The sequence below is a fragment of the Gopherus evgoodei genome, chromosome 19 (assembly GCF_007399415.2).
Source record: "Gopherus evgoodei ecotype Sinaloan lineage chromosome 19, rGopEvg1_v1.p, whole genome shotgun sequence".
NCBI classification, from domain to species: Eukaryota; Metazoa; Chordata; order Testudines; family Testudinidae; genus Gopherus; species Gopherus evgoodei.
This window is the reverse complement of record NC_044340.1, coordinates 16,016,082-16,126,125: the sequence shown is the minus strand read 5'-3', so window position 1 is coordinate 16,126,125 and position 110,044 is coordinate 16,016,082. Positions and strand designations below refer to the sequence as shown.

Below are 110,044 nucleotides of genomic sequence, written 5' to 3'. Positions count from 1 at the left end.
GTCTCTGAACGTGACTCTTTCAGCCTTCGCTTTTTGAACATTAGTGCTCAGTGTGTCCCTCTTGAATGATGCTGTTATATTGGGAATCACTACTGATTTGCACTGGGACTTAGGCTCATAAGTTACTTACGAGTTTTGAAAAAGAACAGTTAGCCAAATGTTTAGCAGGTTTAGACTAAAGCTCTTCAGAAACTCTGCTATAGGTATTGTAATTACAAATTGCTGTAACTCTTATCCTTCTTGAAACCTTTCCCTCCCTCCCTCTTGGTTACCTACTTTCACTTGCATCACGTCTACATACCTGCCAACATTCTCTGACCAAAGAGAAAGTTGCTTGTATATTTGCATATATTTGCATACATTCAGGCACAAATCAGCCAAAGCACATGCCTTCTCATTTTGAAGCTATGCTGTAAGACACTCCAGCGTGGGAATGAATGCATGCATGTGTGAATGTTCAATAGGTGACACATGTGTAAATGCAAATAAATAAATAAATGCAGTTATTTAACTTGCTACCATCAGAAATCTATGTGAATAACACTGAGCATTTAATACACTTTAATGCAGCCACTCATGCAGGTTTTTATGTGGAAATTCTTATTTGTGAGATGAATTGGATGCCATCATACAATACATGGAATAAACCATTCTTGAATTAATGAGTGTATAAATTGTCTCCCCATTTTCTAGGGTGAAAATGACCCCTGTGCAAAGAACCAGCACCACACCTGTGCACCATTTAAGTCCCCCTTATGCCCTCAAAATAGGACTTACTTACTAGTGCATAGGCTTCTGTTGACTGCACAGGGCTGAATTTCACTCATTCCATCTTACTCTGCAAGAAGTTCCTGTTGATTTCAATGCAATTGTTCAAGCAATAAAGCACTCCACACTGTGAGAAAGGATGGTAGAATTTGGCCCTTTGTATATGTCCAGGTTTATCCTTTCCTACTTTTGACTTAGCACAGGTTGTTACTCAAAAGGCACTGGTATCATTAAACAAAGGCATGGAGAATTGGCACTATGGGAAAATCTCCAAATGGTCTGTAGTTGAAAGCAAAGAACTATTATTTGATGGACTAAATGGTCCATTAGCAGAAAGCCATAATTTATGAGGTTTTGTCTTACCTAAATCTGCACATTGCAGTTAGAAACTGGGGTCCATACATTGGGTTTGTTAATGGCTTGAGTCTCAATTTCTTGTAAGAAGGGAGTTATCTTAAAATAAAATATCAATTTTATGTGCAAACTATATAATATATATTTATTATATAAACATTGGCCAAATTCTCAGCTGATGCAAATCAGTGTAACTCCAGTGGTGCATTGCCAGTTTAAATCAACTGAGGACCTGGCCCAAAGTGCTTTCCTTTAAACAAATTTGAAAAAAAAATCACCAAAAAAAAAAAAAGGCTTGCATTCCTTACTGTTGAAAAAACCCAGGAGCAACCTTTGATAAATTGTCTCCTTTTGTCATTTCTTTCTGATGTTACTAGACAGTCCATATGTGGGTCAATAATCAGCAAGTTTTTACTTGCACTGAATGAATCATCTGAAGTGAATGAAAGACTTGAGGACCTGGAAACATAACAACCCAAAACACAAACAAAAACATATAACATGTTTGCTGTCCCAGGCTTAGACTAAAAAATAAGAGACAAAACTGCAGAAACACATGACTGATGGCATTATTCAGAAGGTCTATGAGAGACCAAAAAAAAAGGTGTCAGTTCTGATCCCTGAATTTGTAAAGGACAGGCACAGAAACATGGCCTGTGAGTGCCAGGTCTCTGGTGTTCATCTGGGCTCCAACACCACGTTCCACTCCAACAGCTCTGCCACGTTGATCTTAGAGATATGCACATCATTCCTTCGGGAGCAGGGAGGGGTGAACCTGCACACCCTGTGGCTCTTGAGACTCTGAGGGGAGAGCAGGGCACATCCCTGTGGATCCTCGACTAGCTGTGGGGCTAACTTTCCCCTTCACAGTGCTGGCTACTCTGGAATCCTTCTTAACTTACAAGCAGACGCTTTTTTTCTAAAAGATCAGCTCTAGGAATTATTGTGGGGCAGTTCTCTGGCCTGGGTTATACAACAGTCAGACTAGATGATCACAATGGTCCCTTCTGGCCTTTTAGTCTATGGATCTATAATTCTCAGTTACACTAAGGCCTCTTTACACCCGTCATAGGGTGACTGGCTCCTTTAAGAGAGATGAGATCAGCCTCCCCTCTGCCATAATTAATTATCTATTTCCCAGCCTGAGGAACTGGACTAAGGAGGGTCAGGTGACAGCTTAATGGGCATCTGCAACTTATAAAAGGACTGAGAGCTCAGTCTGGGAGCTGGGACCACAATGTATGGGAACGTACCCACGAAAGGCCCTGAGCTAGAGTCTGTAGGAGACTAGGTGCTCTGTAGTGGAATGGAGTGGAACAGAAGGAGTGGGCAGGCCCTGAGTTGTAGGAGGCTGGGTGCTTCAGAGGCCCAGTTCTTCAGGGGCCTGGTGCCTCATACCAGCGTGGGGAAGGATGCAAGGAACAGTATTCCAGGGGAACCAGCCTGGGGGCTGAATGCTCTGTCTCAGAGATAGAAGATTCTCCAAGGTAAGCCAGGAAGAGGCTGGGAACAGGGCCCTGAGGGTGGGCTGAAGAGAAACCCCTGAAGGGCAGAAGGACCCTTTGTTTGTTGGGACATTTTTAGTTGCTATCCCAGAAGGGATTGTTTTGTTTGTCACTTGGCTGGAGGGCTCAGTTGCATCTCTAGCACATCTCCATTGTGTGGAGTGCAGAGACCCAACCTGGTGAGGATAAGTGGACCTTAAAGTGAACATTATTTGAAATTTCCATCCACTTTAAAGTCCTGCACTGGTAGCAGAGCAAAGTAAAAGGGCACTAGTGAAAATGACAATCCGATCTACAAAGTATAATACACCATTAATGATCACCTACGGCCTGGTTCCCTGCTGCCCTCTATCTTGCACAGTTGTTTACAGCTATGCAAAGGAGAGTAGTGATTATGCCCCGTGCATTCACTTTGCACAAGGTGCAAAGCAGCAGGAATCAAAACTGGGCCCCTTGCCTCTCTGGCTGTCAAACCCTGGCTATAGTAATCCATGGGCCTCATGCACAAGGGATGAATTTCACCCATTTGAAGCTATTTATCCAGGACCTGATTCTCATTTCCATTAAAACCCCTTTATATCACTTGGGCAGCGTAAGGGTTCCCTAGAGCAGTCGGTCTCAGCCAGGGATACATGTATGTCTGGGTGTACCTAGAGGTCTTCCAGGGGGTACATCAACTTACCTAGATATTTGTCTAGTTTTACAACAGGCAACATAAAAAGCAGTAGCATAATCAGTACAGATTAAAATTTCGTACAAACAATGACTTGTTTATACCATACACTGAAATGTAAGTACAACATTTATATTTCAATTGATTGATTTTTTTATAATTATATGGTAAAAATGATAAAGTCTGCTATTTTTCAGTACTAGTATGCTGTGACATTTGTTTCTATTTTTAGGTCTGATTTTGTTAGCAAGTGGTTTTTAAGTGAGGTGAAACAAATCAGACTCCTGAAAGGGGTACAGTAGTCTGAAACAGTTGAGAACCACTGCCTTAGATGAATGTTAAGGCACCCTTTCTGGTTTTTCTGTTGGACAATGTCAATTCATTGGAAGCTAAACACTTTGTGGAAATATGTTGTTTTCAGCTGAAGTTCAATTTGAAAGAGCAATTGAAAAAAGCGCTTTGCTAAGGTCCATATTGGAATGGAACACTTTTTGTTTTCCTGTTTCACAATCACCTTTCATTTCAATTTTTAAAAATTGGATATAATGTAAAATAAGTAGAAATTGGTTTGATTTCATTGAAACAAAATGTTTCAATTGGCCGGAAACAAAGCTGGGGATTTTTAGTAGGAAGAACTTCTTCTGTTGTCTTACGCCAAGTCTCCACTAAGGAGCTACGCTAGCATAACTATACCAGCAAAGCTCTGTACTGTGGACAAGCCCCCATGACTCAATTCCTCATCTATAAAACTCTTTGGGAGAAATGATGGGAGAAATGATGGACCAAGGAGATCAGGATTCAGGTCTCAGCTCTTAAAATGAAGCACATATCTAGTCAGTGCTTTAATGTTTCTGGGGCTCAGTTACCCATCTGTGAAAGACAGATACATTGCTCTCTGAAATGCCTCTGACAACCCCAGTGCAGGTCCTTGTTTCAAATGGCATTGTTAACTGAGCACTGGAGCCTCTGCCAGCAGAGGTCATTGTTTTACTGAGCCAGCAGGCAATCTTTCTCTGTTTCATCTACTATATATTCAGTATACCCCTGCAGTAAGGCTGAGAATGCAAACAGCAAGAAATTCTTAGTTACGGGTTCTGCAGCTCACCCTGCTTCCCGGGGCACACTTAGAATTTTGCTTTGCTGCATTAACAGCTAAATATATACCTGTGTGACTAATATGGCTGGAATATTATTACTACAGGAACCCTGACTTTGATATCCTGGACCAGATTCTAGTTTGGCTGTCTCTGTCCCTTGGGCACCACTCAGCCAGAGTGAAGGGGATGGATTCCGGCCATAGCTGATCAGCAGACAAATGTCCTTCTGCGGCAAAAAGCAGGCAGAGCCAGCTTCTGTACCAGGCCCCTCTACCCACCACCCCAGCAGACTTGCATCACAAATAATGATTCAGTCTCATGATGTATTATTGTGATATTGTTAAACATTTGTGTCTAATGCGATAGGTGTGTGTGGCTTTCTTTATAGAGAAGACAGAACAGTTCCTGCCAAGGGGCGTATGAGATCTGGGTGGTTATATATGACATATGATGCAGGGAGTGATGACAAGGCATAGGGCAGGATGGGTGGTGAGAGATTGGGAATGGGCTTGTTTTGCATGATATCTATGATATTAGTAATTAGTGCCTGTAAGTGTTATATTTATTCACTAGCATTGTGCTCGTACATCATCAAACAAAGTGTGACATAGCAGAATGAGACTGTGGGAAAAGCAGGATTTGTCAATAGAGAGACTATGGGAAAAGCAGGATTTGTCAATAGAGAAAGTGATGTGATGAACAGGGCCAGGCAGTATATTTCAGGCAGGTGTTGGAGGGAGCAGTCTGTGAGAAAGAGACAGTGGAAATGAAGGAAAGTGGGACTAGCAGAGTGAGAGTGGCAGGAGATGAGAAAAAAAGCAGGGGTAGAGTCTAGAGGGTAAGAATGAGGATTTGATGCAGAGGGGGTTCAAAGTGGGGAGATGCCCTGGATGGAGATGTGGGAGGGAAGGAGGAATTTGGCAGTGGACAGGTTGACTCAGCAGGAAGCTTTCAGCATGTGCTGTCACTTCCCTGCTATGCAAGGAACTGAGTTTAGGGGAGAGGGGTGGAAATTTCAGAGGAATCAGAGGTTTATACAAATGGGTCCAGAGCCTCAGCTGGTGGAAACTAAAGTCATTCCATTTCACTCAATTGAGCTATCCCAATTTACAAAGCCTGAGGATCTGGTCCATGTTCCTGTTGGAAAATCTCACCTGTAGCCTTCTGATGCTTACAGAATCATATTGTTGTGTGATTCATTATGCTCTATGCAATTGTCACCCCAGTCACAAAGAGAGGGTTCTATCAACATCCAGTGAATGGGTCGCTTGTAGACCCCACCCTTCAATGAAGGTAAGCCAGTGAGTGGAAGTAGACCCTACAGAGTGAACTGGAGGCTGCAAGGTGAATGGGGAATGAATTCATAGGAGAGCAGGGTCAAAGGAAGGAAACAGAAGAGAAAGGAAGTGGGATGATGATTATTGAACAAAAGGCAGACTTTCAGATAAGTAGGGCCCTACCAAATTCATGGCCATGAAAAACACATCATGGACCGGGAAATCTGGTCTCTCCCTCCCTGTGAAATCTTGTCTTTTGTGTACTTTTACCTTATACTATACAGATTTCATGGGGGAGACCAGCGTTTCTCAAATTGGGGGTCCTGACCAAGAAAGGAGTTGCAGGGGGGGGGTCACAAGGTTATTTTAGGGGGGTGATGGTATTGCAACCTTTATTTCTGTGCTGTCTTCAGAGCTGGGTGGCCAGAGAGTGGCACCTGTTGGCAGCGCCTCGCCAGCAGCAGCACACAACTCCTTTTTGGGTCAGAACCCCTACAATTACACCACTGTGAAATTTCAGATTTAAATAGCTGAAATCGTGAAATTTAGGATTTTTTAAATCCTATGACTGTGAAATTGACCAAAATGGACTGTGAATTTGGTAGCACTACAGATAATAGAATGGATGGAAAAGAGGTGATATACACAGCTTGTGAAGGAAAAGATGCTGGTTTTAGAAGAGGGCTAATCTTGAAGCTGGGGTGGTGAGTTATACTTGGTACTCATGTTTTTTCTTACCTGAGAAGATGTATTTGAATGGTCCATGGAGATTGTTTTGTTGTTGTTGTTTGGGTTTAATTTGGGGAAATGCGTATTCCTTTCTAAATTCCACTTGTGGCTGGAGGATTAATTGAAAGTGAATCTTACTCCTTCTGCTCTATCAAAAGAGCACAGGGATACTGGCTAGGAAAGAGCTGAGGTGGTGTGAACATAGGGATAATGAGGCTTCCGACATGAGAATTTTCTCATTTAAAATCCTGGCACTTGAACTGATTAAATCATCCTTAAAGCGCTGCTTTTTGTTTCAGCTGGCTGTCCTTTAAGTGAAGAATGGTTCTGAGCAGACTGTGATGTTTCAGGAAGATGCATTGCCCTAAGGAGATTTCATTTCTACAGTGACCCAGGGAGCCTGCAGTTTGATAAAACACCATGGGCCAGCTCCTGTGTGGTGTAAATCAGCATAGCTCCAGTGAATTCAGACAGAGATGTAGGGTCTGCATGCAACATCTCTTGAAGTCAATTTGCTGATTTGCACCAGCTAAGAGTCTGTCCCCATTTCTCCTTGTGCAGTCCAAATCTCAAACGTCAGGTGTTGCTCCAATGTATAGTATCTAAGGTGAAATGTTGCCTGTTCACACTACCATGTCTTCGCTACTATTGTTACTTGGACTAACTAGATTAAAGCTAGCCCTGGTATGCCTACCCATTCCATAACTGCACCTTCACTTGCAGGGTAGATGCACCCTGCAATAACACTTCCTTAGGTTCATTTTGAAAATTCCAGCTGAACATTTTCCTCTACACATAGGTGAAAAAGCACTAATTTTGTGTGGTAAGGATTTCTGGTGGATGTCTCCCGAGAGCCCGGCCCCATTGTGATATTTAGAAATTCCATGATTTTTCAATGGTGCAGAAAATCTAATATTTTGCTTGTGCTGTAGCTAAGATAAAAGCAACCACCTGGGAAAAGTTCTGTCTTTGGTTAGTCTGACCAAGGGGAGTGAACAATTGTTGCAATGACAGTTGGTGAGACTGGGAGGAGAGTACTTCAGTGTTGGAAGGATGCATGTATATTCTGACATGTGACAGAGGTACTGTGAAAAGGAGAGCAGATGTTTATTGACTAATCGTCTCACCCTTCACAGCAGATGGGAAATATAAGAAATGGATTGGAAGAGAAAACTTTGCCTCTGATCCTGCAATCATTTACACAATTGAGTAACTTTTCAAACCCCAGGAGGCCCATTGACTTCATGAGCAAAGGCCCCACTTTACTCACATAAATATGTATTTGCAAGAGCAAGACCTTTGATTATAGCAGAAGCAACACCTCCTACTCCCTGGTGGCTAGAAAAAAAATCAGATTTCCTCAGAATAACCTAAAGAATCTGTTAGAAACTTAACAGGAAGGAATGTACTCCAGGAATCTGTATAAAATTATTTATTTGTAATAACAAAAACTTGTTTAGTGAAGCATTCACTGAAAGCTAGTTTGTTTTTTCTAATGAAATACAACACATTAGGACAACCGTAGCAATGCTGAGGATCTTAAAACATTGTTACCCAGGGGGACTAAATTAACACCTGGAGCATACTAGGCTAAGTAGTGTAGAGTAAACTGAACTTTGTGTTAGACAATGATGTTTTGCATAGTTCATAGGCCGTTAGCTGATTTGGATACCTGTACGTATGTACATATATATAAAACCATCATCTCCATTAACTGTAGCAGATGTCGTAGTTTCTATCCCTTCTAAAGAAGTCATCTGCCATTGTCATGGTGCCAGGACAGTCCATACAGTCTGCAGTTGGGTAGGGGAAATATTCTGATACTCTGAATGTATCCAGGTGCTCTGAGCCACAGGATGAGCAGTAACAGGCCGTGGGGGAGCAGCTGTACTGCGGATGTGAGCATTCCTCTAGAGGGTAGCCGTAGTTTGTGGTATCTAGAGGAGAAAGAGGGCTGTAGTTCAGTGGAGGAAAAGAAGGCAGCTGAGATGGGGAGTAGCTATAGTCTAATGGGCTGGACAGGTCAGATGAGGCAGGAGATCCAGGAACCTATAAACATGGAGAGAAAAGAAAATGTGATGTTAAATGAAGTCAGTAATAATGGGCATTCAAATAATTACACAGACCAGAAAAAATACACCCATAATTACAAGGCCCTGAATGTGCAACCACATCACACCCCAATCTGGAGTTACCCTGGTCCATTGATAGTGCCGGAGTTTTGAAATCAATGGGCTTCACAAAGCGACTGTGAACTCATCAAGATGTCAGAATGTGTGTGTGCCTTCTGGAAGCACTGCCCTGACCCCCACCGTGAGCTCTGTGCAGAAGGACCTCTGCACCCACCCCGAGCCCTGGTGAGTTTGGTGAATTTCTGTGCTGACAGAGGGGTCCATCCAGATACAAGTCACTGCAGGATTGGGGCCTCAGTGCTCAACAAGGGAGCATGCTAGAGAAAAGTCACAGATAATAGCCCTGAACTGGGGCTGCTGTGCCCAAGTTCTGTTCTACCAAGACATCATTGGGGTAATTGGCCTTGCCACAATTTTTTCTGATGACTAACTGGAATATTTGAGAACACTGCACTCTACATTTGGTGTTGGTCCTTTAAACCTCCTGCCATGAGCATGTAGAACGCAGATCATGCTATAAACATAGCTGTTTTCTAAACTGCTAGTTACATGCAGTTTTAAACCCTCCTGCTTCACGGCATAAGCCAACCTTTGCTTGAGGAGGGTCAGGAAGGAACTTTGTAGTGGGCAGGTTATTCCATTATTGCCCACTTCAGGGGTTCTTTCACCTACCTCAGAAGCTATCAGAACAGGATACTGGACCAGGTGGAGCAATAGTCTGACCTGGTCTGGCAGTTCCTATCTTGCTAAGCATGAACATGCCAGTGGCATTAATTTAACCCTTAGGATCCAGCGGGGTGGATGGGGTTGTTCCCTGGCCCGTCCCTAAAGAGATTCCATGGAATACAGGTAGGGGAGAACAGTGTATTGGAAGTGACACTCCTCAATTCTGCAACCTCAGGTCAGGATCAGCTGGTTCCTCATATCCTCTGCTCCTGTGGGAGATGGCATGAGAGAGCCCCAATTATATATGGAATCCCAGACTCTCCCCTCCAGCTGTGGAACTGTTGGAAATGTTTCATGCTCATGAAACAGTTAAAGTCTTCAAAACTGGCCCAGAGCCTCAGGGAGTGGGGATTTTTACTTTGCCCATTTTGTTTCCTTTCTTGATTTCCTTGCTGGTCATGCTTAGATGATTTCTCTCAAGATGGTGCAAACTATAACTACAGACACCACCAGTCCAGCTCGGTAAAGAACGCAACTTACCAAGCTCTGGTTAAAGCAGAGAGGGGTTGACTGGAAGGTGTCTGGGTTATAGTGGGTAGATGCCTGGAGAGCACTCAGGGATGGGTCCATGGGCGGCTCTGTCTGAAAATAGGTATCAAAAAGTTGCTCCAAATAACTTGGGTTTTCTTCACAGGAAATGCAATTTGGAAACTGCCGTGGCTGGAAATAGTTGGGGGCAGAAGAGACAGGTTCTTCATCAAAATAAGGTGCTAGGAGGAAAAAAGGAGATTGTTCAATACTTGTGCTTACAAAGGGAGGCCAAGCTAGTTGCATGTTTCCTTTGGGTCAGACTGTGATAGCCTTGTCTGTGCTGAGCAGCATCTTCCGTGGCAACCAGTCCCACGGAACACAGTGAGTCTAGACATTGAGAAAGGCCTTTCAGGCTTAGACTGAGGGCTGGTCTACACTGGGGGGGAGGGAATCGATCTAAGATACGCAACTTCAGCTACGTGAATAGCGTAGCTGAAGTTGAAGTATCTTAGATCGAGTTACCTACCGTCCTCATGGCGCGGGATCCACGTCTGTGGCTCCCTGTGTCGACTCCGCTACTGCCGTTCACGTTGGTGGAGTTCCAGAGTCGACAGGAGCGCGTTCAGGGATTGGTATATCGTGTCTAGATGAGATGTGATATATCGATCCCTGAGAAATCGATTGCTACCCGCCGATACAGACGATAGTGAAGACGTACCCTGAGCTTTCCAAAGGGTTCTATGTGAGTTAGGTGCCTAGTTCCATTGCAAGTCAACAGGGGCTGGCAGGGGGATTTTTCAGAAGTGCCTGAATGACTAGGGAGCTTAAGTCCTCTCCCATAGGGACTTAGGCGCTAAGTCACTTAGTGCTTTTGAAAATTGTGGGATCCAACTCCCTTAGACTCCTTTGAAAATCCCAGCCCGATTCTGAAAGTAAAACCAAAGCAATCCTGAGAGCGTGTAATGCAGGGGTGTGCTGCTGCTATTTTAACAGTTGGGTTTTGCCGTTAGCCTCTGCTAAACTCCATGTTCCAGGGATGCACGTCTCCATTAGAACAAAAATAGCTTCTTGTCTTCATAAGCAAGGACAGAGGTAAAACACTCAGCAGAGAGACCAGAGCTGTCCCTACATTACTTCTGAAAAATTTAGCAAGTATGTAGATGATACAGAGCTAGGTTCAATTGGTGTCATTTGGAAGAGGGTAGGAGTCGAAAAGGCTCTAGGGTCAGGTTTTCACTTACACCAAGGCCTCTTTGCACCTCAGTACTGTGGTACTGGGCATCAGTTACCAGAGTAGTGTAAATAAGAATTTGGCCCTCTAGACTTGACTGCATTTCATGTTAAATTCAGCTGTTCACAAACACAGTTAATAACAAAGCCCTGATCTTGCAAACACTTACCCATGCAGGTAGTCCTGTTGATCTCAATGGGAGTGCTAGCATGTGTAACATTACTTTCATGTGTAAGTGTTTGCAGGAATGGGAGCAAAGTGTTTAACTGGACAGTGGGGCAAAAAACATGCACCCAAAAGAAAGAAAGAGAAAGATTTACCAGCCTGAAAAAGGTTATGTGCGTCTCAAGTTTCTATATTAACATAAGCAAATTTAAACTCCAAATATTCATTATTTAAGCATTTCCTTGTCCGCGCAACGTATACATGCACACATTTACAAATGAAAGGAGAAACTTTCTCGATCTCTTAGCTACCAATATCTAGAGAAAACAAGATCTGAAAAGTCCAAACTAATATTTTTTCTCCCAATTCCTGGATATTGGTGTCAACCAGGAAGGACCTGTTTATACAGCTCTGTTGAAAAGACTGACACCCCTTCTGAACTCTGCAGGGAGAGGGGGGAAAGAGAGAGAGTAACTGACTCTGCTGGAAGCTAGATAAGCAGCAAAGACAAGTAATGCTTTAAGACATTCTGGTCCCATCTGACAATCAGATAAAGGCAGTACTAAGAGAGAGAAATCTTGATAAAGGCACCACAGTAATAAATGTTACCGATTAAATGGAGCTTTGATCCTCAGTAGAAAAGGCAATCTACATGGATATGAAGACAAAATTTCTGCTAGTGAGGGCAAAATGTACCCTGCTGGTCTTACTGCATCCTCATCTGCATTTAGTGAGCCCTTTTCAGGTTCTGATTGGTTGGATTCCTAATTAAATGGTAGTGCCTGCCTCAATCCTTGCATCGAGGGCTAAAAAGACTTGGACTGGTGGAATAGATGGGGGGAGGGGAGAAGGGGGATGCTCTTTGTACCAACCTGTGCAGGGAGGAGAAACAGATTCTGGAAACTGGACACCGCTGCTGCCTCGGGAAACCTGACAAAACAGAACAGAAGGAAAATAGCAAATGCAAGTGTTTCTGCTTTGAAAGATCAAAGGAGATCTTTTTCCTGAACATTGAGGTGAGTCACAATTACTTTTCAAATGTACTTGTGCAAACAATGATTGTTGTTTTTATTACCTGTGTCTGTATTACATTCAGTTGTTCTGTTATTTATGTAGCACTCTCAATCTGTGTAACATTGTATTGTTCCAGAGAGCCACCCAGATAACAGTAGATGTGCATTACACTGAATTGTTCTAGTGTTAAATATGTAGCTCCTCTGATGTGCATTTCGTTCCATTGTTCCATTATTGTTAATTCACCATAGATCTATTTATACGTGAATTTTTAGTCATGTTTTAACACTTATTAATTAGCAGGATTGTAAATCCTAGTGTGGACATGACACAAAAAAAATACTCTAGGAGTAGGAACACGAGCAGGAACAATTTACAACCGTGTTAGCTAAGGCGTTTAAAAACACAACTAAAAACCTAGTGTGGCTTATCCTGTGTAGCACCACACATGCGCACCAGACTGAATTGTTCTATTGCACACTTCACTTGGCAATCTGCAGGTGCGATTACTCTAAGACTGCAACACTTATAAGAAAACTGATGATATTGTTTTCCCTGAAGATTTGTAAACTGAAACTTACAAATCAATAAGCCTATTAGAAAATCACCTCAGACATTATGGGTGAAATCCTGGCTGCAATGAAAACAAAGTAAGGTTTGCCATCTCCTTCAATGGGGCATCACTCTAGCTATTCAGACTGGGCTTCTTCTGATCAGATGGTTTTAACTTAGGCTGACCAGAGCTTCATTTCTTCCATTCAAAATGTTCCTGAGTTAGAAAGTGGCTGGTTTCCCTATCAAGAACTTCCTAACATTTGCCCAGTTATTTAACACTTAAACTGTAATTATTCTCTGTGGGAGGACAAAAAACATTATTTGAATCCTGCCAGTTCTGGAAGAGTTGGCAAGGTTGATATTCTCTGTTTTGTCTATACAGACACAATATGTAACTTTCCCACTAACAGTAAAGTGGTTTAGTTAACTTGCAGGTTCTGTCCTGCAGAATGCTTTGAAGTCTAGCTTGATAGTACACGTGTGTACAGCACCTAACACAATGGGACACTGATCCCTGGGGCCTCCATGACGCAAATAAATAATAACCAGTATAAATTCTGTTAAGCACAAAGCTAATCTCCTGCACCACCGGCTTTGAGTCTCCTTAGTGGATGGAACAATCATAGTGTAAACATTGAGTGAATAGCAAATATAGACTAGTTCAGTCCAGCCTCTTAACACCCAGCTGGAACATTTATAGAGTATGTAAGTACTTAGCCATTAGAGGAAGAAGGAAGGGGTGACTTTACACTTAAGAGACAGGCATACTGCAGCATTTCAGTGCTAGAGGGCTCCATTCACCAAGCCTCTTTATTTGTGGTTGCAGGTTGCAGTCTGCTCAGCTTCTTGTGCAATCAACCGCTGCAGAGAGCAGGAGGTGGGAGATTAAATCTGAAAACCATCCAGGCTGTAATGTCATGAACCAGGAAGCAGTAATGATTTACCAACCTCATTATGCAAAAACACAGGGCAGCCTGAGCTAGAGGGCTCACTTACAAGAGAAGTGGACTGTTCTGTGTGGGTCAACTCCACATCAGTATATAGGTCTCCTTAACTCCTTTCCTTCTCTCCAAATAGTTATGGGTTTGGCCTGCTTGTACTGAAATGCATTAAAGGCCCTGATTCCACAAAGCATTGAAGCATGTGCATAACTTCAAGCACACAGTGGGCCTATTCACATACTTAAGTGCTTTACTGGATTGCAGCCAGAGTGTCCTGCATTAAGGGCCTGATCCTGCACCAGTAAAGTGTTTTCATTTATTTAAATGGGAGTGGGATTAAGCCCTATTTAAATGGTTTTGCTCATACTCACTTTCTAACTTTCTTTCAAGACAAAACAAAATACACCTCTGGGTTTTCTTTCTTTTCTCTTCTTTTTTTTTTAACATTAACAAAGTTGCATTACCCATTATAAAAATCCCAAATTTTCAATCATCTTCTAGAGTTTTTTAGGACAAGTTAAGAGATAAGAATCGACATTTCCATTATTACCAGCCTTAACAAACTGAAAAGAAAAATGTTAAAGGAGAAAATTATCCCCTTGAGACAACAAAGGTAGAGGATGCATGCACATTAAAACAGGGCACTAGAAACTACCTTGTATCAGGCAACTTGAACTTCAGCTGCCAGCCTGTTGCTCATTCACCAAGCTTGGCTAGGTCCCTGTGAAATTCCTCACTGTAACCTCCAGTGTTCAGTAACGTAACTAATTTTATGTCAGTTACAAATTTGGCTACCACACTGTTCACCCCTTGTCTAGATCATCGATAAACATCAGTCCTGGTACAGAACATTGGACACTCAGTCTTAACCTTTGGTCATGCTGAAAATTCACCGTTTTCCCCTGTTCATGTCTTCTGGCCAGTTTCTAACCCCTGACAGCACTTTGCCTTTCGCCCCAGGGTGACTAATCGCTTGTGAGGCACTTTGTGAAAGGATTATATGATTACCATGTACATGATGTTCTCCAGTTATCCTGCAGGCACAGTTTTGCTAACCCGTTCAGAATTACAACAGATTACACAGCTGTGATATTCCTTCACAGAAGCCAGGCTGGTATGTCTGTGTTGTGTTTGGTAATTTCAGATTTAATTATTGTTTACTTTGATTCACTTGATAATGATGTAAGGTGCACTGCTCTGCTAATTACCAGGATCACCCCTCATGCCTTTTGTGAAGAGTGGTAACAAATTTGCTCCCCTTCAGCTCTCTGGTACAGTAGCTGATTCTAATGAGAGGCTACAGATTCTTGCTGATTCTTCCATATCAAGAAAGAAAATAAACTCTTGAGTTTTGCCCCCTGGGAAAATTCATTTCATGGGGAAATTCCCTCTGCACAGGATAATAGCTGCTGCAGTGGCAGAACAATGCACTGGGGATCAGAGCTCATTCCTTGGCATGGATCCAGCACACCTGGCAAGAGCTGAGCTTGGCCTTTTGCTCTGAGGCCACCAGTGCCTGAGAGTTCTATGGAACCACTGCTTTTGAGCCCTGATCCAAAGTCCATTGAAGTCAATGGAAAGACTCGCATTGATTTCAATGGGTATTGGAGCTAGCTTCCAGCCCTTGGGGATCCAAGCTAAGACCCTCCTTCCTAGGCCAGCAGGGGTTAGGAGCAGTATGATGCCAGGACATTCAGCCCTGGGAGGATTTGGTTGTGCTCCCTCCCCAGGGGCCAGCAGAAGCTGGAAGCTGTGCGGAGCTGGTGCCTTTATGCCCTGACTGATGACTGAAGGAGCCACTGAACAATGGAAGGCCTTTGAGGTGGGTTTTTTAGGGAGTGGGGGGTGGGAATGACATTCTTTTGGACTCTGAGAGCTACCTTTTGGAGGGGAGAACACGTTGGGAGCCTCAGTACAACACAGAGCTTTACATGGGAGGGTCCTCAAAGCAGGCGACAAGGGCTTTGTTTGAGTCAGATAGAACATACATTTTCCCCTGCTGCTGCACAGAGATTCTGAGCAGGCCTGTCTATCAAGCCTTGTCCACATAGGGGAAATTGACCAGCAGTGTTATTCCGGAGCTGCTGTTCCAGTATAATTGGGCTATTCCAGAATAACTCTCTCATGGAGACCGGGCTACTGTCTTCTGGAATAAAAGTGAGCAGAGTAACTAGTCTGGAACAAAGTAATTTTTGTTCCAGAAGAGAGCATCCAGTTTGAGGAGTTATTCTGGAATAGCTAAATTAGTCAATTTCCCCTTGAAGACAAGCTCTCAGTTTTGCCTGCATCAGCAGCGTCTGCTCCCATGGCTCTGAGTTCATTAAATCGATGGAAGAGAGATTAAGAGAAATAGTTTCTTATTCTTAAATTACAACATGGAAGAAGCTAGTATTTTTGTCCTTACAGTGGCATCAGTTGCTGCTTGTCGTGCTCTCCTCTGCTGCAATAACTCTTTCACAGTGATCTTTACTCGAACACCTTGATACACCTTGGATTTTCCTGAAAGAGTGAGTTAAAAATAAGATTGCATGGTTGAGAACAGGAAAGCAGGCACTTTAGAGTGGTGATATTTAAAATATAAAAAAGTAAATTGTGTGTTCTCTGTCACACTTTATATAAAGGGTATATTTACAAAGAGTTTGTAAAGAATTTATAAATTATGAATAGATGTTTTAATAAATGGTTAGTCAGTTATTACAGAATGCCATACGTCCCTTGTAACCATGACTTATACCCATTTCATGATTGTAATATGCTTGTAACGTTTACTAACACTTTGTAGACTATTTGCAAATGTACCCTTAATATATAATAAATATAATTGTGACTAAGTTTTCTTCTTCTGTAAGAGTTTCTTTTTTTCTTAGTAACAAAGGCTGGAGAAATAAATATTACTTAGCTCTTGACCTGAAATTCAGAGAACACTTAAAGAGGAAGACAAGTACAATTATCTCCACTTTACTAAAGGGAAGACTAAGGCAGCGAGATATTAAGACCCCAGTCTTGCAAACACTTACACACACGCTTAACTTTTAATATTGCGAATACTCCCACTGATTTCCATCAAAGTTAAGCATGTATGGAAGTATTTGCAGGATCAGGGCCTAAGCAACTTGCATAAAATCACATAGCAAGTCAGTGGCAGAATGAAAAACAGTCCCCCAGGCACTCTAATTCCCAGCCTTGTCTGCTGTACCATACTGTCAAATTAATTTGAATCTCTACAATATCCTGAAGTTTTCAGTCCAGGAAACAGACATGGGAACTGAGTTCATCCACCATGTTAAGAACAGGAATAAAAACAATGCAAATATGTGGGTGGTTATTCTTTTATAGGACTAAACAATACTATGAATAAAATGATTGCGCTTTCAAGAATCACTTTCTGTGAGACCCCATTTTCCTTCTTTCTTTCATGAGTCTTTCTTTCAGGAGTCATTCTGTACAACTCCAGTTTGTTTCAGACATGCATGTGGGCCTCCATCAATCAGCAAAAACAATTGCCACTCACTAGCTTAGTCAGCACTTTGTATTTGGAGTAGTTAAGAATTTGCCTATTGACAAGAAACTACCCCTGATACTACTGCTGGAAGAAATATTTAACACCCATTGCAGTTTAGTTCAGTTTTTAGAATTGTTTCATTTTGTACTTGGGATATTTCTCTCTGAAATGACCCTGCAGAGGCTCAGTAAAACAGACAAACACATTGTCAACCTGGGATTGAATCTTGCAAATGGTTATTCGCGTGGCCCCAGTCCTGTTATCAGACCTGGCACTGAAGCTCTGCACAGAGATCCATGCACACAGATCTGATTGCAGGATCCAGCTTCTACTCCTATTGCCTGCAATGGGAATACTTATGAGTAAGGGCCTGCAGGATCAGGTTCACAGCTAATATTCTGCCTTTAGAGACCCTGCAACGTTAGCTGGTCCTTGCTTGGAGGGGTAATAGAACAATCCCATGGGGAACAATTACCTAGATATGCACAAGGGTTTATAATACTCATCTATTGCCTGTTTGATCCCCTAACAGCAACTTTCAGCCTCTCCTTTGCCGTGACATAGGCAGAGTGTATACGTTGATCCACCACTGGCACTTGCCACCTTTCACTCCTCCTCCGCCAGGGGTGCTAGATTGACAGTGGAGCCCGTCCCTATCCTAGTGCAGATAGTGTCTCTTAGTGCCACGGGCCTCTTTAATGACAGCCTGCCATACACAGTCACATTGTCTCGAATGCGGTGCCTGGTGTTAACTGTCCTTGCCCCTCATTGCAGACCACAGGCCAATCAGTGTGGAATCCAGAAGAAGGGTTTCTACCGAGCTGCATACTCAGCTCTCGGGGGGATTATTTATCCTGCTTGTTCCATTTTATTTTTGAAAACTGCAAATGATGTTTCCTTGAATCTGAGGGTGAGAAACATATAACATGAACTCTCTGCTCCAAGCCTCTCCTGTTGGGAGGGCTGACATCTCAGGCCCTGATCCAGCAAACTTGCTTTGATTTATGCATGCAAATGTCTCCTTAGACTTATCTACAATGGGAAAACGTATGACCTTAGGAAATGTGTTAAACAAGAAGGCAGCTAAGAGAGTTGGGGCCTGCTCTGTTTAACCAGTGTGGTTACTCCCAGACAACCAGCTAACAGGACTGGCCTTGTCCACACTAAAGTCAAAAACATATTTAACATCATGATAGTTACCATGTTTTTGGATGTTGCATCTTTCCAGCATAGACAGTACAATTATCCACCTGCACAAAGGTTTTCTGGACCAGGGTCCTCCACTGACCAGTCTAACTAAAAACATAGGGACTGTTCCCTTCAACAGGTGGCAAAGAACAGTAGTGACATGGCCTGGGCGAAAATCCACTTCAGCAGGCTCGGGGTCATGCCAACAGAGAGCCAGTGTCCCGCCTGGGCTAAGTGGAGATGGGACAGGTCCCCATGTCAGCAGCCCAGGACTGACGCCTCACTCCACACCACCTGCGGTCTGCACCTGCTTCATTTAACCTTCCTGGCAAACCTCAGCATCCATTTGCAGGGAGGGGGCAGAGCCTGTCCGAGCCTGAAGCCAGGCCGGTCCTTCCCCTGCCTCCCCGGGCTGAGCGCTGGGCTAGGGTTCGATGCGGTTGGGCAGGTGACAGCGTGGGAGGCACGGGACTGGGGCTCCCACAGGGCTGCGTTGCAGGCACCCTCCGCCGAAGGGCTGGCTCGGCCACCTCCGGCAAGCTAGCCGGGTCCCATGACTGCACCTTGGCCGGGCTCGGGGGGTCGCCCAAGGACCCCAAGATCCTCCCAGGCGGCGGCCGGGGTGAGGTGCGCAAGGAGCCCCGCAGGCAGGGCGCCCCGGGGAGATGGGGGGCGGCAAGCGGCTGCGCAGGGCGCCCCAGGGTGGGAGCTCGAGCCCAGCGGGGAGCTGCAGGGGGGCGCGCCAGGACTGGGATGCGCAGGGCCCCGTGCGCAGCTGCCTGCGGCCCCCAGCCAGCTCCACTCCCGGGCGCGGCGCGGAGCTGGAGGCCGCTGCGGCGCAGCCGGGCACCTTCCGGAGGCGGCGGGTCCCCGCTCGGGGTCTGGGATCCGCCCCCTCCCCAGCACCTTGGCCGGGAAAGCCCGGCTCTGTGAGTAGCTCTGATTGGGGACTGGGGCAGGTTCCGCACCCCCGGGCTGCCCGGTTCCGCGTCCTTTGCGCCGGGGCACCGGGCCCCCTGCGCCCACCACCACCCGGGCCGGGAGGGGCCCCTCCGCAGTTCTGTATCCCGTGCGACCCGCGCAGAATTCCCGGCCTGGCGGCCCCACGCCCTGTGCTGCACGGACCCCGGCTCCCCTAATCCCCCCGCAGCCTGGCGCGGGAGCCTGGCCCCACAGCTGCCGGAGGTGAACACGGGGGTTGCCCTCCACCCCTCATCAGTCTGGGACCTCCCTGGGGCCGGGCTGTCCCCCATCTCCCCAGGATTAGCCCCCGTCGATCTGAGGCTGTTTCCCCAGGTGCCCAGGCCCCATAACGCAGCTGCTGGCCTCTCAGAGGCGGGCGCAGAGCCAGCGTGAGCTCGGCGCAGATATCTGGGGAGGGGGCTTGGTGATTGCGCGGGGGAGGGGGCTGGAGCTGGGGGGAATCCGCCCCACCTGACACTCTCATGGGCCGCGGGGAGTTTGCTGCCCGGCAGCGCCACTTCTGGTCACAGCGGACGTGGCACCAGGTGACTTGGGGGGGGGGTCCCCAACTGTGGATTTAGTGTAGGACGCACGTTTTCCTCTTTTCAACAGCCCTAAAGGGGTGATCTCTCCTTGCGTGTGCAGCATCTCCTCCTGGGCCTTCCGAGTCCCACTCGGGTCAGATCGTCCCTGAATATTAAAATCCACAACTAATCACCTGGCAGCGCCGAGTTACGTTGCCTGAAGTCTTAAATTGCACCCGCGATTGGGCAGGTTGACCCTGAAATCTGCAGCCCCTGAGCGCGAGCGCTTCCCGGAGCACTGGCTAAAAGCACCGAATTTGCAAAGCACGTTAGGGATTAGCGGCATTTTTTTTAAAGGCTGGAATACTTTTAACAATGGTTATTTAGAGCCCCTGCATTCCAGTGCACAAAACACGTTTGCTTTTTCCCTGTCTCTTGCGCTGGGTGTGTGTATTATTCTACATATAACATGTATTGCATATGATCAGTCTCCCTTCTATCCACTTAAAAACACTGATTTGGTTGCACTTTGCATTATACAAATACTAACTTTTTCTTTCTCTCCCCCATTCCCATTTTGAAGGTAAAATGACCGAAAATGGAGGATAATTTAAACATCCCCCAAATTCATGAAGAAAAGGTTTAAACTGAACTTACCGGACATTCTGACCTGAAAGAAGAAGCAACTTTTATAACAGCTTATGTTGCAGCAGAAGAATCAATCACCTGGGCTCCTAGATGCTGGGGGGAAAGGGAACAAAAAATAAGACTTTTAAAATATAAAAAAAGAATACCCAAGACCATTGTGAAAATTCCAGGTGGAGACAAACAATATTAATGTTTTATACCTACAGATATAAGTTTGAGTTTTTCTCCCCTAATGCCAAGTATTTAAAACCTCTAGAAACCAATGATTTGACAATCAATGATTGCGCGATACTTTCAATTTGAATATTCAAAGGCTTAACAAAATGGTCTATCTTTTTGTGAAACCCAGCACATCTCCATGTAGCAGAGGGTCTTGGGGAATAAGATTTGGTGGGGGGGCCTTCCCCACTCCTTGCTTTTGGGACATTTTGAACTTTTTATCCACCTTTCCACAAACAAAGCAGATGCCCCGAAACCTGGTCAGTATTTTCATCTCAGATACACACACTTGGCCCCAATTCTCTCATATTTCACTTGCCAGCTGCAAAGGACTTTCTGCAAGGGCACAGGGTGATTTTTGCACAATTTTTCACATTTTAAGGCTAAATTTGAGGATTTTGGAGCAAAATGGCAGTTGGTGGGCGTGGCATAATAGAGACTCTGTCTGGGGCACCAGAATAGCTATAGGTGACCAAAGTGAGCTTTTATTTCATTCTGTTCCCCTCCCTCATCCTCCGTTTGTGCCCTTCATTGGATTTTATTTGTATTTTTCCCAGTTCATGATCTTCACACCTATTCCATAAAGTGGCCTCTTTCAGATTAGATTCCCCCAAATTGACCTGTGTGGGGATCCTTGCATGGACAGCCAATTTAGCTCTAGCAAGGGTAGCTTGACTTGTTTTTGGCCAGCGTTGGACAATCAGTATAGAATCCCAATTTTTTTACACTGTATGTAAACATTCCCTATGCCCTGCCGTTATTACCCTCCACCAGGAATAGCTGCTTAAAGCAGAAAGCAGGGTAGGCTGTTAATCATCTACCAGCAGTTTAATTTAGCTATTGTTACTCTTTTTCTTCTTAAGTTCAACAAATATACTTGATTTGTGTTAGGGAGTGGCACCGAGGTGGTCTCAGAAATGTCCTTATTCCAGCCCTGAAACATTTTCATGCAAAAAGTGATTACTTTTGTTGGGGCAAATACTGGAGCAGAATAACAGGAAAGAAAGCCCCTACTTTGTTATAAGTATAAAACAGAACTCTAATAATGTCCCCATATTAATAATTCTGTTTTATATATGCTTTTCACCATGATGTACACTCATCAATTTCGCTGTTGGTGAATAAAACAACAACAATACGATCTGCTTTAAGACACAACTTGAAGCTGGATATTTTGTGAAAGGAATACTAGATACCACCTGAATTAGGTATGTTTTCATATCTGGTATAAATCCTCCTGCAGAAACGGGCAGATTTCCACTGATGGGACTTAGTTTTAAAAGTTAGGAAATCTCTCTTCCTCCAGCTGTGACATTGGCTTCTACTTGGCTTGAGATATACATTGTAGATAGCTAGAGGCATGGGAGAATCCTGTTTATCTTCCAAGGGGGTTTACCTTGGAAAATGCACCAATAAGTCTATAGTTAGGTTTACTTTCTGCAACTGGAAAATGTAGGCAACTGCTCATGAAAGCTGCCAAGATCAAATACTAATTGGTTTATGAGTCTTAAGAAAAAAGAACTTTATCTTAACAAGGAAGACCAAATGATTTGGGTGTTACTTTGTATGGCCCAGATCCTCAAAGATATTTAGGCTCCTAACTTCTATTGATTTCTTTGAGGATTTGAGCCTTTGAGTCCAGATTTAGAATGGCTTCCACTGTTCAACACGCCTATTATCTGTTTTCCATGCAAGGGCAGCTGATCAAATACTCACTATCCTTTTAAAACTTAATGGAGTGAGCCGTGTAAAAGAGGGTCTGTGCCTCCTTTTCTTTTCGAAGCATTTAAGGTGGTTGCTGCTAATGTAGCATCACCAGGTGATTTTTCAGACGCAGGTAAGAGGGGTGTAGCTAATGCAAAGCAACCTTGGTGTCATTTTTAATTCCTTTGAAACAGCACCTAGCTACATCAAATACAAATACTGATTATTTCGCCTGGCAGCCAAAATAGGTCGCGAATATAGCGATTTAGCAACATGGAAGTTCAATGTGTATTGATTTGAAACCCGGGCACATACTTTAAGGTGGAAGGTATATTGGCTGGAGTGTACCTCGCAGGCACTGGCGGTTCCAGTGGGGGTCAGGGTCAGCCTGTGCTGCCCTCCCTGCGCATGTGGCGGGGGTGAGAACTGATGGCCCATCCTGGCTGATGCTAAGTGACGGCGCTGGGGTGAGCGTGGCTGGAAGCTGGGTGACAGGATTTCAGGGGCAGCTCGGTGCTGGCGGGATGCGAAGGCTGCTTTTGTTGCCATATTTCCACCAGTCCCCTCCGTGGCCAGGAGACAACTCCCTGGCGATTTCCCACGTTCCGGGTGGCGCCTTGTAATCAGGGTTGGCACAGCCCCTGCAGCTGGCTAGCGCCGGGCCACCTTCCCCACTGGCACGTAGCCGGCTTTTCCAACTCAAGGCTGGTGGCAAGGGGCCCAGCCGCTGGGCCTGGCTTTTGTTCGCTTGCCTTGCACGGGAAATTGTCCGAGGTTTTTATGGGAGATTATAAAATGGCTGGAGCAGGAGCTAGTCAATTGCACGGCAGGGAGGCAAAACCACCCCCACCTGGCCCAATAGCTGGGGGCTTTGGCGGTGCGGGGCGTTCCCCCAAGCCCGGGGGTGCACTGCTTTCTCCCCTGCTCGCACCGGAGGCTGCACAGGCTGTGAGTGACCCGCGGGGTGAGCAGAATCTGCACCTGGGCTCGTGGAAACCTGCCGCGCGTTAGCCCAGCTGCCCAGCCCGTTTCACGGGGGGTGAGGGGAGGCAGGCGCGGCGCTCCCTCCCCGACTCGCATGAGTAAAGGAGCCCGGCCAGGCGAAAAGTGGCACCAGCCCAAAGTGAGCCGGGGGGGGGGCAGGGCTGGGAGTTTACACGCCACCAAAGCCGCGGGGGGGCGGAGCGGGTTGTTTCCAAACAGGTCTGAACAGGGCTGGAGAATGAGGAAGTTCCAGGAGGGAATTTGAGCCACTAGAGCTGGGGGCCAGGGCGGCCCCACCCTGCAGAAGGGCGGGCCAGGACCCAGGCCGCTTGTAAAATAAAACTTGGCCAGCCACGTGCCAGCTTCTGGCCCTGGAACAAAGAGCGCCGCCTTCAGGCCGAGCCCGGACAGCTGGGTGCCACCTGGGCAGGTGATGTGCTCCGAAGTGGGACGGGGGTCACAGACGTGACAGGGCTTTGTGAGGCCCGGCCAGGCCAGGATATGCGCTGGTGCTAGGGGTGGCCTTCAAAACTACTGCAGCCGCATACAGGGCCTCTGCCCAAACCTGTCCTGGTGTAAGTGGTGTGAGGGATACTCCCACTGGGCAGACACTAGAGTCACTGGTGTGACAGTGGAGACAAAAACGAGCCTTCACTCAGAGGAAGGTCAGAGATAGGACCTGCCTGGAGAAGGGCAATGAACAGCAGCACAGCTTGGAGGGCTTTTACAGAGGAAAGACTTGGCCTTAAGCAGAGATTTTTTTCTAAAACTCAGAGTTCTATTATTAGACAAGTTTAAATAATTACTGCAAATGAAAGGGTAGTTTCTTCCACATAGCAAGACCCCCCTGTTTCACCATCTAAATTTGTGACTTCTTTTTTTTTTCCATGACAACAAGCCAATCTTAAATATAATGGATAATACCAAGAGAGATGCTCCAGTTGACCCTTTCTGATCATAGGGCACCGAAAGGCTGCAGAGGGGTACCTAATAAACTCTCATGCTTTAGGGGCATTGCTGGGCATTAAGGTGATTGGTCACCAGTTTGCATTCTGGATTGTCATGTGTAGCTTGAATAGAGACCTGACAGAGCTACTGAGCATTTCAAAATGCCTAATTATTGAGGACACTTTCTAACATGCTCTGCATGTGTCATTGGGGCCAGATGTTAAAGGAGGGCAGTGCCCAACACCTCCCAGTAATTAGAATAATAGCTGCATTCTTGGGTCTGTGCTCCCTTAAGGGTTTATTTTAGTTCCCAGTGGCTATTAGCCGGGATGGGCAGGGATGGTGTCCCTACCCTCTGTTTGCCAGAAGCTGGGAATAGGCAACAGGGGATGGATCACTTGATGATGACCTGTTCTGTTTGTTCCCTCTGGGCCCCTGGCATTGGCCACTGTCGGAAGACAGGATACTGGGCTAGATGGACCTTTGGTCTGACCCAGCACTGGAACACAGTACCAGAGGCTTTGGATTTTTAAACTAGCCATTTGTGGTTATGCAGCAAATTGTAAAAGGCAGAGAGGTCTCTGTTCCTGTGGTCAGTCAGGGAAGAAACCTCCCTCTCCCTTAGGAGGTTTGGAGAAATCCTTGAGAATGCTCTACACACCTTTAGGGGCCACGATTTCTCAGTGTGTGATTGAAATATGTGAGCATCCAGAATGGGGAAAGCTCCCTGCTGTGCTCATAACTGATTTCTAATAAGCCACTGAAATGGTCACTGATTGTGTGGGCCAAGTCCTCAGTTCTGTCTTGGACCCTTTGGCATTGCTGCCACGTGGATAGTCCCCCATTGCAAAGGAATTCCTGGCTGGTAAAGTAGCCTCTACACAACCTCCTCATGGTCCCGTCCCCTCTGGGTTCAGTGCATAGTAGGGACAAGAGAAGGTGTGGCTGGGATCCCACTGACTGTGTAACAACCCCTGGGTTGCTGTTACCAGCTGGTGGAGATTAGAGCAGCCGTGATGCCCCTGGCTGCCCCCAGGATCTAATCGGTGAGGGGAGAGGATGCAAATATGACTTAAAACCACTTTCTCTCCCCCACACTCCTGAGGCCTTGTGCTGAGCATAATTCAGACAGACCTGAGGATTTAGCCCATGATGCCATGTCCAATGTCTCCTAAACGAAGATTTTGCATCTTTCCCATCAAAGGAGAAAGCAGCAGAGGCTCTGAAAACAAAATTGCTAGTAACACAAAGAAGTTAACTAGAAACATCAGAATGGATGTGCTTTGTGCTGACAAAAGGGACAGACCTAGTTCCATATGTGTGTGAACAGCTCCCTCCTGTGGCCACCCAGAGCTCCTGGCGTACACACATCTTTTTCACCTCACAAGGCTCTTTGCAAGGATGCGAATAGCGGGCTTTGGGGTGTGTGAACACATGAACACACTTGTTTAAAGTTCTGAAAAAACTTTTAAAGGGACACAGCCGAGGTACTTTGTAATCAGTTTAAAAGTGTATTTTTTCACTTTTGTTTCTATAATCTCTTTAGAAGCATGAAACTACAATTTGTTTCCTTACAATGGTTTATCCATTGCATGTTGCTCCCCTGCCCCACTCCTTCTGGCTGGCTGTTGTAGGGCTGCTTGTGAGATCTGGCCTGTGGAATTGTCATCACATGAGAAAAAGGAATAGTAATTAAGTGTCTTCTTGGCTAAAAGGGTAGTATGATTCAGTGGACAGGACACTGGCCTGTGATACGGAGACCTGGGCTCTGTTCCCGCTTCTGCCAGTATCCTGCTGTGGGATCTTAGGGATGTCATTTTGGCCCAGATCCTCAGCAGTATTTAGATACCTCATTCCCAGTGAAATCAACAGGCTTTCCCCTCTGTGCTTAGTTTTTCTTCCCACCGTTTGTATCTCTTGTCTAGATTTTAAGATCTCTGAGACAGGGATTATCTCTCGCAATGTGTTCGTACAGCACCTAGCGTAGCGGGGCTCTGATATTGGGTGGGACTGTTGGGTGGTATCACAATGCAAATAATAATAAAGGGATATTTTGAGTTTAATGGACCATGCCATTAGGAAAAAAAACAGGGTTGGGGTGTAAAATTATGGGCCTTCAAAATATGATCGTATAATTTATATACACATACCTCTTCCTCTATGCTTCAAGAAATACGCATACAGCTCTGACTTAGAATGGCTTTGGGAGAAACATTGGCCCTCAACCTGCAAATGAATCCATGCAGGCAGACCTCTGCACCCAGGAGCAGTGCCTTTGAAGTCAGTGGGACCATTTACACATCAATGGCACCGTTCACCCGTTTAAAGTTAAGTCTTTGCAGGATCTGGGTTTTAGATTACAAGCTCTTTGGGCAGGGACTGTCACTTACTATGTATTTGCATAGCACAAGGGGGGCTTGGAGCTGTTTGGAGCATTACACACACAAAATGAATAATAACAAATAGTAATTATTTGGGTATGAAAACCACTGTAACAGATAAGCACTCGTATACTGCAATCATAATTTTCCTTGAAGCAATCCACTGTGGCTGATTTCAGGTTACAGAAGTTTATTTGTCATTGCCTGGTATGCTGTCTGTCCAAGTTCACCATCTATTTACTATCCCGTCCATAACTATCACCCTAGGACAATGCCATATTTACATAACATTGGCATTTGGAATTTACATGTATGTGGTAGATAGTAAGATATCACTATACAGAACTTAAATTATTTGAAAAGGCTTCCATCCTTCCCCTCCATAACTTTGCTATCTTTTTGTAGAATCACTTTGTAGAAATCTTCTAAGGTTGTTTAAATAGACATGGTTTATCAGCAACTAAAAAGATGAGGTCCTGTTTCTTGAGGTTGTTTTCCAAACTGGAACTGATCTAAAGACCACTGAAGCCACTGGACTTTTTAAATTGACTTTATCTGGGCATTGGATTGAGACCGTTGTCTACAAGCTACACAGTAACCCTGACAATTACATTGTTAAACAGAGCATTATGTAATGTGCTGATTTTAGAAATGAATATTTCCTTTGTCTGAAATTCTTCTTGGCATTTTTGCCTCCAAGTGTGTTATCACTGTTCTCAATTTTCAATGATTGACTATAGGGAAATATCCTACAATCAATTCAGCTGTCTGAGTGAAGGTTAATTCTAATGTGTCACCCACTGTGAGCTTTCCTCAATAAGTTCTTCGGCATTCATATGTCCCCCAGATTGGACTCCCGTCTTCTTTTGCCCAAGAGGAGTTGTCATGAAGGGAGGTTGCATCTAAGGGTTCCTCTGATGAGAGGTGGAGCATCTTGGGAGGTAGGTCATTCGCTACAGTCATAAATGGTGAAAAGGAATAGGACGAGGTGGCAGGGTAACTGGGTATGTAGTGCACATCTTCAAAAGCATGCAAAGGGTAGGACTGGGCTCCTGGGATGGCAGAACTCCAGCTTGAGCTTCTATACTGGGAAGTGCTTCCAGTTTCGTGAGAGGTGAGGCAGCTGGTAGTTGTGGGCAAGGTCTGTAGGGAATCTGAGCACATGGCATCTGATTGGTTGAGGCTGTCAGGCAGGCCCTGCTCCCAGGCATCTCTCTGTTGGAAAGAGGGTGAGGGAGATCTTTGAGAATAATGCCATGTTCCAGAGCAAAAAGACACAGACACCTAATCTACTGAGTCTTCTAGCTCTTGAGTTTACCAAGCTAAGCTATTCTTGCTTTCTAACCTAGGCCCCACACAGCCAGCTCTGTATTGCCCTACTGCACTAGCAGGAGTGTGTAAAAAGTGATTAAGGAAATCAGAGCCAGAATTTATGGCATGAGTAAACTACATTGCACCCAGTTCCAGATCAGACTTGATTGTCTTAGGCCCTGATCCAACAAAGCACTTTAACTGTAAGCCCCCGAGTGGTCCCAGTGGAGTCAATTGAAATTAAGCATATCCGTAAGTGCTCGGCTGGATCAGGGCCTTGGTTATCATTCCAGTGGGGTTTGAAGAGGGAGGGTGGAGCATACAGATTCATACAAGCCATGCAGGAGCTGTGGGTGTGGGACTGAGCTTGGTTTTTGCTCCTTGGGATGGTAGGGGCAGGAGAACTTTGTGACACTTCCAATCGACTCTCCTCTCACCAACCCACAAGCAGAACTGACAGATCCCAGCGGGACAGCCAGGGAGGCTTCACTAGGCAGAAGGAGACAGGAACACAGCAGCATAGGAACTGTCATAATGAATCAGACCAAGGCTCCCTCTGCTTCAGTACCATGCCTCCAACCCACCATTTAACCCTGGATACCAAATTCAAAGCAGGTTTCAGAGTAGTAGCCGTGTTAGCCTGTATCTGCAAAAAGAACAGGGTATTGAAAGCAGTGCACAGACTCACTATTAAGTAATGTGCTGAGTCATTGGGGAAGGGGGGCAGGAGAGGGGTCAGCGAGGAGGTGCTGAAAAGGGAGCCGGTGCTGGGTGTTACGGCAGCACTGCGATAGTCCTCGTTGAAATAGGGGTCCAGTAGCGGCGGGTACCCTTGAACGGCAGAGGAGTCACACGGAAAGGACTTTGCCCCCAGGGATGAAGCATAAACATCACTTGAAAGTGGCTTAGTGTTGTGGAAATCCAAATCAGACATGAACGATCTTCTAATTCCATAGTAACCAGACATGGCAGTGGAGCCTGCTGGTGAGAAAGATGGATGTCATACCAATGAAAGGTCATGTCAAAGTCACCATCCACTAAGTCAAAATTCATTGGGCAAATCAACAGAGCTGAAAACCACACAACTCTCCCCTCCATCTGTAACAAACATCTGCCCACTTCCCAGGGCAGGAGAGAATCCTGTAGTTAAACAAATGTCCCTGCATGGCAGGTTTTTACCCGCATGATCATTACAGGGTGCCTGGTTCTTTTTGCCTTCCTCTGCAGCCTGGGGCACAGATCACAAGCTAGGATCATCCTGGAAGATCTCACCTAATCATTTACCTGCCATTGCAGGGAGCTCAGGCATTGGTCACACCTCAGTTTCTCCTGTTCTCTGCCTGTGGCACACGCCAGTTTAGTCTCCTAGGACTAAAATGCTTTAGTCTGTCCTCAATTGTGGGGCTCAACTGAGTGAAATGTAATGGCCTGCAATATACAGATCAGACTAATGGTCCCTTCTGGCCTTAAACTCTATGAAATACGAAATTATCAACCCAAATGACAGCATGGCCTTCCCCTTTCTCTCAGTCTTGGTGTGTGTTGTACCAGAACTTGGTTAACTCTTGTTGAAGATCCAGAAACCAGTCTCCCATAGACTCAGGTAAGCCCAATTCAGGTACCAATTAAACCTCAGCAAACCCAGCAGTGGCCAATTCAGCAAAGCATAAACGCATATGTTTAGGTCAAAGTCTGTTCAGCAAAGTAAATCATGTTTTTCTGAACTAGGGCCTTTGTTGGGATGCTCTGCTCTGAACTGCTTTGCCCATGGGCTGGGGACCAGCTGTTTTGGCCTCTTCCCTTCCCCCACATTTCCTTCCCTTTCTGTTCCCCTCTCACACCTTGTGTGTGGGAGGTGGGGGGTTAACCATCTGCCCACCAGCTCCCATCCACCCATTTACCACACCCTGCTGAAATGACCCATACCATCTTTTGCACCTTTCCTGCGCAGCCCAATGGGAAACCGCCATTTCTACTACAATGTGGAGCTGTGTGAGGCTGTACATTAGCAGCAACCCCATGTCCACTCTCAGGAGGCATATCTTAGCAGCACTGCTGGTTCCTCCTGGGCCATTAGCACTAGGAAAGTATCTCCCTTAGGCAAATGTGCTTTTGTCTCTGCTTCTGTAATAACATGTGCAGAGTGCATCCCAGCATATCACAATAGCACCTAGAGGCCTCAGCTGAGATCAGAGCCCCATTGTGCTAGGCATCATACAAACATAAGAACAGCCAGACTAGGTCAGACCAATGGTCCATCTAGCCCAGCATCCTGTCTTCCAAGAGTGGCCAATACCACTAAGTGTGAGAGACATCCGCTGCCCTAAACAGCTTGCATTGTAACTAGAAAAGAAGGACAAAGGAAGTAGTATTTGTCCCATTATACAGAAGAGAAATTGGCGCACAGAGCAATTTAAGTGATTTGTCTAAGGTCATATAAGGAGTCTGGTACAGCCAGAAACTGAGCCTCATTCTCCTGAGTTTCAATCCAGTGCTTTAACTACAAGACCCATCCTTCCCCTCTCAGAGTTGGTTCACATGGTCTCCCTTTGCTTGGGGCTTCAGAGAAGGGATTTAATGTCATTAGGATACCGTTCTGAGTTAACCCTTCAGTGGCTCTCCTCTCTGAGTTTTGAGTGGCACCACCATAGTGCTTTGTGGTAGTATTTTCAAGAATGAGACAGAAATGGCACTGGATTGCTGACACTAAAGTCATGTATGATTTAGTGAAAATACTCACCTGACATTTGGACAAATGGAGACGGGGAGGTGCTGGCACTGCCCTAAAAAATAAAGAGATATTGAAAGTATTTTCTTCTGCAATCCAGAGTGTAAATGTGTAGCTTGGAAGTGGGTTTTGCATCATTTTGATGTAGTTCTGGAATCTTAGTGAAGCTATGAATAAGAAGCAATTAGGCACAAGATTGCAAGCTCTGGAGAGAGAAAGTAATAGCAGATGGAGGCTAGGAAGAGATTTCAGAGCACTCAGACAAATGCTGATAATGGCAGGAAAATCAAGATAACTGGGCTTGATGCTCGTTTACTCTAAAGTTCCTTTACACGGAGTGGTGTAAAGTGGCCTTCATGTGACAGTCAGCCCCAAGTGATTCAGTGTCCAGGATCCTTTGTGTTAAAAATTGTGCCTGATACTCCATAGCCCTGCACCATGCACAGTCATATATACCAGTGGAAAGAGGGTATAAATTGTTATTGTTCTGATTTGTAGCATTTCACACCTACTATGCACAGGTGTAAATTACTCTCTGTGGGCAGTACAAAGGAAAGCCAGGCTCTATATGTGTACCGCACTGGTCAAGTGCATGTCACATCCTCCTCTAGTGGCTGGTCTGCTAGTGGATAACAGCCTACTACTGCTACCAGCTAATGGAGTTGTTCATTTAGCTGAAGGGATGGAGGTCAGTTGTATTAATTTAGACAGAATAAAGGAGCCTAAAAAGTCAAAGTTGTTAACATGTCCCAGTCACTATCTAACATTAAACAGTTTTAAACAAGGTTCAGGAGTTAGCTGGAGCTGGTGGAGATAGCAGCAGCATCTGGGTCCATCTCTATGGTCCAGTCTGCGCAGGACATCTCTCAGGATCAGGATGATGTAGGGCCATGGTCCCAGAAGACAGTGGGGGCAGCAGCCATAATGTTGAAGCTCACACTGGTAGCCAATTTTTTCTCCCCAAAGTCTTTCTTTAAGGATCCCAAAAGGGAGTGATGAGCAGAATAGCCTGTCCTATCATCATTTTTGTCCATCAATAGGCCTAATTTCTGGCACACCAATTATGGTTCATTGATTTTTTTGATCTAATGCTGTCTCATTTTCCAAGCATGATCTTAAAACAGTCCTTGAATTAGATCAGGAGGCCTTTCTGTTTGCACTTATTCAGTCTGTCTCCCTTTTGTAACTTTTCCTATCAACTTTTATCATCATTGGTTATTGTGACACTTTATGAACTTTCACTCGCTTCTCACAGCTGAGGTCACAATTCGGGCAAATTTGTAGGACTGGGAACCAACTGGTCTGTGCTTTGGGACTAAGGGTCTGGAGTTTAAACCCCACTGATGATCTCTGAAGGTGAGTGACTGCACATGCACTCAGTATTGTCCTGCACGATGAATAGAGGGGAATATTTATGGCTCTGTAGCAGAGTTTCCATTGTGTATTCTAATCATACATGCCTTCTATGGAAGTCATTAGCAGATCAGCCATCTATAGTGCTTGCAATGTGAGCCTGATTGGTTTTCCACAGTTTTATTGTTTCAACTGAGACAGAATTAACAGGCACCAATACTAGCAAATGGAAGTAAAGGGTGGTGGTGGTGGAAGGAGGGGTATAAACTGTGGCAGATTAAACATTAGGTTGTGAAAAGCCACAAGATTGATGACATGAGAGTCCTGATACTGTAATTGGATCCACACAGATGAATTCTTACTCCTGTGCAGAGTCCCAGCGGGATTCCATTTGAGTGCAGGGATCATCCCACAGGGATCTGACTACAGGGTTGGGCCTGTGTGTGTATGAATTCCTTTAAAAATCAACCAAGGTAGCAGTCTGTTAAGCATGTAACCATCCAATTAACGCAGGCTTGCGTGCTCCCCGCTTGCACAAAAGTGGGCAGAGGAGAACAAATGGGTGGCCAAGCTCTGTGCATTGCAGCCAGGAGCTCCTCTGCAGCTCCAGTCACAGAGCATGAGATGACTTAAGTGGGCAGAGAATCTGACCCATGAACTGGGTGCTCACATGCAGGGCCAATGCTTCTTTTTAAATACATGTTTTAGTTTTTCAAAGAATAGGTAAAATATTGACTCAAATGCACTCTAGAATGAGAAAATTTTGCAACAGTTATTTTATTTTTCACTAAACGTTTGTTTGTTTGTTATGCTGGCCATGTGTTTTCAATGAACACAGAAAGCAAAATACTGAATACCAGTTTTATCATCCAACTGAGAGGTTTAGCCATTCTATTAGTATTGTGCTCTGGATCACTATGGATCACTTTGCTCCAGAGGGATCTTGCCTCCTTGGAATTCCAATTCCTATGGTCAAATTAGCAGTAAATATGCCTTGCTCAGAGCCATTTCTACTATCATTTCTATGAATTTAGGAAGCTGCATTTTCTTAGTCTTGCGTTTCCATAAAATATGGCCCAAATGAGAATTGTTTGACTCATGCTCCAGGTATCCCTAAACCTCCAACTGCCAGAAGCTGGGACTGGATGATGGGATGGATCACTCAACATCCCTGTTCTGTTCATTCCCTCTGAAGCATCTGGCACTGGCCAGTCAGAAGACTGGCTGCTGGGCTAGATGGACCTTCGGTCTGACAGAGTTCTCCATTCACTTCCCCGAGATTCTGAACTGGACCACCTGCTTGGACTCTCTTTGCAAATGAAATGAGTGGCACCTCTGAACACCTAGCTACTACTCCTTCAGTGCAGTTGGTACACAATGTTAAAAATATATCATCTGGAACTTCAACTTCAGCAGAGGTCAAGCAAACCCTGAATAATATTTTATACCTCAGCTCTCTGTTTCAGATTACCTCCAGTGCATCATATAAATGCTGCTTCTACAAGTGCACAAGCAGATTTCTGCATAACACATAACAGGCAGCTTTCTCTATATGATGCACGTCGTTGTGAGCGCTGACCCAAATGTTTTGTATTGAGGTCTTTCTCCAAACTTCTAAACCCCTATTTAAAACAAAACAAAAGCCAACCCCAGCAAGAGAGATTTTAACTATTCCCCTGCTTTTGACCCTGTAAGGCGGTGCAGTATACAATTTCCAGTTTGCATAGAGCAAACAGGAGGTTCCTGCCATGTCAGGCAACCAAATTTAGAGGTTTATATTTGAATTAAATTTGCCAGTGTTAAGACTTCCTTTAGCTAACATGGTAAGTTCACAGCTGCCTATGGGCTCCTCCAAAGATAAGAGGTTTGAGGAAAGTATTCCACAGGCAGGACTGTGGCAGTTTCATGGTGGAGTATTTTACAGAATTTACCCTACTTGTTCAGAGCTGCTTTGGGGAATATATTGAAAACATAGAAAGAAAGTGAATCATTTGCTTTTTTCCCCCCTCCTTTTACTGTTCCTACTTAGTCAATCTGAGGTGTTGCTCGTTTTAGACATAAAATACTTTAAATCACAAAGTAAAAGCAATGGCTAGGATGTCAAAAAGAGAGAAATGATTTTAGCTCTGTCAGTTTTTGAGGGGCCCAATTTCTGCCCCTTTAAAGGCTCTGGATTTTCACTAAGTGTGGAGCACCCACCTGTGAAATCAGCCCCCCTAAAGGGGGTCTGGCTGGGCATCCCAGATCACTAGCCGCTTGTGAAAATCCTGGCCAGTGAATCCTGATGAGCTTTGTCAAAGAGAACATACTGTATTGTACTAGGATAGAACTTGACCATGCAAATTTTATTCAGACATCTTTCTTTCTGCATGTACGTACCCTGAGTAATCTTTCTCTAGGATATAAAGCCTCCTGCTAGAGGCTTAAACCAACATTGAGCTATTGAGAGCAGAGGCAGAAACTTTCCATGGGGTCAGGTTATGCAGGGTTTCTGGCACCTTCCTCTAAAGCAGCTGGTACCAGCCACTGCAGGAGAGAAGATAGAGCTCTGGTCTGAGTCAGTCTAGCAATTCTTGTTTGTTCTGATATAGTCCTACAGAGTTTACTGAGACTGTTCATATAAGGAAAGATTACTCATGTGAGTAAGAGTGGGTTGAAGGCTGAAGGCCCAGTTGGCAAATGAAATGGAGAGACCAGCATCAATTTCGGGAGAGTTCTAGCCCAAAAAATGAGGGATACCTTTCCATCAGACTGGGAAAGAGGCAGTAACAGTAGGGGAGAAACGCAGGTGCTGTAGAGACAGCGCTTGGAAGGAACTAAGGGCTAGCCAGGAGTTGGGAGAAGAGAGACGGAGAGAGGCAGGGATAGTTGTAATTTTTTTGTGACTCTTAACTGCCTCCTGCTCCTCTACTGCGTTGCATGGAACAAGACACCAATCCTGTGGGGCTAGGACAAGCATGTCTGAGTCACTAATCAGCAAATGCACACAGTCACTTGTCTAGTTACAGCCTAGCCTTCAGCACCAAGCTAGGGTGCTATTAAACATACACATTTGCCTCAAAACTCTCTCGGATTGCTGCCCTGACCACTAGCTGAAGTCTTGTGTTATCTCCTTCAGTTCAACAGGTGCCTGACTCTGGATGGTATGTATTTTTTGGCAGGCAGGAAACTTTTTCGTAATCCGAGAGTTAGTTCCAGGTTTACTGAGTTCTTGCATTTTAGACAATGCGGTCAAGTTTTATGGTGCAAACAGCAGTCTGCCAGAAACTCCTTTAACTCACGTTATAGCAGTCCCGTCTTTTGTACCATAGGACCCAGATTCAAAACCAACTGATTCAAAACCCCATGGTAGGGTTTGTTACCAGGAATGCAACCAGAATTTTGCTAAAGAGGGGCCCAAGTTACCTGTTTGGCTGCTTCAAATTTGGGTAGCATTGCGACCCCATGTCCCAAGTCGCAACGCCACTCACACAAATTTGGCCTACCTCCCCTCCATCATGAAGGGGCGGGCAGGTCACATTTGAGTCAGTTGTGTTGCAATTCAGCGTATGGAGCCACACCACCACTAACTTAAATTTGACCGAGGCTGCCCATCCATCATCTGGTATAGGGCCAAGGTGGGGGCCTGTGGCCCCAGTATCCCACTCATTTCACCCTTGTTTAGTGAAAATGTAACAATCAAATGACTGTTTTGCCCTCTTGTACATAAGAAATATAAATAAAAAAGGTTTCTACATTAATAAACAAGCACCTTGTAATTTAAGGTAAGAGAGACCTCTGCTAAGCTTTAAATCAGTTGCTTTAAACTGCACTGGGCTGTCATTAGACCACCCTCAGCAAGTAGTTTAAAATTTAAAAATGCCATCTTACAAAGGCATTTGAGTAAACGCTTAGTGGGATGAACATTTGGACATTTAGCACGAGCACCAGGAACCGTAACACGCTGAGAATATTCAGCGTGCTGATACCCTCTGTTACTTTTCTACCTGCCTGGGCTGAGATCTCACCTCTATTCAGTCATTCCTATGATCTTGATTTAAAAGAAACTCCATACCAGCATGCCCAGCCAAAGCTCAAGGTTCCCTTATACAACCAATAAGACAATTGGATTAGCGTTACTGCACTTCTGCTTCCCACCTGGCCCCCTTATTAGTTAAGCCCCAGTCATGTGACCTATGCAGTTTAATACCCCTTCCTCCCAGGCAGAAGTTCTCTCCCACTCTCCAGTGCCTCAGCCCTGCATCAGTGGCAGCTTTGCAGAGTGCTTGGGAAGTCAGCAAGTGTGCGCTTTGTCAGACCTTGAGGGGTGGGGACAGAGTTCCCAGGGAAAGGGACTCTTGTAGAGAATGTGCTGACTTTTCTATGGTATGGGGGATACCTGAGGGCCTGGATTTATCCCCTTTAGGGCAGTATCCTGTGGAGAGAGCGGGTCTCTTGGGGCAGGTGGGCTTAGTACATATCAGTCCTCTGGTCTTTAATGTAAAACACCTTGGAATATTGGCATATGTGAGCCCTACAGATTTTTTTATTTTTATAGTTTAAAATCCCCATCTGAGCTGTAATTCCATATACTGCACGTCATCTCAGCAGACTGAACTCATTGACGGCTCCAGAGAGCTGGCAAATAGCACCAATTGCTTAACTTGGTTTTGGATGTTAACTTTCTTGGAATGGGCATTGTAGCATATTCTCCCTGGCAATTAATCAGAACAGACACTGACATTTGCCTGGGCTTAAACTTTGGATTTCATTCTGTGTTTCCTTATCAAGTGGTGTGTGGCTCAGATTATTTTAAACTCATTAGTCTATTTCCTCCCTGCATTATTTCTTTTCAGCACTGCAGGATTATGATAACTGTATCTTTCACACAGCAGGAGTTAGTATAGATCAGTAAGTCTGTTTAACATCACTGGGGCTATAGTTTGTAAAGCAATTAATAATCTTGGTATGGGCCCTGTTCTCCATTGATTTACATTACTAGGCAATGCTTCCTGTGAGCTGCAAAAGAAAATGCATAGAGCAATGCTGCTATTTCCGTTTACCATCATTATTCAGCAGCATGGCTTGCTCGCATTATGAAACAAGCCACACTCCATCCACTGAGGGGAAAGTGGAGTGGTGGGGTATGTGTGTGTGAAAGGAGGATCCCAAACAAATAATAAACAGTCGCACCTTGGTTATGCAAATATATCTGCATGGGCTGATCTGTGGGCCTTCATTGATTTCAGTAGACCCAACCACATGGATCCAGTTGCAGGATTGGGGCCTAATTCAATAACAATAATAGTGATGCTTTCTCCTGCACAGGATCTGGTTGTCCTGTTAACGAGGCAGGTCAGCTCACTGTTCATAAAACCCTCAGCAGAACTCAACAGAGCTGCAAGGCCCTTCTCACCCTTAGTGGAGCTGGTCAAAAATGCCAACTATTTTTTCCAAGAAATTTTAAAAAGCGTGATGGGGGGAGTTGTTTTTTTTCTATCCATGAATTTCTCATGAATTTGTTTTTTCACTGCAAAAATACCTAGGACTGTTTTTCAGACTTAAAACTACATTTTTATCTGATTTTTTTTTTTCGTGGGGTTTGTTGAAAAACCAGAAAAATTCAACTAATATATACAATTTCGATGCATATTTTTTTCATTTAAAACATTTTGTTAAAAAAACTTCAGCCAGCCCTAGTATTTAGCAAATCTCTGCTAGACGGTCTGTCCTTTGTGGAGATCCATCTTTGGGTAGCGAGAACATGTATCATGGGAGGCAGTGTTGTCTATTGGATAGAGTTCTGGACTAAGACTGAGAAGACCTGAATTCTATTCATGGCTCTGCCACTGGCCTCCTGTGTGACCTCAGGCAAGTCATTTTACCTCACTGTGCCTCAGTTTTCCCATCTGTAAAATGAAGACTATGATACTGACTTGTCTTTGTAAAGCACTTTGAGATCTATGGATGAAAAGTGCTATATAAGAACTAGGTGGTATTTATTTACTAGATGTCCCCCGTTTTTTCCCCAGAGAGGAACACTTGATCTCTCTGCCTCCTTCCCAGACACTCAGATAGATCAGAGGAAATGGTAACATGGCGCCGCAATTCGTAGGAAATCAAAATGCAAATCTCCTGTATATCATCACAATGCAAATTTGTTTTATATTATTTGGAGAATAAAAGACCTATTCTTGCAGAAGGGTGACAGTTTTAATGTCACTCAACAGATCATTAGCCAACCTTTCTGACAATCATCAGGCCAACCTGGGAGCACACATCTGTGACCATGAGCTTTCGTTGGCTAAGGAAGGGTTTACTGATTTCTGAGCAAAGATCAGATCCATGCAAAGGGTGCAATGTAATGAGACCGCATCATAAATATACATTATCATGCTCACTCACCTGCTGTTCACTCAGACTCCATAATATATTATGTTATCTATTTATCTCTTCTCACAGCAATTCTTTTCCAAACGAATCAGAGAATTGTCCCAGCAAATAAGGAAGTTTGCCCACCTCCATAACTTTTATTGTAAGGAGCTAGCTATGGAGTAATTTTGTATTAGTTACATACACAAAAACTCTTCCGCTTTTGCATACAAAACAAACATGGCAAATAACGTGGGAGGAAACATTTACAATCTGGCCTATCTATCTAGAATAGAGCTTCCTAGAATACCCACCGCCATAGCCTCTAAGTACTGAGTAAGGGGCATCTGTATATTCCAGAGTGAAGAGTGGCTAAAGCATGACGGTCTTGAATCATTGTCTGACGTTTCAGTTTTTTTTCAAAGCGTTTGTGCCTTTGCACAAATCAGGCCTGCACAAAAGCCATTGCATGAGTTAGGCATGCACAAAAGTGCATGTACCCAATGCACTTATGCAAGTCAAGTATGCACCAAGGTGTGCCTGCTCTTACACATTGTGGCCCTTTATGTCAAGTCTTATAAGCTGGTATGTTTTATGTGGCAAATTCTTATTTTAAGTAATTTATGAGCTGAATTTTTGTTTCACTGTTTGATTTTTGTTTTTTGCCACATGCAGCTAATGGATGCAAATGTGACAGAGAGACAATTAATTTAAAATCTGTTTGCTGCCTAGCTTTGCTAACAGTGAAAACCTGACTCAAATGGCCTGGAAAGGAAAAAAAGTTTCAAATGCTCTAAAGCATCCCTCATTCTGCTCCCAATTCCACAAACTGCTTCCATCATACCCTGAGAAAATCAAAGGCTCAGTGATTTGATAATACAGTACCATCCTGATCTGTCAAATTATACCCAGCCAGTCAGAGATGAGAAATAATGCCACTTGACTAAGGTGACCAATCACATAACCGTAATAACAAATAGCAAATGCCTCCAGGAAACAGTTTACCAACACAGTCATCATATCAGATGTGATTACAGCTGGAATACTGTGTCCTGTTCTGGAGACTGTGTCGTCTCCAAGTTGTCGGTGTCTTTCTGGTAGTTCAGAAAAAAGAAACAAAATTTATCAGAGGCTGGATGATGTGACTTATGGTGAAACATGAAAATAAGATTAAATTTGTGTGGCTAAGAGACTAGCTAGGCTAAGATGTGCAAAGTGACTCAAGGAGCTTTGGGCACATTGGGTGAAATCCTGGATCCACAGAGGGCAATGGCAAAACTGTCATTGAGTTCTGTGAGGCCAGGACTTTACCCAATGGGAATTAATCATTTTTCAAAATCTCAGCCTAAGTGTGTATTTTTGGGAGGGCAGGAGCAATCTGAAGAATATAAAGTCCGACTATTCCAAGACTCTATACTCCAAGGCAATTATTTGGGGTTCTGAACATGGATATAACTAAGAGTAACTGGATAGAATTAAGAAAGGCAAAATGTAGCCTGACATTGTGTTACATCGGCTTAAATTAGTGCCAGGGACTTGGTTGCATGGGATGATTTCCAGCGTGTATTCTAAAGGGTTAAACACTAAGGGTCTGATGCTGGTTTTATGTCTCTGTAACTGCTGAAATCAGTGGCGTTAAACTGGCACAAACACATTGTGTCTGAATGGAGAATCTCCCCCGGAGCCTATTGCTGACTTGCAGTACATGACATAATGGATCCATGCCCATGTCTAATCAGCATGTATAATTGCAGCTCCATAAAGAATGCATGAGTGACAGTGATTGATGATCACTTTTGGAGCATCTTAAGTGTAGCTCTGAATTCATTTGGCTTAAAATGGAAGAAAATTGGAAAAGTCTTTGCAGCAAGAGGTGCTGCATTTGCCTGTGTTACAGATTACTTAGGGTCAGGTGCTCAGCTGTGGCAAATTGGCCCAGAGCCACTGAACTCTACCTTCAAAGGGGTCTTCAAATGCTTTCTGCCACAGATAACCCTCAGGAGGAATTTGAAGAGCTCAAGTCCAGGGGTATAAAGTATGAGGTAGACACTAGTGACTGAATCTCCACTAAGAAGTTATTCAGAAGAAACAGGAGTTTAGTTGGGTTAAGACAGAGTTGCTGTTTCTTCTAATTAGTCCTTCCTTGATTTGTAGAGTTTCTCCTTTAGTAAGTATAGCCAAAATTATTAGAAGTGACCAGTGAGCTTCTGTTTTTGGGTGCCCAATGTGGGACACGTTAAAAGGGTCTGATTTTCAGAAAATGCTTTAAGGCAACTCAAGCTGGTCATCTCTGTTGGAAATCTTTTAGTGCATACATATGACATGTCTAACTCGGATGTAGATACGGAAATTCCAAAAGGGGAGATGACATTTAAATTCAGAGCTGTTCAATATCTCCAGTGGTCAGCAGTTCTTTGCTACCTTATCTTTTACGATTAGCATCCCATCCTGGGAGATGACGGCTGCATATCCAGGAAGTCAGTGAGAATTCTGGCACTGTACCAAGCAATTAGGTTACCTTTTTCAGTATCTGCAGAGTGCGGGAGACAAAACCTTCTCCGGGGGCGGTCCAAGCCTGACGACTACCCCAGAAACTAAAGACTGTCACAAACCTCACCACTTTCCAGTCCAAATGCAAGGTGCATTTCTTTGACCGTACCCTCTCTAGTATATAAACATATAGCAAAAGGGATATGTAATAACATAAACCAGCCAGCCAAAACAAAACACTTTTCCGCATGCTTTTCCCTCTTGGGAGAGGATGAGAGAACAAACCACACCTGACAGCTGTGTAATCATGTTGCTCAATGCACTGCTGGAAGGTGCTCAGATAAGCATGGTATAAAAACATATATAGCATAGCATAGAACAGAACAGAGTGGTCCCTAGCATAGGATGTTCCCTGACTTTTCGAGGGAACCAAGTGTCTTTGCCATAAATCAGGTTACGAAGGGTAAAAGAAGAGAAATAGGTTGCTTCAATGCTTTGTCATGTGAGGCTACTCTCAGTTTCTGTAAAATTCAGCAATTTCCAAGCCTGTTGCATTACAGCTACCCAGTTATAGAATTTCCATTGGGAAAGTTAATGCCCCTTTTTTCGTTTTCTGCCTTCGGATCCTCAGCAAGCTGATTCTCTATCTCTTTCCAGGAATATAAAACACACACCCACACCCACACCTGACTTGCAGAGAGTATAACATTTGGGGTAGGACATTCATTTTTACTGAGTTGATTTGGTCAGACATAGATGATGGTACATTAATCTGTCATTGAAGGCCATAACATAAAGTTTGTGAAAGGCACTGGAAATTTAGTGTTATCAGTTTAGTTAAAGTGGGTGAGATTTGTGCCTCCTGGGATTTAAATCTCTCAGGGTTTCACTGACATGAATCTCTAATTAGTTTTTCAGTGATCTTTGGATCCGACCCTAACTGCACAAATATTCCTACTCTTTGTCCTGATGATGGTGGTTTCTGACACCGCACAGTAGCTCATCTTACATTAGACTCCTGAAAGATCCTCCTGGCTCTTAATCCTTTGTTTTAAACTCCTATACCAAGATGGCTGCCTAAGGACAAAACTTCATGAAGACTTCGATGTTGCAGGTACATTGTGCTCAGTGCAAATCCTCTTAAAGCAAGAGGATTCTGTACAATGACATTTCTGTTTAAAACACGACTTACGCTGAATCGGGAGCTGCTGGTCTGTCTCGATCGTTTTTCGGCAAGGAGATCTTTGACTGTGTGTTTTACTCTCACTCCCTGGTAAACTCGTTTGCCGTAGTCTGTAGGAACTAAACAAAGGGAGTATGCGTGAGTAGAATTCAGCCAGTAAGTAGAATAAATGGAATCGCTTACCAAGGTATGGATAGTCAAATTGCCAAGTGTCTTTAAATCAAGATAGGATGTATGCCTCAAAGATTTGTATTGCGATAGTGCTTAGGAATCCCACTTGTGGCTCAGGACTCATTGTGCTAGGGACTGTACAAACACAGAACAAAAAAACAGTCTCTGTCTTAAGGTCTTGTTCATTAAAAAGTTGCTGGGCGGGATGATGACCCCCGAGCAGTGGGGAAGACTAATTCTCTCTGCTGCAGGAATCAGTGGGTGAAATGCTCTAGCCTGTGTCACGCAAGCGAGGACTAGGGGATTGTAAGTGAGCCCTTCTGGTCTTAGAATCGGTGGCTGAGACTTTCAAAGTTAACTAAGGGGAGTTAGCCATATGGCTTCCATTCATCGCAGTAGGAACTGTCCAGTGAAACTCCCATTTGACTTTGAAAATTGGTAATAAGGTTCTTTGGAAGCCTGGGTGTTGATATTTGGCGCATGCATTCGTACTCCAAGGCACTATTACTGCCAGTGCAACACAGACAAAAAACTCCAAACCCAAATGGTCCAGCTAAAATACATTCTCACTACAGTGCTTTTGATTAAATCGTGCTCAACTCCAGATAATGAGGAACTAGTTTCTCAAGCCCACTCTCTCTGTTTCAGTAGGCAGCGTGGTCTAACAGACAGGGAGCTAAGTCGGGAGTCATGGGCCTCGTTCAGGCACTGCCATTGACTGGTTATGCAGAAAGCAGCTGAAAAGCACCATCCCAATGCAAAAGTAAAATAATTAGCACAGTAATTCTGAGTCTCATTTAGGCAGAGCAAATTCCATTAAAACAAAGAGTTGTTCCCTAGGGATGGGCTGTTTGAGAGGTCAAGGAGTTCCTGTCTCCTAGTCTTGTGCTCAGACTGCTAGTCTTAGCCTTGTCCCTCAATGTCAGAGAGAATCTGCCATCAGAGGAGTCGGTGTGGGTTTTGGCTTTGTTCTGCAGCTGCTACATATGGAGAGCTCATTAATTTCCATCTGTCATTTTTGCAGCCTTCATATATAGAGGAAGTGGGGTTTTCTAGGGGCAACAAGCTGCGTTCTTCTGTAATTTTCTGATGCATTTTTGTTAATACCACTCACAAAATGTTACATGTCTGTAAAAGGGTTTAAGGTTGGTTTTTTAAATTATAAATCATGTGGTAATCTCAGGAGTTGCCTCAATCATACTAATTCTGCCCTGAAGTCGATTTCAGACCCTACGCATCAAAACAGATTAAAACACGTTTGAAATCACTAGCCCAAATCACAATGGAATTACAGAATAATGAGACAAAAAAAAAGTAGACAGAAATATTAAAGAGGTTATAACCTCATTTTTTGCTAACACCAGTGTTTTAACTAAATTTTTACTATCTTCTTACAAGGAATAACTGTCATTTACGTTCAACAAAATCCAGATAATTTAAAGATCTTGATAACATCAGTTAATAGCAACTAATATCTAAAAAGCGTAACCCCCATTTGCAGAGTGAGTACTGTATCCCTCTCTAGTGGTGGGTCCACTAGTGGATAACAGCCTACTACTGCTACCAGTTAACACGGTTACTCCTTTGGCTCAAGAGGTAGAAGTCTATGCTGTGCAGTATGCTGCCTTGCATAATGAAAAAGGTGGTTTGTTTGGTATATGTTTAAGATTCTATTATTAGTTCATTTAAAAAAAAAACAGACCAACACTGGATGTGAGTTCTGTGTACCTGAGAGAGGCCTCAGGCATATTGTAGTTGATGGGGTACTGGACTGGGACTTGGGTGACCTGGATTCAATTTTGAGCTCTGCTGCTGCCCTGCTGGATGACCATGGGCAATTCATGTCCCTCCATGCGCATCAGTTTCCCTATTTATAAAATGGGGATGGTGAAAATGACCTTTCTTTGTAAAGTGCTTTGCAAGAGAAAGATCAAAGTGCTAGTTGAGAGCTAAATAGTATGATTGGCGGGGGTGGAGGGGTTTGTGAGGGTCCCAGGACTCTGGAACTTGTTCCCCACCCTCATTGGTCCAAAACTTGGTGACGTTCTGGGCATGTTGCAAAAGGCATTTATTTGACAGGGTTTTGTGGAGAGGCTGAGGGTGTGTCTCTGGGGCTGGGGCTAACGGGGCATTTTTGCTGCTTTGATTTATCAGCTAGTTGAGTTCATTCATATTTGGGTGGTCACCATTTGAACATTTAAGTTGAAGTGTTTGGTGCACCCAGAGGTTTATGTATGGGCGTTTTTTATTGTTCTATGAACCTAAAAGAAATAAATTATGGGCCAGATTTCCCATGGGTGTAAATCCATGCAACTCCATTAAAGTCAAGGGAGCAACACCAGTTTGCAGCTGCAGAGAATTTAGCCTTTTATATTATGTTATTCTTTCAATTGGCAGGTTGTAACTTGGCCCAGCATATCTGATTGGTTAGAAAAGCAAATAATTTCAAGCAAGACCTTTGTACTTAATTCCTTGTTTTAATCTGAACCAAACATTTCCCTTGAAAAGATCAAGATGAAACAGCAAGTTGACTTGGTAAAAAATAGTCTGTTCTTCAAAGGAAGTGAAAGCAGGTGGCAATGGTAAGATATTCAGAGACTCTGGGTTAAGTTGAGAAAAGCTTTTCTTTAAGGATGAAATTCTCCCTTGTGCGGAGCCAATGCAAGGCCTATGAAACACTTAATAATAATAATAATAATAAATTAATAATACCTCACTGTTATGTAGTACTTTTCAGCAGTGGATCTCAGAGAGCTTTACAAAGCAGGGAACTACATTAGCTCCATTTTACAGATGGGGAAACTGAAGCACAGAGAAGCAAAATGACTTGCCCAGGGTTGCTCCGAAGGCCAGTGCCAGAGCTGAGACTAGAACCCAGGACTCGAGTCCCAGCCCAGTGATCTATCCACTAGGCAACTCTTAAGTCCCAGTGAAGCCTGCACAGGAGGGAATTTCACTCTCTGTGAGTTTTGGAGAGGCATATCTGTTTGGTTTTCCCTGAGTACATCTCTGCAAAACTTTCCATTTGTTTGGGTGTTTTGACTGTAAATGAGCCCAGTGATATATGGTACAATAATGAAGGTGACTCTTATCCTCTCCATTGGAGTCTGTCCATGTAAAGGGCTCACACCTGTGGAAAGCAGTGAGGAGTTTTAAAAAAAGGCTTTTATTCAAATGTTACAAATGGGAAGTTGATGTTTGAATTAATCCTTTGGAAAACAAAGAGATCTGTGTTTCCGGACAGAAAGCAAACACAAATGTACCAGAGGGGAAGTATCTGATCTGTTTAAAATTCTGATTTACCTTGCTACATCTATGCTTTTCATTATTCTGGCTCACTTTATCATTTTAATACTTACACTATAGTTATTCACAGGTGTATTTAAACTCATAGAAACTTACATAAGGTGAAATTTGAGGCTTTCATGATGTCGGGTCTTTATGTTGGCCATGGGTCACAAAGTGTCTAAAATTCTCTTTGACAGGGCATTGCTTGTATTATTGTGATGATTTATTTTTATTCGAGTAGTGTCTGTGGCCCCGGCCAAGATCGGGGCTTAGCACAAATTCTGAGCCTGGGCATCGTTATTTTATTTGCAAATAATTTCTAAAGTGTCTTAGTTCTAATAAAAATATGTTTGGGCTTCTAATCAAGAAGCTATGAAAACAAACTTTGCTAAACAAACAAGCAAGCAAAATTTTACATGCATGTCTGTGTGTATACATCTAAAATTGATTGCTTAGGGGTATTTTTAGGAAGTTAAAATATTTAATTTTACACTTTTCAGTTGTCTAGTTTTAAAATAAAACAGCTGATGCATATGATGCATCCACACTGCAGATTACATATGCCAAGGCAATACAACAAAATTGGACAATATATACATAACAATACTTGCACTTAAAGTTTTCTGTCTCTATAAATATGCCTCTAAATGTTAAATTAACGATTTTGTATTAATAAAATAATTCTAATAGAAGTGCCCAAATAGCATAGTATAGACATATCTTGACATGTCTTTTTTTGTGAAAAATGTCTTCTTTCCTTGAATATGTTTGATTTTTCATCAGAAAACAAACTCCAAAATTGAATGGTTCTTGGCCAAAAATTCTTGGTGTTTTTTTTTTTTTTTGTTTGGACAAAAAACTTAAATTTTCTGCGGGATCCCTACCTCTCCTTCTCCCCCAATTTTCTAACTGTTCGGTCTTTTCCATGTCTAATTTCTGCCATTCTTTAAACCACACATAATATTGCATCTAGGGTGTTAAAAAAATGAGGCCAAAATACAACAGAAGACTTGGAACCTGATTCTTATTTACACAAAGTCCTCTTTACACCTGTCCGGCAGTGAACCTTGTACACTATCAGAGCTGTGTAAATGGGCCTCAGGCCCTACAGAGTGTCAATCTCAGGCTCCAGGTACACCAAATAGCTAAAGCTAGGTGGGACAGTATCATAAAACTTGTTTAACAAGACAAAGCCAGCATGAAAAACTGATCCTCAAACTGCGCCATATACATAAATTGCAATGATGGGCTAATCTTGTGGCATTAGAGCAAATGTGCATTAAAGCAGATCTTAAATCCAAACAATTCTATAAACAGATTTCTAAATACCTTTAAAGCAATTATCAGTGTTCTAGAATTGGATGCAGGACCTGGTGGACTTCTGCAGTCAAATGATTTTTTTGTCTGTATTATAATGTTGCTTCTTCTTTGCACCTATTCACTGCCATCATCTCAGGATCTCAAAGTGGCTTGCAAAGATGGGTAAGCATAATGAATCCCATTTTATGGGGGGCAGGGCAGGGGGGGACTGAGGCACAGGGAGGTGAAATGACTTGACTAAGTTCATGCAACATGTCAGTGGCAGAGTCACTGCCAGAATAGTCACTGGATCACACTCTCTGACCATGATGGATCCGTCTTTCTATGTACTGATGAAACTTGACCTGTAAGAGGTCAAGAAAGCACATTACAAACTTTTAATGCAAAAGAAATTGGGTGAAAGATTCACTCGGGGGGGGGGGGGGAATGAGCTGTGCTGCGGGGGCAGCTGAATGGGAGTGTTGTGTGATATAGTGGAAGGTAGCATAACCCCATGGCTAGGGTTCTGGTCTGGGATTCTGTAGGTTCTGTTCCTGGCTCAGACACTAACTAATCATGTGACCTTAAGGAAATTACTTTACCTTTCTACATTTTGTTTTCCTCATCTGTCAAATAGTAATAATGACACTGACTCACCATTGTGAAGTTAATATAGTTCAGTACCACTGTGGAGAGGCAGTGTTTCCTAGTGTGTAGAGCATTGGATTCAGACTCAGGACCCGTGGGTTCTATTCCTGCTGGGTGACCTTGGGCGAGTCACTTCCCCTCTCTGTGCCTCTGTTAGCCCATCTGTAAAATGATGCTTACCTCCTTTGTAAAGCACATTGAGATCTACAGATAAGAAGAGCTAGTTATTAATTTTTATTATTATTATTATGAAGCTCTTTGAGAGCTATTGGTGTAAAGCACTATGTAAGAACTAGGTATTAGACGAGCCCTGTGCGGATACAAAATTTGTATCTACGTCTGATCCACAAACATGGTCTGTGGCTATAAAGCAAATATCTGCAGATTTGCAGAGCTCTGGGTATTAGGTTGCTTTCTCTGAGTCATCAGTGTGTGGCTAATTTAGATGGCGTTTCTCATACAACAGTACATTTGCTTTAGAAAGACCCATGCGAACCCAAGCCTTATACTGTGAGCCCCTTTCCATAACACGTTACCCTAATTCCACATCCTGAAAAAGAGACAACAATTATTACCTGCAGACTCTATAGTCAAATATTCCAGAATTTCATTAACTGACTGACTTCTGTCGTCAGTTCCCCTGGTAAATGTGTGAGATCCCATGTCCGTATATACATATAAATGTTTACATTTTGTCTTTACTATTGTCTTTTCATAGACAATATCTCAGATGGGACTGGGCTGATTTCACTGTATTTCATGTAAAAATCAAAGGAATTCTAGTCTGGGATGGATTAATTTCAGTTCAAGGAGTAAGCCAATTTTCATACCGTTTCTTATTTAAGTGAGCCTGTTTACCTAGCTCTAACCCTGAACCACTGAAGCAAAGCACATGAATGTTATACTGGAAGATTCTTTTAAATTAGTGATTCTATTTACAAAGTAAGACCTTGCAAACGCTTATGCACATGCTTAATTTTACTGAGATGAGTAGTAGTCCTATTGAAGTCAATTGGTCTTCTTACATATGTAAGGTTACACAAGTGCTTAAATCGTTGCAGGATCAGAGCCTATCTAATTTATCAGCTACAAAATAATGGCTCAGTGCTGCAACTTTTTCTCACCTAGATAGCCTCGATTCACAGAATCTGTCTCATTGAGTTCAATGAGGCAGTTTGCTAGATCTCAAGTATCAGGGGGTAGCCCTGTTAGTCTGTAACCACAAATACAACAAGGTGGTGGCACCTTAAAGACTACCAGATCTGACCCTGTGCTAGATCTGACACTGAGATATTAAAAACCTGAAATAACTGGCAGCACAGAGAGGAGAAACCCAGAATTTATTACAATTTTCCAGGAAGTTCTGAAAAAATGCATTATGAATTAAGTAAGCATCCTAAATTGTATTTAGAGAAGGCTGAAAATATTAGTTAATATCACTAAAATACTGAAATATTGAAAATACCAAACAGCGATTTAAAGGCATAATCCTTTCTTTGCCTTTCTACTTCAGTTCAGACAACACGTAATGTGCCCATTCTCCTGTTTTTTACTGTTGATACTTCAATTAACTATCGGTGAGATATACATTTTATATTTTGGAAAGTTTTGACAATGAAACTTACCAGTTTCCATTCTGAATGCTGCTGTGAATTTCCCCCTTTCAGACTCTGCAAGATTTCTGAAAATGAACCGTCAGGAGCTTTCCAATTGAGAATGAAGTCAATGCTCATTCTCCGCTAATAAAGTTCTCTTTGAGCCTGACGGAAATGTATTTTTCACAATTTAATGATGTCCCTGAAATAGCTTGTTTAGGATTTGTTTAAATGCAAATCTTCCACTGTCTGTTTCACTGCAATTTGCATGGTCAGTGCAGATAATTCTCAAAGCTTCTATCTCTTGATTAAAAAGACATTGAATGGGTGAAAATGGAATTTCATGTGTTGATAGAGGAAAAGTTATTTAAAATGAAAAACCTATAAGTCATGCAGTGATCAGCAGTCTCCATATAGCAGAGAGGAAAAGGGACTTGGCCAGAGAAACTGTGCTTAGGAAAATGCCATATTACTTGTAGCACAGTACCCCAGCCTAGGATCAGGGCATCATTTTGCTAAGCACTGTACACACAAGTAATAAAACAACAATCCCTGCTCTAGGGAGCTCACAATCAAGGTCAGATGTTAAAAAATGTAAAAGAAATCTATGGGATACTCTCCATGAACTGCAGTGGGCGCTGGATTGGGTCTGGTGGAGTGGACTGAGATCACCAACCAGCTTCACAAAGAGTATTAAAGATGGTAACACCTTTCAGTCAATAACAATATGGACCGGAGATGAATATCCATGTGTCTTTACCAATCCATATTAAGTCCTTCCTGCGAGATGCTCTTTTCATAGCTCCCTAGTAAATGACCTTGGCTTGTTCTCCATTAGCATGCAAGAAGCTTCCATTTTACTAATACACTGTTGTCACTGTCTCTAGGTGGATAGTATTAGACTCATTGCAGATAGCAATGCACTCTGATGACTTCTGCATTTCTGCTCTTCGTGAACCAAGAGGCAGCGTCAACTCTATTTACTGTTTCTTTTTCAAATGTTGTAGCTTATACCTTGATTCAGAAACTTACCCTGATTATCAGTTGGGAGATCATTATTGTGTGACACTACTAGCCTCAACATGGAAGTATGTAGGAGGAGAGGTGCAGTAAGAGGGACAAGGTCTGTAGTATTTTGTTTACAAGAACAGCAGGTTGTTGCTCAATATACTGTGTCCTGCATAAGTAGACACTAAATTTACCTATGTGAAATAGTGCCAGTACATTCTTCATAATCAAATAGTTCATTTCTTCTGGAGTCTGTTGACGGCTCAAGGGTCTGCCAGTCCAAATCCATTCCTCTTTGTAACTCCCCTGGCAGAATTATTGGAGGAGGGCTTTTATTTTTCCATCCATCATTTGTTTTCAGAGGGGTGCGGGGAGAGCAGCTGCTGGCAAAGGTTGCTCCTGTCAGGCATGTCAAGAGAAAGAAAAGCAGCTCATGGGAAGCTGAAACAACAGAAGATTGCAACTCTCTTCATGACGTATTGAATCTACATCACTTGGAGTGTGTGTCTGGCCATATAATGCAAAAAGACAGAAGTCTGACCAGAGAGGAGTGGTGATAAAAACACAGAGCCAACTTCACGAATGGAAAACTCTGACATATGACCTCTCCGTTGAATTTGTAATTGCTGACTGACCTCTTCTTCCTCCACCACATGGAAGATTCTTATTTCAACCACACCCTTCCTCCACATCCACAGGCTTCTTATGCTTGGAGCTTTTACTAAGGATATACTGCCTTTCTTTCCTCCTTCAAACTCACTTCTGTGTAAGCCACTGTTGTTTATATCACAGTAGGGCTCAGAGGTTGCAGTCAGGGATCCGAGCACTATTGTGCCAGGCACTGTGCATCTATGTGACAAAGCAGACAGCCCTGCCCAAGACAGAGAGTTCATAGGTTAGGAGTCAGACCAGATGTAACAGAAGAGACCAACAGAGTGGAGATGGGTGGGAGGACAAGGAAGAAAAAAACAGAGTTTAGCAGGAAAGTATGTAGTAAAAGTCAGCCCCTGCCCTAGAGAGCTCACTGGCAAGGTTCGTGTCAAGAAGTAACAAGGACCCAATAAAGCTTGGGAGGTGAGTATTAGGTCACAGTAAAAGGAATACGTTTTTGCATACTAAGCAGTAGTCTCAGCTTTCTACCTGCTTACCTATTGTCAGAGCTCCTCACTAGCTCTGTCTGCTTCCACTTCTTATGCCTGAAACTTGTTTGCTTGATTTCTTTAGATCTAAAAGATATAGGTGAAATTCTGGCCCCATTTAAGCCCATGGCAGTTTTGTTATTGACTTCAGTGTAGCCAAGATTGCTCCATATAGTTTCAGAAGGATCTATTGACTGTAGGGGCATGTCTACACTTACCTCCGGAGTGATCGATCTAGCAGGAGTCGATTTATCGCGTCTAGTGATAAATTGACCACTGAGTGCTTTTCCATCAACTCCAGTACTTCACCGGAGAGAGAAGCACAGGCTAAGTCAATGGGGGAGCGTCAACAGTTGACCTACAGCAGTGAAGACACCACCGTAAATAGATCTAAGTACATGGACTTCAGCTACGTTATTCACATAGCTGAAGCTGCGTAACTTAGACTGATTTCGCCCCCCCCCCCCACCTCAAGTGTAGACCAGGCCTAAGTGTCTTTCCTAGCAATTAAAAATAATTGTGTTTAAAAAAACATTTGAACCTGCAGCTGCTCCTCATGCCAAGCCAAGAAAATAATGAACCAAAGATGAAATCAAAACCCAACCAATATCCTTCTTACTACAGACCCCAGTTCTTCTCACATACTTGCCTTCCCAAACCATGAGACTGAGATTTTCAGTGCAGTGTAGGGGTTTTATGCACACATCTTCCATTTATTTCATTTTCAGGATCAGCATCCATAATAGGAAACAGATATACAACCAATTGAGTACTGCCCTATAACCATAACAGGACCACTGGGTCATATTATACGCCTTATACCATCCCGTTTGATTTTTATTTTCTATTTGCCTGCCCCAAAACAAACTTTGCTAATAATTATATTCCTATTTACTAAGACAAAGCACTAGCCTAACAGATGTACTTCAGTGTTTATTTCCCTAATTCAAAATTTTGATTTAAACCCATTGTTAAATGGAGAGCATTTTTGCAGTTTATTGTTAAATAACATTATTTTGCAACATGCCGTGACACTGGCTGACCAGATCATGCTAGAGTGTTTTCAGGTCATTTCACTCATGGATTAGTCTAGATCAAAGTAATTATTTGTTTTGGGTGTTTAAACGTCATAATACTAAAGGCATGTTACATGCAATGTTTTCACTCATCTGTTCCTGTTATAATGTAATAGCAAACATTTACAGGGTAAATACCCCTGTAACTAAATAACTCATCAGACATCAAAGAATCCTGGTGGAATGCTAATGATGGACTTTATCAGAACGACCATTGTGTGTGATGACCTTAGTGAAAAGACTAAGTGCATTCCTCACTCATCGTCATCAAAGGAAAAGTCCATGTTGGTAGAGAGACTGTCAGCTCATCTTCTGTGAGAAGATATAAGAATGGATCCAAAGAAAGATCCTTCATCTCTGGACTGTTTGGATTCTAACAGGGCAGAATAATTGAATGAGAAGATGGAGATCTCCTGAGTTATTCTGGGTAGCCCTGAAAGACTTTGGGGAAATTCTGTTTATTACACCACTGTTACCCCTTGATGTCACAAATTGTGATTCACCTGTTATATTTTACCTGCTTTAATTTCTCAATAACTCATCCTTTTCTCTTAGTTAATAAATCTTTAATTAGTTTACTATAAATTTGGCTGCCACCGTTGTCTTTGGTATAAGATGTGGAGTATCAACTGAGCTGGGGTAAGTGGCTGGCCTCCTGGAACTGGGAGAAACCTGATTTGGTGTGATTTTAGATTTAAGTAACCTTTTATCACAAAGTCCAGTTTGTTAGAGTGGCAAGATAGGCTGGGGAACCTAAGGGTCTATGACTCCATGGTAAGACTGGTATAATGCTCCAAAAGTTCACATCTGTTACTATCTTGGTGAAATCTAATTATAAAACATACCACCAGTTTGGGGTGTCTGCCCTTCTTTTCTGGCAGTCTGAGGTAGGCACTCACAGTTGTGAGCCTCTCCAGATAGCATGACACATGCAGCATAAACTTAATGGATAATAAAACAATTAATTTACTGTGTTTAACGGTGAACTCCAGCTGCCAGTAATTTTATTGTAGCCTTCTGGGATGAGAGGGGTTTACTTGTTTATACAACAAATGACAACAATGTTTGCCCTGTTTACCATGGTGACCAACTGTAAATTTCAGTTATAATATATTGCAGGATTTCACATTTTGTCAAGTTACACAGAGGAAAAAGAGCTACGCCAAAGCAACTACTAAAGTGTGCCTAAAGTTAGTATATGCATACATGTTTGGGTCCCTTGCATTACTTTTGATATCTTCAAAGTGTTCTACACCTATTAATCAATCCATACAACAACCCTGAGAGGCAGGTATACTGACTGTGAGATGTGATATCAATAAGCCCTCAGTCCAGCAAAGTATTTAAGAACGTGCTTAACTAAGAGTAGAAGGGTAGCCCTATTGAAATCAATACTTTTTAAGGACTTTGCTGGATCAAGTCCTATATATAAGCAAACAGGTAACCACAATGTTCATGTGGAAGCAAAACACTTGAAAAACCTGTATAAGAGATGAAACATACAATTTGTACCCCACCACATATCTCCCCTACCAAGAAAAAATTTTAACACTGTTTTCTTTAGAAAGTTTGCAACAGACATGTTTCTTTAAATAATGTGTATTTTTCCATTGTAGGTGTAGACACCTGTTTGTTGGTGCTCATAAAAATACTGGGCTACTGGCATTGATATTATCTCTTAACAAAAGTGACATTGAACATTAAAATCCTGATCCTGAATTCCTTATTCAGTGGCAGATAGTGGGTAGAAAACACTAGTAGTTAGATGGACTTTGCAAAGAGAGAGAAGGGGGGATGGGAAAGGTTGTTCAAATTATGGCCCACAACAGTTTGTAATGCCCTTTAATAGAAGATGCTGATAATAAATGTAATACACATTGTAGAATACCAAAGAAACACATTATAACCTTTTTTGCCTCATTATTTATGATCCAGGTTGGACACGCACATCACAGGAAGAATAGAAAGCATTGTTCTCAAATACGGTACTGCAGGAAGGTTTCAAAGTCCCAGTGGTGTGTATCTGTTTTCACAGCAGGATCACTATTTGGATTGACTGACTCAGAACTTCTGCCTCTTATTTGCCTAGTGTTATTTGCATGGATTTTCACATGGGCCTTCACAATTCAACATTAAAGATGAACCCAATAAGAAATATTAACATTTTGGGGATAAAAATAATATTCAGTAAGTTTCAGAGACTTACCCACTGCCCTGCTCCTCTGGCCCAATGGTGTATTTATATCTGAATAATCATGATAAAATAGAAGCAGTGACCATGAGGTTCACCTAGGATAAATCAAAAATTGGTTCCAGAGAATGAGAGAGTTCCTAAGAATGAGGACTAGGTCACATTATTTCCTAACCTGATGTTAAGGCTTTAGGCCCAGATCTTCAAAGGTATTCAGGTGCCTAATTCCCATTGATTTCAGTGGGAGCTAGATGCCTAAATCCCTTTGAGGATTTGGGCAGAGGCGTAGCGAGCGCCCTCTGACCGGAGGGGGTCCTGCAAGGAAGGGGGCCCCTAAAAGTGGCAAAAAAAATGTAAGGTATAACTAGGTAAGTGACATTTATTGACGCTATTGCACAATCCATGTCGGTTTTACTGACAAAACCATGAAGTCATTATGATACATCATAATGCTATTGGCTATATCAGTTGTCTGTCGGTCAGTTTCGAATTTTAGTTGGACCCATTCAAAGAATGTGTATTTGCGTTCATAATGGCAGTCGGCGGATAAATGTTATTAATTTAGTTGTTTATTTTTTATCGTTTCTGCATTGTAAGGGGCCCCGGACATATGTTCGGAGGGGGCCATGTTCTTTGTTGCTACGGCCCTGGATTTGGGCCTAGAATTGTAGAAATGTAGGACAGGAATGGACCTTCGGTGAGGTCATCTAGTCCATCCTCATGCACTGAAGCAGGACTAAATATATCTAGAACATCCCTAACAGGTATTGTCCAACCTGTCCTAAAAAACCTCCAATGGTGGAGACTCTACAACTTCCCTTGGTAACTTATTCCAGTGTTTAACTATCCTTATAGTTAGAAAAAAGTTCCTAATATGTAACCTTAATCTATTTTGCTGCAGATTAAGCCCATTACTTTTTGTCCTTCCTTTAGTGGACATGAAGAGCAATTGATCATCATCCTCTCTGTAACAACCCTTTATGTAGTTGAAGACTGTTATTTGATCCTCCCGCGGTCTTCTTTTCTGAAAACTCAACAGGGCCCGATTTTTTAACCTTTCCTAAGAGGTCAGGTTTTCTAAACCTTTTGTCATTTTAGTTGCTGTCCTCTGGACTCTCTCCAGTTTTTCCACCTTTTTCTTAAAGTGTTTTGCTCCTTACTAGAAATGCATGTACGTTTAAGTGATGAGCAGTAGGGGCAGCTCCAGGCACCAGCATGCCAAGCGCGTGCCTCGGGTGGCAAGCCATGGGGGGCGCTCTGCCGGTCGCCGCAAGGGTGGCAGGCAGGTTGCCTTCGGCAGCTTGCCTGCGGAGGGTCCGCTGGTCCCGTGGCTTCGGCGGACCTCCCGCAGGCGGGTCGCCGAATCTGCGGGACCGGGGACCTCCCGCAGGCAAGCTGCCTAAGAGAGCCTGCCTGCCATGCGTGGGGCGGCAAAATATCTAGAGCTGCCCCAATGAGCATTGTGTGTGTTTGTAGTGTGTGCAGGTTTTGTGTTTATTAGTGTATGTATGTTAATGTGGTGTGTAGAGCGTTTTGCTGCAGTGACAGTCCTAGTACTATAGGCCTAGAATAGCTAAGGGGTCATTAGCACATTAGGGTCACTGATGTGAGTTTATACTGGGGTCAGAGACAGATCCGGTGGACAGTCCCTGCATGCGTTGCACCTTGTGCCAGGAGGGGTGATGGGCTTGGTGCTGTAGGAGAAGTGGCTACTAGTGATTGGTTCTCATCCCCAGCTACTTGCCAGGGGTTGCTGTCCTCTGCCTCCAGCGACTGCTCTTACGGCCTGGCCCCTGGCTCCTGGGAAGGCCAAAGGGCCCCTGAAGCCATAGCTCAGAAGGTCAAAGTGGCAGGGCTCACAGCTCCTGGCCCACCGGGCTCAGAAGGTCATGGACAGACTAACAGGTCAGAGTTCAAAGGGCACACGAGAGGTGGTCGGAGCCACTGAGTTTGCTGACCTCTGCCGGGGTCAAAGGTCAAAACAGAGACTTAAAGGTTTCCCTTATATACCCAAAAAGGGGGGGAAACCTTCATTGCTTATTTCCGCTTCCGGTGCCAAACTCCGGCACTTCCGTATTGACTGGCAGCCGGAACCTTCGTGTCCCGTCCTGGCGGGGGGCGTTTCCGGCCGAGGCCTTCCCGCCCGACGCCCCGCGCACCCTCCCCTCGCTAGGATTGGCTGCCGGGCTGGGAGGCGGCGCTGCCATTGGCTGCGGGCTCCCCCCCCCAGCCCCCACCCGGCGGGCACGGAGCGAGGCAGCTACCGGCGCGAGGAGCCGCCGGTAACGCGGGATCAGGTCGTTCTCTTCTCCCCCACCCCCCCTTCGGGCCCCGGCTCATCTCCGGTCTCGGGGCTCGCTGTCCCCAGGTCCCCTCTCCTGGGGCTGGGGGGGTCCGATCCGGCCATTGCCACCTGCAGCGGGTTTGCGTCCACACGGCGCTCCGGTTCCGGCGGCAGGCGCCTGGCGGCCCGCTGGGGACGCTGGTGTCTCCTGACTTAGCGTCATTCTCCGCTCGCGGGAGTGGGCGGGGGGGCCTGGATTTTCCTGGGGCTCCTACTTGGGTTGCATCTTATTCTTGATGTGGCTTGTCACAACCTCTTCCCCCCCCCATTCTCTCTGGGGGGAGGCTGTGTTTGCAAAATACAACATTGTGTTGTGTTGTTTTCCCCTCACAGCAGTTATAGTTCTACCCTCATTACAGTACCATGACCTACGCTGCATCTAGGAAGCCCCATGGCTTTGTAGAGGGCATCTTCTTTGGTGGTGGTGTTTTTCTTGGTGGCTGTATGGCGTGAGAAACATTTTGTGTCTTTGTAACATCTTCTTTCAGTGCCTGAAGGTCAGACCATGGCTCCTGGAAAGGCCGGCAATAAGGAAAAGTTGGTGCTTCAGTGTGAATGGGAGATGTGCACCTATGTGGGCTCTAAGATGGAGGAGTTTTGTGATCATGTGTCGGAGCATTTGCAGCTGCATCTTCGTGGGGAGCATAGAGATGAGATGAACCCTCTTGGTAAGGGACACTGAGTGCAATTAAAAACTATAACTTTAAAATTGGACTCTTGGGTTGGAAGAGCCATCAGGGGGGTCATCAATCTCCCTTCATTATTATGAACCACTCCTGGTAGACATGGAGAAATTTCAGTAGTCAATTTCCCAGTGAGGGTAATGACATAGTGTCCGCTGGTGATAACGTGTTCTGCATTCTGGTAAGAAAATAAACTTTCCAGTGGATCTAGTGCACTCTGCTGTCAGTTGACCTCTTAGAGTGTCTGGTCGTGATTCAAGGCTGTGGTGCAGGACAGCTTTGTATCAAGAACCTGGAAGGCTTTGTTCTCCCTTAGGTGACACAGCAGTCCTTCATTGTCTGTAGAATTAAGGGACAATAGCAAACTCTTACATTACAATCTTCTTCATTATGTGACTTCAGTTACATCTATTGAATTTGCTCAATGAGATGCTTAGCAGCTTTAACTATATATTTTTAAAGGGTGATACATAGTCTAGCATTCTGAGCACAGGAGTGGGATCTGCGAACACCTGCGCTATTATCAGAGCTAAAGAGATTTATTTTTGTAAATAGTTGATGTTTATATTGACTGTCTTGAGTGCAGGGTCTCGGCTGCCTTTGTAGTGGATCATAAGCCAGAGTCCAGAACTGAAGAAGTAGGAAGATGAGAGTTCTCCTCTCACCATAAGTACGTGGTCCCACCAGTTGTAGGGAGGGAAGGCTCTGAAGAAAGTTTCCATCTTCTCTTGCTTGTGGGGACTTAAGCTTTAATAGGGAGACACTCATTTTCTACAGATTTGTCAGTAACTGTGTTTCCTGTTTTTGTTGCAGAAGAATACACTTGTCTGTGGCAGGAATGTGGCTTCTTCTCCCCAGAGAGCTCAGCAGACCTGGTCCGCCATGTTTACTTTCACTGTTACCACACTAAGCTGAAGCAGTGGGGGCTGCAGGCCTTGCAGAGCCAGTCAGACGTGAGCCACTGTCAGCTGGACTTCCAGAGCCGCAACATCATTCCTGAGATCCAGGAAAACTTCCTGTGTCTGTGGGAGTACTGTGAGGTGAGAGCAACAGGGAGGGGATCAGCCCTCCTAACCCCTGTCTGTGGGTGTCAGGTGGGAGCAGGAGAAAAGGGGGGCTTATTCTCTCACAGCGAATGCCCAGGAACTGGGAGAGTCGCTGTCAATCTGATGTAACCCTTGAGGACTCAGCCCAATTCAAGTGGGGGCACAGACAGGGCTTTAAGTGATTCAAGCCAACAAAGTCTCCATTCTAGGGTGGGGAGATGGTCTCAGCATTATGAGCACTGCAGCCAGTTTGAATGCCCTGATGGTGCTTTCTGTGTTTGCCCCAAGGGAGGGGAGGGAGAACTGTCTATCAAAGTTAACCTTTACCAGAACTTCTAGTATGCATGTGCTGACTTATGTTCTTCTGGCTTTGTCTCCCCCCAACAGAGATCTTTTGATAACCCTGAATGGTTCTACCGGCATGTGGAGGATCACAGCTTCTGTTCAGAATACAAGGCAGCTGGGAAGGAGAACCATGTGGTCTTTTGTGGCTGGAAAGGTATTTGATTTTATTTATGTTACTGTAGCACTTAAGAACCCAAGTCATGGACTAGGGACCTCATTGTGCTTGGTGCTGTACAAACACGGAACAAAACACAGTCTCTGCACATGTGAGAACTTGAAAGCTCTCCTGGGGTGGGGGGTGGGAGGAGCTGACAAACAGCAAGGCTTTGCACATCTGTAGCACCTTTCCACTGAGGTTCTCAAAGGGCTTGCTAAACACTATTGAGCTGGGCCTTGCCTCGCCCATTTCCCCACTGGATGGCTACAGAAACCAAAATGCAGAGGCAAGTTGCTGGGTGCTCATGGTGTGTCAGTGTAAGAATGAGGAATATAACCTGGGACTCTGACTTCTTAGTCCCCATGGCTGGGCTTAATACCTGGTGATTCCAGCTGAGGAATTTAATAGACGGTATCAAGGCCTCTAAACTTGCCCTTGCCTCTGAACAGAACAGCAAGGGGGAAGTGCTGGTTTAACTTTAACAATAACTGCTGTCTTTCATGTGGCCGTGATCATCTCATCTGCTCTTGTGTCCTGTGGAATGACAGATCTATGTTGTATGTAGGCCTGTATCCAGTCTTCTACATATCTGCAGCATGCCTGGCCTAGCTCTCCACTGGGGGCAGCAAGGCATTTTCCTCTGCCTGTGCTACTGAAAGTTTCTTGGAGCTGTCAGGTCCTTTGCCAAGGAGCTAACCATTGTCTCTACCTCTTACGTTCAGAGTGCGACTGTACCTTCAAAGGGCGCTGTAAGCTGCGGGAACACCTGCGCAGCCACACGCAGGAGAAGGTAGTGGCCTGTCCTACCTGTGGCGGGATGTTCTCCAACAACACCAAGTTCTTTGACCACATCCGCCGGCAGACCGCCCTGGATCGTAAGCGCCTGAGTGGGAGTGGGATTGTCACTGATCTACCCTGTTGCTTCTAGCCAAGTCATCTGATTTGTCAGCAGCTATCTCTGTTCTAGTAGCAAGGCATTAGCAGGGCACGACCACTATGAATGTTGGCACTGATTGGCTCTCAGGCTCACCAGAGAGACCAGCAGCTTGAATAGTTCATTGAAACTGAACTCCCCTCTCAGGCAGGAGTGGGGCAGCACGGGGGTGGTTTGTCTTGCTGTATCTAGTGCCTTTCTTGTTCTGTGGACATGGGACTAATGTCTTGGGCTGGCAGTCAGGCCCTTGTGCCAGTGATAGATTCATTTAAAATCTCCTTGAGCTCCTTTGTGCCGTGCTGGAGTCAGTACTGTGCTGTGCATTCTCCGCTTCAGGCTGGGCCTATATCTAAAAGTGAGAGGAGTTGCTGGTCTCCCCTCAGCTCCCTGCAGGGGCCCCGGGTACATTCCCAGCTCTCCCTGTATGTTCCCAGCTCCCATGCGTCTCATTCCTGGTTAGACTTGTGTTTGGGATCATCCTTGAAGGCAGTAGAATTGCTTCTGGGGTTGTTTCCTGAGTCATGCAGCGGTAGCACTGGGAGAAATGTGGTCATTGGAAGGCAAGACAGTGACTTTCTACCCAGGGGCAGCGTCAGTGGCTGTGAATGAGGAGAAAGGGCTTCTGGCTCTGATATAACTAACCCACTTTGTCCTGTGTGTTGCTATCTGTGCTATATTCTCTCTGCTTTGTTCTTTCTGTCCTTCCCCTCCCCCTTTGTGCACTCCCTTCTCTCTCCCCCCACCTTTCCCCAATGTTATAGAGCAGAGGTTTCAGTGCTCCCACTGCTCCAAGAGGTTTGCTACTGAGAGGCTGCTGCGTGATCACATGAGGAACCATGGTGAGTAAAGGCCCTTCTCTCTCTTCCAGCCGTCGCTCTGGCAGGTGCGTTCCCTCTCCCCACTCCATGGTGATGGGCTTCCCTCTCGTTTCTCTCGAGCAGTAAACCACTACAAGTGCCCCTTGTGCGACATGACCTGCCCGCTACCCTCCTCCCTGCGCAACCACATCCGCTTCCGGCACAGTGAGGAGCGGCCCTTCAAGTGCGACTACTGTGACTACAGGTGGGTCCCTGCGATTGTACTTCCCTAGGGTGGAGTGGGTCTGGGCTTCAGAGGCGGGGCCTGGGTCTGTGTGGGGGGAAGGGAGGGTGGCTGGGCTGTCAGGGGCTGGGGGTGGGAGAGAAGCATTGAGGAGCCGGGGAGGAAAATAGAATAGGGGTCTCTCACACTTTTGGCTTCATTCCCATGTTCTTTTCTTTCAGTTGTAAAAATCTCATTGATTTGAGGAAGCACCTTGACACTCACAGCAAAGAGCCAGCCTATCGCTGCGAGTTCGAAGCCTGCAGCTTCACTGCGCGTTCCCTCTGCTCCATCAAACTGCACTACAGGAAAATCCATGAGGTGAGGAGGGAACCAGGGGATCTGCTGCTGTTCCCACTGTTTGTATTGCAATAATGGTGAGAAGCCCCAAGCAAGGTTGCCTCCCAGGGTGCTAGGTGCTGCACATACATGTCGTGAGAGATGAGCCCTACACTGAAGAGCTTGCAATCTAAATAAAGAGTGAGAGGAAGGGAATACCCTCCTCCCTGCTAGACAGATGGGGGAGTGAGGCGCAGGGAGACCAAGTGACTTGTCCAAGTCATACGGAGAGTCTGGCAGAGCTGGGAATTGAATCCGTATCCCCTGACTTCCACCCGACCGGTCTTTCTCCCAAGCCTGCTTTAGCCTTCTAGGTGACCATAAAACCCTACTGCAAATCTCAGCTTCATTCCCACCCCCACCCCCATAGATTTGGAACAGTCCATGATCATGCTTGGTATCCATCAGCTCCGGGAGGAATTGACTCTTCTGTCCGTTCCGTTCCTCTCTCCACCTGCTGCAGTGCTAATGGCTGAACGGGTTCTGATTCTCGGATGACACAACACGAGTTATCTGGGGAGAAGGGGTTTCTCATGACTTCCCTTCTGGCTGTCTGATCTCTTTTGATCTCTGCTCTCTGGCTGGGAACAGGGAATTGCTCTCCCTTCCAATGCAGGGCCGAGGGCAGGAAGAGTAGCAGTTCTTCAGTGTTGGCCATTTAGCAAAGATGTTTGTCAAGGCTCTCCTACTGTTCAGTACAAGTAGCAGGCCCCTGCAGTGAAGACACTAAAGACGCAGAGAACGCTAACCAGAACTGGGCGTACACACCCAGTAATTTAAGCGTTGTGGTGTGTTTAGCATCTTGCCTGCTTTTTCCTGGCTATAAATGATGGCTCATGGGATTTGAGTAGGAGTTTTCCATTCTTGGGCACTATCCACTAACCTGGCAGTTGTGCTAATTTTATGAGCCATCCGTTTGTATTGCCTTCCGGCTAATCCTTTGGGAGCACCGGTGGGGGTCCGCCTGCCCCCTGTTCCTCCCTGCATGGCTGACTGCGTGTGTTCTGCTGCTCTTTGGCATGGGGCAAGCATTTTAATACTTGTATTTCTAGAGACGTAGGTACGGCTCCAGTACTTAGTCCTGCCTCGGTGCAGGGGACTGCACTAAATAACCTACTGAAGTCCCTTCCCATCTGACATTTCTATGATTCTGTGGCCACTTTGCAAAGCAGTCCCAAACAACTAGCAGCCCAGGCACGAGATCTCCTAGGTAATGAGATTCCCTCCAGCATGTGGATTGGAAATGCCAAGCCCATCAGAAATGTTACTAGTCACCCACTCCTTTGCCATAATGACTTGCTATAAAACTTGTCGGGTGTGTGTTCCTGTTGGAAAGCCTGGCTTCCCACGAGGCAGCTTGGATTTGAATCCCATGGCACTTAGATCCTTCCTTTCTTCCCGCTCCCTCCCCAGGGTGACTCGGAACCCCGGTACAAGTGCCATATCTGTGACAAGTGTTTCACGCGTGGGAACAACCTCACTGTGCACCTAAGGAAGAAACACCAGTTCAAGTGGCCCTCGGGCCATCCTCGCTTCAGGTACTGGACCTGCAGCCTCTCCTATGTGCAAAGCTCACTAGCTCTCTCAAGCCACAGGGGGCAGTGGGGGACTGCCAAGCAGGCTCAGTGGGAACAGTCACTCGGAGGTGGGATGTTGGTGCTAGATTCTCTGATACTATGGTGATAGGGGCCGTATCACTACCTAGATAGCAGCAGTGGCAGATCAGAGACTAGGGCTGCTGGGCAGCAACCACACAAATGCAGCTGGATCTACTGGGGTGCTTGTAGAAGTAGCAGGCTCAGGCTGCAGCCAGATCCAGCTCTCCTCAACCTGAGAGAGTGTCACCCCAGTCTAAGCCCGATCACATTTTGAGGATGCCTTATCCAATGTAATCTTCCACAGCTGGGGATGAAAGGATTTACCCTCCCTAACAACGTCTCCCCCACTGCACTGCCTGTTAACACGCTGGGTGCTGTGTGCTGGGGTGTCTGCCCCATAGTAATATCAGTGCTGCAAAATAACCTCTTTGGGGTAGCAACTGCCACTGATGGCCTGGTGTTGGGTGCGGTAGCATGTAGGGTAGCACTCCAAGCAGTCAGTCCTGCCTCGATAACTGCACGAGGCATCTGCCTTCCAGCCCCGTTCTAACCCTTGCCTCCCGTCCTTCTCTCTGGTCTGTGCAGGTACAAGGAACACGAGGACGGCTACATGCGGCTGCAGCTAGTGCGCTATGAAAGTGTAGAGCTGACTGAGCAGCTGCTGAAGGACCGGGAGAAACAGGGCGAGTTGCTGGATGGCACGGCGGAGTGCGTGGTGCTGACAGAGGGTGAGGGCAACTTGCAGGGGATCATCCTGGAGCCACCGGAAGAGGCCTCCCTAGAGGAAGCCAATGACATGGAATCGCAGGTAGCCTCACTGCCACCATCGGTCCATGCTGCTGCCAACCCTGACCCAGCTCAGCAAAGCACCTTCCTGAGAGCTGAGGCCTCGCCAGACCAAGAGTCCAGCGCCCCACTCGGCCCCATCATCCGTGTGGTGAACAGGACCAATGAGCATGGGGAGAACGAGACCGTGTACTATGTCATGGCCAATGCACCTTCGGAGGAGCAGGCAGCGGTGCCCGGTGGCCTGGCCGTGGAGCCGGAGGAGAATGTCATGGACCGCCTACAGAAGACAGCTGAGGAGCTGGGGATACAGATTATGTGAGATGCTGGCGTTGCCTCTCTGCACTTTGGCTTCAAGAAATTCAGGTGTCTCTGCTGCTTGGGAGGGCAGGGATGGAATCACGAGCCCTCTCCATCACCCTGCTAGGGTCCCTCCACGTCCTTGATTATAGACCCAGAGCAGTTGTTGCTGCCCGCGGGAAGGTTCTGAGCACGTCTGGTCAGCACCCGGTGGGAGAGAGGGGTCGATCTCCCTTGCACCAGCCTGGGAGAGGAAGGTGTCAGTGGATGCTGGGAGCAGCCTTACATATTCTCATGGCAAGAAAGGGGATTCAAGCTGGGGATTCAGTGCCCTCTGTCCCATGGGGAGAGGTTTGGGCTGTGTTCCCCCACCATCACCCCAAAGGTCCCTGGCAGAGGGGTCCGCCTCCTGCTGCTAAGAGGCTCAGTCGCTGTGCTCACTGAGAGCCCTGTGCTCAGCCAGAATCTCCACTCCTTTGGAGCTGCAGGTGGATTGGCTTGCCTCCTGAAATGCTGTTTGGACTTAAACAGGCTCATTCTGTCCAGTATCTCATTGCCCTCGCGTGAACAAGATGCCCTGACCCTGTCTCAGACACACTGGAGTGTCCATTTTCTAGCTCGCTCAAACAGATCCCTTATCAGTATTGACACTGCCCCATCCCCTCGTTGATCTGAGCAGGGGAGCAGCCTAAGGGTCCATTTGTCCCTTTGGATGTTGCTTCTCCCTTATGCACTGGTGGGGAGCTGGTGTAAGCTGGGGGGCCCTTCTCAGCATTCGGGGACCTTTGTGCGGCCTTCGTCCTCCCCTCGGGTTATTGCTCAGGGCTTTCCCCACATTGGGCCTGGGCCCCTGGCTGTGCAAAGTAAGTGCTTTTGTAATAATAAATAAATATAAGTCCTGTGTGCCAGGTCAGGATACAACTGTGTGGTGTCTGCCATGGCCCCGTCAGTGTGGGTCTCGCGTGCCTTAGTGCAGGGATCAGACCAAGCAGTTGGGGATTTTAGTGACCAGATCCTTGTAATATCTAGGGTGCAGGTGACATTTGAGCTTTCACCACATCTCTTCGGCATGTCCAGTGACACACACAGCCGCCTTCATGCTGCTGGAATCCCCAGCTTGGCTATAGGAGCATCTCCTTTTACTCTGTGCCTCTCATAGCTTTCCGTACGCACGCTGTCTCGTCTGATTGGAGATAGCACTCCCCCAACCTTCTTCCCTGCACAGGGAAGACTCAGCCATTCCCATTGACCCAGAGACCTTTACTTGCTTTAACATAGGGGATCACTGTCAACTTGCAAGCAAATCTCTACCACAGGACCAAGCTGTGCTAGCTGGCCTCTTTCTCTCCTGGGATCCCAAGGGGTCTCAGTTCTAAACTTCTGTTTGTAGACTTGGGAGACAACTCTGCAACCCTTCTGCAGTCCAAGTCATTACCTGTATTGCATTGTCCTCATCAGTGAGGTGTTGACATGCCATGCTCGTTAAGAGGTCTCTGGCCTAGGTATTCATGGTCGCTCCAGCCTCTAATCCTCTTTGTCATTTCAGTGGAGGGCACAGTTCTGGTCTTCCTTCATATCGTGGTGTTGTGGGGAATCAAATAGTGCTGTGTTTCCGCCCATAGCTGGGTGCATTTCAGGGAGGGCCAAGTGAGGCCCACTTAAAGTTGGTGGTTGTAAGATGAAAGGCACTAGCCAAACATTGGTTAACATCAGTTTTTAGCAGATCCATTGCAGATTGCTATTGTCTGGCTTGGGTTGGTCTGGTTGCTTGACAGCCTGACCCCATCCTACTGTGATGTGGCAGGAACATGACTGTAAAGTGCAGGTAAATGGGAAGCCCTGTCCTGCCCTCCGACTGGTAGACTGGCTCTGGTGGTGATCAGTTCCCCTGGAGGTGCTGTCCTATTTCTAATCCTGGAATAACCTTCCCTGCTCCAAGATGACCCCGCTAACGGGGGCACCTGCTGCTCTCCCAGGACAGCTGTAATCGCCTTAACCAGTGTATTATGGAGCTTGTCTTACTGGGGCGCTGCCTCCTGTTACTGAGGGTGCAGAAAAGATGGCCTCTGCCAGCTGCATCTGGGGCCATGGAAAGTTTTGGTTTGTGCTGACACTTGCCTGCCTGGCAGACTGACAGGGAGCTTGGAAGAGCTAAGAGTCCAGCCCAGCTTCACAGCAGCCCAGATCCCTGGCTCTGGGACAGCCAGCCCGGCATGCTGCTATGGAGCTGGGGCTCCTGTCTTGCTAGGTGGAAAATGGTCATTCTGGCTTGTGGAGGACTTTGAAATTTGGGGGGTTAATTTTGAAATGTCAGGATCCTCCATGGAGCAGGATTACTGTTCTCTGTCCAGCTCTGACGGGCCTTCGTAGGCTGAGGGACTGTCAGCGGGCGCATCAGCACCGCGTCAGTTAAAGCAGGGCAAACCCCTGTGTGGGAAGCTCTTATTTCAGTTTAAGGGGGGGCATTTTGGTTTTGTTTAAACATGGTCTGAATTGACTTCAGGTATACTGCAGGAATCCTGCTTTAAACCCTAATAAGTGTCCACGTGCTCTTTGGCACTGGATTAACTAAATGGTTTAAAATCATAACTTCAGTTGAATTGGTGTAACTCTGCCCTTCTGCTCAGAGCCAGCCTGTGTCAGGGCTTGGATGGGAGACCTCTAGGAAACCACTGTGATTTGGATACTCATCCCACAAAGCAAGTGCCCCACCTGCAGGCTCCCTCTTTTGGATAATGCATTTGTGCTCATTAAAACATCCCATGGTGCCATTTTTCCTCCCTGCAGTTTCTACTCGATACAGGATTTTTCTTCACTTCCTGTCCTAAACTGAGTAAGGTGTTGCAGGACCCTGCTGAGCCTGTAGCGCTGGCATGCTCGGTGGGGGATTTTCCCAGTAGCTCTGCCATTGGCTGCCATTAGGGGTTTGCCGGTGGCAATAATTGGGGCAGGATTCTTGCTGTCTCATGGGAGAGGCCTGAATTAAGGGACCCTGGCGGGAGCCAGGGAGTTGGTTTCATGAAGCAGGTGCACAGAAGTCAGGTATCTTGCTCTGCTTATGACTCGGGGAGACAATTACTGTGTGTAGGCTCAGCGGACCATCCTCCGGCAACACAGTAGGATTGTGGCCTCAGCAGCCACTGTGCTGTGGTGGCCGCTGCCTTTCCCGTTCCCTGCTAGTGTAGTTCAGCAAAGCAAAAGCCACTGGAGCTCCAGGTTATTTCAGTGGAGAAATCATTTCACATTAACCCCCCAGCCATCCGCTCCCTTTCTAATTACAAACCCAGTAAGAGCATAGTTCACAGTTGTGTCCTGACAGCAGGAGGTGGTGGAGGGCAGCACCCAAAGGGATGCTCTTTATGCCGAGTGTAGAAGCTTGCCCTGGTTTCTTTTCCTTCACATACTAAGGCTATGCCCATGCTATGGAGATTATACCAGCATCACCCCATAACATAGAAACAGCCTATGCTACTGGAAGGAGTTGGCTTATATAGGAACACCACCTCTCTGAACAGCTAGCCATGTCAATGGAAGTGTTCTTCCATCCACATAGCTGTGTCTACGCTGGGGTTTTGTCAGCCTAGCTGTGCCGGTCAGGCTTGGTTTCTTCACACCTCTGCCTGATGTACTTATGCCAATGTAACTTTTGAGTATAGACCAGGCCTAAGTAAAAGTGGGGAGGTGGGAAGGAGAGTGAGTGTCTGTTGGACAAAACTTTCCCAGGTGGAGGTGGGCAGGGAAGACAGCCCCTGTGGAAATAGTTCATACTGTCATGATCAAAATCCTTGAGTGGTTTGGAGGCCTGTGTCAAATGGGTTTCTCAGTCTGGTTCCCTACTGACAGAGATCCGCACTGTGTGTGTGCACCCACCTTCACAACTGGCATGTAGCCTCTGCAGAGGGGACAAAGGTGTGAATGGGCCCTGGACACTGTCCTACAGAGGTGGAGTTGCAAGGCTGGGGTGAAGCATGCTGCCAGGAGGCATGGGGGAAGCCTACGCTGCCCATGCTGTAAATGTGGCTTGGATGGCCCGAGGATTTCCAGGTTGTGGAGCTGGCTCTTAATTTCCTTGAGTGCTCACTCGTGGCTATCGAGAGCAGAACAGCGCCTCCACAGAGGTTCAACTCTCACATCCAGGCTGAGAGGGGACTGGACAGGGAGGCATCTGTGCATGCCCCAGAGGTCAAAGGCTTTCAGCTAGATGTGTCCCATTTTGTGTCTCATGCTTGGCGTAACCTGGTTCTGATCAGCTGTACCAAGGATGCCTTCGCAGCAAGAGCATTCCAGGCAACAGAGCCTAGCCAGCACCTTGTAGAAACAAATCTGTGCCAAAAGCTGCAGTGAACCGGTATATCTCCAGCTCCATTCCATGGCACTACACAGGTCAAGGAACCTGGGTCTCCACAGGTGGATATATGGGCAGTGCCTCACCTGTCCCTGGCATAGACCAATAGAATGTAAGGTCAGGAAATATTGTAGGGCCCAGTTGGAAACTTTACTGGTGCTCCTCTGTGGGATTGTGGCCTCTGGGGTCTTTAATTGCTGCAGCCACAGCAGAAGCTGTAAAAAGGTAATCGTTTTGCCAGAGGATTATCTGCAGGGAAGAGAGAATGGGGATTAAAGGAAGCCTCTTCCTCCAGTCCCCCCCCTCCCCCGCCAAGCCCTCCCCTTGCTACCGGACCTGTAAGGTGCCTCTGTCCTGAGCAGATAAAAGCGAAGTTCCCCTCCTCCATGGGAAGGCTGGATTGGAACGGAGCCAGACCCTGCTGGCAGCTAGGTCAGCCCAGTCAGCATCCCCTGGCAAGGGGGAGATGGAAAAGCAAATACTCCGGGTCTTTTAAAAGCTGGAGTCCAAGGTCAGTGGGCGAAGGACTGGAACCTTAGAAGAACGAAGGAGGGCAGGGCAGCATGTGGAGAGGGCACTGGACTGGGCCTGCGATGAGCACCATGGAGCTGGGATTCCTCGTCTTAGTCACGCTGGCTGGGTTTGTCTCTGGTGAGGAGGAGGAAGGTAAGTAACGGAGCAGGAGGTGTTTGCTACACACAGTGTGCTGCCCGAGAGCCACTAGGGAAAGAGCTAGCTGTGTTGGGATCCAGCCAGTCCTGGTCGATGTCCCTGCGGGGAAGAGCTGCTTTGCTATGGTCGTAGGGCAGCAGCTCTGCAGTCTGAGCGGAGTCGCCGACCCAGAGACTGAGCTACTCCTGATGGGATCCACCAAGGAAAGGGGGTGGTAGCTGCTTGTGCTTTCTCAGACACCCTCCTTTTGCTGCAGGGCCATAGGCTGGCAATGCTCTAAGCAGATCCCACCCTTTGAGTCACAGCCCATGCAGCAGGGCACTGTGGGAGGTCACCCCTTCTCCCATGCCACAAAGCTGATGGTGGCATCACACTGTAACCGGACCCACCCCAGTCTTTGCCCAGAGCTGGGAAAGATCCTCCATTCCTGTCCTGGCATGTTGCCTTGTCAGTCCCAGACTCAGCATAGGTTTTGTCTGGCAAGGCTGGATGCCTTGAGTGATCCCTGCTTCTCAGGGGCAGAGGAGCTCTGTGCTCTTATCTGTTTCGCTTCCCCATCAATGGAGAGGGCAGGAGTTGGTCTTGTCTTCCCTGGCATGCTCTGAGCTGGGTGGGAGGTTCTGGTGCTGATCTGGACCTGCTGGTGTTGGCAGTCTCGTCAGGGCCCCGATAACTCCCACCCCTCACTGCTTCCAGACCCTTGCAGCATTCTCAGGGTGCAACTTTGCCAGTCCCACTTTGGGTCCCTCCTGCAGCCAGGAAATGCAGGTGCCACCTGCAGTGAGAGTCCCTTGTTGGCAGCGTCAGAGAAAAGCCATTGGGAACGCCATGGCAGGGTTGAGACCTGTTGGCAGGATCAGTTTGAGCTGCTGCTGCTGTCTGGGCTGCACCTCTGCAAAGGATAAAGAGAGGGGCGTCAGATCTCAGACCTGTCAATCAGATGTGCCATAAATGCCATGGGAGCCAGGGCTCCTGGGTTCTATCCCCAGCTCTGCCAATGACTCCTTGTGCCTTGGGCAAATCATTCCCTTTGTCTGTGCGTCTGTCTCCTCACTGCCTCCAATACCTGCTTAAGAACATAAGAACGGCCGTACTGGGTCAGACCAAAGGTCCATCCAGCCCAGTATCAGTCTACTGACAGTGGCCAATGCCAGGTGCCACAGAGGGAGTGAACCTAACAGGTAAAGATCAAGTGATCTCTCTCCTGCCATCCCTCTCCACCCTCTGACAGATGCCAGGGACACCATTCTTTACCCTTCCTAGCTAATAGCCATTTATGGACTTAACCTCCATGAATTTATCCAGTTCTCTTTTAAACCCTGTTATAGTCCAGCCTTCACAACCTCCTCAGACAAGGGGTTACACAAGTTGACTGTGCGCTGTGTGAAGAAGAACTTCCTTTTATTTGTTGTAAACCTGCTGCCCATTAATTTCATTTAGTGGCCCCTAGTTCTTATATTATGGGAACAAGTAAATATCTTTTCCTTATTCATTTTCTCCACATCAGTCATGATTTTATATACCTCTATCATATCCCCCCCCCCTTAGTCTCCTCCTTTCCAAGGTGAAAAATCCTAGCCTCTTTAATCTCTTCTCATATGGGCCTGTTCTAAACCCCTAATCCTTTTAGTTGCCCTGTGCTCCTCAGGAGGCCCCTTAGCATCTGTAAAGGTCTGTGGGGCTGTGAAGGGCCACAGGAATGCAGAACGCTACTTGGGGCCCTTAGAAAGGCCTGGGGCTGACCCTGCTGCAATGACAGCTAGCAGGGTCCTGCTTGATCTCCCAACCGGCTTCCCTGGGGCTGGTGGAAGTCACGGCTCTGGCTGGAGCTCGGGCACTGGAGCCTAGCCAAGTCACACTGGTATTCTTAGCACGCTCGCTCGAGCCTGGCTGACATGAGTCCATCTACCCGGCTGGGAGGCTTGCACCAGCTGCAGTGTAGACACACCCTGGCAGGCTCAGTGCTGCTGCTGAGCCTTGGGAGAGCCTGGCCCAGCTGGGAAAGAGAATGGGTGTGGGGGGGGGACAGAATTGTGGGGGTGCCCCAGAACCTGGGAGAAGAGAGAGGCCCAAGCCCATCCCTCCCTGTTCTGCCTTGATCTGTCCCTCCAGGAAGCTTGGACACATACTGGTCAGGCACGGCCCCCATTTGCATGGGGGGCTGCAGAGGGAAACACAAGGAGCTGAAGAGGAGCCAGTGTGGGAATGGCAGCTGCTGCTGGCTGGGATACAAATCCTTCTGTCGAGGTATAGGAGTGCCGGGGGAGAGCAAAGGAGAGGCTGAGCTTGGTGGGAGAGGGACTGTGCAGACTCAAACATGCCTGAATTGATGGGGGTGTGGATGGGTGGCTGGCTGTGAGCGAGGAGGGCAGACAGAGACCTTCAACTACAGCAGCCACTGTCCCACGTTCCCTTGAGGCAGGGGATTTTCATGTGTGGGAGGCTGTCTCCAGGAACAGCCGCTGGTGCATTTGGTTTGACAAATAGAAATTTGGCTGAAAACATGATTTTTTTGTGTGTGTCTCTGGAACAATCTGCAAATTTCAGTCGAATTCAATGAATAGCTTCTACGGGGAAAAATCTAGATTTGTTTGAAGTTGAAATGCTTTCTTTGTTTGTTTTGTTTTTGTTTCAACATGGCATGTTGTTCTCATATTTCGCCAATTTAAAAAAAAATTGTAAAGGGGGGGTGGATAGAAATAGTGAATTGAAATGAAAAAAATGCATGTCAAGTTAACCCAAAACATTTTAGTTGATTTGAAATGAATTGTTTTATTATTTGATGAGAGATTTTTAAAAAATACAATGGTTTTGGTTCAATTCAAACCTGTTTGTTGTATGTGTGTATATATATTTTTGTGTTTGTAGTTTTTATATACATACAACATATACATACATCTCTCTCTATATATGACCCCAAAAGCCCTTCTTCTCTCTATCAAAAGCTGTCTTTGGCCTGGAGGATTTTGGGGGCATGTGGGGAGCGAGAAGTATGGGGCATTTCCTGAGGGGCCCCTTGACAAGGAATTACAGCAGCTGTTGGCGTCATGAGGTGTTGACAAGGTTAATGCATCAGCCCCCCAGCCTGCCCCAGGACACAGACTTGTTGCAACATTTCAGTATCCTCGGCCTCCTGGCATCCAGGAGATGGACCAATGGATCCTCTCTGGGATCTGGAGCATCTACCTACAGCCCCTGGCATCCTAGCATCCATTTAGGTTCCATGTCACATACCCAGAGCAGTTTACCAGCATTGGTAGCAGTCATCCAGGCTGTGGCAGATACCCTGGCCATCACGGATCCCAGGAGCGATTTACCCTTGTCATCCATAATGTATGCTGTTGCCATCTCTTTGGGATCCAGCGTGCTTCCCCCCGCCCCTGGGATCTGGTTTGTTCCCTTGGCATCCTTCTGGGGCTGTTGAATTATGCCAGCAGCCCTTGGCACCCAATGATGCCAAGCATGTACCTATGACATGCTGCTCTCTGCCTCCCCTTTTGTATCTGGGGTGGTGGCAATACCTTCACACTTCCAACCTGCACTGTCCCCCAGGATCTTTCTCTTCTCAGTGAACTGTGGGCGGCCAGAGGCAGACTTCAATTCCATGGTCTATGGCAACGACTGGTGGGTGGGCTCTGTGGTGCGCTACGGCTGCCGGCCCGGCTTCCTGCTGGTGGGGGACCCAGCCAGAGCTTGCCAGTCTGATGGCCACTGGACACCTAAACCTACCTGCCTCCGTGAGTACTGTGCCGTGCAGCACCGATGGGCAGTAAAGCAGGTAGGATTGGGAGGAGCTAATGTTCCACCCCAGAGGTGGCTGCATCCCAGTGGTGGCTGGAGTGCCCCTTATTTGCCAGTTCTCCACAAGGGAGTCGGTGTAGTCCACAGATCTGGCTGCACTGGGTGAGCTCTGTTCAGACATCCCTGATGTGTGGCAGGGAGGGGGCTAATGGAGGAAATACGTCTGCTCCTCTACCCCTCTGCAGTCAGGAGCAGGGGGAGAGTGGAGTGCCGCTCTCCTATGTCAGCCTGGGGCTGCACCATCAACTTTTACTGTGCTCCCTTGGGGGTGTTATAAGCTCTGGAGAATGTGCTGGGTCTGCCTGGCTTGGGGACCTGTGAGCTAAAAGGCTGCAGGGCAGGTTATTGGAACCCGGGGTGCTGCTGCCGTTGGCAGCCTGATGCCTCATCACCCCCACTGCTCTGATAACCATGCCCAGCTGCATGCTAATAACTCCCAGGCTCTGTTCTCAGGGCCAACCTGCAGCCCCGGGGTAACGGCTGCTGTCTGTCCCCATCAGGGATATGCCTCCAGGGCCAGATTGAGATTAATGAGCGGGACATCGACGGCAGCTGCTCCTCCACCTGCACGGACAAGGCTCACCTCGGGGCCTTCCTCAACCATGGCTGCATCAAGATCTCCAACTGCGTCACTAAGCGGTGGAGCTGGACCTGCTGGTTCGCGCGCTGCGACTTCTGCGAGTGTGATTGCTATGTCCCCTGCTGTAAGTGACTCCTCCCCATAAAGCAGTCAGAGGGAGCTGCCTCCCCAGCCAACCTGGTGGGACTTCCCTGCTGCTCCCATCCTACTGCAACACAATCGCTGCCCTGGGCTGGGTGGAATGTATTGGACCTGCTCTCCTGTGCATGTGTGATCATGTCACCCCCTAGTGGCTACTCCTTATAGAGTAAAAGCCTTAATGTGCTGCTCCTGATAGAGATTCTCCTTCAGCTGTAGCAGTCAACCCTGGTGTTCTTTGGTCCTAAAGGTCCTGGGTTTTATGCCTGACACTGCACGTGTGTGGTTTGGCTGGTCTACTTGTGACCACAGGATTAGTCAAGTTTCTTTCTTCACCTCTTGTCCTAAACTCTGGTGCATTGTTGGTGCAGGCTATCAGTTGCCAGGTTCCACCCCAGAGAGGCATGCCTTTTCCAGAGCGCCCCTGAGGGCAGTATCTAAGTAATCTGATCCCAGTATGAAAAAAGCTACTGTCTGCCCATTTTGTGTCTTGTGTAATGCAGAATGACTCTGCTGGTTGCACTGGCGTTACTCCGGATTGGCACCAGCTGAGCCAAGAGCTGGGAAATTGGTGACTTGGTTTTGCAGTTGGCTCCACAGTTAGAGCAGGAAAGTGAATTTCGCTCTGCTGCTCTTCGCTGGCCCATGGAGCAGAGGGGAGGCAAGGAGCAGAAGTTAGTCACATGCCAGTCCAGATGTGCTTCCATGGCACCTTTGACTTGACATGGGGCACGTGGGAGGGTGATGGTCAAGATAATCTAACGTGAAACAGATGCCCATTGTCTGAACGTGTTCTCGTTACAGCTTCCTCCGTGTAGAAATCTGGGGCGGATGGATTCATGGGGAGCTGTTCTGCTGTGAAGGGGAGCTCCATCCCCGGAGGGGCAACAGCCAGCCTGATGCTCACGGCGCAATAGGCTACCATACCATGCCTCTCTCCCCATCAGGCCAGATTCCTCCATTCGCCTGTTCATATCACGCTCTTGGCAATGTGCTCATGGAAGTGCATGGTTGTGTCTGTCTCCTGGGCTGGAACCATTTGCCAGCCTGTCTTGTAGTGCAGCATCTGCAGAGGAAAGGATTGCCTCCCCCATAACTTAACCCTTTGCACCCTGCTTTGTTCCGAACAAGCGCATGGGTATATACAGTCATCTCCCTACTCTGCAGCGGGTTACAGTGTGGGAGAAAGGGACCAGTGTTCCAAGAACAGGAATGGGAGCCAAGGACTCCAGACTTGTATTCCCTCCTCTGAGACCTTAGGCAAAGGATGACACCGATCTCTGCCTTAGTTTCCCATCTGCTTAATGGGGATGAATAATATCCCCCGCTGGGTGTAGGGGCATGTGGGGGTTCACTGTCTGTAACATCCTTTGAATGAAGAGCATCATTATCTCAGGACCACCGATTGTTGCAGCCTCCCCTGGTGCCTCTGGCCAGAGCAGGAGTCTGCGTGAGCAGGTTCCATTGGCAGCAGGTGCAGTGAACCAAACCACTTGGCCAAAAGGGACTGCCCCTCCCTCCCACCTGCATGCCTGCCTTGGCGAGTCCCAGTCCCTCTCACGGCAGAGGGGAAGAAGCGGGGAGCAGAGGCCTTCAGCTTAAAGGAGCTTTAGTCAGGGGCCAACTATAGAAAAAGGTGAATTGTTCTGCAAGTGCCCCCTTTAGCAGGGGGAATGCACCACCCACAGTGAGAGGGGAGAGGGAGCAGCTGTTCTAGGTGGGGGAGAGGGTCGGTCCTGCCCTAATGTGGGATTAGGCACCTGTTTCCTCTTCTGACACAGGGCAATAGAAGGCAGTTGAAGGGAATCCCCTTCCTTGCCTGCTTTGCTGTGGTGCCATGCTACTCCTTGGCACCCAGCAACCTCTGTCAAATGCTCTCCCTCACCTAGCAAGTGGGGAGGGTCTGTGGGACACAAAAGGATCAGCCAGTGGAGTTTTCCCTCCTGGCCACATGTGAGGTAGGCATGGGGAAGGTGAGGATTAAATGCTATGTATGGCAAATGCTGCTTCTGCCCTAGGGGCTTTGTCTCTGACCACTGGCTCCAAGCCTGTGACCATCGCGCCAATAAATCTGTCCAGAGGTGATGAGTGTTTCAGTGATGTTGTTCAAGGCGTCTCCTTACCCTGTGGCTTCCGTCCACACTCCACCCCTTTAAGTCCCTGTGTTCAGAAGCCCCATCTCTCCTCCAGTGCTGGGGGTGGAGCTGGTTGGGAAGTGGGATTTTGTTCCCATGAAACAAACCAATGAAAAAAATGATAGATTTTGTTTTGGGGTTTTGGCAAGTGCCAGCACCAAAAAAACGGGGACAAATTTTTTTTTTTAGGTCGTGGCCAAAACTTTTTGGGTGCCAAAAAGTGAATTTTTTTTTGTTTTTTGGTTTTGTTTTAGTGAAACACTGAAAAAAGATCATTGGACGTGAATGTTTCCCCTGGAAATGACACTGTTAGAAACACTGTATTCATTTTTATGAAAAAGTTTCCACTGAAAACATTTGACCAGTTCTAATGTGAGCCGTGCTGGCCAGGGAGCAGTCTCCCTGATTGAACTGACCTCGTTATCTCTAGCTTGCTTGCTAGCATATATATACCTGCCCCTGGAAATTTCCACCACATGCATCTGAAGAAATGGGTATTCACCCACGAAAGCTCATGCTCCAAAACGTCTGTTAGTCTAAAAGGTGCCACAGGATTCTTTGCTGCTTTTACAGATCCAGACTAACACGGCTACCCCTCTGATTCTGACCAAGGTGGCATTTCTCAGTTTGGCCAGTAGTATGCAGCACCAAATGAGGATAACCAGCGTCCTCTCCCTTGGCTGTTGCCTGCTGTTCGTCCAGGTATTTCCCCAGCACTGTGTTTACTGTGAATTGAATTTGTAAACCTAACAGGACCAAAGCCAGGAGCTTGAGTTCACGGCTAGGGTATTGGGTGCAGGTTCACAGGCTTCCAGGGAGTGGTAGCGCCTTGCATCCAGGAGGTGACATACACAGACAGTGCTAGTCCTTCTTAGGTGTTGCTACCCACCAGCGGTCTGTCCTCCCCAGCTCACGTGTTCACCACTCTCCTGTAGGTTCTGGAGTCTGAGCACCTCATTGCTACAGCTGGTGGAGGCATGAGGCTGATTGATGGAGATGGTTAATGCTCTGTCCCCATACTGCTAGCTCAGCTGATTGCAGCTTTGGGCAGGCTGATGGGTGAACTCAGCCAGTAAAGGCAGCTAAGGCAGTTGCTATGGCCAACGAGTCACTGAGGGTGCCAACAGGAGAGAAGTCCGGCTGGTGCCTGGGCTCACACACGGAACAAGTCCCACATACCGTGCAAGGCTGTGCCTGTAGCCGCCAGTGCTCTTCTCTTGTTAAAGGGGAATCTCAGTTCCCATCCTCTGTCCCTCCACAGATGAGGCTGGAAGCTGTTGTTTACCCAGAGCTTTCTGAGCCTGCTTCTCTACCACCTTCCATCTCCAGTGAATCCATGGGCTGCTCCTCTTTGCGGTCAACGTCAGCACCTTGAGGGCCTGTCCCAGCTACTGTTCCATCCTGATTCTCCAGCGGGCTGGGGCTGCTCCCACTGAGTGGATGGATGGTTTACATCCCAGCTAGGCAGTGGCAGGGGGTTATGCTGAACCCAGTTTCCCCTCTCCAAAGGTCAGTGCTTTATCCCATGGAAGTTGATGGCTGAGCTCCTGTTCGTTGCAAGGGGCAGTATGAGATTTAGCTATAAAGGCAGGTTTCCTTTTACATCCTTCTCTGCAGCAGCATTGCAAAGAGGGAAATTGGCCTCTCTTTAAGGAGATGGAGGCAACAGACCCTCCCCTGACTCTCCACAGCCACAGGCCCTACTGTGCACCAACTCTTCCATCCAAACAAATCTGCACATGCTGCTCAGCCCTGTGCATGCTGCACCTCAATTATGCCTGGGCTGCTGCCTGCGTAAAAGAAATGTACTGGTTCCAGCTGTGACCTTGGACCAGTCCCTCCCTGTCGGAGCTGGAGATCCCCCAGCTGTACGGTGGAGATGATCTACTCGGGGAAAAGAGGATTTAGATGGGCAAAAATATTCTCCTTGCAGCACCTTTGCTTAGAAACCCAGACCCTGTGAAATGCAGCCAGCTCTGGGGGAGCCAGTGCCTCCCCGAGTGTAGGGGGAGGAGGAAGCTAGGTCACTAGGGTAGGGATCTTTAACGCCCTTGCAGAGGGGAGAGTTCATAGCCTCCAGTAGCTGCACAGACCTCGGTGTATCCAGCGGGGAAGGGCAAAGGATGGATGCTGCTGAATTTGACCCTGTGGGTTCCAGGGTTTTTCAGCCCTGTTGACTGTCCTCTCCAGCCAGAAAGCAGGAGACCTGTGGTTCATTTAGCTCCCTATCCCAGCTCCCACCAAAGCCAACCGCTGGCACTTTAGAGACAGGTGCAAGAAAGCCCCAGGTCGATAGACGTGCGATAACCTGCAAGGTCTCATCCCAATCCCTAATAGTTAGAGAGCAGCTTGTCCTGCGGAGTGTGAGGTGGGGCTCCCTACTAGACTCTGTTAACATTGAGTAGCCCCATTTAACTGGGAGGAAGGATGGATAGTGGCTAGCACTGTAGCCTAGGCCTTAGGAGACCTGCGTTCAATTCCCTGCTTCACTACAGACTGACACTTCGCACAGGTCTCTTAATCCCTCTGTGCCTCAGTTTCCCATGTGGATAATAACTAGAATCCTTTTACCTTTGTTGTTCCCAAAGAGTGCTGCCCTATCTCATGGCAGGCCGAGGGGATTGAGGGGATCAATATGCTGAAGAGTGTGAGGTGCTCAGATACTAGTGGGCTAGAGACAGGTAAGGACCTACAAGAGAGAGCTGGAACTCAGGATGGTCATCCTGTGAGCAACAATCAGCTGCTGGCTATTGGGCTCCATGCAGGAGGCACTGGGGGAAGTTCTTGGGCCTGTGCAGTGCTGCTCGGGCCTGTGCAATGCTGCTCAGACCAGCCCATTATCCCTGTTGGAACTGCCGAGGACTCCAGCAGCAGCGTCCCAGCGGAACAGGTTGGCCAACCTCAGCTCCCTAGAAGCTGCCACCACCATGGGAGACTTAAAAACCAGCAGCTCTGTTCTTATCCTTGTGTGTCATGTGCAAACACTGAGGGGCGAGGGCCGGAGGGAGCCAGTGTCATTCTGAAAATAGCTGTGACAGGAGTCGTTTTCACCCCAGTATCTCCTCCCCGTGCTGCCCCCACCTGCCCAGTCCTCTGCAGGAATGGGAGGGGGCTGGGAAGGATGGCAGGCTTTTCCAAGGCAATGGAGCTGAGCAGCAGTGGCTGGAGTTTGACTGCAAGTAACCTCACTGCAGCAGCGGCAGCGGCAGCATCCCATCCTCCCTGCCAGAGGAGGAGGCTGTGAGCATGCACAAGTGACAGGTAGAGAATTTAAAGCTACACGCACACACACACAGAGCTTGTCCTCTAGCTGCCTAACCTAGTTACTTCCAAGGCACTTTAGTATGTGCTCCCAGCCTAGCAACTGGGCAGATCTGCTCTGGGGCTGGAGCTCTGAAGAGAGGAGCAGCTTGGGTAAGTGACCTGTGCTGGAGGCAGGGGGGCGGGGAAGGGGAGCTAGTCCCCAGGAGGGAAAAGCCGCTCTCTGAACTGGTCGAGCTGGGAGGCCGGGCTGGCAAAGGAGGGCTCAGTCCTGGGGTTTTATTCTTATAGCAAATCACCTGAGAAGTGACTACATTGGAGGGGCCGAGGTGAGGGAAGAACATAACTACATGGGTCTGTGACTGCAGCATGGGGGCAGGGAGTATGCAGGGCTGGGGCTGAGCAAACCCCAGGCCCTCTGAGAATACACTGTGGCCTGGGGTGCAACCTCGGGGGCTCAGGTGGTCCAGAGAACGCGATGTTGTGTCTGGACAGCATCTCAATGAGCCAAGGCCAGAGATAAGGCAGTGCTGGGTCTTGGCCCCAGTGACTAGTGGGAGTTAGAGATGCAGGGAGGGAGGGCGGGCGAGAGGGCTTGACAATGACTCTGTCATCCTGTGGGACTAGTTTAAGCAGGACTGGCCAAAGCCCAGATGTATGTGCTGTCCTGTGAACAGTCCTGGCCTGGCTCCCTAGGGGGTGGGAGTCGATGGGCCTCATCCATCTGTAACCTGGCATGAAACCTGTGCAGTCCCAGAGCGGGGAAAGAGTGAGACTGTTGCAAGGGGCATCCTGCCAGGAACGAAGGGGTGAGAGAAAGGGAATCCCCTGGGGTACCTAGATCTCTGTCTGGGGCTCAGCAGGAAAGAAATGGGCCAATCCCTCTCCCCAGATTGCACCAGTACCTTCTCCCTCAGCTCAGGGCATGGAGAGATGCCCATCTGCCAACGCAGTCTGTGCTTCGAGGATCCACTGAACCTGATCCAGGGCCAGCCCTGCAGCCTATGGGCCCAAGCCAGAGTGAAGAGCTTCTTCCCCTGTGGTCCCCTTGCTGCAGGGAGAGACCAGATCAGCTCAGGAGCTGCGTAGTCAGTGTGAGGCTGGGGGCAGGGCTGTGGTGAGCAATTACGTGTGCTGTTTGTGCCCTAACATCCAGCCAGGGCATAGACCTTACGCCAATCCCCCATCCCAACAGACCAGCAATAAGCTGAGTTTAGCTGGCAGGCGCTGTGGCCCTCACTGCTGCCCCTAGGTGAGCTGGGGCCAGCTAAGCAGTGGGTTGGGTTGATGGACAGGCCACTATTGCCTAAGCCCTTTGTAAAACATCCATCATCTGACCACATGAGCTATTTTATAGACTGCAGGCAGCACAAACACAACCCCCTGCCGCAGGGGCTTCTCATCCAGGCGGAGAATCACTCTGAGCTGCCTCGATTTCTTCTCTCCTTTCATTGCCAGTAGGAATAAATATTCAGCAGCTCGAGTGGATGGCAAAGGCTTTTAGCCACACAGGTTCCTCTCCATTCGCATTAGGTTGGCTCCAGCAGGAAGCAGCCTCTTGCTCCCCATGGGAATCTTCCTAGAGCTCAGGGTAACCCTATCTCCACTCCAGCCCTGGAAATACAAAGGAAGAGGCAATGGATTATTCTCTCCAGCAGAGAGAGAGAGCGAGAGAGAGAGAGGCAAAGGGAATTGGAGGCACATGTGCTGTAAGGGTAATTAAAATATGTTTACAGCAAGATCACAGTGATTTTCCAGCACTACTACTGATTTAAAAACCTCTTAGGAGAGCTTCCGCGTTCTGTCCCAGTTTCCAGAGCCCTGATGGGGATAGTACAGACTATAGAAGGTCTTATGTGTTCTGCGACTGTGCAGTGTGTCCCTGATTCAGGACCTGACTCCAAGGTGCTACTGCAGTACAACTAGTAACAATTATTAAACATGATTGTTTTATTATATAGGCACAAGGAATCACATGCTGCAATTGAATAGCACTAAACTGAGAGCCAGTGAAAGGAAATATCATTCCATTCCCATTAGGTGTTGTTCTCTTTCTGTTTGATTATACTCGACCTGTGGAACTCACCGCTGCAGGAGGTCACAGAGGGTGAGGTTTTCAAAAGCACTGAAATGACCTAGGAGCACTGGTCCCAGAGAAAGTCCCTAGGACTTGTGCTCCTGAGTCATTTAGGTGCTTCCAAAAATCCCATCCCGAGTGAAATGCTGCAAGTAGAATTTACTCAGGGCTTGGCAAATTTTAATCACCATTTCAATAAAACATAAGTGCCACACGCACTAAACAGAGTGCACAGATCTTTTGCTTCATGACCAAACCTCAAGTACACAAGGGTCAGAAGGAACACACAGATTCACACCTATGGTACCATACAGCATGGAGTTTTGTGCCATTCTCTGTTTCACCAGCTATTAACCATGGCTAGAGGCAGATGCCCGATGAGGTACATGGTTAACAGACCAGTGGATGTATTCCCTGACCCAGGATACAGTCTAATCCTAAGCTAGGTCCATGGGTCACCCACAACTCCAGTCCAACACCCACCAGGACAGGTTATCCCTTAGCCAGGATGGGGGAGAGAGTTCCTGTTGTCAGACCCTTCGGAGTGCAGCCACCACGATAGGCTCACATCTCTGTGAACGGCCATGTCCCCTTACTTCCCATATGGCTGTACCAAAGCCACAGTGTCCAATGCAACGCTAGGCTCAAAGTTCAGCCTAGAGAGCTTCTTTCTTACAGCCAAGCCAGCAGGCAGGATCCTAACTAGGAGTCGTGGCCTCACTTCCCCAACAAAGAGACCAGACTGTCCCCCCTTCTGGGCAGGGGCTGTTTAGACCCCTCTGTCTGCACAGTGCCTAACACAAGGGGGCCCTGATCTCAGTAGGGCCTCTAGGTCCTACTGCCCTGCAAATTAATAACAGAGCTAGCGTTATGGCTCCTGACTCGCTCCTTTCCCACAAGCCGCAGCAAGTAATGGCTCTAAGGTGGGCTGAGTTTTGTGGGGTGGTGTCAGAATGTGTGTGAGTTCAGTGCTGGGGGAGCTCCACTCAGGAGCACAGCAGCGGGGACCCTCTTGTGAAATGGCCACAGTCCAAGGGACTGAATCCTCTGCTCATCCACACCACATGGGCAGCTGGGCAAGCAGCTCTGCCACCAGCTCACCTGTGCGTTTCAGTCCTGCCTCAAGGTATTATTAATCATTTGTATTGTGGTAGCAACTGAAGGCTCCAGCCAGGCTCAGAGCCCCATTGTGTTAGGTGCTGTATAGACAGAATGAGAGACAGTCCCTGGCCCAAAAACCAAAGTTTGGCAAGACGTGTTATTAGCCCAAGGGGAGTTCAGTTTCCGCAGCCTATTTGCTCCTGAAGCTGCCGGAAAGGGGGCTAATTTCTGAGCTGTAGACACTTACGTCCTAGGGACTGGACTGAGACCCCACCAAGCTCATCTCACACATGGGAATGCCAACGAGAGGGGATCCCCTTTCCAGCGCTACTGACAGGGCAGGAGTGAAGCCAAAGGATGGACAGGACAGGCAGCGGTTTCCGCAAAACGCAAACCCAGAATTGTTTAACTTCTGCTGTTAAAGAAAAATGACACAAACCATCCAGAATGTAGAATCGGCTTATGAGCTTACATGGAACATTCATTGGCTCCAGCGCACAAATCCAGGAATGTCTTAGGCTGGGTATAGACCAAGGTACCTAAGGGAGTTAGGCACCCAGGGTAGGATTTGCCTAAGGCCCAGCTCCTAGCATCCATTGATTTCAGTGGAAGTTAGGAGCCTAAATACCTTCGTGAATCTGGGCCTAAGTGACGGGAGCCCAAGTCAGAGTGAAAGTCAGCAGCACTCAAGTCATTTAGGAGCTTTTGGAAACTTCACTCCCCTCCACCCCCAGCTCCCACTGACTTTCAATAGGCACTTAACTCCCTTCTGGCACTTGTGTAAACCCACAAGATAACTTGATTATTTTCGTGCCTTAAAGGAATGAAGAATTCACCACACTGAGCCTTGTTCTGTGTATAAACAAGTCCCCTCATTGGGGTATTCACAGCTCCCTGGCCTTTCTAATGCCCAGCTTGGAGACCTCTGTACTCCTTTAACCATCCCTCACTACCGCCCCTGGCAGCAGCTGGCTCCCCTGCCATTACACATGGCTTGTGCCTGACTCCCAGTCTGACTGATTCCCAGTATGAGTTTGGTCCAACCCATGGGCACATAGTCACAGTCTCCAGCTGTCTCCCACCCTCCCCTTGACTAGCTGTGGCAGCAGGAAAGCGCTCCACGGCTCAGCAGATGGTTTTCTAATTAATATCCTCATTAATGCCGCTCATTTCCATATGTCTTCCATGCTTTAAGAAATGTTGTGGGTGTTATGTGTGACTAATAGCGATGGCAGGAGCCAGGCAGAGAGGTGCCAGTGCTGTGTGAGCTCTGGTGAGGAACTCCAGGGCTCTGATACCACATTGATGGGGGCCTGAATAGAGGGTGAGATTCCTCTATTCCAAGACACCCCACCACAGCCTGGCTGAGGCAGCTCAGTCCTGACCTGCAGCCCCCATGCCTCAGCTCCTCTACCCCCATCACTTCACCACAGCTCTGCTGATACATATTCCTGACCCCAGGTATTCCTGTCCTAGGACATGCCCCCACCACCTTGCTGGTGCACCAATCTGCAGAATCCCTGCTACTCTCCCTGCACAGCTCTGCTGACACACTTCATTCCCCAGGGGCTCACCCTGGTTTATTTTAGGGTTCCCACACAGTTCTCCTATAGTTGTCCCAACCCTTGGGCTCTCCTGAATGGAAATAGCCATTTGCCAAAGGGTCTGTGCTCGCGTCCATATAAAGCAGGGAGTTTGTGAGGAATCAACCTCAGAATCTGTTTGAATGTTGCACTTCTCATTAATTACACCCAGTAACTCCTCACAGCCAAGCTGGTAGCTGTCCTCTGTTGGCAGCCAGTGGGCAATGTGGGTATCCCAGGGGCGCATCCCTATAGGGAACGGCCTTTAAAAAATTTCAATTGATGCCAGAGTGGTGGGTGCAGCGCTCCATGTTCTCCAGCCTCCGGAGAACTGGGCCCCTGGTTTTTGGAAGGGCTGGGTACAAACCCCGCTGTCTAGCTGCTGCGTTCCAGCCCATGGCCACTGCAGAGGGCCAGCCATGCCATTCAGAGCCGGAGGGGGGATTGTTTGGGGGTGGGCCAGCAGGGATGAACAGCAGGCACAGGTCTGCAGGAGTAGGCTCCCTGGGCTGCCTTTACCTTTAGGGACCTGGACTAGACAGCGCTTGGGTTACTGCCCCTTTAAGAGAGGCTGATGTGTTGGCTAGGGAAGTAAGACCTGCCTGGAAAGCCCAGCCTCCTGTTTTCTGGCATTCCGCAGAAGCTGGGACCCTGCTGGAAAGGACCCAAGGGATGGATGGAGGCAGCCGGGTTCCTAGCCGGCTGCCTGGGTGAGAAAGCAGCCCAGCCAGCCTCACCGGCTAGGCAATGGGGAAGCCAGGCAGCTGGGGGCTGATTGCTTGCAGCGGGTAACGTGCACATCCCCGGGAAGCTGCAAAGGTGATGGGAGGCTGGTGCCTGCAGTAACCTGGCAGTCTCCTCATTGCGCCGGCCTCTCCCCGGGTGCATGCTCAGCCCGGGCGCCGGCGCCTACAGCTCCCTCCCCGAGCCGCGGCCACCGCGGGCAGGACACACCGCCTCTTTGTCTGCAAAGGCGAAGGTGAGGGCGTTTGCACGGAGACACGCCGCCTCATGCCGGCGGCGCGGGGCGCTAGATCCGTCGGCTCTGCAAGGATCGGGAGCTGGGCTCAGCCCGTAACGCGCTAAGGTGAGTGTTGCAAAGCCCCCCCCCCCCCGCCTTTATTCCTCGGCCGTCAGCCTGCAAAGCCCCCCAGGAGCCCCGCGCCCCGGCCCACTCGGGGGCGGGCGACCTGCCCAGAGACATCGGGGGGTGGGTGAGGTCGGGATCAATGTGGCTGCAGTTTGGACGGGGCGGGGGGCAGAGTAGGAATGAGATGGCGGGGCGCTGAGGACTATTCCTGGCATATCTGCGCCCCAGGGGTGGGGGGTGAAGTCGGAAAGATGCGGGGAGGGGGTGTCTCGGTCCCTGCGAGGAGCCGCGGGAGGCGTCAAGGTGACCCCCGAAGGCTCCGGCTGGCCCAAACTTTGCCTTGGACGCTCTAGCTCCGGCAGTCCCCCCCACCCAGGCGAGGAGGGGGCGCCTGGGCATGTCGGGGCGCTGGGGCCGGCGAGCCAAGAGCCCGTGGCCCAGTTGGGGGAGGGGCGCTTTGTCAGCCCTGCAAGGGCTCTGCCTGCATCGGGGAGCGGCCCCGTCAAGGATGCGCTGTCCGGATTCCCCGGCGGGCCTGCAGCTCCAGCCAGGAGGTGGCTGAAGGCTGCAGCCCAGGGAAATGTAGGATAAGGAGGCATTAGTGCCCCACGCGTGGGGAAGCGGGGGCGAGGGCCCTGGGCTGCTCTCCTGCAGGCTCAGCTCCCCCCTTCCCCCAGGAGCAGGGCTCCCGCAGGCCTGCCCCATTTTGGGCTCTCCTGCGGCCAGGTGCAGGGACCTGGGCAGTGCTAACAGCATCCCCCACTTCCCTGGCCTAGCTCCACCATGAATCCCAGCTGCATGCAGCCCGCTCTGGGGTGGAGCCCACCCCCTACTGCCCGGCACACAACAACAGGGCACTGCAGGCTCGGATGGGGAGCAAAGGAGGCTCGTGTACCCGTTATTGCTGGGGTGACACCAATTAGACTTCAGCGAGGGCACCTGCTGCTCACCTGAAAAGTGCCAGGGGAGCGTGAACAAAGCCAGGTTCTCCTGGGCACCCTCTGCAGCCCAGCACAGGCGGGGGCTGATTGGCTCGTAGGGAAGAGCGCCTCCTGTGGCAGCTCTTCCCATGCAGGTCTGCTACCCCAGCACTGGCCTAGCGCCCTGCTTGTCGCCCCTGCCTGAGCTGCTCTGACTGCTGATACCAATCCAGGATCCTGTGAGATCTACTGAACTGAGGCAGATGATTGGATGGGGTCAGGCTGGTTTAACCCAGGAAGGATCAGGGGCGGGGAGCCTTTTGCCCCAAGAATTGCGATGCATTGCAATGCCATGGCTTTGTCTGTCATCCCAACCCACTGCTCCCTTACCAGACAGGAGGGGGGTTTCCCCTTGGACATCAGCAGGTCCCTGCTAATGGGGAGCAGATTGGAAGCTTGGGGGGCTCCCTGAGTAAGTATCCTAGCTGGATTTACAGGGGGTGCCCCTGAATCCCTCCTCTGACTTCCTCCATCCCCTCTAGTCTATCCCTGCCCCTGCCCAGTGAGGATGCAGCAGAATGGGTACTGGGGAGTGGATCTTGCTCCCTGCTCCCCACTTGGTGTGGAGGAGAGAGAAAGCCTAGGAGGGGAGCAGGAGGGATGGGGGGGGGCACAGGGCAACATCCTGCTCCCTGCTCTGCTGTCTCAGCCTGAGAACTAGGCCCGGCCGTCAGATCCAGCCATGGCCAGAGCTCCATGAATTATTGACATCCCAGCTGATCAGTGGCTGCCTGCCCCCGGTTCCCCGGGACCTGGCTGAGCTACTTCAGCACTGGGGTGTGGGGACAGGGGAGAGGTTCCCCTCCAGACTGTAGCTAAAGCCCTTCGAGGGAGCAGCATCGTGAATAGCTTCAATGGGATCAGCCCCTGAATTCTCCTCTGCCTTGGAAGGGGTTGGCACCTCCAGGTTGGGTATGAAGGGGCTAATATCCGTGTCAAGCACACCTACACCCCAGTGCACACCTACACCCAAGGGATTAATACTCAGCAGCACCAAACAGCTCCCCTGGGAATCTCCACTGGTCCACGGATGCTAATGGCTGCTGCAAAATTTAATGGGGAGGCAGAGACTACATGGCAGCTGGTCAAAACCAAGCCAAGCTGCCCTGTTCTAACAGGAGTAGAATGGGAGCTGGCTGCAGGGGAGCTTCCAGCACCTCCAGCCCCTGCATCCCAGCAGGAGGCAATGTAGGAATAACCCCGGGGCAGTCCCAGCTTTTTCCCAGCCAGGGCGCCTTGAGGCAGGCATTTCTGGCTGCTCAGCATAGAACAAACTGCGATGAACTGGCCACTGTCTGTCTCCGTGGTGCACGTGTGTGGTGTCCCCCTCCAGAGCGCCGCCATGGCTGAGAAGGGGATCGACCCAACCTGCGTCTCCATCGCCTTGGAGGACTCTGTGTGCAATGCTGGCTCCCAGGACGCACCTCTCCTGAAGAAGGTGGAGAATCACATCACAGAGGCGCAGCGGTTCTCGCACCTGCCCAAGCGTTCCGCTGTGGACATCGAGTTCGTTGACCTGTCCTACTCCGTCCGTGAGGGCTCCTGGTGGAGAAAGAGAGGTAGGGCATGGCAGCCCCTTGGGAGGGCACAATGGTCCTGTGAGTGTAACATCTTTCATGGCAGTTGTGTTCCTGGGGCCAGGGAATGGAGAGATCTAGCCAGAAGGGGAGAGATTTGAAAAGAAATCACGAGTCAGAGGTGGCAGGAGCTACAGAGGCAAAGGCTCTTGTGCCTGCAGTGGCAAAGGGACTGTTAGGATATGCGTTTTGCACTGTTTTAATCTGGTAACTGAAGGGTTAACTGTGGCATGTATGAGCTAGCATAGAGGCCCCTGTGGGTTGCTTGTTTTCCTATTGGGTAGATCATGTGAGGGAGAGGAAAAAACACCCAGTGCTTTGTTGCAACTAATGTTCTGTGCTGCATCAGTGGCTGAGCATGGGGACAATCCTGTGCTGCAGAAGCGAAGGTCTCTGGCTCTGAGTTGGTCAGATGGTGGTTTAGGTCTCCTATTCCCTGGAAACTCTTTTCTGTGTTTAATGCAAGTGCAGTGCTTGGTTCAGGAAATCGAAGAGGTGCCAGTAGCCACCAGAGACAGAACTGGATGACAGGAGGGAGGTGGGAGGGGAGGAAAAAGAAGACAAATCCTGGGGATGCAGTGAGAGCGAGCCCATGCAAGGGTGTTTAAAATAAGAGCAGTGATTTTGAGTTGGCTCCTACAGCGGGTGGGCAGCCACCAGGGGAGGTGTGTGGGGTCAGGGTGCTCCCTGGATTCTGCAGCCATTGGGGATCTGATGAGCTAAGGCTAGCGAGGTAGGGAGGAGGGGTTGGAATGGGAACAGGAGAGGAGATGGGAGCTGGTTGCTGATCCTAGCACCCATCACCCAAGATGGCCAGAAGACAAGATCAAACCATCCTTCAGTGCTCCAACTGACACGTTGGCCCCCCAGCCAAAGGCAGCGAGGAGGGGAGCAGGGGCCCATCAGGGATGGCTGAGTTTCTAATCCTGTGGAGTTTGCCCTGTCTTGGGGTGGGGGTGTGTGTTGAAAGCATCAGTTCCCTGCTCCCATAGGTGATGATTTTCTACTTTGGTGGTTCTTGGTGTCAGAAATCAACATCCCAGACATCTCTGGCACTGCCTCGGGGAGAGGGTGTGGAGTCTCTTCCAAGGCTGCTGAGGTTGTCTGTGCTGGCACGTTTCAGTTCCAGGATGTGCTTGTGGCCAGGAGAAGGGGGAGATACAGGTAAATTACAAGCAGTTGGTGCAGCAAGGTCAGGATGCCAAAGCCAGGCATCACACTTCCAGCCCATGCACAGGCGGTGAACGTTGCTGAATTTGACTCTCCAGCTGTGATATCAAAATCTATATTTAAATGAACCCCTGGGGGTATGTTTCCAAAGGGTCGCGTGGGGTTCCAGTCACATGGCTCTTACGGAAGTCTCTGCTAAACCCCTGGGACTGTGGAGATTCCCCCACCTTGGGCAGGGACCGTCTTTCTGTTCTGTGTTTGTACAATGCCCCTCACAGTGGGGTCCTGGGCTGGGACTGGGCCAATAGAAAAAATGAATAACAACAAGAAGTCTTTCTCTGTGCCAACCCAGCCCATCTGTGGGGAGTGGAGTGACAGGCCCTTCCCCGCTGCTGCTATTTTGAGCATCTGTGTGGGGCTGTAGTTTGATAAAGTGTAGTGCAAACCACCAGACAGGAGCTTGTTGGGGACAAATTCGTGTCACTTCCTGTGGCTGTATAAACTGCAGTAACCTCTTCCCCGGTACCTTCCTTCCCTGCCCATGGCAGAAGGGTGTGCTCAAGCCATGGAATCCGGCTGTTGGGAGGAGTTTGCCTCCAGGGTCTTGGCTCCAGCCTCTTTCTGATATGGTGACTTTCATCCTCAGTCCCAAAGCACTTTGCAGGGGTTATTTACCCACCACTGAAATGCAGCCACCTCTGAGGCAGGATGCAGCAGCTGTTAAAAAGCACCTAGTAACACCACACAACAGTTGAGGAGAGGAGTGAAGGAGAATCCAGTGAAACCGCTGGGCAGGATTTAGGGAGGCAGAATGGAATTGTCCACACTGGACATCTCCTGTGTAATGACCCAGCATGGCCAGAATCTCAGGGACAACAGAGCACTCAGGGCTTCAGATCCCCTCCAGGAGACCGGTTCTGTAGGAAACTGCTACAGACGTGTCATCCTGGTGAGTGGGTTAAATGGCACTTGAAAGCCCCTGATTGATGTCAGATCAGAGTATGAGCAGGCTGAGAGGAGAGTTGGTGTGCGGGGAGGTGGGGGGGTGTTAGTTTCCTGCTCCCACCACTGTCCCGCTCCTCAGGCCCTTTGAGGACGGCTCCTACCAAACTATGCGTTGGTGGCATCCCTGTTTCATGTGTGTAACTCGGGGGGGGGGGGGCCTAGAGAGCCAGGGGAGGCTGATGGCAGCTGGTAGGTGGTAGTCTCCTTTAATTAGCTCCCCTCATTAATGGGATGCCAATCAAATGGCCCCAGGAGGCAGAAGAGAAGCTGCTCCTGGAGGGGTGAAGAAAGACACTTTTAAAGCCCGGGGTTTGGTAGCGGTAGGAGGTAGCTGAATGTCACAGCAGCCGCCAAAAGAGCAGGACTGGGTGAAATGTGCTTTGGGGGTGACGTTAACTAGCAGCAGGGCCGGGGCAACCATTTAGTCGACCCAGGTGGTCACCTAGGGCGCTGGCATTTGGGGGGCGCCATTTTTGTCGGCAGCGACCGCGACGGCCGGGTCTTCGGCTGCCCCGGTTACCGCCAGCATTTAGGCAGAGGGAGCTGGGGTAGGGGAGCGCGGGGAAGGCCGCCTGCAGTAAGTAAGGGGGTGGGGGCAGCATACAGGGGAACTCCCCGCCCCAACTCACCACTGCCCTGCTTCCTTCCCGAGCACACCATGGCTGCTTCAACTTCTCCTGCCTCCCAGGCTTGCAGCGCCAATCAGCTTAGGCACCACAAGCCTGGGAGGCGGGAGAAGTGAAGCAGCCAGGGCGTGCTTGAGGTGCTCGTGCGTGGAGCAAGGGTGAGCTGGGGTGGGGGGGTGCCTCAGGGAGGAGGGTGGGGGTGGGGAGATGCTGCAAGGGGGGTGCCTCAGGGCGGAGGAGGGGAGCTTCCGAGGAGGGGGGAGCCCCTTGGGGGGGGGCACACGGTGGGTCTAGGCCACAAAACATCCTTGCACCGGCCCTGACTAGCGGGTCCCAGGTTTTAATAGGATGTTGACTGCAGCTGGAGAAGGACCAGGGCTTGGTGGGGCAGAGATCGGGGCGGGGTCCCCCATCAAAGGCTGGATTTGGGGTGGGTGCAACCCTTCCATCTGAAGGGAGACTTGAACTGCTGCTCTGGTGAGGCTCATCGATATCACCTCTACCGGGTGAGACAAAGGGAGCGTCCCCTGGCCAGACCAGAAGCAGCCTGGCTAGTCTTAGCTGGCTGTGGTTCTATGCAGCTCTTACAGCCAGTAGCGCACCCATCTGGGCAGAAGCTCAGGGTGCCTGGATCCTCAGCTGTAAATGAGCCACATTCCAGCCTGTGCAGAGAAACTGGGGAGTCCTTCATCTCCCCAAGACAGACCCTCCCACCGTGGCCTCTAGGAAGTTCTAGAATTTGGTCTTTCGGGTCCAAAGTTTGCCCATGGCTGTGGGCATGTGTCCACATGGTTTCTGCGTGTGTCTATTTACCAAGTATCATTATTCCCCCTTTTACAGTTGGAGAAACTGAGGCACAGCGAGGGCAAGTAACTTGCCCCAGGCCACCCAGTGAGTCAATGGCCAGGACTAAGGCCCAGGTCTTGTGGCTGTCACTGCACTGTGCCCCATATGTTCTCCTTGACTAATGCAGCTTGTGCCCCACATTATGGACAGAGCCCCATCTCTCCTCCAGAGTTGCTGGCACTGGTATGCATGAGGGCTGTATGCGCAGTCTATAAACCGTTCCATTGCATCAGGATTTTCCCCATCTCCTATCTATTCCCTTTTCCTACTGTGTCTCCTAAGCGCAATCTATTTTGGACCCATATGGCCTGAGTCAAACATCCACACCCAGCTCCATCCGGCAGGTTCAGACTTAGGTGGAATGAATTCATCCAGCCCTGCCAGAAACAATGAGCTGGGCATAGACATCCACCTATTAGCAAGGGGACGTCACCCTAACCCCCCGTTACACTGATGCTATCACCCTGCATATCCCGTAATGGTGATGTCAACATAAATGTCCCACACATAATGGTGAGGTCATTCTGCATCTCCCCAGGCCAGGCTGGGTATCTCTGGGATCAGCCCCTTGCCTGCTGTTTGCATTGACTCCCCCAGAGCCCACTCTACCCTGCCGGGGCAGGAAGGGCTGGCATCAGCTGGGAGTTCTCCCCGTCACCCAGAGGTGGGAGAATTGCAGGCAACATTCTTAGGCCTTTCTCAGGGCCTGAGCCTTGCTCCCATGAGCAACCTTTACTCAGGCAAGTAGTCCCTCTGGCTCCAATGGGTGGCAGGCTCACTTCCGAGCTCTTTATTCAGGCAAAACTCTGCTGGAATCAATGAGGCTCTCTTTGGACGGGGGGCTCCAGGGTGTATCCCAGTCACAGTAAATACTGTACCTGGTCCCTTTCAAAAAGGGCTGCTCAGGATCCTTCTCCCCAGTGAATTACTCAGATTGGAAGCTCTTTGGGGCAGGGACTGTCTTTATTCTGTGTTCATACCACACCTAGTACAATGGAGTCCTGCTCCATGCCTGGAGTTCCTGGCCCTACAGTCATACAAACAACATGCCCATGGCTGTGGACAGGTGCCCACATGGCTTCTGCATGTGTCTGTTTACCAAGCATCGTTATTTCCCCGTCTAAAGCTGGGGAAATTGGGGCACGGAGACTTGCCAAAAGTCACCCAGCAGACCAGTGGCAGAGCTGGAGATAGAACCCAGGAGTCCTGACCCCTGCCTGCTAAGGTGGAGCCTTCGGGTTCCCATGCAGAGCTGAGACAGCTCTTCGCCAAACTCAGCATGAGATTCAGGGGTGATGGGGATGGAGCCTCATCCCCTGCTCAAGGAGGTTTAAAGCACATGGGCTGTGGGGAGTCCAGCTGGGGGTCCTGGTGAAGCTTCCTCTTGGAAGTGGTCTCCCTCACCCTCCACCACCTTACATCAGCCTCTGTTCCCTCCCCACAACTCTCCACTACCTTACATCAGCCTCTGTCCCCTCCCCACAAGCCTTCACATCTCCCCTCCCTGCCTCAGATGTCTGGGGGAGGGGGCTGGGCAGGGACTGACAGGGGTCTGGTCCTGGGGGGGAGCTGATGAGGCAGAGAGGGCTCTAGTGGGTGAAGGAAGGGGGCTAGTTTGGGATTGACCCCATTAGCGAGCACAGCCCCGCAGGGCTCACTCAGACACCAGAGGGCTGGGAAGGCAGCTGGGGAGCAGGCCCCAGCACAATCCCCATCTTCACATGCTGGAGCTGACAGGCAAACTGCAAAGCCCCTGCAGAGCCGCTGTCCTTCCCCTGTCGCACACGGGGGTGGGCTTAGGGCTCAGCTGCTGTGGGGGTTACTGGCTGTCAATGAACTCGAGTAACCGTGCTGCAAGCTGCAGCACTGTGGAGGCTGGAGAGTGCGGCATGGTTTGTGTGCCACACAGAGCCGCCAGCAGGGCAGGGCTGGGGGAGGGGGTGCAGCTCAGCACCTGGGTTTGCCCTGCTGCTGCTGCCGGCTCGGGGTAGTTGGTCACATGCCCTCACATCCCCATCTTCAGCATCTCGCACGAGCCTGGCCAGGACTCGGGAAAGCTGCAGCAAAGCCACTGGCAGGGCCATGAGGAGGAGGAGGATTATACGCTGTGTTACCATCGGGCTTAGGAGCCCTTGCCAGGGGCCAGGCAACCGCTGCAGGGCCATAAAGCTGCCCCTAGATTGCTCACTGGCCCCACCAGCCCCCTCCTTGTGCCAGCTGCTTCCCTGCTCCAGAGCCGACTGTGCCGCTGATTTCCTACAGTGCTCCTGGATGGCAGCAGGAAAGGTTCTGGGGCGCACGTCCCCACCGGAGGAGAGCAAATGGGCATGTTAACACTGACCCACATGAGGAAAGCAGTCCCTGGGCCCTGAAACAAGATATACATCTTCCCAGGGGTGATGGAAATGCTGCTTCCCCGGCGCCTGATCCAGGGCCACTCGGGCTTTACAGCAGCAGCAGGGATAGAACACAGAGGACTCCTTCCTTCATGGAGCAAGAGGAGAATCCCCATTAGCTGCTAGCAGTAATGGGTCCAGGACACACCAAGAGCAGTTCTGATTCCTTCCAGCAGAGGGAAGTATTGTCCCATAAACCCTCGAGTTTGGTACCTAGAAGCCTAGCCAGGCTGATCTGCATATAGCTCCCATGAGCCCAGCTTTTTCTTTGCCCTGCTGCATTGCATGATGAGAAGTTGGGAGGGACAGAACAGCTGGGCATTTCCAGGAGAGTGACCCCAGCGCTGTGGACGCAGATACTAGGGGTTAACCCCTTCAGAACCACAGGGGTTTGCCAAAGCTACCAAGGTTGCTGGAAGGAGGGATGTGTGGTGCGCACAGCTAATGGCAGCTTCGTTCTTGCCAGGTCTGGCACTGCCAAGGTGCAGAGAGCCATGAGCCAACCCCACAATGCCTGTGTCCCTAAGGCTGTGATGGCTGGGGGCTGGAGCCTCATTCGGAGGGGCTAGTGGGAAGTTGGTTCCTTATTTTGACCGTGGCGTCTGTGTGAGAAAGCACGACGGGGGGGCATCTGCACCCCATCTATAGGAGAACAGAGGGCGTGTCCTGCAAGACCTTCAAACCCTTATTGTTTGTTTATTTGTGTTGGGGTAGCTCCTATAGGCCTTAATTGGGGCACAGGGCCCCACTGCACTAGCCACTGTCCAGCCGTGATGAAAAGACTGGCCCTCCCCCAAGAGCTGACAAGTGACAGCCGGTGGGCAGCAGACAGATACAGTCTAGGTCATTAGATTAGAGGGATAGAAACCTGGCATCCTCTCCTAATCTAATCTCATCCCTTTCTCTGTTCTCTATGCTCTTGCACTTGTTCTGTCTAGCCTTGCTCTCTCCGATCTGCCCTTGACCATGGTAGGTGGGTGCTGCTCTCAATAGCTGAAGTTGGAGAGAAAGGTCCTAACCTTCTGCTATACCAATTACTTGTTGCCCTGATGCATGGGGGTTTAATTGCCCTTGTTTGAGCCTGTGGCTATAGGTCGGGGAGTTATCCAGATCCACTCCCAACATCTGACTCCACTCCTGGGCCCCTCCAGCTGCAGTTCCTTGACGCCTCCACCGGAGAAGCCCCAAAATTGGCTTTGGAAGGTGACGGCTCCTGAGAGACAAGGCAGTGCCTGTCACACGCCCCCAAGACATCTTGTTCCTAGCGCTGCAAAATGCTAATCAGCCCCTTCAAGTCCCTGGTAATTCTGGGGCTGATTAGCGGCTGCTGCCAGGTGTCACAGTAGGAATGCAAAGTAGGTCGGCGGGCCATCAATCCGGCTGGCGCAGGGCCTGCAGGTTGGGGACTGGTATTGCTGGGGGCTGCTTCCCAGAAAGCCCCTCCTGGGCAGAGACTGCCCGGTCAGTGCACCGCTGGGTGCGCCAGGGCAGCAGCGATGACTCAAACACCAACAAAGAAAGATCCCTCTGTGAATCTCAGCCCCCCAGGGCACTGCAGTAGGACCACTTGTTAGTCCTCGTTACTGGCTGGGGCGGGCAATGAGATGGTTATTCCTTGGAGGCAATAGGAGAGGAGTCCTTTAGCCCATGGTGGGCTTTCCCCCTTCACACACATTGCTCCTTACATGCAGAACAATCTCCTGCTTCCTGTCCTGCAAGCCCCCCTGACTTGCTCTCCACCCTCCCAGAGCTTTTCTCTGCTGCCCCTGAACTCCCCTCTAGTTTCTCAGCTGGTGCTTGCTTGTCTTTATCTTGAGCCCCAGTCCTGCGAGGCGCTGGATGCCTGCTGGAGGGGATGGGCTAGGGGGCTCAGCACCATGCGGCATCAGGCTGGTAGACTCAGGAAGCTCCCCAGGGCTTGAAGGTGTCCCGGTGTGCAGAGCAGGCTCTGCTCTTGGTTTCCCCAAGGCCAGTGTGCAGCGGTGGCCCCCTCGTCACTGGAGCCAGTGCAGTCACTGCAGGTTTGCAGTGAGCAGGGAAACAGAGTGGAGCCCAGCCCAGGGTTTCTAACACACTCGGCCAGTTCATGGTGCCAGAGAATGAGTAACAGGGACTGTCCATGGGGCAGATCTTGAGAGGTTGGGGGGGGGGGAAAGTGGGGTCCCCTGGGATTTTGCATTTGGATTTCCTATCCCAGTTTGTTTGATTTCCACCATCCCGGTATGATCCTCTCTCTGTCCATCCCCATGCCATGCTCTGTCCTAGTATAATCTGTCCCATTAGGCGCTGTGCTTCATTCCAATATGACCTGTACGTGCCTATTCCTGTGCGCTCTGCCCCACCCCTGGACTAGTCCTGTCACGCGTCCTTTGCTTTCTCATTTCTGGATGGTCCCAGAGGCCCTGGGCATGCAACTTATCGGCTGGAAATCGGACAGACTCCACGGGATGCTGGAGGGAAGGGGGTGGAGGGAGCCTGCTGCTGACCTTGGCTTCCTGGAATTGACAATTGAAATCGACACGGCTCTGCTGCTGGAGCCAAGCTGGACAGAGCCTGGGGCAGAGTAGCTTGGGCCTTTGGCAGACAGACGCCTGTTAGCTAAGGTAGGGGAGGGACTCTGTTTGTAGAAACAGGCGCCCTGACCCAGGCCTGCTCCCCTGCAGAGCGAACCCCCACCCAGCAACCTCTCTTGGGAGATTCCATCTCCCCAGCTCTGAGGCTGCCCCAGCATGTGGCAACCTGCCTTCTGTAGTGACCCTTAGCACGTTCTGGCTTGCCCTGCTGCTAAGGTCCATAGCCCCAGGCAGATCCAGGGGCATCAGGAGGCTGGGCCTCCCCCATCAGGGGCAGGAAAATTAGCAGGGAGCATCTGTCTGCAAAGTCAGTGCAATGAATTGGGATAGGGTTTCACCCTTCACAACAGCTGCACCTGTATTCCCCCACTGGGGCCCAGCAAGGGCACCCACACTTACGCTTCTGGGTCTTGGGTGGAGACCTGCGTCTCTCTCCCTCCTGACCAGGGTGTTACCTGCCTGTGCTGTGAATTCCTTGCAAAGTCAGGCAATCTAAGCAGGCTCTGCTTTTCTTTCTTGTCAAAGGCTTTGAACTGCATAATGGCTCACAATTATGTCACTACACAGCTAGATTCAGAGTCAAAGAGTTGAACGCCAGGAGGGAGACTAGATGATTTAGCCTGATCTTCTGACTGCAGCTCTTTGCAAGCAAGCACATTTATTCTTAAGGTAACAGCATTACAGAGAAAATGTATTAGGAACCTACAAGCATGCTAAGAAGCTTGCCAGAGATCACCCCAACTCCCACAAGGGCTCCAGCTGGTGAAAACATCCTTCAGACCCCACCAAGGGAATTTTCTGTGGTCACAAGTTCATAACAGCTGTTAGCTTAGTATAAATTCCCCATGAATCTGAGAGTCGCTCTTTTATCCGGTTTGAGCTCTGACTTTCTCCTCCTGTAACAGACAATGGGGTTTTCCTTCAAAGGGAGGGGTCCGGAGGTGGGCAATTTGCATTCCCCTCCTCCCAATATTTCCTAGGAAACCCACTCGACTAAAAGGTCTGACCCATTGTTTGAAAAGAGTCCTTTGATGCTCATAATGCTTCCCAGGGTTTACATTAGTCCTGTCTCCCTCTTAAAGAAGTGCCATGCAATCCCAAGTAACATGCCCACATAGGCATTTGTAATACAATGAACTCCTAAATTATTTAAACTTAGTTCAACAAGGATTGCCCAGGATATGGCAGGAGATTGCCTGATCTGGCACAGGGGCCTGGGCATCCCAGGTATTGCAGGAGCTTTCACCTCTAGGTCACCAGTCAAGAGGGAGCTCTGCAGTGAGCCGTGTCCATGCCATGTACACTAACGAGGCAGGAGATATGTTCTTAACGGTTGCTGCACCAGAACTGCCTGCCTGCTTGCAAAACAGTGGTTGATGTTACAACATCTGCAGGCTTGTAATGTGGCACCGGGGCTCAGAGAGCGGGAGAGGTTGGGAGGTGCCCCCCGGGGTATCTGTGGATGGGTGGACAGGCTGGGAGTCAGGACCCCTGAGCTGTCTCCCTGATTCTCTCCCTGCCCCGTTGTGTGTATGACCCCATTCTGTGCCTCAGTTTCCCCATCTGCAACATGGGGAGAATGATCCTGCCCTGCAATTGTAAAGGGATTTTGACTAAGAGAGCTTAAGGCCAGAAGGGACCATTAGATCATCTCATCTGATCTCCTGTATAACACTGGCCACGATATTTCACCCAGTTACCCCCAAACTGAGCCCGGTAACTTGTATTTGACTAAAGCGGGTCTCCCAGAGAGCCTCCAGTCTGGATGTGAGGCCAACAAGAGACGGAGAATCCACTACTTCCCCTTTGGAAAGTGCCAGAGAAGGGCCACGGGTTGGGGTTACTGTAGTGGGGGATGACGTAAGCGCCTCCACCCTAGAGTGTTACAGATGTGGGGCTGGCCCTTCGCATCATGGCCACTGGCTCCCCAGCCTTCCTGTGCCACTGGACAGTTCTCTAGGCTCCCCATGGGGGCTCACCCTGCTTCCTTCCCCTCTTCCAGGGTACAAAACCCTCCTGAAATGCCTGTCCGGGAAATTCTGCCGGCGCGAGCTCATTGGGATAATGGGTCCCTCAGGTGCTGGGAAATCCACGCTCATGAACATCCTGGCTGGTTACAGGTGAGGCAGCTCCCTGGCGGGGTGAGGGCGAAGGGTTCCCTGTTGAATGATTGACCCCTGTGCATGGGACTGAGAGCCCAGTGTTCCCCTCTCTCCAGCCAGCCTGGTAGGGATCGGAACGCAGTGCACTGTGATGGAGGCTCCTGGGGGTGCGTTATCCCTGTGGGAGGTGGAGAGCCGCACTGGCTGCACCTCACCAGCACTGCGCTCTGTATCTCGGCCTGTCACCCACAGGGAGACGGGGATGAAGGGCCAGATCCTGGTGAACGGCCGGCCGCGGGACCTGCGCACCTTCCGCAAGATGTCCTGCTACATCATGCAGGACGACATGCTGCTGCCACACCTGACCGTGCTGGAGGCCATGATGGTGAGTGAGTGGGTGGTGCAGGGTGGCATGGCCCGGGGCGGGTGGGGGGACAGCAGGGCACAGCAGCGAGGAATTGCTTGCTTGGAGCTGTGTTTTGGCCCTGAGATCCCAGAGCTGAGTGCAATTGGCATAAGACCTGACCCGGATTAACCCACTGTGGGCTTGCCACTGAACCCATGGCCTCACGGAGATGTGATAGCACAGGGCCGCCTTCCTCCCCGGAGTGATCCCACCAGCCTGGGTGCAGTGAGCACCATTATATGGTTATGGACTCTGGTCTATATGGGGATAAGAACAGAATATAGTGAGCATGTAGAACCCACTTTGGCTTGTGTTTTATAGACCAGCCGGAGTCTTCAGCTGCTGTTACTGGGGGAGTTTGGTGCTCGTGAAAGCTGGGGGAGCTGAGCCAGACTCTGCAGGCAGCTGTGGGATCCTCTCACATGCCTCTGCAGCCCTGTTCTGTAATCCGCCCTGTTATCCCAGCCGTGGGCTCCTCAATGTCCACAGCTCTGCCAATACCCCTCAATCCCAACCCACAGCCCCTCTGCTATCCCAGCCCTGGGCTCCCCTGTGCCCACAACTCTGCCAATACCCTTCAATCCTGACCCACAGCCCCCTGCTATCCCAGCCCTGGGCTCCCCTGTGCCCACAACTCTGCCAATACTTCTCAATCCCAACCCACAGCACCTCCTGGAGTCCCCCATGCACACACCACTGCCAATACCCCTCAATCCTGACCCACAGCCCCCTGCTGTCCCAGCCCCGGGGCTCCCCTGTGCCCACAACTCTGCCAATAACCTTCAATCCTGACCCACAGCCCCCTGCTATCCCAGCTCCAGGGCTCCCCTGTGCCCACAACTCTGCCAATACTTCTCAATCCCAACCCACAGCACCTCCTGGAGTCCCCCATGCACACACCACTGCCAATACCCCTCAATCCCAACCCACAGCCCCACTGCTATCCCAGCCCTGGGCTCCCCTGTGCCCACAACTCTGCCAATACCCTTCAATCCTGACCCACAGCCCCCTGCTATCCCAGCCCTGGGCTCCCCTGTGCCCACAACTCTGCCAATACCCTTCAATCCTGACCCACAGCCCCCTGCTATCCCAGCCCTGGGCTCCCCTGTGCCCACAACTCTGCCAATACCCTTCAATCCTGACCCACAGCCCCCTGCTATCCCAGCCCGGGGCTGCCCTGTGCCCACAACTCTGCCAATACCTCTCAATCCCGACCCATAGCCCCCTGCTGTCCCAACCCTGGGCTCCCCTGTGCCCACAACTCTGCCAGTACCCCTCAATCCCGACCCATAGCCCCCTGCTGTCCCAGCCTTGGGCTCCCCTGTGCCCACAACTCTGCCAGTACCCCTCAATCCCAACCCACAGCCCCCTGCTATCCCAGCCCTGGGCTCCCCTGTGCCCACAGCTCTGCCAATACCCCTCAATCCCGACACACAGCCCCCTGCTATCCCAGCCCTGAGCTCCCCCATGCCCACAGCTCTGCCAATACCCCTCAATCCTGACCCACAGCCCCCTGCTGTCCCATCCCCTGGATTCTGCTGAGCAGAACTGAGGGCAAAGTGCCTGGTCTACCATGGCATCCTGGGTGGAGGCCAGGAGACCCCTGGTCGTTCTGTCTGGGAGTTGGGCAGGCCAAATGTGGCTAGCCTCAGGCTCTGACTGGCCCCTGTGTCTGCTCCCTGGCCCGCAGGTCTCTGCTAACCTGAAGCTGAATGAGAAGCAGGAGGTAAAGAAGGAGCTGGTGAGTTAGGGGTCCTTGCTCGGTAGCTGAAGGGTTTCAAGGGAGGGCAGCACTCTCTGGGCAGCACTTCTATGCCTGGAAGGGCCCATCCTGTCCCTCTGCTCACAGAGTAAAGGGGCTCCCAGGGCACACCCTCCCCTCCACTGCTTCAGCCTTCTTAATGGCTCAGTGCACCAACACAGAGGTGGGGCCCCTGGGAGGGCTGGGGAAGGTGGGGACACAGGCTGGGCATTGGGGGCAGGGGATGGTAGGGGCACCGGGGGGACGGGGAACTGGAGACTTGGCCTGGGCACAGTGGGGGCAGAGGGAGGTAGGGGCACAGGGGGCAGGTGGAACTGGAGACTCGGGCTGGGCACAGTGGGGGCTGGGGGAGGTGGGGACACGGGCTGGGCACAGAGGGGGCAGGGGGAGGTGGGGACACGGGCTGGGCACAGAGGGGGCAGGGGGTGGTGGGGACCTGGGCTGGGCACGGGGTAGGGACAGGGGGAGGTGGGGACCTGGGCTGGGCATGGGGCGGGGGAACAGGGGGGTCAGAAGAGTGTTGGGGGCCATGAGCACCTTTCAGACCCTGGCCCCAGGGAGGCTGCACATCCCTCCAGGTGGGGCTGTGATGGGGGCAGCGAGGCTGGCACAGTGACCCCGGGGCCCAGTCGGGTAGTGACTCTCTCTGCTCTATGCGGGGCCCAGGTGCAGGAGATCCTAACGGCGCTGGGGCTGCTGGAGTGCTCCTACACCCGCACCATGTCGCTGTCCGGCGGGCAGCGCAAGCGTCTCGCCATCGCCCTGGAGCTGGTCAACAACCCACCTGTCATGTTCTTCGATGAGCCAACCAGGTGACTGTGGGGCCTCCTTCCTGCACCACTGCAGGCCAGCATGGGGCTCCTCCTCCCCGGGAGCCTGCAGCTGTCGCCAGCCCCTGGAGCTGCACGGCGGGAGCCAAGCATGAGCAGCGGGGTCACGTCTCTTTGCTGCAGCTGAGAATTTGGGGGGATGGGTGTCACAGCCAGGGATGAATGTGGATTGACCAGGATGGGGGGCTCTCCCCGCACCAGCTGGAGGGGGGGAACTGTGAGGGATGCTGTGTAGCCAAGCTGGGGGAGTGTGGAGCCCTGCTCTTTATATTAGCAGCCGGGGAGCCCTGCCCTGGAACCCCTGCTAATGGCTCAGGGTCACAGCTGGGCCCCTCCAGAGTTGGCTCAGGGCTGCCTAAGGTGTCCCTGTATCTTGGATGTTCATTCTTTCCCCATCCCCATTTCTATCCCACCTCTTTCTGGCTCCACTCCTCTTCCTCTCTGCATTCATCCTTTCCCCCACTCCCTCTCTCTCTTTTCCACCTCTTCTGTCCCCCTCACACCTCCATCCCCCCTTTCTCGGTCCTCTCTCCTCCCCGCACAAACCCCGTTCCCTTCTCTCTCCCACATTTTCCTGTCTGCAGTGGCCTGGACAGCGCCTCCTGCTTCCAAGTCGTCTCTCTGATGAGGTCCCTGGCCCAGGGAGGCCGCACTATCATCTGCACCATTCACCAGCCCAGCGCCAAGCTCTTTGAAATGTTCGACAAGGTGGGTGAGTCCCCTGCCTGCCCCTGTGCTTTGGATAGCATCGCCTGCTAATCAGAGCTCTGCCTCCAGGTGGCAAAGGGGTCTCTCCAGCTGTGGGGCAGAGTCCCAGTACCCTGGGGCAGCATCTCTCGGCTGGTGAGACCCCGCCAGCTCCCGCTTCCCTGCGGGGCAGGGCGCTCCCTGGCTTGCATAAGCCCTAGGAGTGGGAGGTCTCAGGGTCTGGCCCGTGGTGTTTAGTGAGGGACTTGCTGTCATTTCCTGCTCAGGCAGCTTTGTTCTCTCTTCCAGCTGTACATCCTGAGCCAGGGCCAGTGCATCTTCAAAGGGGTGGTGCCCAACCTCATTCCCTACCTGAAAGGGCTGGGCCTGCATTGCCCCACCTACCACAACCCGGCTGACTTCAGTAAGTGCCCGTGCAAAGCCAAGCTTCCCATGCCTTTCCCTTGGCCTGCAGCCAGTCCTGCCTCTTGCTACCTGGGCCAGGACGGCATGGGAGACTTCCCAGGAGCGGAAGGGCAGAGGGGTTGGTGATTCAGCACGTGACTCCTGGTGAGTTTTTCTGGGAGTTGGAGAAGTTCGTGCTGCTCTCCTGGACACAGCCCAGCTGGTGTGGTTCCGTCCTCCCCTGGGGCTCTCACCAGATGTGAGGTACTTCTTCACTTCCTGCCCTAAGCACTTGTGCTGTGTTACTGCTAAACAATTGCCACCTTCCACCCAAGAGATGGCTGCATTTCCTCAGGGATGAGTCTCCTCTAGACCTCTCACATGGCAAGTGAACATTGCAAGGTCCTACAAAAGCCTTCGAGGGAAGGGGGTCTGGGAGGGCAACGCATTGACCATTCCCCATGCAGAGTGGCTCCAGGCACTCGGAAATGGGGTCTCCCTCCCCACATCTGCCCAAGGTCTGGGGGGGGGTTATGCCTAGAGGACTGTCCCCCACCCCACCTGGCATGGGTCAAGGGGCTGTGCCTGACTACTCCAGCCATAGCACCTGGCCTTGGGGAGGTGGCAGCTCCCCTGTGGTCGCCTGCCTTTTCTTGATCATGCTGTCTCTGTCAAAGCTCCCCATCCTATCTGGGAGTCGTTTCCAGGAGCAGACAAGCCTAACTCCCACTCAGCCCTGAGATGGAGGTTAGTACACCCCCAATGCGCCAGAGCCAGGGCAGAGCGAGCAGGGGTGCCCAGCCGCCCCTGATTTTCAGCTGTGGCTGTGAAGGGCAGGGCAGGGAGCCCAGGTCCGAGGGGTTCTCAGCGTTTGCTGTTTGGGTTCCCCCCCAGTTATTGAAGTGGCTTCAGGCGAATATGGAGACCTCAACCCATTGCTGTTTCGTGCCGTCCAGAATGGGCTGTGCACCATGGCCGAGAAGAAGAGCAGCCCAGAGAAGACGGACTCCTCCTGCCCAGTCCCCTGCGTGACGGTCAGTGCAGCAGCCCCGAGGCAGGCAGACCCCGGGACATCTTTGCCCTCGATGCCCAGTACCCTGTGGTGTGGGCTCTGTCCCTCCAGGTGGGGCTGGGCTGTGGGTCAGCTATGGGGAACGGTCCTGGTGTATCTAGGGAATATCCCTGGGACAGCAGCCTCCCTGCCCTCCTCACGCTGTCCCAGACCCTGGTTGGCTCCCGAGGGGGTGGGTACAGAGCGGATGGGAATTGGGAGCAGCCCCTGCCTTGTTCCCCTACCTCGAGGGAGTGATGTCCGTCTCTCCACCTGTGGAGTTTGGGGTGCCCATCGCTGTGTTATCTGGGCACTGATAGAGCACAGGCCTATGACACTACAGCCCCCCTCCCTCCCAGGCAGTGCCCCTTGTTCTCTGGGGGGCTCCCCACACACCAGAGCACCATAGAGCCCCTATGCTGTGTCTGCCCTGCTGCCCCCGTAGTGCCGTTCCCCAGTTTGTGTACAGCAGCCCCGCCTTGGCCCAGGGTGCTGCAGGGAGTAGGACGGTGTCTGGGGCGTGGCAGATGCTGGCCTGGCCTGGACCCATTGTCCCTGAGGTACTGGGGGTAACAAGGCTCCTGTGGGTGGGGCTGGTGCCTGCACTCCCAGTAGATGCCCATGGTGTGGGGGGGTGTCTGCATATCCAGGCTGGGAGCCCCTGGGTCCCTGACTCTCGTGTCCTCGTCATGGTCCCTCCACCCCCCTCCAGGACGTGGATCATATTGAGAGCCACACATTTGCCACCAGCACCATGACCCAGTTCTGTATCCTCTTCAAGAGAACGTTCCTGTCCATCATGAGAGACACGGTAAGGGAGGGGCGCTGGGGGACGGCCCAGGGCAGGGGAGGGGGCAGAGAACAGAGGGGACAGGTGCTATGGGGAGCAGGGTCCAGGGCTGGGAGGCGGAGGGGAGGGGAGGGGACCGGGGGCAGAGGGTGGGAAGGTTGGAGGCAGGACTAAGGCACATGCAGAGGGAATGGGGTGGAGGGAGCAGAGATTTAAGGTCTGGTGGCTGGAGAAGGGAAGAGAGAGGCTGTATCGTGGGAGCCCCCTTACTGCTGGAGCCAGCGGGTGGAGGGCGCCCATCGCTGCCCTTGCTGTCAGGGGTGAACGCTCAGCAAGCGGCCCGGCGCTCCCAGGGCTGGTGGTAGGCCATGGCCCTGCCCCTCTCTGAGTGCTGAGCCCATCTCGCCCCTGCAGGTCCTGACCCACCTGCGGTTCATGTCCCACATCTGCATCGGGGTGCTCATCGGGCTACTCTACCTGCACATCGGCAACGACGCCAGCAAGGTCTTCAACAACACCGGCTTCCTCTTCTTCTCCATGCTCTTCCTCATGTTCGCCGCCTTGATGCCCACGGTCCTCACATGTACGGCACTCAGCTGCCCCCATCTCCCTTAGAGCACTGACGTCTGTCCCAGCACTTCCTGGGAGTGAGGTGGGGCAGGCCAGTCTGGCGGCTGGGAGCTTTCTGTGCTGCAGTGAAACTCCCGAGCCAGTAACTCCCTCTGCCCAGGCCTGGGGCTGCTGCAGGGCAGGCGGGGCCAGTCACGTGCCAGCCAGCAGGGTGGGGTGGTCAGGAGCTGATGGGGCAGCTTTGGGGTGTCAATGGAAGACCTCCACCAGGTTAAGAGGTTAGCCCAGTGCCCTGTGATGTGCAGGTCGGGGTGTCAGGCCCCTGGACCACAGGGGATCCCCTAGCTCTGGCAGCTGAGCTCCTCCATGGGGTCCAGCTGGGTTTAGCCATGGGCGACTCCAGCTAGGCCTGGGAGAGGCTGAGGTTGGGAGCGATGGGCAGCGGGTGGAGTGTAGGTGGTTCTAGGCCCAATTCAGTTCTTGAGTAGATCCCGGTGCCCCTCGCTTCTGGAGGCGCTAGGGCCCAAAGGAAAGGGCGAGTCCTTCATGGATCAGCACCAGCCACAGCCATGCAGCTCCAGCTGGGCTCAGCCACCTCCCAGGAGTCCTGGGGAGCTGCTTGGCAGCATGACTGGGCTTCAAGGGTTAGGATCTATCAATCCCCCCTCAGTTTCTATTTGAGCGAGGAGCCGGCGGGCCCTAAAATGGGGCTGGCACAGGGCACTGCTTGCTGCTAATCAGCTGGGTTCCTCTGTCCCTGCAGTTCCTCTGGAGATGTCTGTGTTCCTGAGAGAGCACCTGAACTACTGGTATAGCCTAAAGGCCTATTACCTGGCCAAGACCATGGCAGATGTGCCCTTCCAGGTGAGGATGCAGCATGGGGGGAGGGAGGATGAAATAGACTCTCCTAGGTTAGGCCCCTGGGCTGCTCTGCCTACAGGGAGATCCAAGGCTGGCGTCTCCTGGGTTCCTGCCGCTGGTTGCACAGCCTGGGCCCTGACCCCCTTGGAGAGGTGCAGAGAGGGAGGTTCATAGAGCTCCGGAGGTCCCAGATCCCTGTCCCTGGAGCTCACAGTATAACTGGGACCACTCTGATGCTTGGGGCCACAGAGCAGGGGTGCAGAGACCCCATCAGTGCAGGGCACAGCACGCCTTGGTGGAGGTGGGTCCTGCTGATCCATCTCACTTCCTCCCCCTGCAGGTGATCTGCCCCATAGCCTACTGCAGCATTGTGTACTGGATGACAGGCCAACCCCCAGAGGCCACGCGCTTCCTCCTCTTCTCCGCCCTCGCTACCTCCACCGCCCTGGTGGCACAGTCCCTGGGGCTTCTGATTGGAGCAGCCTCCACCTCCTTGCAGGTCAGAGGGGGCTCTGGTTTTGGTGGGGACCCTGGGCTACATGCGGGGGGTAGAGCCTCTGGCAGTTTGCACCCGTCTGCGTTGTCAGGGTCAGTAAAGGAGCGAGCCGGTGATGTGCCAGAATGTGGGACTGCAGGTGTGCGAGGAGGTGTCTGCTGTACAAGGGCGTGGCACTGAGAGTATAAGCGTGCATGTGCGTGGCACCATGCGTGCACACCAGAGAGTGTGTGGTGGGCATGGGTTCGCGTGACACTGGCCACGTGCTGTGATCCCCCAACCCCATTGCCATGCCTGACTCCGGCCTGACTCTGCCTTACAGGTGGCCACGTTCGTGGGACCGGTCACTGCCATCCCCGTCCTGCTCTTCTCAGGCTTCTTCGTCAGCTTCAAGACCATCCCCATGTACCTGCAGTGGACCTCGTATGTCTCCTATGTCAGGTGGGGGCTCGCAGCAGCCATGGGAACAGGGCACTGGCAACACTCATGCATGGATGGTGACTGTCCTGCATCCCTGCTAATGCTCCACACAGACGTCCCTCTGGGAAGGCTTTGCAGGGGATTCAGGCCTGGCCCTAGGGCGTGAGGGGACATCCAGCTACCAGGGACACCTTCTCAAGCCATGGCACCCTGCTCCAGGGATGCTCTGGCTGAGGGGTGGTAGGATGCAGGAGAGGCAAGGACCATGGAGGGATGGTGCCCCCTTGTGGCTGCAGATGGGTTGCAAGGGGCTGCAGCTTCTTTGAGGATGGAGACAGTCTTAGGGGAGATGATTTTTGTGTATCTGTCTGGTCCTTGGCCACACAGCAGTGCCAGTTCTGCAGCTGACCAGCCTGATACCCCCAAGTGCTACCAGCACCACTCCTGTCCAGATCCTTGGTGGTCTCTCCCGGCCAGCTCCTAGCGTGCCGTGATGCTGATGCCACTCTTGGCAGGTGCAGCAGAATCGGTATTACCCGTGGCTGGCTCCCTGCTGAAGAGCAGTCCAGAGGCTCACCCAGTCCTGTGCCAGGTGAGCCACAGCCACCCAGTGTGTGTGCAAATCCAGGGTGCAGCTGGCACTAATGTTGCTTGTGCTCTGGTGCAGGTATGGCTTCGAGGGCGTCATCCTCACCATCTACGCCATGGAGCGTGAGGACCTGGAGTGTCGGGAGACTCCCTGTCCCTTCCAGAATCCCAGCAGGATCCTCCAGGAGCTGGACGTGGAAGAGGCCAAACTCTACCTGGACTTCATCATCCTGGGCATCTTCTTCCTCGTTCTGCGGCTCCTGGCCTACCTGGTCCTCAGGTACAAGGTGAAGTCTGAGAGATAAAGAGGCCATTGGGGCCCGATGCCTTTCCCAGACCTGATCTGCCACAGCATGGACATTCCCAAAGGGACTCTTGGTCTCTGAGGATGTGGGACCACAGGGGAGGCATCGGGGAGGTGGCGGCCAGTCCTGGCTCAGTCGAGAAGGTTTTTTGGGACATCTCGGAACTGTTTTAACCTTTCCACACTCTTCATCGCAAATGTTTTGTACTGCCCTGGAATGCCTCATTCTCTCCCCTGGAGCCACATCATCAGATGGATCTTGGATTCCTTCCTCCACCCTGTGCCCCAAACCACCACCTCAGGACACCGATGGAGGCAGTTGTCTTCCAAGCCAGAGAAAGAGAGAGCAGCCTGCCAAGGCTTTGCCGTCTGGGGGAGGGAGGTTGCACCGGTCTGAACCCAGTTTACCTCCCGCAAAGCACAGTTTTGTAGCACAGTGTGTAGTGCAGTTTTTTAACTTGCCTGCGAGTCGATGTCCAGTAGCATGTGTATCTATATTCAGAAGAAATCAGAAGACAACAATAGGCTACGTGGCAGAAGGCTTTCGTGTTTACCTTAGCCATAGCAACAGCCAATGCCATCGCCCCTGTCTTTTTTGTAAAGTTCCCTTTTTCTTATGGAAAAAACAAAACCAAACGACAACTCAGCTGCACTTAGTACAGGAACAAGTACTGCAGCTCTGGAGGGATGCAGGTAGATCAGGCCTCTGCATTTAGGATTTGGCAGGATGTAATATTGGTAGAAACATTTCACTGAAATTTTTTTTAAATGTTTTTTCGGGAGGTGGGAGAGTTCCCAGCCCTGCTGGGTTTGCCACCAGGGCCCTGCTGTGTTGGACTACTGCATGAGACCCAGGGAATGATGACGCAGACCAGGCTAGCCATGAATTGAAAGTGACCAGTCTCATAGAATCATAGAATATCAGGGTTGGAAGGGACCTCAGGAGGTCATCTAGTCTAACCCCCTGCTCAAAGCAGGACCAACCCCCAGACAGATTTTTACCCCAATTCCCTAAATGGCCCCCTTTCCTTGGAAGCTGAGTAAATGGTGGAAAGGTAAGGGGCAGATTCTCCATTCTCTTATGCTGGTGTGAATGGGAAGCAGCTGCTTGAAGCCAGCGGAGTTAGGTTGGGTTGAGAGAAGGATCTGGCCCAGTGACTGACCTCAGTGGAGTGGCTGATCCAATGTGAAATCAGAATCAGTCCCTAAGGGCCCACTGCTGCAGATCACATGGGTCTGATTCTCCCAGTTCACCTGCACTTTGCACCGTCACTTACACCTGCACACAAATGCTGCCGAATCAGAGCAGAGGTGTGCTTTGCACAAGTGTAAAATGACGACGCAACGTGTCGGGCATTAACGAACCAGCCCCATTGAGGTTAGCAGGATGTGTGTGTGCCCTGAGGAGCATGAAAGGTGAAAAGTAAAGGGCCACTCCTTTGTGTTAATAACCCCCAGTCTTGTTACAATGCAGGGAAGGACATTTTCATTTGTGGCTGATAATGGGACAATGCCGCTTTTACAGTTTGGCCTTGCAGCTGAAGCCCTGAATAGATGTAGACAACAAATTTCAAAACCTCCCTGAGCTCCCTAATCAGTAGCAGAAAACAGGCACAGAATTAAACACCCCCAGTGTGTTTGTGTTCAGCCCGAAACAGTGTTTACCGTGTGTAGCATGTTGTGTACAGAGCATTTTGCAGGAAGACATTTAGCTGGCGTAAACCGGCATAGCTCCAGTGGCTGCAGTGGAGCGATGCTGAGTCATGTCAGCTGAGGGTCTCCCCTTGTATGAGCTAATTTATTTCGGTGTACACCTGAAGTGGCGGCTCTGTGAAGCTCTAGGTATTTAAAACATGGTCTGTAGCTATAACTGGCAAGTAACTTGTAGCAGAGGGAATTTCAGGGGGAGGGGAGAAAAGAAGATGATTTCAGCTGAGATTTGGGAAGAACTGGGAGGCACAGAGCAGAACTATTTGAAAGCAATTCCTCCCATCTTTGACATGCCAAGGCTTGAGTTCAATATGCCACATTTCCTCTGCAGTAGCTGACAAGCCATTGTCCAAAGCAGAGTGTTTTCCTGTGCTGCGTAAAGCATTTGCAATGCCTGCAATCAAAGCACCTTGCCCTGCTGGGAGCGGGTCAGGTCTTGCATGCTAATCAGAGTCAGGCCTGGTCACTATTTGGATGGGAGTGGTGTTGGAGGGTCAATAGGAGCTGTTCTTCCCTTTAGAGGCCATACAGAGCCCATGGTGCCATGAGGCGGAGCTTGTAGTCAAAGAGGTGTCCTTCAGATGAGCCTTGAAGTCCAGGCCCTACAAACTGCAGTCTTGTGGCTTCTTTGTCAATCAGGGCGTTAGCCTTGGAGTCCTGGCCAAATTCCAGCTCAGGTTTCCCTTCCCTAAAGTCCTTAGCAGTTGCAATCAGATGGGCTTGTCTACATCAGAAAGTTGCAGCGCTGGTGAGGGAGTTACAGCGCTGCAACTTTGAAGGTGTACACATCTGCAGGGCACCACCAGCGCTGCAACTCCCGGTTTGCAGCGCTGGCCGTACTCTCGTTTTGTCTCGGGTGTAGAGGATCCAGCGCTGGTGATCCAGCGCTGGTAATCCAATGTAGACACTTACCAGCGCTTTTCTTGACCTCCGTGGAAGGAGGAAGCCTCTGGTAATCAAGCTG

The 110,044-nt window shown here is 49.2% G+C and overlaps 5 protein-coding genes and 2 long non-coding RNA genes across 9 annotated transcripts; 5 read left to right on the top strand and 2 right to left on the bottom strand.

The window, feature by feature from the left end:
* Positions 1 to 7,886: 7,886 nt before the first annotated feature.
* On the bottom strand, positions 7,887 to 11,309 carry COLCA2 (colorectal cancer associated 2). The gene is made up of 3 exons (XM_030538579.1): positions 11,133 to 11,309; positions 9,742 to 9,971; positions 7,887 to 8,452 (listed from the first exon to the last, which is right to left on the bottom strand). The coding sequence occupies exons 1-3, from the start codon at positions 11,134 to 11,136 to the stop codon at positions 8,114 to 8,116; spliced, it is 573 nt and encodes a 190-aa protein (XP_030394439.1). The 5' UTR covers positions 11,137 to 11,309; the 3' UTR covers positions 7,887 to 8,113.
* Positions 11,310 to 12,049: 740 nt separating this feature from the next.
* LOC115637362 lies at positions 12,050 to 16,469 on the top strand. The gene is made up of 2 exons (XR_003997241.1): positions 12,050 to 12,144; positions 13,524 to 16,469. It is a non-coding gene; the product is annotated as an uncharacterized LOC115637362 (long non-coding RNA).
* A 1,880-nt stretch (positions 16,470 to 18,349) lies between these two features.
* On the top strand, positions 18,350 to 21,823 carry LOC115637221. The gene is made up of 2 exons (XR_003997208.1): positions 18,350 to 18,950; positions 20,399 to 21,823. It is a non-coding gene; the product is annotated as an uncharacterized LOC115637221 (long non-coding RNA).
* Positions 21,824 to 27,512: 5,689 nt separating this feature from the next.
* On the bottom strand, positions 27,513 to 45,738 carry C19H11orf53 (chromosome 19 C11orf53 homolog). The gene is made up of 5 exons (XM_030538657.1): positions 45,689 to 45,738; positions 42,125 to 42,293; positions 30,751 to 30,793; positions 28,699 to 28,988; positions 27,513 to 27,914 (listed from the first exon to the last, which is right to left on the bottom strand). Exons 1-5 carry the CDS (start codon positions 45,736 to 45,738, stop codon positions 27,513 to 27,515), a joined length of 954 nt encoding a protein of 317 aa, XP_030394517.1.
* A 10,984-nt stretch (positions 45,739 to 56,722) lies between these two features.
* Positions 56,723 to 65,050, top strand: HINFP (histone H4 transcription factor). Of its 2 annotated transcripts, none has more exons than XM_030538220.1 (10): positions 56,723 to 56,827; positions 57,363 to 57,542; positions 58,371 to 58,597; positions 58,991 to 59,102; positions 59,828 to 59,980; positions 60,801 to 60,878; positions 60,981 to 61,101; positions 61,302 to 61,440; positions 62,872 to 62,996; positions 63,642 to 65,050. In XM_030538220.1, exons 2-10 carry the CDS (start codon positions 57,380 to 57,382, stop codon positions 64,162 to 64,164), a joined length of 1,641 nt encoding a protein of 546 aa, XP_030394080.1. In that variant the 5' UTR covers positions 56,723 to 56,827; positions 57,363 to 57,379; the 3' UTR covers positions 64,165 to 65,050. The 2 variants fall into 2 exon arrangements, with proteins under 2 accessions (XP_030394080.1, XP_030394081.1); XM_030538221.1 differs by having other exon boundaries at positions 56,760 to 56,812.
* A 5,641-nt stretch (positions 65,051 to 70,691) lies between these two features.
* LOC115637349 (sushi, von Willebrand factor type A, EGF and pentraxin domain-containing protein 1-like) lies at positions 70,692 to 75,756 on the top strand. Of its 2 annotated transcripts, none has more exons than XM_030538545.1 (4): positions 70,692 to 71,406; positions 72,712 to 72,896; positions 73,461 to 73,664; positions 74,483 to 75,756. In XM_030538545.1, the coding sequence occupies exons 1-4, from the start codon at positions 71,168 to 71,170 to the stop codon at positions 74,494 to 74,496; spliced, it is 642 nt and encodes a 213-aa protein (XP_030394405.1). In that variant the 5' UTR covers positions 70,692 to 71,167; the 3' UTR covers positions 74,497 to 75,756. The 2 variants fall into 2 exon arrangements, with proteins under 2 accessions (XP_030394405.1, XP_030394406.1); XM_030538546.1 differs by having other exon boundaries at positions 72,105 to 72,896.
* Positions 75,757 to 84,370: 8,614 nt separating this feature from the next.
* On the top strand, positions 84,371 to 109,789 carry ABCG4 (ATP binding cassette subfamily G member 4). The gene is made up of 15 exons (XM_030538508.1): positions 84,371 to 84,922; positions 87,239 to 87,464; positions 98,101 to 98,218; positions 98,453 to 98,585; positions 100,297 to 100,347; positions 101,035 to 101,180; positions 101,783 to 101,906; positions 102,195 to 102,309; positions 103,185 to 103,324; positions 104,054 to 104,152; positions 104,546 to 104,714; positions 105,465 to 105,565; positions 105,903 to 106,061; positions 106,381 to 106,499; positions 107,146 to 109,789. Exons 2-15 carry the CDS (start codon positions 87,248 to 87,250, stop codon positions 107,369 to 107,371), a joined length of 1,917 nt encoding a protein of 638 aa, XP_030394368.1. The 5' UTR covers positions 84,371 to 84,922; positions 87,239 to 87,247; the 3' UTR covers positions 107,372 to 109,789.
* Positions 109,790 to 110,044: the final 255 nt, after the last annotated feature.

Bases quoted from the DNA above. Each gene is read 5' to 3' on its own strand.
- COLCA2 (XM_030538579.1), bottom strand. The intron at 8,453-9,741 runs GTAAGTTGCGTT...CCATGTTTATAG, and splicing joins TCTGCTTTAACCAGAGCTTG to GTTCCTGGATCTCCTGCCTC.
- C19H11orf53 (XM_030538657.1), bottom strand. From the start codon at position 45,738: ATGGCCAACATAAAGACCCGACATCATGAAAGCCTCAAATTTCACCTT. The intron at 30,794-42,124 runs GTAAGTCGTGTT...TTTATTTTTTAG, and splicing joins CCAGCAGCTCCCGATTCAGC to GGCAGTGCCAGCACCTCCCC. The intron at 27,915-28,698 runs GTGAGTCTGTGC...TCTTTCCAACAG, and splicing joins ACTCAGCACATTACTTAATA to AGAGATGCCTGGGAGCAGGG.
- HINFP (XM_030538220.1), top strand. From the start codon at position 57,380: ATGGCTCCTGGAAAGGCCGGCAATAAGGAAAAGTTGGTGCTTCAGTGT. The intron at 58,598-58,990 runs GTGAGAGCAACA...TCCCCCCAACAG, and splicing joins GTCTGTGGGAGTACTGTGAG to AGATCTTTTGATAACCCTGA. The intron at 59,981-60,800 runs GTAAGCGCCTGA...CCAATGTTATAG, and splicing joins CCGGCAGACCGCCCTGGATC to AGCAGAGGTTTCAGTGCTCC.
- LOC115637349 (XM_030538545.1), top strand. From the start codon at position 71,168: ATGGGTGTGGGGGGGGGACAGAATTGTGGGGGTGCCCCAGAACCTGGG. The intron at 71,407-72,711 runs GTATAGGAGTGC...ACTGTCCCCCAG, and splicing joins ATACAAATCCTTCTGTCGAG to GATCTTTCTCTTCTCAGTGA. The intron at 72,897-73,460 runs GTGAGTACTGTG...TGTCCCCATCAG, and splicing joins ACCTAAACCTACCTGCCTCC to GGATATGCCTCCAGGGCCAG.
- ABCG4 (XM_030538508.1), top strand. From the start codon at position 87,248: ATGGCTGAGAAGGGGATCGACCCAACCTGCGTCTCCATCGCCTTGGAG. The intron at 98,586-100,296 runs GTGAGTGAGTGG...CCTGGCCCGCAG, and splicing joins CCGTGCTGGAGGCCATGATG to GTCTCTGCTAACCTGAAGCT. The intron at 106,062-106,380 runs GTCAGAGGGGGC...TCTGCCTTACAG, and splicing joins CAGCCTCCACCTCCTTGCAG to GTGGCCACGTTCGTGGGACC.